The sequence below is a fragment of the Myodes glareolus genome, chromosome 7 (genome assembly GCF_982192425.1).
Source record: "Myodes glareolus chromosome 7, mMyoGla1.1, whole genome shotgun sequence".
Taxonomy (NCBI): domain Eukaryota; kingdom Metazoa; phylum Chordata; class Mammalia; order Rodentia; family Cricetidae; genus Myodes; species Myodes glareolus.
Window position 1 is genome coordinate 64,905,049 of NC_142032.1, and position 115,294 is coordinate 65,020,342.

Sequence of the window (115,294 nt, forward strand, 5' to 3'; positions counted from 1 at the left end):
CTCTTATAACTTATATTAACCCATTATTCTCATCTATGTTAGCCATAATGGCTCAGTACCTTTTCCAGCGGGGGCAGCTTACATGTTGCTTCTTCAGTGATCTGCGCAGGAGTGGCGGAGGGAGTTTCCTCCTCCCTAGCTTTATCCTATTCTCATTGCCCCGCCTCTACTTCCTGTCTGGTTGACCTGCCTATACTTCCTGCCGGGCCAATCAGCGTTTTATTAAAATACATGATTGACAGAATACAGACAATTCTCTCACACCATTTCCCTCTTTATTTTTTTTTAACAAAGAAAAATACCCATAGTCCATTTGTTGGGAATGTGGGCGTAGTATTTCAGGCTACTTCCTGCTGGTTGGGGGCACTGATGATCTTATGGGGACCTAAAGAAAATTTAGAGTTATAATCAAGTCCTGACTGAAGTATCCTGGGAGTCTTGATCATCTCAGGCTGCAGTCTTGAATCAGTTCTGGATGTAGAACTCTGTCATCTGGGCCACCTGTTTCTGTCGGAGATTTCTCAGGTGGCCTCCCTTGGTCAAAGATGATTTTTCTTAACTCTGAATAAATCCATAGCCTCTCATTTTCTGTGAAAACAAAAACAGAATCTCTTCTCCAAAGTAACATCCTTTTTGACTTCAGTTTTGAAGCCAAGGTATTTTCAAAATACCTGTCTTGGATTAGTTCAGCAGCATTTATAAACAAAAGTCTTTTAGCAGCTGTTGTTCCTTCCTCAGCATTCAAACAATTCAAAGAGAGCATAATAACACACAGTATTAAGATTCTCTGTGTATTTTCCATCTTTATGTGGCTTTATTTCAATCTCTATTTCTTTTATTTTTACTCTTACTTTTTGAGACAGGTTCTCTGTATATCTTTGTCCTGGAATAACACTATAGACCAGGCTGTCCTTGAACTCACAGAGATCCACATGTCTCTGCTTCCCCAGTGCTAGGATTAAAGGTGTGTGCTACCACACCTTGAACTCAGAGATCTGTCTCTGCCTCCCAGGTATTGGGATTAAAGGTGTATGCTACCACACCTTGAAGTCACAGAGGTTAACTACCTCTGTCCCTTAAAGTCACAGAGGTCAACATGCCTCTGCCTCCCAGGCATTGGGATTAAAGGTGTGTACCACCACACCCTATATCTCCCTTTCTTCCTTTTTTATTTTTAATGACTTTAACCTTTTAGCCTGCATATATTTTTAACACACTGTAAACCATTTAGAGGTTTTCTTCATCTTTGAATCTCTCTTTACTGTTTATCTCTCTTTTTCTGACCACATGAGCCTTTAATTTACAAAGCAATATGGAAAGCCATGGCTTTGACAGCTAGATCCAGCTCATTCCTTAGCTTTCCAGACTCATAGCTGAGATACCAGCCACAGCTGTGTTCACTGCCACAACTCTGTTGTGTTTCAAGGTCCTTGCTAGCAAGCAAGCCATAGCATTCTGCTCACAGACCACATTCAGTCGGACTGCCTGCCTGAAAGAGTCAGAGATTGCCTTGGCAGGACAGCCCAGAAAGCCGACATTTTAAAACAGCACAGCTTTTTTCCTGCTACAGCTTAAAACCGAAAAGCATGCGTTCAGCTTTTCATCAACACCGTTTAAGTGTTTCGTGGCAGGACCTCTTAATGAGCTGCAAGGTTTTGCAGCTAAAGCTGAGTCAGGAAGCCTCTCTTAGATGAGAACATTTGCTTGCCTCTAGCAAGCAGAGCAGACCCGAGAAATTGCTGCTACCAAGAAACCATGCATAATGCTGTTATTTTGTCCTAGAATTACTTCCCAAGCTGTCTCAGGCTTTATGTGGATACAGTTGTCCACACGTTGGCGCCATATGTAACATGAGGGGCTGGCTTGTTGGGGTTTCTGTCCCGCCCAGTACCCCAACAAGCCAGCAAGTCCCAAGGAAAATCACACGGAGTCTACATCAGGTTATAAACTGATTGGCCCATTAGGTCAGGCTTCTTGTCAACTCTTATAACTTATATTAACCCATTATTCTCATCTATGTTAGCCATAATGGCTCAGTACCTTTTCCAGCGGGGGCAGCTTACATGTTGCTTCTTCAGTGATCTGCGCAGGAGTGGCGGAGGGAGTTTCCTCCTCCCTAGCTTTATCCTATTCTCATTGCCCCGCCTCTACTTCCTGTCTGGTTGACCTGCCTATACTTCCTGCCGGGCCAATCAGCGTTTTATTAAAATACATGATTGACAGAATACAGACAATTCTCTCACACCAAGTGAGAGTCTCTTGTTCTCACAGGAAGGTGGGGTAAGGGCCCATTGCACGAGAGCAGTCAAGACAGAGCCTGGTGGTGGCAGATAACAACATCTATAGCTTGGCTGTCTGCTCAAGACACAGCCTTCTGAGAGGGAGTAAGGACCGTGTAAGGTCCGTCTCTGCCACAGCACTCCCCAGCTTCCCTTTCTTATTTTGTTATCTGTGATGCTCTTGGCAGAGATAGAGATTTGTGGCACCCAAGGAGCTTCCTCCCTGACAGACAGGGTGGTTGGAGATGTCACAGTGCCCTGGGATCTCTTACCAGCTCCCAACCTCCCTGATAGTGAAGCCTGCAAAAGGCATTTGGCAAGCAAGCCTGGGGCTCTAGAACCCACAGAAAAAATTGTCCTCTGACCCCAACAAGCCTGCCATGGCACACGCGTGCACACACTCACACATGTGCACAGGAATATGCACAATGATAGAATAAAATGATTAAATATTTGGGGTACAGTGACTCACACATTTAATCCCAGCACTTAGGTGGCAGAAGCAGACCGATCTCTGTGAGTTCAAGGCCAAAAAAGCCAGGGATGCGCTGGAGCCTAGGGCTTCCAGGCTAGCCATTCAGCTGGAGCAAGCGTTGGAAGTTCTAGTGGTTTCTCTTTCTAGAAGAGGATCCTTGCTAGGCCAAACTGGTGCTCAGTCAGTACAGGAGGGTGAGCTGTGGGTAAGTGGGTGGCTGAGTGGTAGTGGAGGTGATGGTGCAGTAACATTTGGGACAGCAGTTTGTCTGGAAGGGGTCTGCCTATCCGCAACCTTTGATGCCTGCATAGCACTCGGGTACTTCGGGAGGTATTGCTTTTTCACCTTGTCTAACTATTTCTAGAAGCAGTGGTCTATCATGTCCACTGTGTCTTGTTTTGCGTGGAACCTCCGCGTGCTTCTTTGCCTGGTCTGGTCACACATTAATCCTCTGGCTCCCTCCTTGAGTTCAAACTTGTTTCTCCTTGGCCCTATCTGTCTGTCTGTTCTGCTTGGTGCTTCTGAATCTATGTTTCGTGTTGCTTGCTTAGCTCAGCGAGGTAAAGAATTCAGGCTTAATTTATTTTTTACTTCAGAATTAGAAAGATTTTACAACTCCTAAGTTTTAAATCAATTTAAATTATAGTTTAGCAGGGTGTTGGATGAAGTCCCAGTTCCAGCGTGCGGTGGGCAACAGGTCCTTGTATGGGCTGCATGCAGAGTTGGTTTGGTAATAAATGGAGGGAACTGGGAAAGGAGGGAGAGCAGACCTCTGACACTAGTGTGTCTCGGCCAGGCCACTTTGACTGTGCTGACCTTCCCAGACAGACTGCAGCCCACATAGGAGTCCCCCGAAACAGTCCACACTGAGAAGTTCCTAGAGGCCCAGAGCTCTCCTGGCTCCCTCAGGCTCAGACCCAGAGCCACTCCTTGCCCCCCCCCCAGCCTGGGGATCAACTCTGTCCTCCTGTTTCCTATAGACCCAGCCTTTATTATCCATAATGCAAAATGCCTTCCTGTAACATGAAGGCCGGCTTGTTGGGGTTTCTGTCCCACCCAGTACCCCACAGCTGGCAAGCCCCAAAGAAAATCACACAGAGGACTCCATAAGATTATAAACTGATTGGCCCATTAGCTCAGGCTACTTATTAGCTCTTACAACTTATGTTAGCCCATTATTTTTATCTATGTTAGTCACACAGCTCAGTACCTTTCTCAGCAGGGCAGCTTACACCTTGCCTCTTCGGTGGTCTGGGCAGAACTGCAGAGGGAGCTTTCTGCTTCCCAGAATACTCCCCGTTCTCTTTGCTCCACCTCTACTTCCTGTCTGGTTTTCCCGCCTATACTTCCTGCCTGGTCAATCAGCATTTATTTAAAATATGATTGACAGAATACAGACAATTCTTCCACACCACCTTCCATCATAACCCTGCTACCCAAGGAATGTGCAGAGGCTTACTCTGGGATAATTGTTTAGATAGTTATGGGATAGTTCATTCCTTAGAGAAAATGAAGTTATGTCTTCTCCAAGTATTCATATAAATCGATCCCAGCTGGATTAGTGAAAAATCAAAGGAAAAGGTGATGCCAAGACGGGGAAATGTTCACATACACAAACTCTGACAGCACTCTGCCTCTGAGCTACGTCCCAACCCTTGCTTTCTGAGGCACAATCTCATTCTGCAGCTCAGGTTGCCCTTGAATTCACAGTCTTCCCGATTCAGACTCCCAAGGGCTGGGATTATCTCACTATACTCAACCTGATACAAACCTCTTAGCATAAGCCTAGAGGAGACTCATCAAAGGAAAGGATGGATAAATTTAAGTAGTTGTGATTTTCACACAGAGAGACAGTCAAAAATTCCTTCAGCAAGTAAACAGCCAAGTGACAAGGACGAGGGAGTATTTGTGACAGGCACAAAACTCTGAAACCAATAAAAAGACAAATGTCCCAGGGGGATGAAGAAAGAGCAGGAAGAAGCAACAGAAATAAATGAAATGTCACTCTCTGGTCACAGAGCCACTAAGGTGAAACCAGTTATTGCTGGTCACAGTTCCTCCCCTCCCCAGTGTTAAGCCCTCCTGAGTGGTTCACTGGTCCTGCTCGATGCCCCCTTTCCTTTTACCGAGGCCTCTTGGATCCTCCTGTTTAGACTGTGACCAGATTTTCCTAAAGGCTCATTAGCATAGACCATTTCCCTTGGTGACAAACTCGCTCCAGAGCACAAGGACCTGCTGGAAGTCAGAACGCAGATAGATGTCTGTACTCTGGCTGCCTGGTGAGCCTCGGACACCGCACCCTACAGCCCTCTGCTGCTCATCCTGGACTGGGCCTCTCAGCCTTGGAAGCACCACCTCTCTGCTATCGTGGTCTCACTCACAACTCTCCCCAGCAGTTAGTTACTAGCTCTTTCAGCCCCAGGGCTCTAGCTCTAGCTTTGCCTTCTGCTTCAGCAGTCACCTCAGGTTGCCGGCTACCAAATCTGCGCCATCTCACTTCATTCAAGTATTCTCCTCAATGCCCAGGAGGAAACAATTTGGCTGGACACCTGCCTGGCTTTCTCTGAAAGCCTGCACCATCACAACGGGAGGCTGTGCTGGTGGTTGATACTGCCTGGCACAGTTTTGTCAGCTTCCTTCCTGGGGCAGGAGTATTGGGGTGGTTTGGGGGAGTCTATCTATTCCTATCACCACCATGGCATGAGCTATCCAGAAGGAGGCCTGAACAGCAAATACACCCAAGGAAGGCAGGTCAAGGGCAGATCAGAAGGTCATGGCTATTATATTGCCATAGTTCTTGACAGCTCTGAGGTTTTTTTTGGAGTGGTTTTATGTTTTCTATTTTATACATTTTTTATAGTAGCGATAAGTCAGTTTATCATTAACTAAGTCAGGAAACAAGATTTTATGGGAAACCTTTAAAGTGTGTTTTCATCTGAGCAAATATCTTGCAAACAAAGAGTTCAGAGATTATCCTGATGTGGGCAGCCTAAAGGAATCCTCTAGATCTCTGGGCCTGCTGATCCTGGGCTGGCATGAAAGCTGACCTGGCGTCAGATGGGTAATAGGGCCTAGACTGGCAACTCCTGACTGAAGGGCCAATAAACAGGAATGCCGGTGACCTAGAACAAGGTGCCAAATCTGCAGAACTTTCTGAGACACTTGTGATTCGGAGATAGCCCCAGCTGCCCAGCCATGCTACCAACCCTGTTTGTGAGGCAGGAAGAATTCCAGAGGATAAGGGGCTGGTATGAGGTCGGCAGGCTCAGAGGGGCCTCCTCTACCCAAAGCTGCCAAAGCGGTTGCCTCTTCCAGCCAAGGAAACAGCTGCAGCATGAGGTGCCGTCCAGAGCTCCTTCCCCGCATCTATTTCCCTCTCCCTCCTCCTTTCCTCCTTTTGTTTTAGGCACACAAGGGGATAGGCTGCACAAAGGAACATAGCCACACTTGTATGTGAGGTAAAATGTGAGCACCAGTCCCTTCAAGACAGACTTAAAGGACCCATCTCTCCCCGGGTGTTCCGGATCAAGAGGTCAACTATGGCAGTATTGAACACTGTTAAATCACTGTTACTGTTAAGATGTGGTTTGTGTTGTAAGCACCTTGTTAATATTTATTTTTCCTTTAAATAAGCTTTAGAAGTTAAGGATGGGCTCTAACTAGTCCTTCCTTGGTGTCCCTGCTGACTTGAGCAAAGAACTACCAGCCAAGCCGCCAGCTAGACTGCCTGCATGCCAGCCCCAGATGTTCCGAGTACTCCACAGACGCATGGAGGAAGCTACTCGGTAATCGCAGCTGCTTGCTGCCAAAGCACAATGCCAGCGCCTGAAGGCTCAGCTCCAGCTACAACTGTTTCCAGCACTTTGCACTGGACTTTTTGCCACCACAAGTCTCAGCAAACTCAAGATGACTCTTTAGCCTTCTCCACCCAGACCAATCAGGGAGCTCTGTGCTGGTTAATTTCATGTCAACTTGACACAACCTAGACTCATTTGGGAAAAGGAACTCTCAATTGGGAAATACCTCAATAAAATCTGTCTGTATGGAAGCAGAGACTACTCATTCATTTTCCAGGCACCCTGACCCGAAAAGCAGGCAGTCTCCATTCTCCATTTGCAAAATGGCATCCAACATGGGGCATGGATCCAATATATATATAAACTTAAGAAAAAAATAGGGGGGGCTTCTAGACCCACAAAAACAGGAGCCAAATACAACTTCTTGGTAGCTGTATTTTTTTTTCAGATAAGCTCTGTTTGCCAGCAGTGAGCAGAGGCTTCCTGACTCTGCATTAGCAGCAAAAGCTGTGTGGCTTCCTGGTTTGTGCTGGTGGTATGAATGCCTCGGGCTCTTTCAGAGCATGCTACAAGTTACTTAGTGGTGTCATGGGCCAATTGCTTTCCAGAATTGAGGTGATGAGCGCAGCTTCCACCTGGCAGTCCCAGAATTGGTGGTGAACTACTCTGCCTTGTTATAAGGCACTGAGAGAGGAAAATCTAGCATCCAGGGTCTCCACAATCACACTGCTTACCATTTTAAAATGCTCTTTGTCATAAAAGGATTCCAGATACACAATAGGACAGATTCAGACATAAAAGACCTCTAAATGAGACACAGTATGATTTAAAAATGTATATAGGCCAGGGAAAGAGAGAAAAAAGAGTATAGACAGTTATGAAAAGAAGTAAAAAGAAAACAAAGTCTTTAAAGAGACAGTAAAAGTAATATAAAAGAGTACATAAAGTCATAGGTTAAAGGAATAAAGAAAAATAAGCCTTGTAAAGGTGGAATATATACAGAGAGTCTGGATTATGTATATTATTGTGTTTTCTTTAAATTTTTTGACTGTAGAGAAAAATTTGATTCTGGGGGCTAGTAAGTTAAACCAACATAAAGGTATCTTGACTTCAAAATTTGGGTCTAAGGATTTGTTGCTTTGGAAAAGAGGTTCTGCTTTTGTTTCCACAGAGGATTAGAACCTGTGAATTCCTTCCAAGCGAATGCAATTTGATGAAACAAGACCCCCTGAAAGGTTTTCATGAGCCCTAAAAACATTTTGCCGAACAAAAGCAGGAAGCAGTTTGTAAAAAACAATGCCCAAACTCCCAAAATGATTGCTTATAAATGTTTGTTTTCATTTAAAGGGTGATATGATATAGAGATGAATACCTTGTATTTGTATGAACCTTGGTCTATTGATACAGATTTAAGGTTGATTTTGTTACACTGTATATATGTATTTCTGCTTATTTAAGGTATTATGCTTGTACAGCTCCTTTAAAAATGTAATATATAATTGAAAATTACAGATTAATAGATAGTCATTTATAATAGTCAAACTTACAGTCATGTTAGTTAGGTTTTCTAGATATACAGAGGTATATTTCAGATAGTCTTCAAACCTTTCAAAGGTGTACAGAATATGGAATTTAAAATGTTTTAAGAACTTAGACTTTTCTCAACAGTGAGACATGGCCACTTCTGGTAGCACTAATTACTTCAGAGAGGTTTATGGGCATTGAAGAAACTCACTATGCAATTTGCCTTCAATTAAGAAAGCTAGTCATTTCTGCAAGAAACTGCTTTTGTTTGGATTGCTTGATGGTATGCTGTATGAACCGGACATGCAGGACCTACAGAAAAATGACTTCTAAACTTTCCAAAAGATGAGATGGTCCTTCAGGGGTCCTGCTTCACAGAGAGACTACCAGACATTTTGCAGGACACAGAAGAAAGTAAATGACAAATTACCAATATAGGCGAAACAATCTTTTAAATCTCCTACATCATGGAAAAGTCTATCAGACCCTAAGGGCCTGTGGACTGAAGATGGATGCCCCAGTGTTATGGAAGAACTTTGGGTGATTGTCCAGGCAAGCAAAATGTCTCTGTCAATTCTAGAGTTTTGAAAGTTGCTTACAATGCACTTCCTATTTACTTAGGTCATATTATATCCTTCTGGGGTCTTTGATGGAGTTGAAGACAGGTATAGTTTTTCTTAGTTATGATAGAAGATAATAGATATGAGACTTTAGGCTGAAAAAGAAATATAATAACTGTAATTCTTCCTTGATACCTGTTTTGTTATATGTAATTTTACTACATTAAAGTTAAAACCTTCCTTTTTATGTAGACAGAAAAAGGGAGATGATGTGAAACTAACCTCTGTATGCTATGAATATGTTTTATTACCATTGGTTAATAAAGAGGCTGCTTTGGCCTATGGCAGGGCAGAGTAGAACTAGGAGGGAAAACTAAACTGAATGCAGAGAGAAAGAAGGCAGAGTCAGGCAGATGCCATGTAGCCGCCCAAGAAGCAAGAGGTAACAAACCACTAGCCTCATTGTAAAATAATAGAAATGGGTTAATTTAAGATATAAGAGTTAGTTAATAAGAAGCCTGAGCTAATAGGCCAAACAGTGTTGTGATTAATATAGTTTCTGTGTGATTATTCAAGTCTGGGAAACTGGAAAATGAACAAGCAGTCTTTGTTTACTAAAGGAAAGTCTTCTGCGTATTTTCTTCATTAATCATTGGTGTGTGTGTGGGACCAGCTCACTGGGGACAGTGCCATACCTTAGAATATAGTCCTGCATGATATAAAAAAGCAGGCTGAGTAAGCCAATAAGTATCATTCCTCCATGGCCTCTACATCAGTTCCTGCCTTGAGTTCCTGCCCTGGCTTCCTTTGATGATAGTCTGTGATCTGGAAATATAAGAAAAACAAACCCTTCCTTCTTGTGATAGTTTGAATGAAAATGGCCCCCATAGGGTCATTGGGAGTGGCATTATTTGAAAGAATTAGAACCTGTATCCTTGTTGGAGTACAAGTGGCCTTAATAGAAGAAGTATGTCACTGGGAGTGGACTTTGAGGTTTCAGAAGCTCAAGTCAGGGGCAGTGACTTACTTTCTCTTCTTATTGCCTGCTTATATGGATATAGAACTCTCAGATACCTCTTCAGCACCATGTCTGCCTGCATGCCACCATGTTCCCCCACCATGATGGACTGAACCTATAAATTAAAAGCAAGCCCCAATTAAAAGCTTTCCTTTATAAGAGTTGCCATGGTCATGGTATCACTTCATAGCAATAGAAACCCTAAGGCAATTAATTGGTACCAAGAGTGGAGTATTGATATATCATACCTGACCATGTGTTTGGGGGAGGATTGTGGTGACATTTGAACGTTAGATTGAAAAAAAAAAGAGTTCTCAGAGGCCAGTGAACTGTTCTGTGGGAGTCTGAAAGATAAGCATGTTGAGAGCAATGTAGACAGTGGAGATCTGGTGTGTGAAGTTTCAGAGTGAAATATAAACTTTACTAGGGCCGTTTGAGTGAAATTTTGAGTCAATAACTTGTGGGTCTGCTCAGCTGGAACTGTGATTAATGAGAGACTAGAATCACTAAGGTGAAATCTTTCCTTTTCTGGGATAATTGACACTAGTTAGCTGGAGCTAAGAGGCTGGTGGTGATTAAGAACACAGTGCCCGCCAGGAGTGGTGGCACATGCCTTTAATCCCAACACTCAGGTGGCAGAGACGGGCAATCTCTGGGAGTTTGGGGTCAGCCGGTCAACAAAGAGAGTTCCAGGAAAACCAGGGCTGTTGCACAGAGAAATCCTGTAGAAGAAGAGGAGAAGGAGGAAGAAAAGGAAGAGGAGGAGGAGGAGGAGGAGGAGGAGGAGGAGGAGGAGGAGGAGGCGGAGGAGAAGGAGGAGAGGAAGAGGAAGAGGAAGAAGGAGGAGGAGGAGGAAGAAGAAGAAGAAGAAGAAGAAGAAGAAGAAGAAGAAGAAGAAGAAGAAGAAGAAGAAGAAGAAGAAGAAGAAGAAGAAGAAAGAATACGACGATGATGACTGGAAGTCGCACTTCTGTTGCCTTTAGATCAAGAGCTAAGACTCTCAGTGTCTTCTCCAGCACCATGTCTGTGTGCATGCTGCCATGTCCATCATGATGGTAATGGACTTAAACTCTGATAATGTAAGCCACCCAATTAAATGATTTTCCTCTAAAAAAAAAGAGAGAGAGAGATAACTAGAAATCAATTGTGTTTGTCAGTTTTATGTCAACTGGATAGAAGCTAATTCATCTGGAAAGAGGGACTCTCAGCTGAGAAAATGCTGTCATAAACTTGGCCTGTAGACAAGTCTTTAGTGCATTTTCTTGATTAATCATTGATGTGTGTGGGCCCAGCTTACTAGGGCAGTGTTACCTACGGGCAGACGGTCCTAGGAAGAATAAGAAAGCAGCTGAGCAAGCCTTGAAGTGCAAGCCAGTAAGGACAGTTCCTCTGTGGCCTCTGCTTCAGTTCCTCCCTCGAGGTTCCTGTCTTGAGTTCCTGCTCTGACTTCCATTGATAACTGTGATGTAGACGTGTAAGCAAAATAAACCCTTCCCTTCCTGAGTTGCTTTTGGTCATTGTGTTTTATCACAGAAATGGAAACCCTAAGGCAAGTACTTACCTGGGGACCCAGCAGGGGCTTATGGCTAATGTAAGCGCAGTTCTTCATTGCCATGATAGACCAATTCTTCATTGCCATGATGGACCGCTATGACTGGTGCCAGAGCAGTTTTCTCACTTTGCTTGAGGCGTGATGCCCTCCATGTGCATAAGAGACCAGTGTGATTGGTGTAGGAGTGGTTTCTTATTTGAATGAGGGACTATGGCAGGACTGGTGGAAATGCAGTCCTTCATTTACATGGGGGACGACTGTAATTGGTGTTTGCTCGTAGGACTGTGCCAGAATTGGTGTAATCGTTATCCTTCGCTTGTGTCTGCTGTGATTGAAGTAGACATCCCTGCCGCACCCCTTTTCTGGTTATATAAGCAAGCCGTTTGACTCCCTTTGTGAGCCAGCTTCGGGACACCGTCTTGCACTGCACCCTGATGTTGCAATATGAAGTCCTCCCGTTCCCCCCAACCACCCAAAGAAACAAAACTGCTCTCAAATCGTCTTCCCTTGCCTGCTTTTGATCTCTATCATTAACAGAATGGGCTGAGCTGGTAACACGAAGAAAGGACGGCGTCAACAGAGGTGAAGGTAGCAGTCGCCTCTGCTCCGGGGGTGGCAATGGTGACTGTAGCAACAAAAGGCCATCTGAAGAATTTCAGAGAGCAGCCGGCTGGGCAGAAGTGATGGACACAACAAAGGCTGTGAGAAGATGAGAAACTGTGGGCCCTGGTCACAGTGAGCTCCAGGATCTCTGTTACATGACGTTTTCTGGGTCACCAATGTACCAAAGAAAAGATTGTGTCTGAGTCGTGCTTGGTGAATTAATAACTTTATTCGGGTGATTTAAAGGCGCATGGGCAACTCAAAAGCAGCTATATCACTGAGAAATTTCATGGCAATTAGCAGAGAGCTAGTCAGCTGCACCCCTAGAAGAATCCCAATCCATTATTTACCCCTTATTTAGCCAGGATAGAAGGGACTTCAAAGTGGAGGTCATGTGCTCCACACAAGCTTTGTGAGTAAGGCTCCTAAGTCTCTTCACCCTCCCATCCCTTCCATGAGGGAGAGCCAACCTTCTCCTGAGGGTTTCATGTGGGTCATCACAGTTGCTCTTCTTCAGGGAGAAAGAAAATGGCTTCACTCCAGTCTGGACACTCTAGGCCCTAAGAACTGTAACCCAAAGAAGAGCCTTCCCTAAGACTCTCTACGCCTGAAAAGTACAGCACTGGCTTCTGTCGAGGATCCCAACACGTTCAGCCCGAAAGCGGTAACACTTACCACTGAAGGACACACGATCCCAGAACCTGGCATTTGTCTGAGAGCTGTAACACTAGAAGGGACTGCCAGCTGCTGTCACCTACGCCTGCCCCATTCCTGCTGAAAACCAAGGACTGCCACTCCTACCAAGTGATGGGGCCACTGGTAGTTCAAGTCCAAAGCAGTAAGCCTCCGGCCTGAGTGCCTTGAGCCATGAGTCTGTGGCTTGCTGAAGCCTGGAGCAATAGGCCTGTAGCCCTCAGAGCTTAGAGTTTTAATGTTCTGGATCTGCCAGTTCACCCCCAACCTCTGGACACACAAGAGGCCAGACTTCCTAAAAGAGACTCTCCTCACCTATTCACAATTCCTAACCAGGCAGAGCAAAAGGGCGCCAGCCGTCTGGTTAGTAACATCTCTGCTGGCTAATTCACCCATACCAAGCCCTACACCCCAGGTTTGTACTCATCTTGTGCCTCAAACCTCCTGTTAGGCACTCCACCCCACTGGAACCTAGGTACCCCCTGCAGGAGCCACACTCCTTGCTTCAGAAGTTCCTCAGCATGTTACCTCTCCTGCCTGAATCTGCCTCTGGTAGGCACCTCTTTACCAAATAGACTTTTCTTGCCATGAGCCCAGGGAATGGGAGAGAGCTTTGTTCCCAAGGTCCCCACACCCTATACATTAATTTGTGGCCAGTCCAGGAGGGTATTCCACATTTAAAGACTTGAGGGTATGCAGGCTGCTTCAGGTCACCTTCCTGGGGAGAGGTCAATGGGGCCCCGTTCTTCCGTTGCTTCCAGTCAGCAAACTCTTTGGCATGGAAGCCACAGGCGAGCTGGACCGCTGCTGTCCAGTCTTGGCGGGCAAGTATCTTTTTGGGCCGCTGGGAGTGCAGTAATGAGATGTTGTGTAATTGCATTCGCTCCTCTGCGGGCAGCACTCTGGCCTTTCCATTTAATTGTGAGTGTATTTCCAGAAGTGTATCTAGGGCATGATGGCCTGCGGGGAGGGCTGGGCTGTGGGAGGGGCTGGCCCCCAGGGTCTTTCCCCACTTTCAGCGGTTTGTCTAAGACCTAAAGCAGCAGACATGGGCCAGGCAGAGATCAACTTTAGGGGGACACTCAGCATGAGATGAGCAGTCAGCTCAGCGTTGAGCCTCTGCCAGGGCTACCCCTTTCTTGGCCCCAAGACCCAAGCTAGAGGAGCAGCAGGCCGGCAGCCTCACCTTTCTGCTCAACCCTGGTTCTGAGGCGGATAGTCGAGGGCTGGGTTGTCACCTGAGATCATTCAGATTACAGCCCTGCTTCATTTCTACTTGAAAGAATATACAAGCTCCAGGGTTGATACAGGCCTCTGACAGGCTGGGAGCGGACTTGGGAGCCTTGAAGGTGGTTGAATGGAAAAGGAGTCTTTCCGCCCAGTATGCCAAAGTCCGACAGCAGCTGGACCTCACAGAAACTTGCTCTCTGGCTTCAGTGGCCCTAAGAACACTGGAGGAGCTGATCTTGGAGACCAAGAGTTGCACAAAGTCCTGGCCTTGCCTTTCTGGGTGTGCTCAGAGACCCAGGGAGATTGTCCAGCTGCATGGGACACACAGTGGAGCCTGTGTAGGACTGGCCAGTGTCGGGGTGGGGTGCATGGCCTTTGGCCAAAGGCAATGACTCTACTATGAAGTCAAGTGTGTTCTCTCCCTGGGTACTCATTCCCTTCCTGTTGGGAAAAGAGTCCTCTGTCTAGTGAGTGCTCCCCGACAAAGACCACCAGCTGGCCCAAGGTAGCGACTAGCCTAAGCTGTGCATTTGGGATAGGACCGTCCCACCACTGGTCCTGGGTCCTGCGGAGTGGGTCTCTCTAGGGCTGCCTCTGTCATCTACGGATTGTACCTGACCTGGAAGGAGTTAGAATTGAAAGAAGTAACTAGATAGGACTAATTCTGGTGCCAGGGCTAAGTCCCTGGGTGGAATTTCTAAGAGAGCTAGCGAAGGGGCCCAGGTTCCCACCCTGGTGATGGGCACAGTGGCCTCAGGCAGCTAGGGGTTAGCTGGAGGGTCCTGTATAAGTTGCCCGACCAGGAGGTACTGTTTTAGTATAGATTCCATATTTGCTATTGCAGAAAAGTCACCCAAGTTGACACTGTGGGAAAGATCAGAACTTTGGCCTTCACTCGTGTATTTTATGTCTTAGCACTGCTTTTATTTCAAATTACATGTGGGAAGAAGAGACCCTCCAGGTCTCCGGTGAGAGGTCTCAGGTGTCTTAGATCCTTGTGTGGAGTAAAGAGAGACTTTGAGGCCAGGCAAGGCATGGTAAGCAGGAAACTGGATCGATTCTGAGTTGGGGTGCAGCATGAGCACTGTGTCTGTATCCCCCCTAGGTGGCCTGGCTGAGGCTTCTGCATCGTAATGAACGAGCAGAATGATGTTGGCTAAAGGAGAGGAAGGTTTGAATCTCGCTTCTATCACTGCGATTCACCTGGACCCACCCACAATGGGTCCTCCTTAGAAGCTGCTACCTGACCTACCCTTTCTTGGGTTGGGTCTCCTAGGGTAGGGGATTGGTAGGCATGATCCTGTGACCCCCAGGTCTTAGGTCACCTCTCCCCACCTCTTAAAAGATGTCTGCATAGTCAGGCCTCACTCCTGCCTGGGTACAGCCTCACCTGCTTCCCGCATGGTCCTTGTGCCTAGGCTTCTCCAGTGAGGAGGAAATGAGGACCATGCTCCTGATTTCATACAGACTTCTGTTGGGATGACAGAAAAGAGTTCTCAGAAGGTGCTGACCCTCACAGCCACACACCGGGAGGCTTCTGCAGGGCACCCCTAGTTTATTTGTAACTCTGGTGCTCCTTTCTGGGGCCATGGATGGCAGAGACGCCCTGAGTTGGCCAGGCCCATCTGACATCCCTGACACAGCCCATGGCATCTCCCACCTCCTCTTCCTCCTCAGGATAGCAGCACCCAGTTAACTAGGGCTTATGAGCTGCGGGGTCTCCCACTAGGCCTTTCTCCTACTCTGAGCACCCAAACAAGGATGCTAAGAACTGGGGACCAGGAGGGATCTGCAGGGCTGCTTGTTCTTGACTACAACCGTGCAGCTGGTAGAGCATGTGGCGGTCTTGCTGTCACTGAGCAGAGCTTAGAGGCCATGCAGGGGCTGTGCATCTAGGGGTGGACAGTGCTGGCATGCGTCCAGAGACTTCAAAGGCACAGGGCTTTCGCTGGTAATGAACTTCCCAAGAGAGTGTCCTGGACAGGAGGCTACTAATGAGCCTTGCAGATGAAGAGTGAAGGGGTGACGTGAGAATGGGAGGGATGCTTACTGCATGGTGGTCTGGGGACATTGCTTGGAACAAAGGGCAGGGCAGGCCAGAATACTGCCATTAGGCTGTTTTATTTGATGACTGCTGTGGCACCTGGGTACCTGCAGGGCCTTTCCAGCTCCATTTGTTTGTTTGTTTGTTTGTTTGTTTGTTTGTCTGTTTGTTTTGAAATCGTCTCTTATTATAGACTAGACTGGTACCAAACTCACAGAGATCCACCTGCCTCTGCTTTCTGAGAGCTGGGATTTAAGGCTTAAGCCACCACTCCCAGCCTCAAGATCCCTTCTGACAGCTGCCAGCACCCTTGGGTTCTTCTCAACTTAGCCTCATTACCCCCACAAGGTTTTGAGACTGATAGGAATGCAGGCTGGGTAGCCTCAGGAGCAGAGAGAGAGGCTCTGGGACTGAAAATGTGCAGGCTTATAGCTATAATCCTAGCACTTGAGTGGCAGGGCCAGAAAGATCACAAGGTCCAGGCCAGCCTGGGCTACATAGCAAGTTCTGGGCCAGCCTGAACTACATAAAGGGACCTGACTTGAAAACACAGGCAGAGAATTAGGCATGGTAGTATATGCCTTTAATTCTGACACTAGGGAGACACAGATAGGCAGATCTTTGTGAATTTGAGGGTAGCCTGGTCTATAGAGGGCATTTCAGGACAGCTAGTGAGACACTGTCTCAAAAAGAGCATGCATGTGCACACACACACACACGCGCACACACACCCATAGACAGAGGCAGGGGATGGGAGATGGAAGGGAGAGAGGGAGGGAAGGATGGGAGAGAGGGAGGGAAGGACGGAAGAAGGGAGGGAGGAGGCGGCTCTGCTCTGGTCTGGGCCATGTCTGGCAAGGGTTTGGCACTGAGGCTCCCAGGTTTCTACACATAGCCTTTCTAGGCCAGGCCTGTACAGAGGGCCCTGGGGCTGGTGCCAGGAAGGAGGCAACTTAGAGCCCTGGGCCAGTGGCCCCCTGTGCTGCATGGGTGGGGATGTTCTGTGCTTAAGATCCTCATGGTCCCTGTCATAACTCACAGGAAAAGCCAGGAGGTCCTGAGAGGTCAGTGTGGCTCAGAGCCTCGGTCAGCAAGTGGCTGACTGATGGTGTGACTTCAGGCCCTGCCTGGGGAGTGGAAGGGGCCTGCCTTGACCTGCAGAACATCTTGGAAGCTTCTAAGCTGGGGCAGGCCCAGGCTCCTTTAGACTCCAGGCCAGAGAAGAAAACCAGATGGGCTCATTCAGGCCAGGCCTGGATACTTCCTTTCCCACCACCAGGGCCAGCAGTGCTGTCCTAAGGCAGTGACCTCAGCAGTTGCGTTGTCTCCAAGAGGCCTGTGCCCAGGGGCTGAAGCAGAGACAGACATCCCATCCATTCTGCTGTGGAGGTGGGGGTAACCTGCTGAGTCCCAAGCCCCCAATGTGGCAGTGGGTTTTCTGAGACACTGACGATGAAAGGGAGGAGCCAGGACCAGTTTGACCATTCCTGGAGCTAATTGACTCAGTTTCCCTTTTCATCCCCTTCAGCATCGACATTCACATAATATCCAGGGTTCACTCACAAATGCAAAGTTCTAATAATAGGTCTCCCAGATCCACTTGTGTGTTCCCTGGTTCTGCTTGCCAATGACGGAGTGTGCCCACACCCTTCAGTCAGCATAGACAGCGTGGAGTTTCTCTGGACACTTGCTGGAAGACAAGGGCCATTCCTGGGCCAACCTCAAGATGGCTCTGTTCCGTACAGTGAGGCCAGCTCTCCTCTTTCTGGGAGTTTCCAGGCCTGGAAGAACACGCTGGCTTCCAGCTCAGAGAACATGAGGCGTTGGCTGAGGCCGCAACAGCTCTTACAAATACATGAGCAGGGCCAGGCAGCCCTGGCATGACTCCCTGATGGCGTCCAGGAGGGTGCAGGAGTATCAGGAATGTCACCTTTCCAAACATGGTCCACCTTAGCCCTGTGAAGCCTGCTCCTGAGCCTCTCACATTCAAGGGGCTACCTCTCTGATTATGTGTTGTCTCACAGAGCTCTGGGGCTGTGAAGACAACATGAACTTCCCTGAAGAGACACCATGGTCCTGTTCCACTAAAGGGTCACTTTGGTGCACTTGGAAATAGGCTATGCATCTGGGGTGTCCCCAGGACTGTAGAGGGCTCTAGAACAGTGGTTCTCAACCTGTGAGTCATGACCCCTTTGGCTAACCTCTTACTCCAAAAATATTTACATTACAATTCAGAACAGTAGCAAAATTATGAAGCAGCAATAGAAATAGTTTTATGGTTAGGAGTCACCACAACATGAGGGACTGTATTAAAGAGTCACAGTACTAGGATGATTGAGAACCACTGAGCTAAAAGCACCAGCCTGCACAGGCTTGCCAGAGTATGCCTGCCCACTAGTGGAAAGGCCAGTAGTCCTGGGGCCTTAAAGATGAGCACCCTGTTTGGAGGCTTGGACGTGCACTCCTCAGTGACCCCTCGTGCGCGTGTGCGTGCATGCGCGCGCACACACACACACTTACAGAAGTGCACACACATACACACAGAAGTGCATGCACACACACACACACACACACACACACACACACACACACACACAGTGGTGCACAGCTAATAGGACCAGGAACTTGTTACTTAAGCAGGGAAAGGATGCTGGGGAAAGAGACAGTCAATAGATTCTCTCTATGGCTAAGACTGGGAGAGATGCACAAAAGGAAGGGGACATAGGGACAAGACAGACTGGGGCACAAGTCTACTGAACTGGGGACCAGGGAACCCCACCTGGTGTCACGTGGTGTCTGGTGCTGGCTGATTTGCTGAGATGATACTGGGAGATGAGTCTCAGGCAGCACTTAGCTTAAGGGAAGGAGGACCAGGGCTGGTAACCTCTGCAGTTCTTTCTGGCTGCTGCCAGGAGAAGGGGACAGCCCATTCTTAGCTAACACTTGTCCCACTTCTTAACACTTGAATGTAACCTGAACATCCTTGATAACATCTGTCAGGGGAAAGCTTCAGAAAGCCCTAGGCAAAAGCACTGTCAGTATTTAAAACCCTCCCAGGGCCAGGACACCCTCTCAGGGATGAGATGGCTCTCAGAGCTAGGATATCCTTCCCGAAACAACACCCTCCCAGTTCCTAACACCCTCTTACAGTTAGGACACCCCCTGTGGGGTGGTAAGGTGGGAAGACATGAGGCATTGTTCACTGTCTAATCTGTCCTGAGATGTTCTTACTGCCTAGTTTTCTGGTGCATCCAGCGCTACCTGGGTCACCTGGTCAGAGACTGACCATAGTCCCCGTACCCTCAGCCTCAACTGGCCACTGTCAGCTGAGGGCGGGGCTCCAACCCTGCTCTGGGTCAGAAAGCAGGAGCTGGACATGTGAGTCTCACCTTCTGCTCACGGTACACCCTGAAAAAAAAAACGGCAGCTGCCTGCCACCAGGGAATGAATGTACCCCCATCTCCAGCCAGGCCTCTTGATACATCCAGTGCCACTGTTTTTCCCCAGCCCTCTCGGCCAGTGGGGACAAAGTAGGAAGGGCTGGAATACAGGAGACCAAAGGAAGGCAGCAGCTACACTCTCTGTGGACACCGTGTGGTTAACATGCTTCCCCAGGATTGGGTCTACCACCATCCAGGGGGAGAAGAATACAAGGTGTTCACACCTAGCCTTCTATCAGGGTGCTTCCTGAGCCATGGTCCCCAAGAGGAGCCCTGAACAGTGCCTTCACATGGTGCCTCCTGCTCAGCTCACACTGGCAGTGGGCAAGCAAAGATCCAAACTATGGCCATGAGTTCTAGTGTTCACCCAAGGGTGCTCAATGCCTGATCACAAGAGGGCAGCAGGCTATTTCCCAGGCCCTTAAGTCCCTGCCAGTCGCTCTGAATGTTCACCTTTGGTGGGAGGAGCAGTTATTTATGTCATTTAATGCTGTTGTAGCCTGGAGAACCAGCCCTCTCCCAGCAACAGGGAGCTATTTGGTGGGAGTTGCCCCTGTTTTGACAGTTTCTTCCCTGAGGAGATGTAGACATCAGCTTTCTCCTCATAAGATTCTGACAAAGATCCTGACAACCATGAACCAAAGTTTACCCTGGGGAACCAATGAGTTTATTGGGTTTACTTCCAAAGCAGGGAAGAGGGATTGCAGGCCAGAGTGTGGGTGACCCTAAAGAACTGCGATAGAAAATCTGTCCCTAGCATAAACGATGGCTTCCCATAGGCACATAGACAAAGTCCCTTTCCAGATAACTCTCTCCAGCTCATGTGCTCTAACATCTCCTAAGGAAACTTTTCTCTGTCAAGGCCATGTGCAATCAGGCTGGGAGAAGAATCTGGAGTCTCAGGTCAGGGTCCAGTTACCCTCTCAACACCCTCCATGAGGGAATATCAACTCCACTGGTGGGGTTATGACGGTCTCTTACAAGATGAGATAAAGGTGCTGGCTATTTTGCTTGGAGGATAAAATTCTACAGCACCCTCTTGTCTAGACAAGTGCCCGGGTTCCCTGCCGGTATACGTCTATACAGGTGCCATCTCCCCGCCTGTGCGGGAGCCTAGTCCCTGGTTTATACAGGTGGCCACTTTCCTGTATGCACAGGCACCTGGCTTTCCCACCTACACAGGGACCCCCCTTTCTCCCTGTCCTCATCTCTCCAGTCTTATTTCTTCCTGTGTTGCCCCTTTTCTGGCTGAAGCCTAACCCTGCTGTATTGGCTCTGTTTTGTTCCACAGCCTTCCCAGTATCATTTCCTTTGGGGGGGGGCAAAACCCACAACACAGCCTTCTGGGAAGCATCAGGCCTCCTACCTGTGCTGGGACACTGGAACGTGACTCCTGAGGCCCATGGAGCTCAGTCATCCTCTGACTAATTTAGAAACAACCTAATGGACCTAATTCTCAGCTCTCCCCGGAGAAGCACTGCCATCTGTCCTGGTTTTGGAGGCTGCCTCCCCTTCCCTCTAGAAAGCTATGTAACCCGATTTCACCCACCCTAGAGAAGATAAAGGATATAGACACTCACGGATCAGTCAGTGCCATGCAGGGCAGCAGGCTAGTCTGTCAGATAGCTGTACCTGGGCAGGGGTTAAGAAGTAGGATCACACACAGACTTTCTTTTTTTTAATATATATTTATTTGTTTATTTATTTATTATGTATACAATATTATGTTTGCAGGCCAGAAGAGGGCACCAGACATCATTACAGATGGCTGTGAGTCACCATGTTGTTGCCGGGAATTGAACTCAAGACCTTTGGAAGAGCAGGCAAAGCTCTTAACCACTGAGCCATCACTACAGCCCCACACACAGACTTTCTACAGCAAAAGAAGGCAGAAAATTTAGAGTTTTTGAGGCCCTCGGGTCAAAAGCGCTACTCCGCATACGTGTATTGTCACAGGAGTCCAGAGGCCAGATTGCTGTGAGACGTTCCATCCATCTACCCATCCATCTAGTCATCTCACACATCCACACATCCATCCATCTACCCAACCATCCGTTCATATCCACCCACTGATCCAGACATTCCATACATATACACCTACACTCATCAGGCAGTCTGTCCGTCCATCCACCTACCCATCCATCCATCCACCTATCCATCCATCCATCTACTCACCCATCCATCCATCTGGCATATTTCAGCACTCTCACAAGCAACAAAACAATTTCTGGGGACCGAGGGAAAGGGAGCACCTGAAGAATGAGGGTGAAGAGGGAGGAGGCAAGGCCGCCACCAGGGAGAAAGGCGGGATACAAGAGAGCTAATCAGAAGATGGGGTCAGGAACCGGAGAAGCCTTAGCCAGTGGGACGGGGAGAAGAGGGAAGATAAAGAGAAGAAGTCGAGTGCTGGGCTGGCCCGGGGTATAGATCTGGACCCTGGTGTTGCTGGACCTGACATGAAACAACTGTACTACCTGTCTATGGATCAAGAGGAGACACATAGAACCCCTATATATTTAGGGCCAGGCAGAACCTCTCAGCTATAGGAGGCCAGGGCTGTAGCGCTCATTATTTCTCTTAGAACTCTTAGATAGACCTCCCAGGTTCAAAGTGGGAGACCTAAAAGAACTGCAGGCATACTCAGGTGCAGCTCATGGGGCCCCTCACTGGCCCCAGGGAAGGCAGAGTCCATTCAGATCCACTGTCCAGCCAGCCAGGGGGGAAGGGCATCTGCATCAAAAACTAGTCTTGCATCGCTCAGGAGGCCTGTGCCAGGGTATTGCGAGCAGACTTGAGCCACTATACCAAATTTTGTAGCTCTCACTTCTCTAAGAGAGCTCTGATACCACCTGGAAGGACCCTGAAGACATTCACTCTCACTCCTAAAGATTCACGGTGCAGGAGGAGGTGGGGAGGGTCATGGGCTGGTGAGATGCCACAGAAGGAAAGGCACCCGCTGCCAAACCTGGCAACCTGAATTAGATCTCTGGGACCTGTACAATGGAAGGAGAAAGCTAACTCCTGTAAGCTGTCCTCTGACTTCAATGCACGTGCATGTGTGTGCTCGTGTGCACGTGCGCACACATGTAATAACAATATTTAGGGCCCGATTAGGTTTCAGGCCCGTCAAAACTACATAGTAAGATCTTGTCTTTAAAGAGCAAGGGCCAGATGTAGTGGCACACACCTTTAATCCTAGAACTTGGAAGCAGAGGCAGGTGGATCTCTATGAGTTCAAGGACAGTCATCGTGAGTTCTAGGACAGATAGAGAAATGTAAAGAGATCCTGTCTCAAAAAAAACAAAAACCAAAACGAATAGTTATATAGAAGATAGATAGACAGACAGACAGACAAGCAGACAGACGGACAAACGGACAGACAGGTATGGCGGTAGATAGATAGTCAATAGGAAGGAGCAGAGAAGCACTGAGCAGGCCGCACATTGCCAGCCTGTGGTCATTAGTCACTACCTGTTTCAGAGATCACGCAGTTCTGTTTGTGGTCACATGGGCAGCAACAACGGGGGGAGGGGGGAGTCAAGGATAATGGAACTTTCCAGCTACACCACCCTTGAGTCAAGCCAGCCTGGTGTATGGAGCCCACACAGCCTGCCACTTCCAGGACTGCCTGAAAAGGGTATGGGTACCCAACACTTAGCTCATTCCCAGTTATGTGGATACAGAAGCGCATGCCCTTGGGTGAGAAACATCTGGGAATACGTTTCTTGGGTTACTCCAGGTCATGGCTACATTTGACTGTAAACTTTGGAGTACCTGTCATGAGGTCCTGCAGGCTTGCAGCCAGAAGGGCTTTTTGGAGCTGCACTGTGTACTGCTGGTTCCAGAGCAGTCTTCATAGACTGGTATTCTGGAACTGCTCACACAAGTGTGGAGTGCCCTCTGCTGGCGGAGCTAAGCATGACTGCTGCCCTAAATGTCAGGGGTTTTTTTTGTTTTGTTTTGTTTTGTTTTGTTTTTTTCTGGACTCCTTGCTGGATCAGTGGGGATGGGCTAAGCTATGCCTGAGGGTGGGTTGAACCTGTCGGTTGTGGGCACTCTCTATGACTTACTGGAGGACTGATCTTGGTCTAGAGATGCCATTTAGACTTGCCATCTCAAGCTCCTCCCGTAGGTAGCTCCTCTCCCATCTGCTGTCTCAGGGACACACTCTCTTTGGGCTCTTGTATCTAAGGAGGGTTACCTGGAAGGGACAAGCTTCTCAGGAGCCTCTTGACCTTTCTCCTGAGAAGGGTTTTGTCAATCATATGACTCTAATTCCACCCCACGCATTATGTGTTGTGCCCACGGCACATTGGTAGGCAGGGACAAGGATTCAATAGGAACTACATTCCCTATTTATTCACCAGTAACGAATCTCTCTGAGCTGGCAATCAGTGGGTCCTCTGGCCTAGCTAAACCACAGACCGACCCATGCACTGGCTGCCATGTGCGGGGTGGATGCTCACGCTGCGTAGTGTCAAGGAGTCTTCTCTTCCCTGGTGCTTTGCCTGGAACAGTCCTCGTGCGAGTCCTCACCATTCCCCCGAAGCTGCAGACTTTGCACTTGCAGCTAACACATGGTATCTGTATAGTTCATCCTTGCAGAACTCTGTCTCCCATGACAGACCTCATTGGGCTCCTTCTGGGTTTGGATGGCTCCCCAACCCCGGGGCGTGGGGTGCAGCAGCATCTTTATCCAGTGTACATGATCAGACCCTATGACCTATTCATCCCTGGGATTGCCCTCTGGAGAGGTCCAGAACAGGTAAGGTGGGGGGGCGGGCGTGACAAGTGCTGGCAGTGCTAAAAGGCCATCGTGGAGAAATTTGTTTGCAAGGAGTGCAGAGCACTGGTTCCTTCTCCCCATCCCTGTCAATCAGCAAGCGTTAGAGCTAGGACACCACCTGGAGGAGATGCCAGAGCTGGGGCCTACCAGGGGATGCCTGCAGGAAGAGCAGATCACAGGTGGGGCCTTCAGGGTGAGGTGGGTAGCATCCTGTCTGTCACCAGGTACCACAAGCAGCTTTCCCCTGTGTGGCAGTCGGTGTTTATTGTCAACTTAATACACTCAAGAGTCAACAAGGAAGAAAGTCTCAATAAGGAATATTCTAGATGAATATTGACCTGCGGGCATGCCTGTGACGGTTTTTTTTTTTATTCTGTTTTATGTGCATTGGTGTTTTGCCCATATGTATGACTATGTGAGGGTGTCAAATCCCCTGGAGCTGGAGTTACAAACCGTCGTGAGCTGCCATGTGAGTGCTGGGAATTGAACCTGGATCCTCTGGTAGAGCAGACAGTGCTCTTAACCATTAAACTGTCTTTCCAGCCCTGAGGGAATTTTTAATTGGGTTAATTGAGGTGGGAAGACTGTTGTGGTTTGAAGGAAAATGCGCTGCATAGGCCCATAGGGAGTGGCGCTTTTAGGAGGTGTGGCCGTGTTGGAAGAAATGTGTCATTATGGGGGCAGACTTTGAGGTCTTCTATGTTCAAACTACACCCAGCGTAGTATACACAGTCTCTTGCTGCTACCTGTGGACCAGGTTGTAGAGCTCTCAACTGCCTCTCCAGCACCATGCCTACCTGTGTTACCGCCATGCTTCCCACCAGGATGATGATGGACTAAACCTCTGAACAATAAGCCAGACCCAGTTAAAGATTTTCCTTTATAAGAGTTGCCACGGTCATGATGTCTCTTTACAGTAATAGAAACCCTAACTAAGACAAAGACCTACTCTGAATGTGGGCAGCACCTTTTCATGGGCTGAGCCCTGGAATGGCTGGAAAGGGGCTAAGGAGCTGAGTCCCTGCATGCATGCACCTCTTACTGTCTTCTGACGACCGACGTAAAGCCACCAGCTCTAGCAAGTTTTTGCTTCTGTGAATTCCCAGAAGTGAAGGGCTGTAATCTAGAATTGTGAACCAAATGAACCCTTGCTCCCCTAAGTTATCAGGGTTTTTATCACAACAACAGAATTGGAACTGATAGACTCTAAATGCAAAGGCTCCTCTCATGACCAGATAGCATTATCTGTAAACCAACCCTCACCCTCCACTCCCTAGCACAGTGCCATTGTCAGGCAAGCTCCGTACAGCCAGGGAACGTGAACAAGGTAGCCTTAGAGGGCCCAGTGTCTGGTAACGATTGGTGCTTCTTAGCCAAGGGGCTTCCATCGGCCCACCCCAGGCTGCTATGTCTGATGGTTAGTGTAGATCAAGACCATGGTTAGAAGACAGTGTTGCTCGGGTTTCAGCAAAGAAGCAGGCACGAAAGGAAGGTTTGTGCTGGGTGTGGTGACACTTGCCTTTAACCCTAGCACGTGGGAAGCAGAGGCAGATAGATCTCTGTAAATTTGAGGCTATCCTGATCTATACAACGTGTTCCAGGACAACCAGGGCTACAAAAAAAAAAAAAAAAAAAGGTGGGTAGGGTGGGATTTGCTGGAGCTCATCATTTGCCTTGGATAAGCTGTGCCTCAGTTTCCCTTCTGTCACAGGGAGAGCCCCACGTTCCTATTCTGGGTTGCTATGCATTGAGCGCAGCCAGATGGTCCAGCCTCTCTATCTGAGCTGAAAACAAGAGAGACGAAGTAGGGAGATGAGAAGTCCCCACATAGGTCCACAGATGCATCATTCGAGGGCCAGGGTCCTGTGAAAGTATTGACCAGTTCGCCTACCGGCCAAGGAAAACTGAGTAGCTCAGCAGGTCAGGACCAGAGTGCTGGAATAGGGTTATGGGCAGGCATGATGACAGTGGTTCTAGCTCTGGCATGGGCCCTCAGGGCCACAGCACTCTGAAGCAAAGATCAAGAAGCACTTAGGAGCCATTTAAAGGTGGACTGGATGGAGGATGTGGGTCCTGGACAGCTTCCTTAGTGCATGGCCCAGAAAGCAGCCATCAGTGCCTTGTCTGCGCAGGCTGGGTGCTTCACATGGCTCATCCATGTGCACCTGCCACCTCTTAGCCTGGCTGTCACCCTGCCAAGCATCACCGTTGCTATGGAAATGAAGATGTCACCCCGTTCCTCTCCCAGGACCTGCACACCCTGTGCCAAGGACACAGTGTGAGCTTTGCTACATCTCAGCTTCTTTGATGCCGTCATCTCCCGAGCTGACTGCATTGACCCAGGATGCCCTGGCATCAGAGCCAAGTCCTGCAGCCTCAGAGATAACCCAATCTGCCCTAGCTCCCTGGAAGAGTGCTCCCTCGTGGCTGTGCCCTTAAGACGATGTCACTCTAGTTCTATGTACTGCAGGATGCCCCTAGGACTGTCCTCCAGGGCTCTACTTCCTATGGGGGGGGGTGTTACCCCATATGACTGTATGTTCCAGGGCTACAACTTTCCTAGCAAGTCTGTGCAGCTAAGGACAGTCACAGGGGCCTCAGTAACCATGTCCTTACCACTACCCAACCCCCACCCTGCTGTGCTATCTGAACTATTCTGGTGCTCACCCTGGGAGCCAGGGCTAGAGAACTTACCTACCATCATCACCCAAGATCCAAGCATCTAATACCCCTACACCCATCTGACCTCTGGCACTGTCTCTACCCCATGCCCATATCCCTGTGACACTATGTCTTCTCTTAAGCTTTGATGTTGACAGTCTCTGCTCTAGATGGGCTCCTAAGTTCAGCCCCCAAAGCTCCAAAATCTTTAAATTTATCATGAAAGCAAATTCATGTGCACCTCCTAGACCTTTGCCTGGCTCTGGCCACACAACACTGATTCCTTCTCCTGTTTGACCATGATCCCTGTTCCTGGTGTCTCTCCAGTTTCACCCATGGCTGCCCGGATTCTTACATGGGGTGGGGGTGGGGGTTATCCGGGAAACCAAGCTTCATCGGTGTCCATTCTCTTGAACCTTTCTCTTGAACCTGGCAGCCCATCTCAGGAGCTGTGCAATGCTGTGAAGTGTCGGCAGGTGGCACCACTGCACCATCTGGGTCCTTCTTGCTGGAGGCCCGGAGAGGACCACCCAGACCAGCTCAACCCTTTCCCGCCCAGTCCCACACCCCCACCGACCCCCTCCCGAGCCTGCGGCCCCATCCTGGGAAATTCTGAAAGCTGAAGTGTTCCTGGGGTGGGGGTGGAGGGGGGGACAGCTAAGACTTGTTCAGGACTCGGTCGTTTTTAAAACATACCTAGAAATCGCGTTAATATGATCCTGGGGAAAGGAGGTAGGGCAGATTTGCTGTTGCCTACTCTAAATCTGGTTTTTTAAAGTGACCCAGCAGGACCCAAGAGTCCAGCTCTCCCTATCCTCCCTGCCACACCCCAAACCTCAGTCCCAGGTAGACTGGCCACAGGCAGTACTGTATGCACGGGGCATCCTCACTAGGGACTCTGGCCTCAGAACCCAGAGTTTCTGCTCAGCTGGGGTTGGGGAAAATTCCTAGACAGGCTCTGACCCTCAGACCAGAGACACCAGCAAGGCCAAAGCCAATGCCAGTGAGGGGACTCAGCCTTGGGTGTTGGAGGCCAGGCCTGATGGGAGTCAGAGTACAAATTAGGCATTACCACCAGACTGGTCAATTGGAACCATCAAATCTCCATCCCCTTCTGCCTGCTCCAGGGCTTCCCAGCCCAAGAAGCCAGACTGTCAGAGCTTCATGAAAGTCAAGACCAGGGAGTCTGCCTGTCCTTAGCAGAGTCCTAGGAATATAGAGGCTGTGTGTGCCTGGCTACCACGGGCAGCTGGGTGGAACGGGTGCAGTGTGCTATGAGGAAGCCCGGTGCAGTGTGAACAAGAGGTGTATGATAAGGTTTCTAGAAGTGTGGCAACTTTATCTTCCTGCTAACCCCTCAGGCTCGCTGAACACACAGGGCCAGGTCACTGGCCAGCAGAGACTCTTGTGTTAGGTAAACCAGCCTGTGTGCTTCTGGGGACCGACCCTGTGGGCTTCTCTGAACTCAGTCTTTCTCCCTTGCCCTGCCACTCTAGATGGCCCTGGGGAGTCAGTGTTCTGCAGGGCCATTCCCTTCCCCGTTACTGCCCCATGAGGAGCCTGGATTTCTGCAAAATGCTGCAGCTCATGTGTCACTGCCAAGCTGTGACAGGCAGCACAATATGCAGGTTCCTGCACATGTGCCCCCCCCCACACACACCCGGGTGTCACCTGCCAGCAGCTGGGTACCCAGGTGAATGTGGATCAGACTCTGTTATGTGGAGATACTGCACTTCTACTTTCTCAGGAACTCCCCCTTGAGGGGTGGGGGTCCAAGCTCCAGATGGGCCCCCCCTTCCCAGGGATCTGCACCCCGATACCTTGAGCGTGACTGCTCTAGCCCTGCAGCTTCCCATGACCACCTTGGACAGCCTGTCACCCCCAGGTACTGACTGGAAGTCAAAGTCCGATGTGAATATTTCATGGGTGGCGACATAAATAATGTACTTACGCAGAAAGACAGTGTGAATCTTTTATACATTGACGTGCAGTTGAATTTTTAAAAATGGTCCATGTTATAGGTGTAGCCTACAGGTCATGTGGGAGGCAGTGATGGCCTGGGGCACTTCAGGCTTTGTCCAGGCAGAGCTGTATACACTGCTCTCCCAAGGTTACAGTTTGATCCCTACCTGCCTCTCACCCACCCTCCTGACTGGGCTGTCCTCCAAGGCCTGTGGGATCTGCATTCTGGTGTCCCAATGTATTTGGGGCCTCAGCAGCTGAATGGAGATAGTTCCTCCCAGCCATTCTAGGTGGGGTCCCAGATAAAGTAATAGAACTCCCTATATCAACATTCTGGGGTTCCCTGCTCTAAGGGGAGCAAATAGAGACTTGATTCCCAGACAAAGCAAACACTCCAGGGCTCCCCAGACCGTCATCTTCTGACCTTGGCTTCATTTTTTTCCTCCTAAATAGATATTTCTTTTTGCATTTTCAGAATTTTTAATGATGCATATTTTACTTTATTAACATCTATAATTAAAAAAAATCCAAGACAAAACCCTACATAACAGAAGAACTTGTGCAAGGCCTAGGGGAGGCAGCCCTTTCCAGACGGAGTGGAGCCTGGAGGGAGCACAAGGGGGCCACATCTGGGAAAGGGGCCCCATTCGGCTTCTCTCGGGGGATTCTTCGTTTGTTTAGAATCCCCACTTACAAAGGTATCGTTTAATTGGTGCTGGTCCGGCTTTCCTTGCTGTATTCGAGGGCTCTTTTGACTGCTGTCTGGGGACTGGCTTCCCTAATCCCCACCTCCCTCAACCACCCTGTCCTTAGAGAGGGAGCCAGTGTTGCTTATATTGTATTTTAATTAGGATTTTTGACAGGCAATTTGTTTCCTGCCTCTGCCTGAGCAGGCCCTTAGCTTCTCAGACGGCTCCTCCTCCGTAATCTGAAGGGCCTTGGGAACACTTCCAAAACAATCTGGGGTCCTGGGAAGGGATGGAAGGGTGCCAGGTAGGCCTCCCCAACTTCCCAAGGTAGGGGGCAAGAGTGGTCTTAGATATGGCCGCCTCCCCAGACTGCATTCCTGAAAGCCAGACTAAGGCCACATGTTCACACAGGCCCAAACCGGCTTTTCCAGCTGCCAACGAGGCAGCCTCACCAGGTTCTGGCCTCTGGCCTCTGGTGTGTAGGAGGCCGAGGAGACAGTTGCTGTGGGGCCTGGGGCTGGCCTTGGAGAGAAACTGGAAATGTGCTTCTTGTCCGAGGTTTGTGTAAGAACAGGAACCTACAAACCCTCCAATGCCTGGGCCTTCCAGGGGAAGAGATGGAAATGTTGATTCAGAAGGGAGGAGGGGAGAAGAAGGAGTGGGGAAGGGTAGGGAGGAGGTGGGAGGCTCGCAGGGCTGGCTCTCACCAAGGCTGCTTATGCTAAGCCTCTGCCTCTCCTATCTCCTGCAGGGAAAGCTGCCAGAGGGGTAGAACCCAGTGGCCCATACTAATGCTACATCCAGTCCCTGCCCAAGGCACCCAGAAGCTCAGGCCTAAGCCTGTCTCTGCACTGTGACATAAATAATGGGTAGGACACAGTCCCTCTGTGGTGGTCTCACTTGCTATCCCTGACCCTTAGGGGTCTGGGTCACATGTTGGACCACTCTCAGGTCCACTCTGGCCACCACCACTCAGGATAGGGTGGGGTTTGGATTCCAGGCCTGGAAGCAGGCCCTTACCACTCGGAGGACCCCTGCAGCTAGGCTCCGAGCCTTGCCTGTCGCTCTGGCACAAAACACTAGAGAAATTCTAGAGTAGGTCTCACTGGCCCCTGGTTCCAAGCTCAGCTAGGTCTTTTAAGAGGTGTAGCCCTGAGGATTTCCACAGTGAGCTCCCAAGGCCAGGCTGTGCTCCTGAGTGGCTGCTATTCAGGGCAGAGCTCAAATGTCTCTCTCCCCAGAGAGCCTCCTCATCTCTGGTCTGTTTTCTACCCTAAATGCCCAGAATCCCTGCGGAGCAACCTGGACGGCCTCGCTCAGAAGGGGCAGTGGAGGGCCCAGTCGCCCTCCCCTCCCTACCTCTTCCCCTCCACTCTGCCTGCTCCTCATCTTCCTCCTCCCCTTCCTCCTCCTCCTCCTCCCTCCTTGGCACACTCCTCCCCCTGCACATACTTCCTCTGTCCTCTTTGAATGAGTCAGCAGGGAGCCGAAGGCCTATTGCAATCCTGTAGTCTAGCCACTCTCGTCTTCCAGAACAATCCATGCTTGAGGCCTCCTGGGCAGGCAGTCAGACGTGGAGGTCCCACCACCTTTACCCTGACCCTTCTGTACTACAGAGGTGAACCAAGTTCCCTTCTCACCCTTGGGCCTCACCTAAAAGTACTTTTGAGTGCCCCCCCCCCCGCTCCCATGGGCCTGCCATAGCAGGGGGCAATGTGGGGAGGGACTTGATGCTCATGGGTCAGGTTGGGGTGGGGTGCTGTGCCACACTCAAGGTTCATTCCTACCATGGGACCACAGCTGCTCATCTATTAGTGGCTTCCATCTTGGGCCCTTCCAGAGAAACTGCTAGAACCTCTCTCATGCTCTCCTGCAAAGCATGCGTGCCCATGGCCCCACCGCTGAGGCCACAGTCCCTCATATTAGGTCTGAGCCAACCACATTGCTTTGCTACCCAAAGGTCCAGCCCTAGACAGGCTTCACCCTGTGTCGTAAAATCAACTCCTGGTCCAGTTGTATGAGGGTGTCCCCAGACAGCTCTACGGTCACTGTGACCATCCTCTTGCCCTCTCAAGCTTTCATGAGGCCACCCAGACTTCTGGGCTACGGACAGAGCCTGAAGTGACTGTACCTACCCAGCTAGAGCACTGTGTCCAGGAAGCACGAACAGCCAGCTGGGGAGGGACATTTCAGGTCCCTTTGACCACTCACTCCCTCTCTCCCCAAATCTCAGCCCCGGGTATTTGAGGCAGAGAGGACATGAGCAATGGCCTTCTTTGTGGTAGTCAAGTAAGGACCAGGGCCCCTGCTGGCTCCTGCTGGGATCCTGACAAGGGCTGGAATATAGAGCAAGTCTGGATACAGCAGTATGGCAGGGGATGGCTAAGAGGATGGAGGACAAGCCAGGAGAGGGACAGCAGTCAGAGTGAATGGGACACGAGGAGTAAGGGGAGCTTGGGAACTGGGGCCTAGAAGCTGTGACCAGACCCGGGCCTCTCCTGCTTCCCTCCTGCAGCTTCTGCTGGGATAACCAGGCCTAAGCACTCAGCTCGGCTCAGGGACTTCCAGGCTCGGGGCCTCCACCACTGACTCAGCTTGGCTCCTAACAGCTCATAAATATTCATTTAAAAATTAAAGCTCCATTAAAGAGCTAACTGGTTGCTGATATTTGCAAATTATTTTTGTGCTAAAAAGATTTAGTAGTAGGGGGGATGAAGTCCAAGAAGCAGTTCAAAGGCAGTGAAGAGACGGGGGGGGGGGGGGGGGGGGGGGGGGGGGGGGAGGGGGGGGCTCACACCATGTCTGCAGCCAGGGCACAAAAGCAGGTCTTTGTGGTGCCATTTAGCTGGCTGGGGTCCTTTCTTGTACCTGGAAGTAAACAGAGAGATGTTGAAGAGACACCTGCTGGTGTTGGCAAGCCTAGGCCCTTGGGTGCCCAAGACTCACAGATAAGCCTAGCAGACCCAGAGGGGTGCAGATCAAACCCTAAGACCCGAGAGCCCCTTGCTCCAGGCTTTAGAAGCCTGAGCCTTGTAGCTCCAGGGTCCAAGCTGGAGGCTTATCACTCTGGGCATTAGCCACCCTATACTTGGTGGCTGTTGTCATCCGAGGCTTCCGTAACAAGTGAGCGGCATCAGCAGGTAGGGTTAAACCTCTCAGTTCTTACAATGACTAATGGCCTGGGGTATTTGGACCCATGGCTTGACACTTTCAGGCACCGAGGCTTATAGTTTCTTGTCTTTTAACTTGCTGCAAGCTTTGCCACTGCCACCACTTCTACTCTCCGCCCTGGGCCACTCAGTGGAACTCTTCAAACCTCCTTGCCACCTCTAACACGGTGAAACTGCCACCTTCACCGGCTGCCATTCTTGTTCTCTCTTCTTTGTTAATGACTCTCCCTATTCTACTAACGACAACAATCAAAACACAGGCAAGAAGAAAGAAATGCTTTGAGGGAACCTATCAAGGGATCTCATGTTGCAATACCGGGCGCAGCATAAGAGGATCCCTTCCGGCTGGAGGGAGCAGTAAGCTGAACGGCTTGCTCAGCCAGTCAGGAAAGGGTGCAGTTATGTTATGCAAATAAAATACTATGTTTGTACCAGTTGCAGTCCCTCTGTTAGGTCACAAGAAAAAATGGTTTCTAGAGTTCACTGAGGCCAGTGGTAAGCAAAAATCTAGAATAAGCTGTTTTGAGGTTTTGGTAGGAATGCTTCCTTCTTGAACTGGTGAGCTGCTTGGGCACTGAGCAGCTGGGGCTGCGGTGCAGCTTCCTTGGGCGTTCATGAGGTATTCAGAGCATCTGGGCATTCGTGAGAGCTGTCTCCCTGGCTTCTAAAGCGGGCCTGCTTGTCTGACTGATTTCAGGTCCAACCAGTCAGGCCCCAGAGGAAAGTCTAACAGCCTTTGGTTATGGATTTAACACCCCCTGGAGTCTCTATATCTTAGTTTTAAAGAAAAAAAAAAAAGAACATTAAAAGAGCTAGGGCTGTAACTCGGTGGAGTGCTGACCTAATATGAATAAAGGTTGGGGTTTAGTCGCCAGCACTACACAAATTTGGCTCATACCTGTGAAACCAGGAACCAGAGGTAAAGGAGCTGTATTCAGAGTTCAAGACCAGCCTGGAGAGACTTATCTCACAAAAACAAAAATAAATGGGTGTGTGCTTAGTGAGTAGGGAGTGGCGCTATTTGAGAAGGATTAGAGGTGTGGGCTTATTGAAATTGGTGTGGCCTTGTTGGAGGAAGTATGTTATTGGGGGTGGGTTTTGAGGTTTCAAAAACCCATGCCAGGCCAACTTCCTTTCCCCATCTCTGCCTGGTGGATCAGGAGGTAGCTTGCTGTCACGCTTTCTACCGTGATGATAATGAACCATCTGAAACTGTAAGCAAGCCCCCAATTAAATATTTTCTTTTATAAAGTTGCTCTTTCCTAAGAACTCATTGAAAAAGTTGAGCCATTGTATCCATCTCACTAGGATAAGATCCTCTCTCCTTGGCGGATCCCCCTTGATTGCTCATGTGAACTTGAGATCAGCTACTGTGACTTCATGGAGAAATGGCATAGAAACAAACTAACCGTGAAGAAATGGGTTGGAGGTGAACATCCCAGCCCTGGTGGATGAGCATTATGGGAGCAGCTGTACAACCTTGTACCATCCCCAAATCGCTCCAGGGATTCCAGACTCGCTCTGGTCCTTCTTTGTCTCTTTAAACATCTTATATCCAACCCCAGCTCCAAAAGAGACAAGGTCCTTCCTCTCCCAGGCTGCCTTGTCCCAGCATACATCCCATTCCCTTTCTGGTGTCCTTCACCTCTGAAGGATCTCATGTTTCCTGCTGTCTGTGTTCTCCCTGCTGCCTCCCGCAGCTTCACTGTTCTAACCAACAGGAAAGGCCATGTCTGGAAAGAGCCTCAGCATCTCACCACTAGAGGCTGGTGAGACATTTGGTTATAACATAATTTTTCTGAGTTAAAGTGTATATGTGCGCATGTGCTCATACACACACACACACACACACACACACACACACACACGAGCATGCATGTGCTGTACCCTCAAACTTTCCTGAGAAGTATTGACCAGAGTAAACAAGAATTACTTCTGTGTGCGCCAGGCTTTGATGGTGGCTTAGGACACACGTTTTTCACTGTTGGTGCTTTGTGATTTCTTTATAAGAGGTTTGAGTTACTTTTTAAATAAGAAAATAGGTTTTATAAAGAAACAAGGAAGAGTGGGGGTTTGTTTCATTTTAAATTTGCCTTCCGCCCTAAACTTTTGACAGCGTTCGATGATCTTGTTTTGGTTTTATTTGTTTTTTGATATGTATTCAGGTTGGCCTCATATTCAGGATCCTCTTTCCCCAGCCTCTTAGGGCTGGGACTATAGGCGTGTGTTCCTGGGCTCAACTTTATGGCCTTTCAAGTTGTTCCAGTGAATGCTTTCAATCTCCAGGTCCCAGTTTCTAGAAGTCATTCTCTTGCGCGTTCTATTTGTGACCCCCTGAGACTTAGTTGTCTGATCTACTGTTTGACATTCTCCTGCCTCAGTGTTGCACTGGGAGGGGACTACAGAAGGGAGCAGGAGCTCCAGGGTCCCAGAACATCTGCCATGGGGCCAGGCTCTGCAGCCCTGCAGTCGAGCAAACAGTGGGCAGAAGCAGAAGCTGCATCCTCAGAGGACCAGGGGGTACTTGGCAACTCTCCCCTTAACATTTTGTGCTCTTTGAGTTCTCACACTTCTATAGTTTGAACCTTAACTGCTTTCTCAGTGACGTGTGATGAAGGCTTGGTCCTCGGCTTGGTGCTCTATGAGATGCTGGAATCTTTAGGAGAAGGGCCTACTGGGAGTAGGGTGGTGGGGTGTGCCTTTGGAGGTGCTATTAGGACCCTAGTCCCTTCCTCTCTTTCTTAGCTTATTGGTAACAGAATAGTAAGCATGTGTTTTATATATAGTATATGTGCCACATCCAGCAGCCGTGATGTCCTCAGCTGGCACAGCTTACCCCCCAGGGACTGAAACGGTGAACTGGAGCAAACTTTTCCTCCTCTCACTATCTCACTATCTCAGCGACCAAAACATTTTTAATAAATATTAATATTAATATTGGATCATAAAACCTCCCTTCCCTTCATCACTCATGCCACAGACTAGCAGGGCAACACCCCGGGCCACTCCTAACAGCCTATCACTTGCTGCTTAACTGTTCTCTGGGCTGAAGTAGCTTTCAGGGATAGAATGTGTCTCCAAGGCTCACAAAGGTGCCCAGCACAGATGCTCACTTGGGGATGTAACTGGAACTGAGCATCGCTTGGCAGCCGGTAGGAGGAACTCACAGATGACGGAGATGACAGAGGATGCAAAGGAGTCCCGAAAGCAAAGATCTACACCTTGGCAGGGTCCAAAGAACATGGAGTGGACCACTTAGGAATGCTCCCAGAGAAAGTCATGAACCTGGATCCTACGGAGGGGTGGGCACAGCTTCCAGGCCTGTATTAGTTTTCCTGTGTCACCGTGAACCAAAATAGCTAAAGGAATAAGTTGAAGGAGAAAGACCTTGCTATGGGACATGGTTTCTCGGGGTCCATCAGTCCTTGATCATTTGGCCTTGTACACTCGGCCAGACCACTGTGCTGGTGGGAGAGTGTGTATAGGAGCGGGCTGTTTGCCTCAAGGCAGACAGGAAACAAAGAATGAGAAAAGGACAGGGGACCAGCTATATTTCAAAGGCATAGCCCCCAGTAACCTGTCTCTCCAACTGAGTCTACCGACTAAAGTTTGCAGAACCTCCCAAAATAGTGCTATCAACTGGGGACCAAGTGTTCATCACACAAGTCAGGAGGTTCTCTTCTAGACCCTCTTGCTTAGAATAGAGTGGAGGTCAGGCAGAGCTGGTCCCCATTCGTGCACCCACCTCCGAACCATCTGATTGGCTGCTGAGCAATCAATCAGAGATGATGGTGGGTGTCTGACTATGTCACCTGTTGGGGACAGCAGGATTTCTGGATTCAGCAGAGCCCTCCCTGTGTTGTCAGGTGACAACCTCACTCCCTCAAGGCCACAGCAACTGGACAGATGAGGAGGAGCCTACGTGGGAGGAGACAGGCTTGGCTGTTGTGCTGGTTCTAGACCTTGAGCTCACTCATTAACAGCAGCTCCGGCGTTGCAGAAGTCTCTGTAGCTTACTCTGTATGGGAGGGCCTGGCAGGGGCAACCCTAAGTTTTCTCTGGGTGCATCCCATGTCTGCTCACTGTGTGGGGCCAGGGGTTATGTCTTCATCAGGTTTATTTTAGAGGAACAGAACTTAACAGGCTGTGATCCAGCTACTCCAACAATGGCTGTCTACCAACAGAAGACAGGATCCAGTAGTTGTTCAGTCTACAAGGCTGGACGTCTCACTGGTTTTAAGTACACTCCAGAATCTTGAGTAGACTAATGTCAGTAAAGGAATGGGCATGCTATGGAGAGCAAGCTGGCAAAGAGAGAGCTAGTTTCCTTCTTCCATGAATATAGGCTGCCAGTAGAAGGTGTAGCCTAGATTAAAGGTAGACCTTCCCACTTCAAAAATCCAGATTAAAAGTGGGTCTCCCCGCCAGGCGGTGGTGGTGCACACCTATAATTCCAGTACTTGGGAGGCAGACACAGACAAATCTCAGTGAGTTAGAGGCCAGCCTGGTATACAGGACAACCAGGACTGCTACACAGAGAAACCCTGTCTAAAAACAAACAAACAGGCAAAAAAGTGGATCTCCCCATTACAAATGATTTAATTTTAAAAAAACAAAAGCAAAAACCCTCCTCTCAGGTGTGCTGGGCCATTTGGGTTTCAGCTAATTCCAGATTGAGTCAAGTTGACAGCAAAGAACAGCCACCACAGGTGGAAAGTTAGGGACATTGGGAGTGGGTAGTAGCAGGGACCATTTCTCCAAGAGCACTAGCTTTCAGATCCAGTCCCCAGTCGCTCCCCAACAGAAACTCAGAGGGACAAAGCCCGGCCCTTCATAGGACAGAAAACAGGAGTCTTGGAGACAGTCTGCGGTCTGGCACGTGGTAAGCGAAGAAGGACCAGATGCCTGCTAATTCCACGGAGTCAGCATGTCCAAGATATCCAGAACTCTGTCCCTTGCTGCCTCTGGGTCCTTTTGTTACAGCCCACCAAAACCCTGCTCTCTATCCTCCCCCCACCCCACCCCCAGTTCTCCTCTCATCAACTCTTTGCATCTCTGACAGGCTCTCTGTTTCACCTGGCTCTGTGTCTGGCCTCTGGTCTCTTGGCAGAACAAGCCGGTCTTCAAGGGGAGAGTCAAAGCTACACAGGAAGAGCCACCAGTTCAGTACTGACACATCTAGTGTCACCTAGAGCCTGAAGCGTGTGTTGGGCTGATCAAACAACATGGTGCCCAGGACAGACGACTGGAAGCCTCCTTGCCCCTCCTTGCTATTACTGACCACTGCCCCACCTCCGTGGGTAAAGCAGGAGTATGTGCTTCCCATTGCATTGTCCCTTCATGTGTCCTATTGGTTACCACAGGAACGGGAATAAACGGTTAAAAATCTAAAGTGCTCCTAACAGAGCCCTCCACATGATCCTGGCAGAAAGAGTTTGGTCTCAGGACCCATGCAGGACAAGGAGCCCACAGAATGGTGTTCTGACCTCACCCACTGCCCAGGCCATGTGACTCATATTTCTGCTTGGTCTTTCCAATTTCCTGGGCCCCAAAGTGCTCTGGGGAGCACTAGGAAGCTGCAGTGGGAGCACCCTCCCATGACACAAAGGTCTACTCAAGTCCTTTGCCTATTTTTGAGACATCAGTGCGTTTTAGGAGTTCCCATGGCTTCTGAGTTGTTTGCTTGGAATTCTAAGATACATGCAAAGCAGCAAAGAGGTTGCTCCTCACTGGTCTGTAGATCATGTCTGCAGCCCTGACTGCTACTTCCGGTCTGAGGATACTGGCTTCCTTCTTGACTCCGGATGCCTGGTCAAGCTAGCACTCAAATAAGCAGTGAAAAAAATCCAAGGTTCCAGGGGTCAAAGTGGCTTCAAAGTTACTAAATTGTCCTAACGGTTGAGCCCAAGGCCTGGATTAATCTAATCACCACATACTGCCTCCACTTCTAAGCTTCCTAAAATAAATAGTTTTGTCCCAAAGTAGAAGAAATATACAAAGCCATCCTATAAATAAATAAGAAAATGTAAGCATCAGGGATTTTCTTTGGGGGGGGGATGGGCTCTCAGAACGAAGTCAGATGGTGCAGTAAACAGCATGACTTATCTCACGGGTAGCCATGGACTTGCACACTAATGGGCCTGGGTTAACCAAGTATTGTATAGATGTACAGCTTCCCTTCAAATAGACAGACCTTGTCTTCCAGCTGCTACTAGATTGCCAGCTACCAGCCTGCAGAACATCAGAATCCAATGCCGTTGCGCTGAGGCTATCGTACTCTCCGCAGCAGGCCCTGGCCTGGACTGCAGACCACACTGGGCATGCCCCATTTGACCGTGCAGTTGCACACAGGCCCCTCCCCAACCTCTCCTCATGCTGGCTGCCCTGCTATCTGACCCCCACAGTGGTCTGGGCTCCTCCCACCCAGTCATGCTCCCCCCCCACCCACCTTGACCTTTTGTTAGTGCCTCTCCCAGCTGTTTGTCAGGGCTGACTTCCTGTAAAACGTCAATACATAGGTACACAGCACATGGACACGAACATTTGTGGTGCACTGGCACACTTATGCACATCCCGCCCTGGACAGAAGCAGGGCTGGTAGAGGCAATATGCTATAAATGGTCTGCATACTATTTCAAAGTCTAGGTCCTGCGTCTATGTAGCCTGCAGCTCCCTAGATGGGAGGCTGTCCACGGCAAGAGCCACAGACTAGAATAAATAGTTCACCGGGAGACCACTTATCACGGGATTGCTTATAATAGTCAAATCTAAAAGCCATCTAAATTTCCAGCCATGGAAGTCGGGTTATGTAACTCTCTGCACCCACGCACTGGAATGCCAGGGGGTCATTCAGAAGGCCCCGGGGTAAGCAGCAGCTTCCGTGGGAAGATGCCTCATGCGTGGCATTTGGGGACAGAACGGGCTGAGAGGTGGAGACCAACGCACTGCAGCTGGCTCCGTAAACCTCTTCACACTTCTTCTGCAACGGGGCAAGGCTCGGGGAACTCAAGTCACATGCCAAGACCTGGTGGCCACTAAGTAAGGAAGTCTGAAACCTCCACAGTGCTCCCTGGCTCCTGAAAGAGAAAGGAGGAGGAGGAGTGACGGGGCTTGAAAGGACAGCCACTCTCAGCGTGGGAGGATCGGGGGAAATAGTTTCTACTTAACTGACATTTTCCTGTGATTTTTCCACAGAGCGTATGTCACTCTTAATGTTCCAGGAGAGAAAGGGAAATGTCGTGGTTCTCATTTCAACACCACGTCTGCCATTTGCTTTGCATTTTGGATAGATAAAACATTCCCTGCTAGCCTGTCTTCCCGGAGCGTCTATGATTCCCAGCAGGCCATGTGGTCCTTTCGACCAGCACCTTAGAAACAACTCTACCTGGAGCCAGGAAGTACCTAGGACACCCTCCCTGAGGATGTGCCATCGGAGGGTGACTCAGTACAAAATCAAATGGCCAACTGGGGCTGGCTGAGTGTAAGAGCCATTCTAAGGAGCCTGTTTGTGTAAACGAACCTCGATGCTTGAAGTAAGGGTAAAACATGTTATATTCAGATTTGTTTCAGGTGCCTTCACATGCACATACACACACGTGTGTACACAAATACACACACACACACACACACACACACACACACATGCATGCATGCGCACACACATGTCCCCAAAAGAAATACACCAAAGTGGCTAACTGATTTAATCTCTAGTGAGTTGAATGTCGGCAATTTTAATTTTCTTTTTAGAATGTTTCCTTATTATTTTTGTTTTTTTTTTTAAGGATTTTTTTTTATTTACAGTAAGATGATGTTCTCAGTGTGTACAGGTGCCGAGGAGTCCAGAGGTTGGCATTATATCCCTGGAGCTTGAGTTCATGGGGCCGGATCATGAGACATGGGAACTGAGCCCATGTCCTCTGGAAGAACCGGAAATGCTGCTAAGTGCTGAGCCATCTCCTTAGCGCCATCCTTACGTTTCTAGATAGCTTACAAAGAACAACCACAAGTCTTGTGGTGAGACCAGAGCAACGCAAGGAACATTCAGGAATGGCCGGCATTGCTGAGGGCCAGCTTGGGCCTGCACTTCTGGGGACAGGGTGTTTCATGACTGCAATCACTGATGGTTAATGTTGCCAACTTGACACATCCTAGAATCCTGTAGGAGACAATCCTCTAGGACACCTGTGAGAGATTATCTAGATTAGGTCAGCCTCTGGGCATAACTGTAAGGAATTATCTTGGTTATGTTAATTGAGGTGAGAAATTCGGTGTTTAAGGTGGGCAATGCCATCCCGCGGGCTGGGGTCCTAGACTGCACACAAAGGAGCCAAGGAGTTGGACACTAGCATGTGCAGCACTGCTTCTCAATTGTGGGTGCAGTGTGACCAGGGGGCTCGGGCTCCTGTTGCCGTGACATCCATGCCATGATGGGCCTCAAACTGTAACTGAAATGAACCCTTCCTTCATTAAGTGCTGGAGGAATTAAAGACCGGAATTTTGTCAAGGCAATGAGCAATGAGTAAACCATACACTGAAAGATGCCCCCAGGCTCCAGGAAGAGGCCTGGAATTTCCTAAGTAGCCTCACAGTGTGGTTCCAGGAAGGACTGATATTTAAATGAGGAAGCTAGCTGAGTACACAGAGCCCCAGCCCTGTGCACAGAGGCCAGCACCCATTAGGGCTCAATGTCTCCCAACAGGAGTCAGGTGAGTTGAGGTCATGGGTACATATTGAACTTCCCTGCCCAGGCCTGCTGGCAGGTACACTGGAATGTCCCTTGTGGGGCTTAGAGAGAAGCTCCAGGTCTATCCCTATACTTGGGGCTGTCTGGATACCGCCCACCTGCTCTGTCCCCAGGCTGTGGCTCAGATATGGCACACTCTGGGTTGTAGAGCGAACAGTTGTCTCAGGGACAAGCAGGGTATCTGTTAGCCTCGTCCCCCACCTCAAAAGGCTGCCCTGCCCCTGGCTGCCCCTTTGTGGTTGAATTAGGGCGACGCTCCTCATCCTCTCTGTTCTTAGCAGCCCTGGAGGGGTGTTCCCAGGGCTCCAAATCACCAACCATCCCTCCCCCCCACTGTGTTGTCTGTCATAATCCACACTAAATGAGAGGCTTCCTGGATCCTTGCCTTTGAGTGTCATGGAGTCTCTGGCCCAGGCCGTGTTCAGAAAATGCAGGATGTCTGCTGGCTGAGTAGATGTTCCAATGCCTGGAGTCCTGAAAGGGACAAGCTTGTGCCACGGGAGGCAGCCTTGTAACAGCCTCTCCCAGTGAATCCCTGAGGTCTGTCTGGCTCTGTGGTTGGATCCTACCATATCTTCCCTCTTAAAGGGCCTCTGCTGTGCCCTCTAGACCAGTGTTTGGTTAAGCACCACACATGGAGGACCAGGAAATCAACCCTCCTGGTTTCTACTGCAGACCAATCACTCATGTATGCTGAATTCACGTTAGAACTTAACTCCCAAGAGGGCCACGTTGTGAGGTTTGTTTTAGAAGTAATCAGGTCTTTGGGGTTTGCCCCTTTAGAAGGCCTGGAGGGATGTGGGCTGCCTTCTTGACTGTTCTCTTGAGTGAGGCCCCTCATGCCCTCTGGAAGCAACAGCAGCCTCATCAGACACCAGGTCAGCTGAGGCTCAGTTGTGAACTTCCCAGGTTAGAGGGGGAAAAGAAAAACAGGGGCTGGAGAGATGGCTCAGTGGTTAAGAGCACGTACTGCTTTTCTGGGGGCCTGAGTTCAATTCCCAGCACCCGCATCAGGCACCTTATAGCTGCCTGTAACCCCAGCTTCAGGGGGATCTGGCACCTCTGATCTCTGTGGCCACTTGTATTCATGTGTATAATACCACACACAGACACACATGTACATAATTAAAATAATAAAACTAAATATTAAAAATCCTGTTATTTATCCGTTTCCAGGTCTAATATTTATCGTATTCTGAAATAATGACAAGAAGGACAGTTACAAAGGCCTGCTTAGACTACAGCAGGTCCTGGGAATGGCAGCAGGCAGCCATTGTACCCACCCGCTAGCCTTTGCTTAGACTACAGCAGGTCCTGGGAATGGCAGCAGGCAGCCATTGTACCCACCCGCTAGCCTTTGCTTAGACTACAGTAGGTCCTGGGAATGGCAGCAGGCAGCCATTGTACCCACCCGCTAAACAGGACCTGGCCTGCCTGTTGTTTGCTCAAGTTGCCCACACTGGGACACAGTCCAGACATTGTTGGAGTCTCCCACCCCACAGGGCACCCACTCCACAGGGCACCACCGAGCATCCATCTCAGGAGAAAAAGCCCCCTTTTCCCTTCGGAAACAATTTTATTTAGCATATCCTGTGCCAGCCAGGTACGCAGGATGCCCAGACAGGATGACCAAAGATCAGGCTTTGGAACATACAGAAGCACTCTAGAGCTGACGGTGGTCCTGTTCAATAAGGTCACTGGGAAATATTCCCTGAGCCTCTGGGAGGAAGCTAGAAGCTGCAGGGTCCTGGCTGAGGTCAGCAGGAAGAGTTTCCCTGGCCCTGTCCTTTATGTTCTGCCTGGAACAAGTAAGGGAGCAGACAGGTGCAGGGTTTATGAGGCCACCAGACACCCACGTGGGCAGCACAGGCCTCTAACCCTAGCCAGATGGCAGCACACATGGTAAGAGCAGTTTGTACCTGTCAGCATCGGCTCGACTTCCGTTCTGTCTCTAGCCCAGTATTCACTGAAGGGGGTAAATGGTTGTCGACTTTAATTTTAAGTGTGCAAATTCCCCCTTCCTCTCTCTCTCTCTCTCTCTCTCTCTCTCTCTCTCTCTCTCTCTCTCTCTCTCTCTCCTTCCCTCTCCCCCCTCCCCCCTTGAGACAGGTTCTCCCTCTGGAGCCCAGGCTCTTGTGGAACTCACTCTGTAACCCAGGCTGGTCTCACATCTGCCTCTGCCTTTGCCTTTCTACTGCTGGAATTGCTAGTGTCACCACACCTAGCTTAACTATGCAAATTCCGCAAGCTTTATCTCTTCCATTTGGTCCTAAAGAAGACATATTCCAATCAGCGAAGAGGAAGTCCCTTATATGGAGTCAAACATTCCGATTTGACTCTCTCAGGATGACGCAGAAACTGGGTGGCGGGGGAGGGGATGGTGGGGTGGCAGTGGGTAGAATGAGGGCCTGACTGATCCTGTCCATTCCATTCCTGTTGTCCATTCCATTCCTGTTGCCTTCCCTGCTTGTCACTCGGGCTAGGGCCCAGCTCTCCACTGGCTAGGGTGGGGAAGGCATTTCCTTCTCTACTGGGCGCATGCTCGCTGACTATAAACAAAGGTCTGTGGTCCTGTCTGTGGAGGTACCCTAAACACCTCTCAGCAGCCCAAGCTCAGTATGATCTGTGGGAGCAGACCATTGGTAGCCTGAAGGTCGCAGTCCCTGAGCCCTTCCTATTCGTTCCTTTCTGTGTCTGTGCCTGGAGTGTCCTGTGCTTTCTCAGATTTTTCTACTGGAGTATAGGCTGCAAGAGGAGGAGCAGAGGTCCTGGCATCTGGAAGAGACCTGTGTCCCTGAGGCCTGTGTCAACTGCAACCCTAGCCCTGGAAGCCCCTCCCTCCCTCCTTCCCAGGTACTAGGCTCTGTACTGATTCCTGCTCAGGCACCCTGGGAAGGGCCTCCTCCAGGAAGTCCTCCCTGACAGTGGCTCCTCCTTCATACTCACACTGCTCCTACATCCTGTCCTCCTCGAGGAAGGTGGCACATAGGGAAAGGGGTTGAGCTGAGACATTATTAGCCAGCCTGGGAGAATGGTGCCACCCTTAAGGTTCTCAGCCAGGTCTGTGCTTGCCTTAGTGACCCTGCTTGATGCCCCTAACCTCCCTTGTTTGCTAAAGGCAGTTAGTTTACCTGAAGGCTCCAGGGCAGAAGTGGTACATTGCTGGCTGGATAGCAAGCTTGGCTCTGGGCCCATGAGGCTGCAGTCAGGAAGTCTCAGGCCTGCAGAGAGAGCACAAGAGTATTCCAGAAATCCAATACACTGCACACACATGTACTTAGTTGCTCAAATATGCCTGTATACACACCGATGAACAAACAGACACATAAAGATACAGATACCCACATGGAGGTAGAGGCACACCAACATCCAGTACACACAAGCTCACACATCCATACGGAGGATTGCAAGACATAGACCCAAGACATTCAGAAATGCACCCCATAAAGATCCCCAATACAGGATTCTCATGGGAATGTTTCACACAAAGTAATACACATTCATATGAGTATTCTCGTGGACACATAGACATGCACACCCCCCATCCCCTCACTCCTCGCCCCCTCCCCATCCCTTCACTCCTCATCTCCCTACACACAGACACATATCTTCCTCTGGAGCATCTCAGTCTACACCCACTGCAGCCCCAAGGGGCACAGGCATATTGGTCTGGCAGCAAGCTGCAGTTTCCTAGGAAACACTGTCACTACCACGTCCTTGCAGAGCCTGGAGAGGCTTGGGGCACGTGCTAGATGAACCTAGAACCTATCTGGAGCTCAGACTACAGATAATGTACCCGACGAAGGGAGATGCTCACTCAAGGGCCCAGGCAGGCAAAGTTTTGCTCCCTTTGGTATCCTGTGCTAGAGCCTGCAGGAGAAGAACACTGGTGTGAGTCCCCTTTTCCCACCTTGTTGTCCCCACTCTGGTCCACAGTGCCCACAGAGAGTTTTGCTCATGAAACACCTGTTTTGCTGGAGATTAAAAAACAGCAACAAAACAAAAACAAAATAAAAACCGTCAAGGAAAGGAGGAGCTGAGGAAAGTAGACCCTAGAGCCCTGCTTGCCCAGAAGGAAGAGGGTGAGGGTGGACAGTTATGAGGCCCAGTCCGTGCAGAAAGGAATAACAGACTTGTAAAGGGTCCTGACTGGAGCCTCATTCCCAGTTTTGCCCCCAAACAGTCCTAAGTGTGGGTTCACAAGCTGATGGAGACTAGGAAGGGCCAGGAGGATGAGAGCGAGCCCTAGTAATGTTGACAAGGTGCCCACTACATGGTTGCCAAGCTCCAGGGAACAAAGCATGTCAGGGCCTGCCACTGGGGTTTTCTGTGGGGCATACTGATAGCTTCCGGGAGGCCTGGACACCAGGGAACAGTGGATGGCTCAGAATGCTAATCACGGAGGGCAGGAATGAGAATGCAGTAGACCCCACCATTATTACTAGAGGGGTCTTTGGCATATCGTATCTCCCAGAGCACCCTCAAGTCAAGAGCTGTGTGTGAATGGAGTATGGGTCACCAGAAAAGAGATGGGGACATTTATAGGCAGAATTCCAACTCTACGTCCTTCTTCCACTGGATGCCAATCCCTGGCTCTGACTGGCTCTGAGCTCCAAGATCTGCAAAGGGCAGGGAGCGTATGTGCTCCTTGGAAGTTAAAACAAAACGGGTAGAAAATGCAGAATGAATAGACAGGGTAGAAGAGAGCAGAAGAGGCCCTGGGAGGGCAGAAAGTGGAGGCCCTGGGTGACTGCACACTCCGAAACAACACCAAAATCAAGGGTGTCTAGTGCTGGCAGGACTCTCAGGGCCACCCCGCCAAGGCTCCTTTTCCTCGTCTCGCTTCTTTTCTACAGCAGCATTCTCCCTCTCTGGACCTATGTGTCCATTCACACAGTACACACTTCTCTCCAAGGGGGGCTTGAGCAACAGGAGCCCAGTCAAGGCCCCACCCACCTCTTCCACCTGACTTGCCTGAGGTAATGACAGTGACTATGACAATGAATGATAAAGGTCGCAGTCATGATGGTGGTGATGGTGACGAAGACAGGAAGATGGTTGTGATGGTTAAGTTGAGGATGACGGTGGCGAAAGTGATGGGTATGATGATGGTGGTAGAGTTGCAAGTACGAATGAAGAGGTGATTTTGATGTGATAGTGTTTGCGAAGATTATGGAGGTGCTGATGATGGAGTAGGTGAAGATGAAGGCACTGATGAAGATAATGAAGGTGATTGGTGATGGTGTTGAAGATGATGGTGGTGTTGGTGGTGATAATGGTGAGAAGATAATGGTTCTGATGATGCTGGTGAGGATGGTGATGATGTTGATGACACTGGAGCACCTGCAACCAACGTCTTAGGCCTCCAGCATGCAGCCACCAGTGACCCTTACTGCTTGTCAGATGCCCAGAGTCCCTCCCTGGAATGGATGTCTCCCTTTCCCTCTTGGGGCGTTAGCCACTGCCTCTGAGTCACAGAAAGACGGTGAAATGTAATCATACTGTTTGCTGTGTGAGTAGGCATTAATCACACCCCCTTCCGCAGAGCTTAATCAGCTTCTCATAATCAATCTGCTTTTTCTCAGGGTAGATCAGTGAATTCACTGAGCCATGGCGCAGACAGCAGTCAAAGCCCACCTGGTGTTAATGAAGGTGGAGTTTCAAAAGCAGTATGTTTGATTTCAAAAACACATTTTTTTTTATTCCTGTTAGCATTTTGTTTCAACTGATTCACAATATTTCCATATGTCTACAGAGCAGAGACTTAATCCACGGGGATTAGGAACTTGGACAAGGAAAACTAACGTTTTATGTTCACTGATTTCTGACTCAAGTGGTCATGTCCTTCTCGTAAGAATATTGGCAGTTTTGGAACTTTGTTTACAGTACTTTATATTTCAAGTGTTGTCCACTCTCATTCCGGCCGCAGAGCCACAGGGAGGGTCTGTCGAATCCAGTGCACACATTGCTATACCCCACACCTGTGTTTTTAATGTTTGAGCAAATGTGCATTGTAATTCTCAGGGTCCATTCAAATAGAGGGAGGATATATAATATGAGCAAAGGGGTGAAGACCGTGATGGGAATACCCATAGAAACAGCTGACCTGAGCTAGTGGGAGCTCACTGACTCTGGACTGAAAGCAGGGAAACCTGCATAGGACCAAACTAGGCCCTCTGAATGTGGGTGACAGTTGGGTGGCTGGGGCCGACTGTGGGGCCACTGGCAGTGGGACTGGGATTTATCCCTAGTGCTTGAGTTGGCTTTTTGGAGACCACTCTCTTTAGAGGGATACTTTGTACAGCCTAGATGTAGTGGGGAGGGCCTTTGTTCTGCCTTAAAGTGATGTGCCAGACTCCCCATGGAAAGCCTTACCATCTCTGAGGAGTGGATGGGAGTGGGGTGGGGGAAAGGTGAGGGGAGTGGGAGGAGGGGGGGAGTGGGAAACTGGTATTGGTATGTAAAATGAGAAAAGATTGTTTTAAAATAAATAAGCAAACAACAAGAACAAATGTGTCACTGTAATGGGAGCTCTCTGTGACCTTGTGTGTTTGCTCTCTTGAAACAGTAGATTGCAGGATTTGTGGACAGAGGCTTCTATATGGCGCTGCGATGGGAGACATAGTAGGGTGCACACTACGTAGTAGGGTCCATAGAACGTGCAGCTCCAAGAGTCCACTCTCATGTGGCGAGGGGATGTCTGTTGGTAACAGTGTCCATACCAGCTCTGCCAGACAAGTCACCCCACCGCCAGAGGGAAGAACTGGGGAACCGTGAAATATACGTGGGACTCTCCAACCATCAGCTAACTTTCTGTAAGTCAAAGATGACTCAACAAAATCAAGTCTGTTACCTTTTCTGCATCTACTAATTGTGAAACGAAAAGATCCCTTGGCTGCCAAAGCACCCCCCCACACACACACACACCACCTTGGAGTCTTGAAAAGAGGCCCTGGGCCAGGCCAGCAAGTCCACCACAACTGACCTGCAGCCTGCAGCTGCCAGAAGAGATTGCTGTCTGCCTCTGCATTTAAGGAATAGGCTGAAAAGGCTGGAGCCACTGCAGATGGGAAAACATTGCCAGCTATAAACACAGCCTAGTGAGCAACCGTGGGCATGCATAGTGGGCACCATCACACCGCTCCATCCTCCCCCATCCCCTCCCACACACATGCGCGCGCGCATGCCAGAATCAGCCAGCAGCCCTGCTCTTTGACACACCTGCCATGCTCTCTCCCCAGCTATGAAGACCTGAAATTGTTTTCTAACATCAGTGTTTCCCGTTCTGAATGCACACGTGCTTCAGTCTCAGCCACTGCAATTACAGTAATTAAACCAAAAAACTCAACTCTGGGAAGGGGCAAGGTATTTCCAATTTTGGCATCGATAGCGTAATTAACATCTGTCCAACACTCTAGGCACCGTGCTGGAGGGTAAAACAATGTTCACTCCCAGTAAACACTAACCCAACCACAAAACCCCGGAGAGGGCAATACATTTCCCTGCGAAAGATCAGCCATACAGCAGGCCATGGATATGTGGCTTGACAGGGTTGTTTCCTTCCATATTTTAAAACCCCAGAACCAAATGCAGCTCAACAATCAGGCTAAGTGATTAGTCTGCTTTCGGGCTGATGTGATTGAAGCTAGACTTTAGCACATTAAACATTTCAGAGGAAAACGTACAATATGCGAGGAGGATGCTGCCAAGCCGAGAAGAGGCCTGTTGTTTGTGGGAATGCTGCCAGCTAGCAGGAGCTCTAGGGAACGAGGCGTAAGACAGAACACTTCCAACCAGTCGGTCGCCGGGCTGAAAGCAGAACCATGCCTCACCTTCTACGGAACCCAAACAGGCAGGAGAAGACACATTAGGGCCAGTGTGGACTGTGCTCAGTGCAGCGGGCGCCATGTGCTCTGACTCTGCCTGCTTCATATTCACTGCAAAGGCTGGGAGGGTGTGGACCGGCCCCAAACTGCAGGTGCAGGAGGAGGCTCAGTGCAAGGAAGGCGATGACTCAGAATCAAAAGTGCCTTCCTGGGCGCCATCCACAAAGCATGCTACCATGAGCCCAGGGTAGAGGGCAGGACTGGGCCCCCTGCTTCATCCCTTGGTCTAAAGCACTTTGAGCTGCAGGTCTGCAGCAGGAATTATCTGGAGGACCTGACTGGGCCTCCTGCTAGGGTTACCCTCCCTAGTGACTACCCTTAGCAGCTAATCTGGTGGTAGCTGCTCGATGCCTTCAAGTCTGGACAGGAGAGAGGAAGCCCAAGTGAGGCCTTGGAGCTAAGGTACAGCTCAGCCCTGCCCTTGCCTTAGTAGAGCTGATGACTGGCCACAGTGACTCACCTGTCACATGTAAGTCACCATGATGACTTCTGCCTGGAAATGACCCATATCTGTGACCCACAGGACCCAGCAACCATATGCAAACCCGTGTTCACACAGAGACTCATGCACCAGCCTTCTCGGCAGCTTTATTCACAATGGTGCAAGGTCTACCAACAGATAGACTACTGGGTTAACAGAGTGGGGTGCTGTGAAGGTGGGTCAGAGATAAAGGGCTTTCCAAACTTGTGCTGTGTGGCCCTGGGTTCAATTTCTATCACTTCAGAGAAACACCAACCCAAAACAACAAAAATCTTATTGCAAAATGTGGCACGCCCATGAGACAGAACACTATTCAACCTTAGAAGGGATGGAGCGTGGATGCACACAGCTAACACTGGTGAACCTTGGTAACAACACAGTGAAAGAAGCCCCCTAATCATGGACGATGTGACTCCATGGACACAGGACATGAACACCCAGGACAGAACGACTCTTGTGGCAGAAGTCAGAGTAGTGGTCATTAGGGTCTAGGGGTAGCACAGGTAAAAGGTATGGATTTTCCTTCAGAGGACATAGTGATACTCTCAAATAGGCTATAATGTGTGTGTGTGTATATGTGTGTGTGTGTGTGTATGTGTGTGTGTGTGTATATGTGTGTGTGTGTGTATGTATGTATGTGTATGTGTGTGTGTGTGTGTGAACACACTAAATAAAACCCACTCATTGTGTCAGTCATTCAGCAAGCCCCTCAGATGGTCATGATGGACCTCTGTGGGGAGTGGTTACCAGGTAAGACTCATACTTGACAAGGTCCACCCAGGATCCCCCTGGGCTGGTGTGTTCACTGCTTGTGCCACCTGCTGGGTTCTGCCCTTCCTGTTCCATGCAAGACTGAAGGCAGACAAGCTTTCTGTGGCTTCCCAGTGATCTTTCAGGAACCTTCTTATGAGCTGTAGGACTTACACAGATCTGTCCCAAAGTAGGCCCTGCTGCATGCACAGCCTGCTGTATGTGCATTCTGCTGAGTGCGCATCTTGTTGTATGCACATCCTGCTGTATGCGCAGCCTGCTGAGTGTGCAGCCTGCTGTATGTGCATCCTGCTGTATGTGCAGCCTACTGCATATGCAGCCTGCTATATGTGCATCCTGCTGAGTGTGCATCCTGCTGAGTATGCACCCTGCTGTATGTACATCCTGCTGTATGTGCATCCTGCTGTATGTATGTGCACTCATGTCCCAAACCCTCTCCTGTGCAAGGATGTAACCCTTCTGCAAGGTTGGGAGCAGTAGGAGCCAGTCCTATGCTCCAGAAACCCTGGCCATCTCAGGTCCCTCTGCCTCAGCTACTCTTCTCCCCTACTCTCCATGTCTACCCAGTCACCACTGCATGGTCCTTGCTATCCTGTTTCCTGTATAGTCCAGTCATCACACAACCCCGTTCTCCGGGCAGCTACCTCTCTGTCTTAATGTCTACCCTTAGACTTCTATGCTCCCAACTTCTAATTCCCACCTATGCCCTACAGACTAGGCCTCTTGCTGCCACTGCGACTGCTCCTCCCTACTCTGTTCAGACTGACATTCCAGCTTCTCAGCCTCCACTGTCCCCTCTAGCTGTGGATGTCCACAGCTAGAATCTGTTCTGCTATGGGCTTCATCAGGCTCCACTCCCAGGCTCCATGTCTCCGCTGGTCAGGAAGGTCAGGGATCCCACTCTTCCTGCCATTTCCTGGAATCACAAGGAAGGAAACCCTCCCTGTGCCCTAGGGTGGTCACGGCCTGCCCGTCCTAGGACGGGCTTCAGTAGATCCCAGTGCAAAACCCAAGGCGGTGTCAGGCAGGCAGCAGCTAAAAATAAACCAGCTGGGGCAGAGGCTGGTTGGCTCCTCCGGAGGCGGGCAGGAAGGGAGCCTGGGCTGGTGACAGCAGTAGCCATGGTCTTAGGAGGAGCCTCTGTGTGTGGTGGACATGGGGGGGCACTGGCTCTTCCCTGAATCCACAAAGGCTGTGGAAGGAGGAAGTCAGTTCCGGATCAGACCTGTGGGCAGCTCCCCCTTCAGCCACAGCCCCTCCTTCTGGCTGGGCATTGGTCAACTCTGGAAGCTGCTTTGGGTTTCTGGGGCACAAAACAGCTTAATCCTCCTGAGCAGATGACGGCGGTGGCCACTTTCAGCCAGGGACAGGCCCAACTAGTTATTCAGACAGCCCACCACCGTGTGTGTGTGTGTGTGTACGTGCGTGTGTATGTGAGTGTGCATGCATGCTAGGTCATGTGTACCTTCTCTCTTCCTGGCTCACCCCTTTCCTTGGCAGATAGGGACAGGGGAGGGGAGGCTCCCTTGGGGTCAATCCCAGTTAGGCCATTGCTCTTACTGCAGTGTCCTGAGGGACAAGATGCCATCAAATACCAAGCAATTGTGTTGTGAGCAGCCCAGGAGTCGGGCAGGCAGGGAGAATCCCAGGACATGGGGAGCATGGAATGGAGAGACAGGCGGAGCTTCTTGGTGGCAGGAGGCCAACTCTGAAGAGCAAACATCTGTGAATTCCAGAAGACTCTCTGGGAAGAGAGAGCAAGGCACATACGGGTAGAACCCATACACTTTTATCTTCTTTTACTTTATTTTTACTACGTTTCTACCACCAACAGTGGTTACTTCCGAGTACACGCGAAAGAGAAACCACACAGGGGTGTGGCACCGCTTGGCAGCGTCTGGAAGTGTCCAGGCTTGGGGCCTTCCTTCTCAGTGGACAGAGACCAGGAGATAGCTGGGGTTGGGGGGGGGGGGAGGCTAAGCCTTCCTTTCTTACAGTTATAGTGGAGGACTTCAGGCTTGATATGGGGCCCAAGGTGTAATCATGTGTCCAGCCTATGGGATGACTCTGCCCTTGTCCTTTCCCACCTCCTCCTGAGCCACAAGAGACCCGAGAGAGCTGGGCTGTGGGGTCAAAGGGGTACGTGTGTACACAGGAGTAGCTGAGGTAGCCCCAGGAGTGCAGAGCCAGGTCAGGTCTGTCCAGCCCTGGATGCAACACGGAGGTGCTGGGAGAATATAAGCTTGGTAGGGGTGGGTAGGCGCAGCTCAGGCAGGGGTGGGGGGTGGGGAGGCAAGTGACAGAGCAGAGAGAGCCCTGTGCATGCTTGGGACTCTATTACTTGGGGCCCTGCCCACAGAGACCCAGGCTCCACAGCGTCAGAACAGTGAGGGTCATGCCACAGCTGCTCACATGAAAGATGCTGGGGACTGACTGGTGGCACAGAGCCTGCTCTTAGGCTGTCACCATTCTGGGAAGGAGTTACACCAGCACTCCCTCCCCCCTGGCTACAGCCTCACTCATAACCACCTGCCTCTAAAGGTGAAGGTGTCAGAGCTTCGCTGGTGGCGCTCTGGGGCAGATGATAGAAGAGACCCAGGTAATTTCTGCTCCAAGGGACCAGCTTTATCCTTCTGGAGTTCATGGGGGAGAAGGGGAAAGCTCAGTACCAGCTCTCTCTGGCCATGTCTCCAAATTCACACAAGACACACTCCCCACACTCCTGGCTAGTACCTGAAATACAAATGTTTGTGCCTGTCATCTCCTGGGGAGCTCCCCCTTCCAGGCAGAGAGTGGGAAAGGAGCTGGCAACCTTGGACAGCCCTTCTGTGTATCAAATGGAAGTGTTGGCGACAGGCCATCGTGGATCCGTCATCTGAAGCCAGAGCAGAGCATGGCACCCAGGGCAGCTGGGTAGCACGAGTCACAAGGAGTGACCTGTCCACCACTGACTACACAGAGGCCTGCTGTGTCAAATGTTTGTGGGAAACAAGCCTTTGTGTTTGGGTTTCTTCAAGGGGTAATTCACCAGGACTAGGAGGAGGGTCATCCTGAGAGTTGTTGAGAAGAGTCAGATATCACCTTCTGGGGGACCCTTCCATTGGGGTCAGCCTAGGGGTAAGGGAGGGCCTTTTCCCCCTCATCCCGGCCTCCTGTGTACTATCGTGAAATCAGACTAAGAAAGCAACATGAAGGCACTGGGTTTTTTTTGGGGGGGGAGGGCGGGGAGGGATGGTTTCTCTGTGCAGCCTTGGCTGTCCTGGAACTCTCTCTGTAGAGCAGGCTGGCCTTGAACTCACCTGCCTCTGCTTCCCAAGTGCTGGGATTAAAGGCGTGTGCCAACACTGCCCAGCTCTAAGATACTTGTTTTGTTTTGTTTTCTAACGTACTTCTTAAAATGACATTCTTAAAGACTTACAGCTACTCACACTAGTCATTAGATCTGAAGCATCATCTATGCCCCAGGACAGCTGCTCTCTCCAGGTGCAGGGGGCAGGGGCAGGGTGGCAGGCAGCACAGGCTAGCTCAGGACTCTAGGGCTCTCTTGAGTACCTTTCCTGAAAGCTTTGGTGTCCTGAGCCTCTGAGGTTGTACACACCCGGAGAGAGGACTGACCTTCCGTGGGCAAGCAAGACTTCCTTAGGGCAAGGAACTGAGCAGGATCAGGTTGCATCTGTGTTCTAGGGACTAGACAAAGGGACTGACCCAGCCATCTGTGTGAGTAACCTTGGCCTCTCTAGGAAACACTACCAAGAGACTTGAGAGGGACTTCCACGATTCTGGGAAATGCCAGGCATGCAAGGATTCCTTCTGTTTTGGTGACAGGACTCCCCAGTGGGGTGCTGAGCATGCAGGTAGGATCCACAAAGGTAGTGCTTCCCACCTGAGGTGGCTAGTTTTATGTCAGCTTGACACACGCTAGAGCCATTGGAGACAGGCTCAGGCGAGAAAATGCTTCATCAGTTGGGCTGTAGGCAAGCCTGTAGGACGTCATCTTAGTGACTGATGTGTGAGTCCCACTGTGAGGGGTGCCTTTCTTGGGCTGATGGTTCCAGGTGCTATAAGAAAGCAGGCTAAATGAATTCACTCTCCTTAGAACTCGGGAACTCTGTGGAAGAGGAGGCAGGAGTGTGAGTCAGAGGTGATAGGGGACTCCAAGGAACCAAAGCCCTCTAAATCAACATGAGCAAAGCTCATAGGAACTCACAGAGACTCGGCGGCATGCACAGGGCCTGCACCAGGTCCTCTGGGCTCATGTCATGGCTCCCAGTTTAGTTTTCATAGGATTCCTGAGTGTGCTGAAGGAGCAGGTCTCTGATTCTTGTGTCTTCTCTGGGTTCTTTTCCTTCTGTTGATTTGTCTTGACCAACTTTGATGTGGTTTTTTTAGTCTTATACTTTATTGTTACTTTTTTAAAAAAAAGTGAATAAATGAATGAAATCCTAGCCATTAGGGTAAAGGTTAACAACTAAACTATTATTCATAGCTGCTAGCAGAGGGAAAACCAGTTTTCTCCATTGGAGAAAATATACCCTGTAGTGGTATATCAACCACTACAGGGCAGGCCTCATGTTCAGAATAGTTCGCTAACATACAATAAATGCCACGGTTTGTTTTGTGTGTGTGCTTTGATTTGGTTACAGTTTGATGGTCTTTTTTTGTTTTGGGGGGCCATTTTGGGAGATCATTTTCTTGATTTAGGGAGCTGTTGTTTTGGGGGAAGGGAAGAATATGATCAAATATATTTAAAGTTAAAAATTGTTTTAAATGAAAAAAATATAATAAAAACATTTTAATCAAAGAAAAAAAAAAGCTGAGCAAGCCAGAGGAAGCGAGCCAGTATGCAGTACCCTTCCATGGTCTCTACATCAGCTCCTGCCTCCAGAATCCTGATCTGACTTCCTTCAATGATGGACTATGGTGTGGACGTAGAAGCCAAATAAACCCTTTCCTCCCCACCGTGCTTTTGGGCATGGTGTCCATCATAGCAAGTGACCCTGACTAGGACAGGTCCAGGTTCCTTGACAATCACACAGGGCAAGTGTTCCAGAGACACCCCATACCCAGAGAACTGTTTTTCCCTGTGGTCTCTCGATTCCTTAGGATAAGGTGCCCACGTGTCTGCTCTGAGGCCTACCAGGCAGGGCAGCTTGCAAGAGCCCTCTGCACATGCGAGAAGACAACAGCTGACCCCATCCTCTGATGTAGAACTTGCTTTCACAGACACCAGTCCACGTCACTGTCACTGGCCTAAGTTCTGTCAGGAGCTCTGGCCTAGTAAAGGTCGTGTGAGGCTGAGGGTTGCCCAGCGGCAGGTGCTCCTGGGCCTAAACTCCCTCAGCAGAGCCATTGGGCCCCTAGAATAGTACCTTCCTAACAGACTGTGCCAAAAGAGGGTGCCTGAAGACAGACTGCGTAGGAAATTCCTCGTCTTCCTCTCTTCAGGCCCTACCGGGCTCAGCCAGGGCCTGTGGTTCAAGAGTGTGGGTGCTGTAGACAGCTATGGGCAGAAGGCAAGGCCAGGCCCCTCTGAGCTGCTGCAGGAGTAGTCAGGGTACAGTGCTTACACATCATGCTGGCTTCCTTCTTCAGTCCTCTGTAGAGCTGGGGGCAGGTGCCCGTGACCCTTCCTGATTTTTTTTTTTTTTCTGAGAAAGGGTTTCACTGTGTAGTCCTGGTTGGTCTGAACCTGTTAGATCTTTCTGCCTACCATACCCGGCTCTGAACTAATGCTCTTGAAGGTGTATAATGCATTCCAGAGACAATGCACAAACATTGTCTGCTTGGTTCTGTTTGCTTCAGATTCCCCACCCCCTGCCCAGTAGAACAGGCTTCTGGAAGAGACAAACCTCTGTCCCCGGGCCCCAGATGTCAGGGATCACTTGGCTCAAGATAATTGGAAGCATCAATTCCCCCGGTTCCGCCTCTGCTGGGGAACCCCTGAGAGGAAGCACAACTAAGGACACGGTACAGCATGTGACTGCAGGGCTCCTGATTGGCCAGAGTGACTGCAGGGCTCCTGATTGGCCAGAGCGACTGGGGGGCAGGCTGGTTGGCCAAAGGTGGGGAGGCCATGCCCAGGAAACAGCTGTGGGTGACTCTTCCACCTCCTCTCAGAACAAGGGTGGTGGAGGTACACAGGCAAGGCTGACTGCTCTCATTCCTCCAAAGTCCCCTCTTGTGCAAGGTCCCCACTTCTAAGTGTGAATTTTCAAAGGTTCTTAGGGTCAGGCACTGGGGTGCTGGGGGGAAGATCTATTGCTCTAGCCATGGGCCGGCTGCACAAGGAACCCCAGAATCCCCCATTCACTAAGACACATCCCTCCGGACACAAGGGACTCCAGGATGGTGGGGAGAGCCCCTGAAAACAGAGATGGTGTGTGTTGTAGGTTCTTGGGGACAAGTGTCTGGTGTCGCTTCTTCCTGGAGGGCTTGACTGTGGCGAAGGCTCTGCTGCTACAAGGAGTGGGAAAAACATTCTCCTGACTCCAAAGAGCAGATCCTGAACCGCGGGGCACCATTAGCGCAGCCCTTGGGCGGGTCAGTGATGGATCTGCACCAGCCTCCTTCTGCTGTGCCTGGAGAAGACCTCGATGGCAGCCAGTGCTCCCACCTTGCCCACAGGTTCCTCCTGAGGGCTGTGGCACCCTCAACACCCAGATTATTTTCCACTGAAATCAGGAACAAGAAAAGCCACTCGCGCTGTCCCTTCGCTCTCTCACGCAATCTCACGCTGTCCCTTGGCTCTAATTGAGCAAAGAGAGAAAGGGGAGATGGAAGGCTCCACGGGAGAAAAGAGGCAAACCATTCCAGGCTCCAGCCTCTGCCTGAGGGACTTAGGGTGGAGCAGAAAACCAGGAGGGAGGCCCGAGGCAGGAGACAAACCACCACCTAGAGCAAAGAGTGGCGCCTGCTTCAGATTTGCATCCCGTCGGGTCAGGTGACCGGCCACGTTGCCAGGGATGGCCCTGGCCCTCCTTCATTCCATTAGAGGTCCACAGCCTCTCTCACAGGTCAGGCAGGTGCAGTTTTGAGGCTATTCAGGCCAGAGCCTCAACACAGACTCCTGTCTATTCCTCTTCAGACTTGAACAAAGGGGCAGAGACAGTTTTCTTTTCTTTCTGTTTTCTTTTTGGTCTTGGAAGTGACAGAGGGGAAAGGAATGCGGCCTCACAGGGCAGAGCTGGTATGTCCTAACCTGAGGCCTGTTTTCAGTTCTGCCCTCCCCCCCCCTCCCCCTCACAGTAGATGACATAGCAGCATCTCAGATCTAGGCAGCCTTGCAGGCCAGGGCTGCGAGCCCAGGGACCCATGCTTTGAGTGGAATGTGAAGGAGATGCAACTAGGCTCCTGGCTCAAGTGCACAGAGCCCCGACACCCAAGGGCCGGAGGAGAAGAACCCCATACGTGCAATGCAGTTTGGTTTCCTCAAGCCTGCAGAATGGCTCGAGCTGAATAGCCGAGGCCAGGCCCAGGAGGGTGCCCTGTAGCTACGCCCAGCACCCACTCAGAAGTCTCACAGGCTGGGCAGAAGGCCCTGCTTCTGTTTGAGGATGCCTAAGCCTTGCAGCTGCTAACACACAAAGCAGCAAACATGTCACCAAGCTCCAGGACACTTCCCAGCTAGGAATGCTGAAGCCTGAGTCATAAGAACAGATACATTCAGCCGAGAGGAGCCAGGTGCCCTGAGCTGGGCTCCTCCCCATGCACACCTGCTCCTCTGGGGACCCGGAGTCAGGCCAACCACTGTGCCCAGCATGTTTCTGCACACAGCCAGCCAGAGGCACATGAGCCCCTTGGACGGAAGTTCCAGGACAGCAGCTCCAACCTCACTGTCGGTGACCTTGGAAGAAGCAGAAAAGGTAGACGTTACCAAGGGGTCAAGCGTAGGGAACAGGACCCTAGAGGGTTAAAGCACGTCCGTGCTTCCATCAGGTTTCCTTGGCTTTCTCCCCTGGGCCCTGTGGCTTTGCAGAGATCCCAAAGACTGCGGCTTCCCCGCCAGCCCTTGTGAACCCAGGCTGCTGAACCATATCTCCTTTGTTCTCCCATAGCTTTTGGTGCCCATGGCTTAGCCATGCCTGAGGAAGGTAGAGGGTCTGAGATGGTGGGAGGCTTTGACCACAGGATCTGCCAAGTCCAGTAGGAGGGCCAAACACACTAGGACACAATGGGGGAAAGTCTGCTGTTCTAACAAAGAGCTCACAGGACAAGGAATCCTGATCTCCCATTCACCAGGAAACGTTCTCTGCCCCCAGAGTGAGGGAAAACAGACCTGGAAACAGATGAGGATGAGCATGTGAGTGTATGTGTGTGTGTGTGTGTGTGTGTGTGTGTGTGTGTGTAGACGGAGAGGGAGAATGCCACCAGCCGGGGGTGTCTAGCTTACAGACACAGCCATTCTGCAACTCCACATCTGACCGCTGCTACTATACAGTGAGCACAGATCTCTGTAAGCATTGTGCTTAGCTGAGGTGTTTTGGAGAAACGTGTCAACTCAGCAGTCTTAAACTAAAATGGATACTGAACAGGTTTGAAGCACTGAAGGACTTCTCTTCAGAGCTGCAGACAGGCCGGCAGCAGAACTGTCCATAAAGCAAATCGGACAGGAAGCAGGGCCACAGCCAACTCCGGAGAGCAGAACCCTGCAGCGTCTGTATGAGGGGTTCCATTTACTCAACCCGATTCTCATTCCGCAAGCTAAGCCTCTGCACCTGTCAATGGGGAAGAATGCTCAGAGAACACAAAATCCCCGTCTTCCTTGGGAAAAGGGCTACAGGAAATGCCTAACCCGAAAGAATCTGGAAACCAGGGGCTGGAGAGACTTTACTGTGCAAATTCAAGGAGTGGAGTTTGGAGCCACAGCACCCAGATGGGTGTGGCAACGACCTGCGATCCCACTGCAGAAGGCATAAAGGGGATCCTCTGCTTGTGTGCATGTTTCTGTGCATGCCCCCATGTACACACTGAGCAACTGCAGCAGGTCAGCAATCTGCAGAACCAAAGGAGAAACTCAATTACCAAGATGCCTATGTTAGTTAGAAAGTCGTGTGCAAACAGGTCCTGGGGCAAGGAGCCTCTTCCATCACCCCAGCAGCAAAGTAAAGGTGGCCCATAAATATATCATACAACGCTCTTGGGGCCCAGTATGCTGACCTACCCTGGCCCCATAGGGGGACACTACCCCGACATTCAGGCTGGAACACACGTGAGGAGAGATTGCCACTGTGGGTAGGAGTCCCAGATCTCTGCACGGCCTTGGCATGCCTATAAGGTCTGGCTAGGATCTGCGTAGATGTAACAGGGACAGTTGGGTGAAGGTGGGCAGTGTGACTAAAATCCCCTTCTAATGAGTGCTTTAAGGTTTGAAAGGGGCTCATATTGATGGCACGTTTTACTGCAAACAAATGAACACAAACAACAACAAACAAACCCTCAGCCCTGAGAGACAATTAAAGTCTCTCTAGTCACCACGGCCTGACCTTTGGAAATGCTCTTGAACATCCAGCAGTAAAAGCCTTCATTGGGGGAAAGGACAGGCTCAGGGAGGAGCAGACTCCTGGCCTCCAGCCTTTCTGTCCTACAACTGTGGACTTCAAAGAAGCCTTTCCCTCCCACTCTCAGGGAGCTGGCCCCTTCCCAGCACTGTGACCAGCACGCATGGCAGAGCAGGCTTAGCTGCTCTGGGCTGCTGACTCCCTAGAACACCAGACCTCCCCAGAAACCTGCGGATCATCAGACTTATCCTACCCTGCAGCTCGGAGCACCTCTTTACCCAGACCCAGCCTTCCCCAAGGCTAAGAAACCTAGAGGGCCCACCCTTCAGATCCCCAAAGAAAGAACAGGAACAACTGGGAAGTAGATGCTGTTTGACCCTGCTCAGCCCTCAGGGGCTGGTGCTCAGGAGCCTGCTTATGCAAGCATCAGAAGGACGGACAAGTCTCACAGACTAGGATGCTGACTGTGAGCAGGTCAGGAGGGACCGTGAGGAATGGATGACAAGCAGAAATGTTCACAACATTGCAAGACACAGATTTCAAAAATCCAGTAATGAACACAAACGAAATAAGCCTGTACTGTCCTGTTTGTGCCACTTGATTCAGAGAGGAACTGTCCTCAAGGCCTTTGAAGCACAGGAATGTGGAGGCCCTAGACTGTTGTGTTACCTACCACTGGAGCAACCTTGGTGCCCCCGCCCCTGTGGATGGCATTAGTGAGCTTATGTGCTGAAACTATCGTATTGTAATGCAGTAAAAGATCGAATGTATAATATGTATTATTAAGAGCAATTTAGTTTTGCATATATAAAATTAGTGATTGTATTATTATAATACCATTAGAAGTTAAAGCTTTGCTATAAGAAGAAAAAAGCAATTCCCAGTATTAACACCAGAAGCCAATACACAGCTCAGGAGCAAGAGCGAGCTGGGAACATTGAGCAGCCTGGACCCAGGCTTGGGTTTTCAGGAAGTGTGAGGGCCTCAGGCTTGGTCAGAAAACGTTACAGAGTACCAAAGTGTGATGTTGGGTGCGGCAGGAAGCAGGGCTGCTACCAGATGCCGTGGTCACTGAGGGCCTAGGGCTAATGGGGCAAGTGACTTAGAATGGGCAATCCCAGCGGCAGAGGAGCTCTTGCTGGCTGCAAGCAGTGGCGTACGGTGACAAGCACGACGCTGCTAGGAAACACTGGCTTGGGATGCAGCTTGTGGTTCACTGGACACCTGCCCTGACAGTCTGTCCAGAATCTACCCATTGTTCATCCAGGACACACATAGCTGAGGAATGGTGTGACTAGGTGAGCCTCAAAACCACCACAGCTGTCTACAGACAGCAGGTTATGTGGCAGCCTCAAGTCAGAACCTTGACTGACCAAAGACAGTGACTTCATGATGGGACGGAGGGGTCAACGGGATGAAGCCCACAGTAGGTGGAGTCAGGGACCAACATCCAGAGATAGGTGTTGAGACCATGGCCTCTCAAAAGAAAACAGCCAGTACTTGGCCCAAAAGGTTCAGGCAGGCAGGAACATTTGGAGGCTCTGGACAGGGCCCGTGATGCCCCAGACACTTTAATACCTGTTATTCCCACTTACCTCCCCCAAACTGTCCTGCCTGCCTGCAGGCTCCCACATGATACCCAGGGGCAGTGGCAGGGACAGGCCACTGGGAGCCAGTGGGTAGGGAGGCCTGAGCCCCTGTAGAAGGCCTGGAATTATAGGCCTTAGTTTCCTTCTGGAACAAAATAATTACAACCTTCCCAGAGGACCTGAATTCCCTGAAAGCAACGCAGAAGTCAGCTGACAACCCATCGGGGGAGCAGAAGTGCTGGAAGAAAGCGGGCTGGTTTGGTGCGGTTCACTAAGGGATGCTGTTCAAAGACTGGATGGGGGAGACACTGCGCACTGGGGGCAGTGCACAGTGCACTTGGGGTCCGGGGGCACACTCTCCTTTCCACCCACCACGCACAATGCACTAGCACCTGTGACAGACTGGATCCTGAAAATATCTCCTTTCCCAGGAGAAATAAATATCAAGAAGTAGGAAAGAGGGGCCATGACATGCCCTGAAATGGCTGTCCCAAACGCCTTCATAGGCGGATCTTTCTGGAACAACAGTGCCTTCCCCTCAAGCACAGACCCTCCCCCCCACCCCCCCACCCCCCCACCCCCGCATCTCCACAATACAATGGCTCTTTGCAGGTGCTATTGTACAACCAGGCTAGTGGTGTGGGGCACGGAGGCAGTGGCCCTGGCTGCCACGTGGGCCCTGGGTTGGTCTATCCTTGAAGCCGAGTCTTCCCTCTGCTACATGAGAGGCTGGGCACTGGCAATCAGTGTGCACAGGTACTCTGACGAGAAACATGCTGGGACTGTTGCCTGAAGGGGATGAGGGAGAAGTGGATGGTACCCCACAGACTCAGACCCTAGCCTCTGCAGCCTGGGTGTGTCCACGTCTACGACACACTTCTGCAGGTATACCCCAATTAGATGTTTCTGAGAAGATTATACTACACTATGCAGGTGGGCCCCCAAAGTCACGACGGGTCCTTGTCAGAAGGGCGGCTTGTGACACGGCACTGAGGAAGAGGAGGAAGCCCCAAGATTATGGAGGCAAACTAGAGGGACACTGTCACAGGCAGGAGCACCCGAAGCTACCAGGAGCCAGAGTTGGCTCCCCTCCCCAGCTTTCAGAGGGAGCCCAGCTGGGCTCAAGCCTTGCTCTCAGACCTCTGACTCTAAAGAACATGGGGGTGTTTGTAGGCCCTACTCTGTGGAGGTCTGTTACCATGGCCACAGGACAAACTGACTCTAGGGAGGATGACAGTCCGGCAGAGCAGAACATCCAAGGCATGGGGGGTACTGTACATCCTGGGAAAGTTTTCAAGCCAGCAGCCTGGACACTCAAAATTGGGGCCTGGATGCTCCCATGTCTGGGGCGTCTGGTGTCTCCACAGTCCTAGGGCTAGGTCCTGAGATGGTACCCCATCGTCCTTGTAGGGAGGTGGCATGGCTGCTAGCCCATGCAGCAGGCAAGCACTGTGCTGGCTACCCGCCAACTCTGTGACTCTGTTCACAGATTGCCTGAGCACTCCAGAAAACAGAAAAGAGGTGTCATCAACCCTTGTAGCTCCCAGGATACCAAGGCAGGCATGCTGTACCTCTTAAGAGTGCTGCGGTCCAGGGTAAGCAAGGCCTCGCCCCATTGCTGTTAGCCCCAGCCCTCCTCTCTGATCCCATACGCCTTCCTGTCCTCGGCAGTGGTCAGCTCACTCTCTCCTGGACCCTCCTGCTTCCATGGTGCCACATTTTACCACCCCCACCACATCCCTCCTCACTGAGGCCCTGAATAGAGCCTTGCCAGCCATAGCAAGGTTCTCATTCCTACTCTGTCTCCCACAGTACTGTCCCCACCAATGCCATATTGAACGCCTCTCACCTTTAGCCTGTGGTACCAGGGCTCTGAGCTTTCCATTAGAGACACTTTAAGCCAGACCTTGGGCACTTCGTCACCTCCCTTAGCCCACCAGGGTCACCGTGAGGTCAGGATTATGGGGCAGGGAGAGGCAGCACCCTCTCGTCTGAGGATTTAACACCATACACCCTCCCCAGCTTGTTTCAGTACAAATGACCGAACCTGCTTACTGCTCTGAGTCCTCTATTGCAGAGGTCTGGCGGGGGGGCACACATCACCTGAAACAGGGTCTGCCCTGGAACTGCCTCCCACAATTCCCTACACCCCATTTAGACCTCAAGTCACCTTCTCCAGGAAGCCTTCCCAGGTAACAGTGTAGGTCTGGGTTTCCACCGTAAGATCTGCTCCAAATCCCTTGTCCCTTCCTTCCCGGAGCATGCCTGTGTGATTATGACACGCTAATTTGGGAACTGTGACTCACAAATGCCTCCAGGATTCTACTCACCCTGCTAGCCCATATCCAACTGAGTGGAGGGTGGGCGACAGACACACTAGCTAGAGGAGGAAGACAGGACCAGGGGCTGGAGAGAAAGTAGCATGGCCTCAAGAATGTAGACTCAAACCAACCCTTCTCCATCTTCGCTGGTCTGGGAGGTAGGGAAAGTCAAGCCCTCCATTTGGGGAGCACCCACTGATATGTAGGACAAAGTGAGGTGATCAGCTTCTACAGGGCTCCAGGCAGCAGCATGGGTGGGAGCAGAAGCCTGCCCTGTCTACCCAGGGGTGTAGGCCTTACTTCCACACAAGGATACCCCAAGAGTTTCTTGACCCAGCCACGAAACCCACACAAGAGTCCCTGGGTAAACAACCCCTGGTGCCTAGCTAGAGAAGATATGGTCACCTCCAAGTTCATTCCTAAGCCCGTAATGTTGCTATACCCCTCACTCATCCATGAGACGACTGCCATTGTCACCTCGTGACATTCCTCGTGGCACACAAGGAAACTGGGATCTCTGTGCACGGACGGAATGGGGGGAGCCTAGCCCACACATTTGGATCAGGACTTACTTGAAGGGCTCATTGAGTCTGACACACAAATGACACCATGTCACAGGTAAGTCCTTGATAAGGGCCAGGGCACCTCCCTCCCTAGTCTAGTGTGCAGGGTGTTCACACGAAGCCACCCTCAGCTGGTCCTTCAGCCATCCGTCAAGGTGTAGGGTCCCTCAGGAGTGGGATACTGAGCTCAGTGCCTTTGGAAATGACTCCCAGCATACCTGAGAGTGGCACAGACACCCCAAATCCTGAAGAACTGTGGTCCCATCACAGCTGTCTTCAGGTAGTTGAAGGGCCAGATACGGCCTGCCAGTGGGCTGGACCAGGAAGCCGACCTCCTCCATCCAGTCGCTCCTACCCGAGATCCATCCCTGGGCAGCTTCCTGTTCTCAAATGTCCAGGCCAGCAATTACACCCTCCACTGGATCCCATCACCATTTCAACAACTTCTACTTAGGGAGGGCCGGGTTCCCATGTTCTCTTCTCCCCCACCCTCTCCCGCCACCAGTGCAGGGTGGAAGTATTTAACTCCAATAGCATGAAGGCCTGCTCGCCTTTGTCCACCAGGGGACCCCAGTTCATACAGCAGGAGGTTCTGGCTGCAAACGCCAGCTGGGTTCACTGATGAGCACTTGACCTGCCTGGCAGGAGCCTCCCCTCCATGTTTATAAAGTCCTTACAAAACCAAAACACCAGCCAGACAAGCACCGCTGAGCACTTTGCTGCTATAGAGACCCACACTCCCAGAAAGCAAAGGGCTGCTGGGTGCATGCTGGTCCAGGCACAGCCCAGGACCTGGGGCTAGGCAAACCAGTCGGGTGAGATTTTTCTCCTCTGCTTCCGGATAAGCAGGGCCAGCCCAGAACCTACAAGGCAGCATTCTCCAAAGTGCAGCTAAGGCCTGGCTGGGCTTCCAGAGCCCAGGGGTCGCCTCTGGGTCTACACAGCTGCTATGATGGGAATTGAAAGTCAGGCTACCTCTCACCAGGAGCTGGGTTTATGCCGCATAATTGGGGCACATGAGGGGGGCTCTCAGCCTTCATCCATACTGTCTCCAGCCAAGCCAGTACCATGACCAGCTGCTGAACAGAGAGAGGGACCAATGCAGGGAAGAGTGAGCAGGGGCCCAGCAAGGCACAGCCAGGGGGAGAGCACGCCAGGACTGGGTGTGGCTGCAGGTGAGGTTCTACGCGTCCAGGATACAGCACCAGGACTCAGGGCAAGTCAGCTGACTTTTCTCTGATTAGCCTGCTGGATGTGCTGCCTTAAGATAAGCAGAAGATCCAGGTGTGGTCGTGCACGCCTTTAATCCCAGCAGAGGCGCCCGGATCTCTGCGAGCTCAAGGCCAACCTGGTCTACAAAGTGAGTTCCAGAACAGCCAGAGCTGTTACACCAAGAAACCCTGTCTTGAAAGCGCCTCCCCCACCCCCCAAAAAAGCGATGTGGAGGCTGCAGTCACAGCTGCCATGCCTGTTTGTACCTGCCTCATTCTACACAAAGGTCCCAAAATTTGAGTAGAAATTCACTTGGTTGCGTAGAGAAAAAGCGTTAATGCTAACCAGGGACCAGTGGTGAGGGTAGGTGCCAGAACAGCCTGAGAGCTGCCCCCCCAAACCCTGCTCTCAAGTCTTGCTTCCTCTCCTGGTGCCTCCAATGCAACTGGCAGAGCAGTGAATAGGCTAGTCTAAGGTAACCTGGACCCCTCTTCCTGAGCCAGACATCCTGAACCTGCTAAGGCCTGAAAGACCAAGGAAAGAAACCATGTCGCCAAAATGGTGGAATGAGCGAGTGGCCTGGGCACATAAGTCACTGAAGGAACTAATACCTCAAGTCAGGGGTCTGGTTAGAAGCAGATGCATTACTCTTGTCTTCTGACCCGACCTCCATGTCTCTGCACTATGAGATCACATGAAGCTAAGGATTAAGAAGAAACAAAGAGGCTGCCTGGAGCCAAGAAGGGAGTACTAGGCCAGACCTAAGAGTCATCGACAGGGCAGTCACAGCTGGAAGCGGCTATCACAAGTGAGTATGCCCAGTGAGAAGCACAGGCAGGTTGTAGCCCTCATGTTTCGAGACACCCCACATGGTGACTACAGATCCACCGGAGTCTCTTACTCCAAGTGATCACACCACGTGATACCCTACAAGGCTGAATGATGACACTCTCTTGCCACACGTGGCACATTGCCCCAGACCCATCTGAGGATTGACTGCTACAGAGTTCTCCTGTGAGAGATCAAGACACCATCCCTCAGAACTGGGTACACCTGGCCACATTACATCCAGGAACCATCACACTTGCAGCGAAGGAGGGAGCGGGTATGCTGAGGGAACAGCCCACTTGAGGAGCTGAGGCCAGCTCCACAGGAGGGTAAGATGCTCTCCTTGCCATGACCCCCTCTTCCCTGCCAGTCAGATGCCTGGCTGGCACAGCATGCACCCCCGTAAGTAGGAGCCACTAGGGAAGAGAGTAAAAGTTCCCCCAGACTGACAGAAGATGACAGACTGCCCTTTGTCCTTCTGCTCTCCCTTTACCCCACCCCCCCTCAGGGTCAGGCAAACTGCATCCCTTTCTCAGTATCTTAGCAGAAAACTCACAGGGAGGGTTTCCTTTGATTAACTGGCTGCAAGACTCAATCACAAACACACCGGATAATCTGCTGGGATGTGTGGGCTTCAGGGATAACATCAGTGAGGGCACTAGTGTTTAGGACAGCCCCTGCGGAGCAACAGGACCAAAGTCTGGCTCCCTGGTGGCCAGAGGCTGACACAAGCTCAGGATCACTGCTTGGGGAACAGTAGGCACTCAGCGGACACAACACTCACCTGCTCCCGGAACCAAAGTTACATTTCAAACTGGGTCAAGAGCTCCCTTATTTCTGGGGCCACATGTTGTGTGGCATTGGCAGCCTCAGTTATAGCTTTCCGATACATCCCCTTCTTTTTACGGTTAAATCTCAGTTTGAAAAATTCAGAGAAAGGGGACAGTTTTGAAATAGACAAGAATGATGTAGTTGGAGACCCAAACCATGAGACTTTCGCTTCTTGCCAAGAGGGCTCTCCATCCTCCTTCTGGCCAAGGCTGATGTCAAGGACACGCGCTGGCCACCAAGGAAAACCATGAATCTTACCCCACACAATGTCCCCTACAGCCACCGTCCTGCCATCTTCGGTCACACACTGTGAGACGCTCTGCGTGTGCAGCCTGACCGTGAGGGGAGGGACTGTCTGGCGAGTGTCAGCAGAAGAGGAAGGAACAGAGGCACTGTCACCAGATGACAGGTCTCCTGTGTCTGGAGATGTCACTTCTGAACCAGATGATTTCAATTCATCCAGGCTGTCGGTGCTGCACACAGATTCACTGGTACAATCTGCTCTCCTCCCAGGGCAGTCGACGAGAAAAGTCAAGCTATCGCGTCCGTGTTTACCTTGAGGAAACCTCTTGAGGTCATCGTCCTCACCAGAGCTTCCAGAAGACAAGTCCTCCAGCCCATGGTTAGAGCCATCGGCAAAGAGAGCGGAAGAGCTGCTCAGACGGCCTCGTGGGCATCCGTTCAGCTCCTCTACCAGCTCGGCCCTGTACAGAGGCTCATGCTCCCCATCCCTCAGCCGGTGGGGCTTCAAGCGGATTTTGGGAGGCGGCAGGTCTGAGATGGGAGGCACCGGACGAGTCAGCTTCAGCTTGGGAATGGAATGCCCGCTGGGTGGTCGATCACCACCACCCCTGGGCTCCACATCCCTCACGACCTCCAAGTCCTGGCTGCCGTTCTGTAGGGATTGTTGAGGGCAGAAGGGCTCCACAGAGCCATGCACTCTGGATGGGATCTTGACCACCTCACCCTTGCCCTGTGGGGTGCTGTAGGAGATCTTGATGACCGGGCTCCGTGGAACACGCTCTCCAGGAACCCTATCCTCTTCCCGCTTCTCTCTCTTGCTCCTCCTCGGGGCGGCAGCTATGGAGTCACCGTCCTCTGGTTCCTCTGGCTTCCGGGGCTCACTGTCAGGGCCACTGCCTAGCCTCCGGCGGGGTCTGGAGGTGGTCAAGGGACCGGGACTGGCCTCCTGAGGACTCACAGTACTCTTGCATTTCTCACACAGCACTTGGCGTGGCCGCAGGCGGATCGTGCTAAGAATGAGTCTGCCAGGATCCCGGTTGCGGGACAGTCGCCGCCGGGTCCGCTTGATGGTCCTGGGTGGGGGCTGCGGCACCCACTGCTGGTAGGTGTTTCTCAGCCATAGTGGGTGGGGGAAGGGGGCACCCTCAAAGTAGGGTGGAAAGGGAGGCAGGTTCCCAGCAGGCAGAGGTGGTATGAGAGGTGGGGGTAGCTCGGGCCCAGCTGTCTTGGGAGGCTGATCCTTCTCAGGGGACTGGTCTTTGTGCTGAGGAGGCAGAGGTCCTGTGCCCGGCTGCGTCACTTCTCCAGGCCCCTTCTCGGGCCCCTGGCCATGACAGCTGATGACAGAGGGGTTGTCAGCCAGAGGCAGCAGAGTAGATGGAGACAGGCCAAAGAGGCCGGACCTGGTAGAAAGGGACAAAATTGGGGTGAGAATGGCAGGGATTCCAGTTACACCCAACCCCTGTCACCTAACACACACTAGGCCTGGGAGGCTCTCTGTATCTAAATCCAGAATGGTAGGTTAACATTAAACAGGTACTCAGGCCCTGCGTGTCCTATGACATATGGCTTGAAGGCTTCCATGCTTCTAGAAGCCTAAGAAGAACATCTGCATCTTGGGCGTGGTCTGAGAGGGCGTCCACCTGCCCTATGACCAGGAGTCACAGAGCCCAGGCCCCTGTTCATGTGTCTTTTTTTAAATATATATACAATATTCTTTCTGTCTCTGTATATGCCTGCCGGCCAGAAGAGAACACCAGACCTCATTACGGATGGTTGTGAGCCACCATGTGGTTGCTGGGAATTGAACTCAGGACCTTTGGAAGAGCAGGCAGTGCTCTTGACCACCGAGCCATCATCTCTCCAGCCCCTGTTCATGTGTCTTTCCCTTTCCTTTAGAGACCTAGGGACCCAGCTTGTCGGGGACCCCATGCAAGCCTAACCCAAAGAATGTCTTATGGGGCACCCTGGTCCCAGATGCCTAGTACACACGTGCAGGGTGGGAGCCACATGTGGCCAGATCCAGAGTCACAGCCACAGCCTCTGCAGCCTAGAGGCCAGAGGCACCGAAGCAGGGCCTTTGGGCTCGACAACCTCCCAAAGTCTCACAATTGGCCTGAACTTCCATGGCCCCTAGAAAGGCTCATCAGCCAACCTGTCACCCCTGGACTTCACCCTCAGAAAACAACACAGGGGCCATAATGAGGATGTTGGGAGAAAGGGGAAGCTGGAATATCCGCCCCAGGGAGCACCAGCATTCCTGTGAGAGTAACACACATCAGGTCCTGGGAAGGGAGCAGAGGGCAAGATCATCATCCCAGGAACTGGGGAACATGGTACCCTACCCAGACATGATTAGGGGCTAGAGGAAGCCATAGGACAAGAGGAAGGAATGGCAAGTGGCTGGTCTGGGAAGCAGGACAGAGAAGAGGCCCGGGATGGAGGGTTACTATCCAAAGCCACCTCCCTGCCTGCTTCCACAGTCATCTAGGACATGAAGCAGGGATTCCTTCCAGCCCTTCCTCTTCTCTGTCCATCCCTCCAGTCCCTGTGCTATAGCAGAGGGCCCTCCATCCAGGGGGTCTGCCTGCTACAGCTCCAAAATCCTAGGTGCACTGCATACTGAAGTAAGACACCCAGTGCTTGGCTGCAAACACAGGTCCTGACCTGGGCCAGGGCCCTCAAGCACCACCACAGGCTGGAGCTGGTCTTCTCCTCAGAAACGAGAGGGCCCTGGCAGCAGGCAGCCACTCTTCCTTCCCAGAGCTGCTGCCCTGCCCCTGCTCTGGCCACACCCAAGGCCTGCCCGGTGGGTAAACAGCAGAACAGCTCACCCTAGGTCAAGGCAGGCTGGAGGATGACCTTCCCCTAGGAGCCGTGAAAGTAATTGAGGCCAACACTTAACTTAGGGAGGCCAGAGAGCTCCAGGGCTCCGTTTTAGTTCTTCCAGCCTCCAGGCAGCAGAGGCTGTGGCTGTGGCTCCCTTAACCCTTCAGTAGTTCCATGGGATGACAGCAGTGACAGTATCTCCTCACAGAGGAGACCTGCAAACAAGTCCCAGCAGCCCAGGGCTACGATGTTGAGATCCATGACCTCCAAACATGGAGATGGCCATGGCACAGGGAAAAACCAGCAGACAAACTGTGACCTGGCCTGGGGCCCATGGGGGGCGGCGTGCTACAGCCTGTGGCTCCCGAGGCTTGGCAACCCCGGCAAGACCAGGCTGTGGCCCAAGCTGGTCAGTCTCAAGGACAGAGGCCTACAAGAAGTGCTACGGGCTTTGGCAGTGAGAGTAACCTGATAGGGCTCACAGTGGATGAAGCAGGCCTGCTGAATGGGTGCAGCTTTGGGGATGGCTAACGCTGGGGAGAGGGTAGGTACACAGGAGAGGTGCCCGGAGATTAGGGAATGATTCCCTGGTGTAGGAGCCAGTATCTCCTAGAAGCAGAGCATCTTCGGGGAACTCTGAGGCAGAGCAAAGAACCTCTGATTTCAGGAAACAGCAGGGTTGAGCAGCTCAAGAGGTTATAAGAGAGGCCATATTCAAAAGCAAGAGCAGTACTAACAATGGGGACGGGCACTAGAGCTCCCAGGAATACTGAGGCTCTCCTGTCTTGCATAGTGTTCTGATGAGGACACACAGTCCTGGGGGCATATGACCAGACCCAAAGTCTTCAACAAGACACCAGTGACCAAATCATGTCCCTGGGGACTCACCTGAGTGTATATGTCTCAGCCAATCACCCAGAGTAGTCTGGCTAAGACCAGCCCATGGACAGTAAGAATACAGTTCTGGCTGCTTGCCAGAACCCTGGGCTGCCCCTGCTAGCAGCTGCCTCCATCCGGCTTCCCAGATCCTCAGGCAGACCCGGGACTCATGGGGCTGCTGGCGCCCAAGTGGCAACCCCCCCCCGCCCCCACCCACTACGTCTATCTGGGGCCTTCCTCCCTGAGCCTGTGGTGGCAGAGGCCATCCTGCCACTGCCTGAGGGTTGAGTCAACAGGCTCCTGGATCAGAGGCATGCGGATGTGCAAAGCTGGGCGGGAGCCTGCGGAAACTTCTCTACAGAGCTATGTTGCCAGGAGCCTGCAAGCCCCAGGAAGGCCCAAGTCCAAACACCCAAGGCCCCACCTTGGGCTGTTCACCAGGGCTTGCTTAGTTTAGAAAGTCCTTGCAGTCTCTCCATAGCCCAGCAAACAGCCAGGGAGCAATAGATCTAGAGCTGGATAGGGCCCTGAGCAGGAAGGTCTTGCAGGGTGGGCTGCTCAGGACTGCTAAGTGCACCTCTGCTCTGGGAGTTAAGGTGAGTAGATCTTCAGGATAAGTCACAGCCTGAACACCAGAGGCGCCCCTTCTCCAGAGCATACAATTGGACCTGCCTGTCCCTACATACATACAATAGCACCAATACTGTCCCAAAGCCCTAAGCTCCCCTAAGAGCTCAGACCAAGCCCATCCCACCCCCATGTCTTCCTTGTCCACTCAGTCAGCCTACATCTCTATGGTAAAGCCCCCAACACCAGCATGTCAGCCAGAACCGCAGCACACCAGCTATGATGCACAAAGCACCTGGGACCCTCCATTTCCTTGAGAGCAAGGAGGATGCATGAGCGCTACTGTCACCTCTGTGCCTACCACATAATCTCACGAATACTCATCAGCAGCTGAGCCTCCATCCTGGCTGGCATATTCCAGGACAGAACCTGATGCCCTTTAGCTTGGTGACAGGCAGTGACTGTGGTCTTGGTCCCAGCAGATGGGCTCAGGGGTTGCGTGGTGACGTTTAAGAATCAACAGCTCAGATCAGAAGTCCTGAGTCAGTGAGCCTTTGCTGCTTGCAGGCTACCCTTCAGCCGAGGTTACCTCACCTGGTACTCAGTGGGAAGAGACCTACCTCTACACTATCTGCGGAATAGTGTCAATCCCAACCCTTCATCAATGACTTGGGTCAGCAGACCTTGGAAGGGATCCTCAAGTTTGTAAGTAGGGATCACGGGCAGCTTGGCAGAGGCTCAGCCCACTCCCCGGCTGCTCAATGAACGGACAGGTACCCAGAGCAGCCGAGAACTTGCTTCAGGCTGCTCTGCTGCCAGGCAGCAGATTCAGGATCTAAGTGGGAGGTGGCACTTGGCACTGTACCAGGTGGCTTGCAGGCAAGACCCCCTCAGAGCTCCCCAGCCATCTGCAGACAGGGAAGGGAATTAAAAGAGAAAACATCTTTCAGTCTGACTCCATAATGAACACTGGCGGTGGCTGGATCCAGTCTGAACCCTTTCCACCCAGGAGCCCGTGTGAATGGGGCTATCTAGGAGACACTTCTGATCTAGCAAGGGAGACTCATGGTGATCAGGAACCATAAAGGACAACCAGGCCACCAGGTCTGTACCCAAATTATGGGAGCCCTGATGCCTATAAACCCCACCAGTACCCCAGGAATGCTGACTTCTTGCTGTTTGGAGCCCTAGAGGCTTCCCTGAGGTGGGAGGAAATAGGACTAGCGAGCTCTTCCCTGGCTCATATCCAAGGGCAGGGCATCCATAGGAGCAAGGACAGGTATTGGACTCTGAGGAGAAACTGGTACCTGGGAGGAGGGCAGGTTAGTGTGTGGACCCTGTAGGCTGAAAGCAGACCCTGCTGCCAATAATACAGACAGTTCCTAAGCTGTATTCGGTCCTGCCTGACAAGTAGGACTGTACACATTGAAACTCACAATACTGTGGCTAGAACACAGTTAACAGAAACCAGCCGTGGCCTGCAGGAAAGATTAGGGGTTGGGGAGATAGAGGAATAGTTTCAAGGCCAAGCCTTGGAAGGCTGGAGGGGCATGGAATGGCAGTTTTAATCTTCAGATTCTCTGCAAGGGCACAGCTGCAAGCAAAGCCACTGCAGAGAACAGTGACCACCGAGGCTGAGCTCTGGGCTCCAAGGAGCTCTGGTTATGGTAGTCGGTGGGGCACAGACATCCACACATCCTATGCTGCCATCATCCATGCTCAAGATTCCAGCAGCTTCTTTTCATGAAGGATGCGTGGATCTGTAAGCCAGGTTAGCCATGGGCCTCAGGGCAGGGATACCACTAGTCTCAGCCACATGCTAGGACTACCTAGGCCTGTCTTATTCTGAGCACTAGAGCCTGAAGAGCTGCGGGTCCTCTGCTGCAGACAGTCTCTAGGGAGAGAGGCCAGAGCAGCCTGCACAGGTAGAGCAGGGGCGCAGCCCTGCAGGCTCAGGACTGAGCCAGACCTGCCCAGGGAGGCCAGAGCAGCCAACAGCAGGGTGGGGGAGGGCCTTCTCTGGAAGCTTTCAGGTGGGCTCTTCGGCAGCCCCTGAATGTCACCCCAACACATAGGCACACCCTGTGCTAACCAACAAGAGAGGGGCACCAGTCACACGGGAGGCCATATGTTAAGTCACATGACTTGTGCATAAATGGCTTCTGGCACATCTAATGAAGACATAATGTCAGCAGGGTAACTGTCAAAGGAGGAAGGGCTCTGCTCTGTGCTGGGGACCCAGGAAAATCTGGGCTTTAGGAAGGGAAAAAGTTGGATCTTTGAAAGCAGAGCCTTTCTCCATTCCCAATTCCAGAATAAAGCCTGACTGGAGCAGAAGAGTCACTGTCTGATTAATGCCTAATCATTTATCCGGCAGTGACAGTGCACTGCCATGTGACTCCGGGTTCAGGTAGCTGCTCTACGCTGCAGAAACCCCTGCAAAGGGTGCACAGGTGGTCTCAGGAGCTGAGCCCAACGCGCCCCTCCAGTAGAGGCTTTGGCCCTGTAACTTGTGTCTTCTACTCCCCCGCGAGGCACCTCGCCCACGGCAGTGTTTCTACACCCCGCAGTCGTCGCAGTTGGTCCCCACCAGCCACTCCTACAAGCCTCGGGACCCATGACAGAGATAGGGTTCTTTCTCCCTTCTGTGACAGGTGAGGCCACCGCGTAACTGACCCCCTTAAACGAATCACAATTCTGCAAACAGTCGAATCAACAGTGCTTCTGAACAAAGAAAAGTGCGTTAATTATGGCAGATGTGCGGAGTTTCAGGCAATGCTTCCCGTGAGTCCCGGCCGGCTCCCGCAGCCCTTCTGCGGGGCCGCATGCTCTCCTGCCCCGAAAGTCACCGCGACTTTGGGAGAGAGCCACTTTCGCACCCAGACCGGCGGCCAGCTGGCGCGCCTCGAAACCCCGGCCCGAGAAAAACTGAAAACGGGCGCCGGGCTTTGCTGCTCTGCCCAGAGCCCGCATTAGAACCTTGAATCGGCGGGGGAGTGTCCCGGGGGATTCCGAGGAGTCCCGGGCCCGCGACCCTGCCCCGCTCACTTTTTCGTGCAATCCAGCAGGATCCCGGCGAAGCTGCGCTCGCCACAGCTCACGGTGACCACCAGCGCGCCGTTGACGACCTGTTCCACCCGCACCGGCAACCGGCAGCCGGCCCGCGGCTCCATGCTCTCGCCGCCTCCGGAGGCCGCCCCCGCCCGCCACCGCCGCCGCCGCCGCCGCCGGGTCAGCCCCGCGTGACGCCGCCTGACGTCACAAAGCTCTCTCTGCCGGCCGCCACCGCGGAGCTGGGCTGGGGCGCGCGGCCGCGGGCTGCGCTCCCGGGAGCCGGAGGGCGTGGGGCGGTCCGCCCGCAGCGTGCGCCCCACAGTCGGCTCTCAGAGTTGGGCTGGCAACGCATTGCGGAGCCCCACCGGGCGGAGAGAAGGGTTTGTTAGTCTTGCCGCCACGCTGGCTAGGAATGCCCCCTACGAGGCCCTGCCAGGAACCGAGGGGTGGCGGGGACACTCCCCGGGCCCAGGCCCTTCCCCCCACTCTGCTGCTCTGGGTCCCACCCCGGGCCCCACCTCCTTCCTGATCCTGTCCCGGGGCCACTCCCTGAGCCCGGCGCAGCCTGGGGCCCTTCCCCCCATGCACCCTGGGGTCCCCTGCCTTCCAGTCTGTGCTAGTGTACCCTGGCAGCGTCTCCTACGCACGACTCCTGTGCCCATTCGGTACTTGGGAAAGTCTGTGGGCGCGTGTGTTTGAAGCGAGTCCAGCCTGGCCGAGGAGACTCGGGGTGCCGAGGGACACCAGTGGAACTCTTGCAAGAGGCCTAGTGTCGCCCCGACGACACGGGCGACCTGGCACTGGGCTAGCCAGGTGTGCTCGACGCCTCCTGGGAGACAATAGGGCTCGCGCCAGTTTGAGGACCTCACAGTGTGCGGGGGTGACCAGCACTAGCGTTGGGGAGGCTAATTCCATCCAGAGCCTTAGGACCAGTCTCTTGGGTCTCCTCAGACTAGGCGCCGCGGAGCGCCTCGCCTCGTGTACATTAGGAAGAGCCGCCCCCCGAGAGCAAGAGCCAGGCTCCCAGGCGCGCGCAGCCGAACCTCCGGGGTTAGGCTGGCCGCGAGTGGGAGGTGGCGGCGCCCGGCGGACGCCTGACCGCCACCCCAGACCTCCTCCGGCTTCCGCAAGCACTTGCACTTTGGATCCGGATTCGGAACCCGTAACTGACTATCCCCAAGGGTCAGCCGTGTTGCAATGACCAACGGCGGCGTCTGAGACCCGGGCCCCTAAGCCTGGTTTGCATCACCTTCACTGGTGGTACCAGGAGGGCAACGAGGCCCTGACTACCGGTCTTCTGAGCCCTTGCTCCTCTCTGCTTGAGAATGGAGTTCTTGCCCCGCTGGACCTGCTTCGGGGCTACTACCGCTGACGCCGCGAAGGACAATCGAGGCCCTCTGCCGCCTCTTTACCTCGCCTTAAGCCTACTGTAGCCCTAGTTCCAGAGCAGATGAGAAAGCCTGGGGGGAGTTCGGCTGAGGGGCAACTCCCCCGCCGCCCCCCGCCCCACGCCAAGCGTCTGTTATCCTCAGGTCTTCAGAGTTGGATGCAGCAGAATTTGGAGCAAAAATGGTGGCTGCAGGAACCATTGCCAGCCCAGTCCCAGGTGGATGGCTGGTGGGAGGCTGCCCACTCCCTCAGCCCAGATACCAGTTGAGCATCTGTGCTTGAGTGCCGGGGGGTGCCTGCGGAGGACAGACCACAGCAGGACCCCCTCCCCCAGTTCAGTAGCTCCCAAGCTGGGGACACCCACAGGCTGTGAGCAGCTGGGGCTGTGAGGGAAGAGGCAGTCGGGGAAAAGACACTTGAGCAAGCAGGCGCGCTTGTGGAGGACCCTCAGGTGATAGAGGCAAGGGCTGGAAAGTAAGTTTGTTAGATGTCAAGCTCGGTTGTGGGGCAAGGACAGAGGGACACCTTGAAAACTGCCAGCTTATTGTGTGGGTGAGGGGCTTCTGTTAGTTCCTGATGTCAGCAGTAGTTCGATCGTCGTAAGGGACACAAGGGACATGGAGAATCTAGGGTTCAGCCTGTGGCAGGAGGCTCCTAGGCTGCTAGTGGCCCGAGCTGGGGAGTGGAGAGAAGGGGCCACAGCCCACTTGTGCCGCTCTCTGTATCTGCCTGCCAGCTTTGTGCTGTGTGTTTTAATGTGTATTTGGAAGCCATTTTTAAAAACCTGTTCGGTAGAATATTTAAGCAGCCAACAAGGAGATGGATTTGCAATTTAAACACAGGCCTTTCAGGGCCTCGGCCCAGCCCCCATCCACCTGGGCAGGGAAGGAGGCCCTCAGCAAGCTGCTTCCCCTTTGGAGCCCGGGCTTGGCTTCAAGATTCACCTTGCACAGCTGTCTGGCTCCTACTTGTCACTAGCCCTGTGCCTGCCTCCATCTTACAGATGACTTCTGCAGGTCCTGGCAGAGCACAGACCTCCTGAGTCTCACTGACTCACTCCCGAGCTCCACTGGGGAGACTCAGTACTCCCAACCCATGACCATGAAGGGTGCTGCCACAGACAGCCACAGGCCTGTCCCAGGATTGACTGGCCAGACCACTGGTGATGCACAACACACACACTCACACCAGCATACCTGGGCCTGCCTCTGCTGCTTTGTTCTGAACTCACTAGGCCCTGCCGGCTTGCAGTCCCTTCAACAAGGCCTGACTCTGCCAGAGCTGAGGCTTCTGAAATAGAGTCAAAGGGCCTGGTCTGGGCGGAGGCCGGTGATATGCAGGCCCTAGAGCCTGGTTCCCTAGGTACTGTGTAGAGTGGGCACTGGAGTATACCAGGACTCCCGGGGCTCGGGGGGGGGGGGTGTGTGGGCAGGTCACACTTCCCTAGATGTCCTCCAGGGCAAGGCCTCGTGGAGTCTTTGTAGCTGGAAATCCTGGACCTCCCACAGGTCACAGAGCTTTAGAAGCTAGACTGGCTCCCTTCTGGCCACCCTGCAAGGGCTGCTCTGAAGAGATCCTGCCCTCTAAAAATTGGGATAATTGTGGCATTCTCCCATTAGGAAATGTCTCATGATTAGGAAAAGAACTCACCAGAAAACCACTGACTAAGGGTATAGACTTTGGGTTAAGATTGCAGTATTCACTGTGACCTTGGAGGGGGTGGGGGCACCAGTAGAGCAGTGGCTGGAAAAACAACCCCACGCTGCCACTCTGAGCAGCCTGAGATCAGAGATCATTCAGGTGAAGCTGGGATTCACTTTGCTACGAAGCTCTGAGTTGGGGAGATTTTAACTTTTAAATAGTGGCTGAGGTGTGGGAAGGGAAAGACACTTAGGGAAAGGGTAAGGCAAAACCAAGCATGGGTGTGGCCCTCTTAAGAAAGTCACACTTGTGTCTTTATAAGAATCATATGAATTTGGCGGCTTCTGAAGTGTCTCAGGGCTTGCTAAGGAGCCCTTTTTTCAGTAAATAAGAGCGAGATGGTTCCTGGTGTACCACTGGCTAGGACAACAGCAGATAAGGAAAAACCCTAGGTCACACAGAGTCATGTGGACGTTGAGTACTTACTGCAAAAATTTTATGGTCTTTGTGATATTCCCAGAAAGTTTTTGGTTTCTATCTGGGAAAAGAGCAAGGCCACATGTGAAAGTCATGTATACACATGAACCTAAATCACAGTTCATTAACATTGTAACACTCTATTTGATTTATAGTGCCTTATGAGACCAAAGTGGAGGTAGCATGGCTATTTTATGACTTAAAAAGCTAGGCAGTGGTGGTGTATGCCTTTAATATCAGCACTCGGGAGACAGAGGCTGGTGGATCTCTGCGAGTTCAAGACCAGCTTGGTCTACAGAGCGAGTTCCAGAACAGTCAGGGCACAGAGAAACCCTGTCTCAAAAAAACCAGTACATATATGTTAATTGTGTGCATGTGTCTATGTGAATCCAGGCACACATATGGAAACCTGGGGGGTTGTCAATTTTGGGGGGTCAGTTCTTGCTTTCTGCCTTGTCGAAGCAGGGTCTCTTGTTTCTGCTGCTATACAGCATACTTCATATTAGCTGCCTTGTGAGTTTCTGTGCAATTCTCCTGTCTCACCTACTCCATCTGTAGGAGTGCTGGGATTACAGATGTACATCACCGCATATGGCTTGAAAGATGATTTTAAAACATTGGGATGCAGGGATTGAACTTGGGTTGGAAGGCTTGGTGGCTAGGACCTTTCACAAGCCCTCCTTTTTATTTTTTTTAAGATTTATTTTATGTATGAGTGCTCTGTCTTCATATACACCTTTATGCCTGAAGAGGACATCAGATGCCACTATAGATGGCTGTGAGCCACCATGTGGTTGCTGGGAATTGAACTCAGGCCCTCTGGAAGGGCAATCAATGTGCTTAACCTCTGAGCTATCTTTCTAGCCCTCTTTTATTTTTAATGCTTCCTGTTAGATCATTTTTGGTTAAAAGAATAAGATCTCAGCCGGGCAGTAGTGGTGCATGCCTTTAATCCCAGCACTTGGGAGGTAGAGGCAGGTGGATCTCTGTGAGTTCAAGACCAGCCTGGTCTGCAAGAGCTAGTTCCAGGACAGGCTCCAAAGCTAGAGAATCCCTGTCTCGGAGAAAAAAAAATAATATCTGAGTTATGCCTCTGGCCCCAGGTAGAGACATGGCATTCTATACTGCCCAAAGAATCAGGAGATTACAAAGAGTTAACTACTTGGCCTGCCAATCACTTGGGCAAATAACAAATCTAAAGACTTGTTAAGGAGATAGGAGGAATAGAACCCTGTGATAGTCAGAAGACTAATGTACATTGGTTCTTTTCTACCATGTAGACTCTGGGCACTGAAGTCAGGCCATCAGGTGTGTCAGCAAGCTGTGGTCACAGCTGAGCCATCTCTCTGGCCTCCTCCTCCCTCTTTCTATGTCTGTTTTGAAAGTCAGCCAAACTCCTAAGCCCACTTGCCCTAACCCACAGGGCATTCTCACTCTTCTCTGAAGGCCCACCTCCACCCCCAAGCCGCTGCTCACTGCTGATTACCTCTAATTTAAGGACAATGTCTCTTGGACTAGCAAGATGGCTTTGCCAGTAAAGGCTGACAAGCCTGATGACCTGAACTCCATTCCCTAGGAACCCACAAGATGAAGAGACCTGACTCCCTCAAATTGTCCTTTGTCCTCCATGTATTTGTTGCGCATGCATGTGCATGTACACACATGTGCATGCACAACACAAATGTAATGACATTTTAGAGGAACGGCTTTCTTCTTATCCCTCTCTCGTCGCAGAAGCTGCTGTGATTTCCAGTTTTCCTGTCTTGTTTTTCTCTCAAATGCTAAAAAAAAAGGTCTTGGAACTTCCTTCCAAGTCTTTTTATTACTTTTGTTTGTGTGTGTGTGTTGCCTACATCTATGTATGTGCACCATGAATGTGCCTTGTGTCCATGGAGGGCAGAAGGGGGTGTTGGATCCTATGGAACTGGAGTTACAGATGATTGTGAGCCATCTCTATGACCCTTCAAACATGTTTTCTAATTATTTTGTTTACAAGACAAGGAAATTAAAAACAGAACCCAGTTAACAAAAACTGACACAAGAGGAAACAGAAAGTCTGAATAACTCTATGTCTGCTCCCAGCAGCCTGAAGAAAAAGCCCTGAGTTTATAGTCACATCCAAGAGCTGGAACCTGCCATGTAATCCCTGAGTGAGTGGCAGAAGGATTACAGGGGTGGGGTGGGGTGGGAGTGGCATCAGAGGAGGTTTTAATTTTGGTGGTGGTGATGGGTGCCCAGGGATCCTACAGGGCAATGGCATGCCTGGGGCTAGGTGTCAATGTCCGTGTGTAGACAAAGGGTCTAGGCCAAAGAACACTTCGGTTTGCATAGGATAGCATGCTCCACTGAGCCCTATCTGAACGAAGATGGAGTCAGGCCAGTAGCCTCCCCTTCCCACTGGGTCAACGGAAACTAGGACACCTTTGTGGTTTTGGCTGAAGGCCCCTGTCAACTGGACTGGTGGAAACAGTGACAGAAGAGAACAGTTAGGCTTGCTCACAACATTCTTCCTTTAATGCACTTAAACCTATGCCTCAGAAAGGAGTCGGGTCAATCAAAAGCCGCAGCCTGTGGAGCAGCCAAAGACCCACTAGTCGCCCTCCTGCCAATCCCCACACCACATGGGGGACTGCAGCTCCGCACTGTGGGAGGTACTTGTCATCCCTGCTGACAACACCACTTTCCTAGTATTTTGTGTTAAAAAATATATTTTGAGGCTGTGATGCTGGTGGGTGAAGCGAAAGGTTTCCAGACAAAGCTGCAAATGGATGTTCCTTGTTCAAGGTCATCTCCAGCTTCAGTTTCCTTAATTCCTCCTGAAGTTTCTTGGCCTTTGGGGAGAAGACAAGGTGTAAGTTAGGCAAGACAAATGAACCCCCACTTTGGTGCATATGAGGTATATGTGGGAGCACTCAGGCTGCCTTTCCCCCAAGTACCTCCTTGGTGATGTCATCACCAAGACATCAGTGATGTCTCCTCACTGATGTGGAGGGGCCACTCAACTTAGGCCCCTGATAGCTCTTGTACCTGTGGATGCTTCCCCAGAGTTAACCACCTTGTGGGCATTTGCCATGGTGTCCCCACAGCATCCCCTCACTATGCAGGCAGCAGTATGAATGAAGAATTCATTCTCAGGAAGAGAGAATCCTGAGGCTGGTGCCATAACACTCTTGGGGCCTGTGATGGCTATCCCTCTAAGCACAATCTAGCCAGGAACATAGTCAGACAGACAGAGGGCCAAGGAAGGACACTGCCCAGCCTGGAATTAGGTGTGTGCTTTGTGTTCTATAGTGCCCAGCCCATCTGCCACTCAGGAAAAGGGAAACCTGAGGCCACAGGGTGGTCATGTCTCTGTCTGAGGTCACCCGATCCTTGGATGGAGACTTTAGCTCATCCATCCATTTCTTCTACTTGTCTCCTCAAGCCCAGCCACACCATCTCAGGTCTACACCACGCCAGTCAGTACTATTTGCTGTTGGTCCTGCTAGTGCGCATCTATAGCTTTGCCTCTTTTTAGACTGTGCTGTTTCCTTTGTGCCTGTCATTCAGAATGCCCAAACTGGACACCCCTCCCTAGTCTCTTCTCCTGGACAAACCTGTCATGTGGAACTTCCGGTCAAAGGCTCAGCCCCTGGCAAGCAGCCTGAGTCATTTTATTTTTTCTTGCTCTGTTTAGCCCTTTGACAACTCCCTTCAGACAGAATTCATTCCACTGCCCCTGAAGAGGCTGGGCAGGAAGCAGCATTTTTAAAGGACTGAGTGGAATTTATACTGCTCTAGCCTTGACCTCCATGAGCTAGCTAGCGATGGGATTGTCTAATCCTTGGTCAGGACATCGAGCTACTAACATGTGGACTACTGATGCCCCTTCTCTAACTGTACTTTTTTTCTCTTTTGAGACAGGGTCTTGTGTACCCCACTCTGGCCTGAGCCTCACTGTGCAGCCAAATATGACCCTGGGACTCATAATCCTCCTCTCTCTACTCTGAAGTGCTGGGACTGCAAGCACGTGCCACCATGTCCCATGTACTTCAGCTCAAACTCAGGGTTTCACGGATGCTAGGAAAGCTAATTTGTTTCTTTCTAAATGTTCCTTTCACTTGCTCTGGAATCTCTTGAAATATGCCAGCACGTGTTGAACCTCTCAGACCCGTCTTCTAGTTGTTGCTGTCTTAAAATCTTGTTTCAATTCTGTCATTCACCTCCATTTTCTTTTCATTCTGCTTCCTGGGGGATTTGTTTAACTTCACCTCCGGGCACTTGCCCTGGTTCATGGTAGCAGTTGCTTCCACCAATGCCCAGGGACTAACACTGTCAAGTGTTGCTGCTGCTGCCGCTGTTCTTGCTGCTGCTGCTTCAAAAGTTTTAGATGTTTTTGTTTTACGTGTATGAGTGTTTTGCCTGCATAAATGTATGTGCACCACATAAGTGCCTGGTGCCATGGAGGTCAGAGATTGTACTAGGTCCCCTGCAATTAAGAGTTGAAGGTGGTTATAAGCCACTGTGTAGGTGCTGGGAACTGAACTTAGATCCTCCAGGAGAGCAGCAACTACTCCAGCCCTAATTCGAGCACTTCTTAATTCGGTCTCTGTTTATCCCTTTCTGCTTTCCTGCAGGCTTGCCAAGGCCTCTCCTGAAAGACCAAGCACAGGCGGGTTCCCCATGCATCGGGATGAGACCTCAGACAATGACCAGACCTCACAGGTGTTGCTGGGAACCCACTGGCCACTCTGTGCTGGGACAGTTCCAGGGAGCACCCATGCCGTCTGTTTGTCAGTTGAGAGGGCTAGAGAGCAGTGCACTGAGAAGGCTCTTCCTGACCTTCCAGGTGGTGAAAAGCAGAGGCCTTGTGACAGTGACACAGGGTAGCTATGGCCCCTCTCTAGGTCCCCAGGACCCCACGGTGGCTCCTCTACATTGACCTGCTCACCTGGGGGCAGACTCTCAAGGTGCCCTCACACATCAGGGTGGCAGGTCCTTATCAGAGCCCAGGAAGGCATTCCGTGGCTACTGTCACCACACCTCTATCCTGCTTCCCTCGAAGATAGGCTCTGCTGGGTGGGCTAACGAGACAGGTGACTCCGGGGAACAGACTTTCAGCTTTTACCCACTGTCCCCAGATTTTCACTCTTTTTTTTTAAAAAAAAAAACAACAAACATTTTTAAGCTGGGCAGTGGTGGTACAGACCTTTAATTTAATCCCAGCACTCAGGAGGCAGAGGCAGGTGGATCTCTGTGAGTCTGTGAGTTTGGCCAGCCTGGTCTACAAGAGCTAGTTTCAGTACAGGTTCGGAAGCTACATAGAAACCCTGTCTCGAAAAACAAAAACAAATAAAACCAAAACAAAACAAAAGTTTATCATGCTTTCATTGTATTTACAACCCTCTTCCAATTCTTCGCAGATTCACACTCCCTCCCTACCCACCCAACTTTGTGTCTCCCCAAATATTCTTGGCTGTGTGGCTTACTGAAGTGTGGTTAACTGACTATCACTGGAGACATCCACACATACCTAACATTTGTCAATAGCCTCTCTGCTCGGACTGGGACTTGGTAACAAATCCATGCTGGACATGTGGCTGCCACAATTTTGTCTGAGTTTGCATTCTTGTGTTTTAGGGTTCTGTAGAATGAACCTCATAACTGGCTGGTGTTTTCTCTGTCTCTCAGCAGGCTCTTAATACTATACCTCCAGGGACTTTCTTCTTACAAAACTTTGCTGGCCTCAGTATGTGTTAGGTTTCAGGCTCAGCTATTATGGCAAAGGTCAGATAAGAGTGACTGAAAACCAGTGGGTGTGGCATCTCTGGGAGGCCAGAGCCAGTGCTGTAAACTCCCTGCAGCTGTTACTGGGCATTCATGGCTTTCACCGCAGAGCTGTCTTGTCTGCCTTTTTCTCTCTTCCTGCTGTGGTGCAGTGATGATTAATCTGGGTGCAAATGTGGCATGCCGATGTGCCGACGCGGAGGGTGCGTGGTGGGTTTGTGGCCAGGGTTGACTTTTGTCCATCTGGACAGAACAGAAATGGAGCCACAGAGAGGCTGTGAAGAAAGCCTGCTCTTAAGCCAATGCAGATTAACCTGGAACTAAGCCAAGGTGGGGTCATGGGCACCCAAGTACCACTATCACAAAACTGCTTTTCCCTTCTACCAGCTTCCTGTCAGGGCAGGAAGGGCCTCTGCTCTGCGATTCTCCCACAAGCAGGGTACTAAGGCACAAGGTGGGTGCAGATGGTTTCAGCCGTTAGGTGGCAACGTGGTTAGACGACAAGGGTTTAGGTGCATAATTTGCTCTGTTTAGGAGCTCAGGGGTGTGGTCATTCGGATCCCTGTGAATTGGCACACTGTTCTCTCCCCAGGCAACAGCAATGAACCCTCTCTAAGAAGCTCCATTTCAAACAACAGCCTGCTCTGGGTGTGAAGCCTTAAGCAAAGACTGCACAGACTTAAGGAATGGCCTAGTTCTGTCCTCAGAGGCCCTAAGCTGTCATGCGTATCCCATTGTGTCTAGTGCAGCTGAGAGCTAACAATGTGGCCAGGATATTTTTCTGGAGGCCCCTAATACATACATATGTGGCAGGCGTTGGAGGGCACTTGCTCCGCAGTGATACAAAGAGTTTCATTTCATTAATGAGACATTCGTAAACAGGGCAACGGTACTCACAGTTTCCAGGTCCTGGTTGGCCACCTTCATGTCTTGCAGTGGGTTGGTACCCAGGAAGTTGCGAGCACAGATCTGCTGTGTATGCCGCCTTATCTTCTCTTCCAGGTCTGCTAACGGTGCGGCGCTGCGACACAGACACTTGCTGCTTGGATGCTGGCCTTAGGCTAGCAGTTCTCATTTCAACCACAGAGAAACCTTTCCCCACAGCCCATGGGCCATCTGAGGTACCAAGTGGCTCCCGGCCTCCCCTAGAGATGCTGGCCTTGAGGCAACATCCTTTCCCAGAAGGTCATTATGCTTAAACACCCTCAAGTTGGGGCTGGAGAGATGGCTTAGAGGGAAGAAGCACCTTGGAGCTTATACAGGACCTAGGTTTGGTTCCCAGCAACCCCCTGGTGGCTAACGCCCATCTATAACTTCAAATCCAGGGCTATGTGGCTGCGCCTATTTTTTAGCAGCCTGTTTTGTACATGAGGAGAACAGCATTCCTTTTCATGGGTAAAACAGTTTTACTGAACCTTTAGACAGAGCAGAATATCTCATTGACCTGAGATTTTTAAATACATCTCTATCTCTGCTAACATCAGGCTGAGACTCCAAGGTTGCTATTTGTGAACTGTAAACAGAATGATTTAGAATGGCAGAAAGAGGCCAGAAATCTCTGGCTAAATGCCAGGAGGTTCCCACCCCCTTCCCACACAGTTAGTTCTCTGCTACCTGCCCTGGACCCTGCAGGGCTTCTACACTGTCCTACTGGCTTGGATCAGGGATCCCCCGCCCCCAATATTGGTCCTTTTTGGCACCAACTTTCCTCTAATGCTCTCCTGAGTTCCAGATGGGTCTGCTAACTGGCCTAAGCTCTTAGGACAATTGTCATGCTTCTCTCCCAATCAGCAACCTGGCGACTCCTTGGCCAGAGACTCCAATACTAGGGTGTCAAATGCTAAGGTACCATAAACCAGCCTTCTTATGTGTTTTCCCTTTCTTTCATGGAATCTTTTGGCAGGAGCCATGGCCGGCACACCATGATGGGAAGGCTAGGTGTAGTCCTAAGGGCTGAAAAGACAGAACTTAGGGTGAGACAAGGGCTCAGGCACTAGAACAACTGGGGAAGGGTGAGGCTGGTGGTGCCTGGAGTGGGCATCTTCTGAGTCCTGCCAGTCATCTGGCAGGGTAATGGAATACCAAGCATGGGGATCAGGTCTTCCTAGATCACCAACTATGCTGAGTGCGCACACAATGCTAGACATTCCATGGCACTTGGTATGTGCCTTGGGCAGCCTGTGGCACTGAGCTGGGGAGCCGGGAACGCAGAACTGTCACCAACCTGACACTCCTCTTCACTGTCCTCTCTCTGTTGGCCTTCATTTTCCCGAGTGGATTCGATGGCGTTTTCCCATGGTCTATCAGATCTGTGGCAAAGGGGATCTTTGATGCCATCTAGAAAAATGCAACAAGCTATTTCCAGCAATGCATGCAAAGGCTGCTCTTCTTTCCAACAACGCATGCAAAGGCTGTTCTTATTTCCAGCAATGTATGAAGAGCAATGCATGCGCTTCCCCACAGGCCCACCTGCCCTGCTAGGCCACCCAAGAGGACATTCTTTGTAGGCCTCCCTGTCCTACGGCTTGACTAACAGCCGCTCCCACCTTGGTCCTTGGTGCAGGTATCTCTCAAATGTCCCAGCAGCCCAGGTTGGAGTGGAGGCAGTATAGAGCAAGGAACCCTGGGTGAGCTCAAAGTTGGTATAGTTGACCTAGGATACCCCGAGACTCTGTCACGTGACAGAAAACACATTACTGTAACAGGACCCCAGTCCTGGTGTCAGTTAGTTTTAAATCACAACAAGCTAATATGTAAGTGCTAATACAAACCAAGTATATAAAATACAAGCCTTGAACTTGGCGAGCCTGCAGGCCATGAACCTAGACATCGTGAGTAGAACAGGTAACAACCTACAAGAGACTCAGTCCCCCCCCCCCCATAAAGAAACTGCATCCTGAGGGACACTAGGTCATATCTGGTTGTGCCCATTGGCATCCCACAGCCCTCAAGGCCAAGTAGTGCTAGATCTTTCCACAGGTCAGAGTATTCTCAGTGTCTTTCTAGGACATTCCACAGCCGGTCAGCCATGTTGCCTGAGTGGTTCCCATCTCAGATTTCCCTAAACTGTGGGAAGTGAGAACAGAGCATGGGGAGAGCAGCCCGGGCCGAGAGAGGAAACTCATGTGACCTTTTAATGTTAATGGGCCACCTGGAGTCATGGAAACACAGCCCACTCCTCACAGCATCCCAGGAACACTCCTCATTCCCGGACAGCCTGATGTCTCTCAGATTAATGGCCACCCATTCCCCATTTGGCCTTCCTTATCCACTGTGATTTATGTAGACATAGCCTCTCTTCCTAGCAGTCCTGCCTTCTGCCCTATAGCCTGAGTCACCCTGTCTCCTGACTGCTATGGCCTTCCTGCAGGGCCTTTCTATTCCAAGTCAGACACAGCTCCAGGCTAGTCTTCAAATTCTCCTCTGGCTATGACTGAAGCTGTCTGACCCCAGCTCCCCAGGCCCACCCAGTCTTCATGTGTCTTCCCTGCTCTGCTCAGTCTTCAGAGCCAACCAAAGGCTCAGTCCTAATGTTTGGAATCTCAGCTGTCCTCGCCCCTCTTAATACTAGATGTAAGGGGATTTCGTCCTAGTAATTACAGAAGCAGACACATTTCTGTCTTACTCCCAGGCCTTTTGCTGTAGTAGCTGGCTCCCTGCAGAGCCATCAGATGGCATCTGAAGCTGTTTCTGCAGCTCCAGCAAGCAGATATGCCTGGACAGGATGTGTTGGTAAGGGCAACAAAGACCACGTGACCAGCACTGCTCACTGCTGCCTCCAGGGGATGAGGCAGGGAACTAGCCCAGCCCCAGATTCAGGAGCTTGAGTGTGTGTGTGTGTGTGTGTGTGTGTGTGTGTGTGTGTGTGTGTGTGTATCTCTGCAATGTGCAAGGTATATGCACGGTTGCCTGTTCGTGGGAGGCAGGCTGTTAGTCCAAGGCTGACTAAACAGAGTGAGACTGAGTGGAGGATGTGAGGCCTGGGGAGGGGTGAACCTCCTGCTGGGGTTCCTGCTCTGTGCTATGCCTGAAAGGGTGGACTTTGAGCTCAGCCAGACTGTGCTCCCCTATCAGACCTGTATCTCCCCTTCTCAGTTGAAGATTTCCAGGGCTGGAAATCTTATCTGCCAGGATGTGCAGTTCAAACCCAGCATTCCTGGCTCTCTGAAAGGCCTGGAACCCAGGAAGATACAGTTAGGGGACAGGAGCCACCACACCCTTCTTTTACAGCCACTCCCGTCCCGGAAATGCATAGGGCTGGGACACAGCAGAATTCCACATGCTTGCTGGTTGTGACAGCTGCCTTACCATAGGAGGTCAAGAATCTTCCACAGAAATTCCAACAGAAAGAAATGCATGATGCTAAATCCAGGTGGTTTCCTTCTTGCCTCATTAAAGCCAGATATTACTTGTTTTAATAATTAAAGGCATGCATGGGGGGGGTTGCTCATCTATATATAGTTTACTATTTCAGAAAAACAGAGGCAAGAAAAAAATCATCTAAATACCCAGTCTCCTAATAACAAAAAGAATGTAAATGCTTGAAAACTGGACAAACCTTCAGGCACAGGGAAGGTTGGTGCTCGGGGAGGTTCCCAGCTTTATAAGAGAGTGTCAAACATGCAATTGCTATGGAGGCCCAGAAAAACAGGTTCAAAGGTCGTAGACAAGGCTGTTGGCTTCAGAACAACATTGAGAAGAAAAACGTATGCCTTTTCTGAATAGGGTGGCAGACCTGGAGTCTCACCCGGTGTCCAGTCTCAGAAGCCTTTTAGCAGTCAGCGCCTGCGTGTATGAGCTGCACACTTACATGTCACAGGAAGCGCAGGTAAGGCAAGTGGGCTCTGCAAAGGCATTTCCTCACTCCACGTGGTAACTACCCCTGCTTGGCACACAGTGCTCCGGGCTGGAGTGCCAGCTCCGCCCAGCAGCCTCCAGCCATGCACAGCACCCTGGCACCCTCTAGCGATCACCAACTCAACTGCAGGAGCCTGTACAGGCAGAGAGCTTCTCTCAGGCTGGCACAGGGTCATGCCATTTACTGTGAGTCCCTACTGTGTTTGTCTGTGCAGATGACAAAATACACAACTAAATATCTTTGTCACATGCTTCAATTAGATTGTCGTCATCTCCGAAAAATGAGCTCTCAAAAGTGTCCAAAGAACACTAGGGTTTTTGTTGTTGTTGTTGTTTTGTTTTGTTTTTTGTTGTTTGTTTGTTTCTGAGACAAGGCCTCACGTAGCACAGGCTGGCTTAAAACTCAATCCACAGCTGATTCTCCTATATCTGCCTCCCAATTTCATGCCCAGTTTCTGTGGTGCTGGGGCTCTTACCCAGGGCTTTGTGCACACCAGGAAAGCACTCTCAGCTGAACACCATCCTCAGTCTGCTGCCTCATTATTAAGATGTTTTCTCAGGGGCTGCTGGGGGCTGTGCTCACAGACTGTTCATTGTTGAGGGTCCTCACTGGACAGGTGGGACAGCGCGTACTGAATGGATTTCTGGCCTTTGGATTCTCTCTTGGGAACTGTTGGTTTCATCCTCGGTCCACTTCTCTTTTAATCTTTGATTTCTTTTTAAAAATATTTTTTTTAAGATTTATTTTTATTTTATGTGTACTGAGTTCCTTCCCTGCATGTATGTCTGTGTACCATATGTATGCCTGGTGCCCAAGGAGACTAGAAAAGGTCACTGGATCCCTCAGAGCTGGAGTAACAGTTGTGAACTGCCATGTGGGTACTGGGCACTGAATCCAGGTCCCCTGTAAGAGCGGCAAGTGTTCTTAACCACTGATTGCTCTTTCCAGTCCTCTTCGGTTTCTTTTTTTTTTCTTTTTCTATTTCCTTTCTTTCACTCCTTCTTTTTTTGGGTGGTGTTTGAGACAGGGGACTTCTGTGTAGCTCTGGCTGTCCTAGAACTGCTCTGTAGACCAAGCTGGTCTCCCCAGTGCTGGGATTAAAGGCATGCACCGCCACCACCTGGCTGATGAAATATTTTTAACATTTTATACATATGAAAAAGCTGGGAAACAGAAAACAAGACGGACACAAACGTGAACACTTCTCATAGTACAGCGTAGTGTTAAGTGAACAAGGAACACACAGCCCTCTCTGACATCACATACAATGCAGAAGGCAGTACGCCATTGGAGCAGAACAGAGCAGCCTTCAGGATGAACAGAGGGACCAAGGCTGGTTCCGGCATGTTTTCCCTCAAAGCCTCTATGGTCCTGACTACATCATTTAGGAAGATCCTGTTTCGGGGTCCAGGGTGACTTTAGGGCCTACTCCTGGGAAAGGTTTCCTGGATATGAAGTGCATGTAACATGAGGTAACGGGTCCTATTTGGGCTGGAGGAGCTCACATCTCTTGAACATCCATCCAAGAGATAGCCACCCTCTGACCAGAGACAGTAGTGGCACACATGGTACTGCCTGAATATGAGCAGGGGCCCACACCACTCACGGACCCTAACTGCACAGAACTTGAAAGCCACACCCTCTAATTTCTATCACTCTCCTGGGGCATTCTGCTATAGCAAACATTTCCATGGTTTGTTTTTTCTTCTTTTTTCTTAAAGTAACAAAGCATTGTTTGAGTTGTATGAACAATGACAGCCTGGGGAATGTTAGTTGACAAAGGAACCCAGTGACAGAACCCTAGCTGGCCAGCGGCTGCAGCCCCGCTGCAGATGAGCCCCACCAGACATCAGTGACAACGGGTCCTGCTAAGACATCAGCAATGGCCGCTGACTGGGACAAATTGCACTAGAACTCAGTGACAAAGAATGCATGACACACTGCCAGCAAGGCCCTACTGCAGATCTGGTGATGAAGGGTCCTGGTGGGAATCAGGAAGAATGAGTCACAAGGCCTGGATCAGCCATGGAGGAGAGGCCCAGCCTGACTGCAGAGGACAAGCATGCTACCCTGAAAAGGATCAAGACTGGTGTCTTACTTTTCTATTACTGTGAAAAGACACCCTGATCAAGGCAACTTACAAAAAGAAGAGTTTATTTGGTGCTTGTTTACAGTTTCAGTGGGTTAGTCCATGGCCATCAAGGTGGGGACATGGTGGCAGGCAGACAGGCAGGCAAGGCACTGGAACAGTGGTTGGAAGCTAGTATGTTGAGACAACCATGGAGCAGAAAGAGAGCTAACTGAGAGTGGTGTGGGCTTTTGAAACCTCAAAGCCCAGCCCTAGAGATACCTCCTCCAGCAAGGCTACATATTCTAACCTTTCTCAAATAGTTCCACCAACTGTGGACCAAGCATTAAAACATATGAACCCATGGAGGTCATTCTCGTTCAAACTACCACGGCTGGGTACACTAAGAACCCACAACAAGCTGCTCAGAGAAAGATACAAAATCGCTTTGTGGTATCCTTGCCCCTAATACAAATCTTCACCTAAACTCTATGAAATGAGATGGAGATACAATTGATCAGCACTATCCCAAGGCATCAGGTCAAGGAAGACGTAGTGAGACAGAGCCACCCAGCCAGAGCACACCAGGGAACATGAATGCTAGGTGACAAGAGAACCCTACCAGAGAAGTTTGTGAGCTGCAGTCTTCCTTTGGATCCTCATATTGCAGCACCAGGCATGCCTATTGTGACTACTGCTATGTGATCTGGGAAGATATCAACAGCAAAAGAAGGGAGGAAGGGACATATGGATTCTGTATTGATGTCCTAACTTTACTATAAATTCTAAAATTAGGGTTTTGTTTGTTTTAAAGATTTGAACTGTGCACAGTGACTTCACATGCAGGCCAGCATAGTTTGGTCAGAACAGCCTGTGCAAAAATCTTGGGATCTTCTTTAGCTATTGACCTAACCAATGGCTTGATTTTTTTAAAGGATTTATTTATTTATTATGTATACAGTGTTCTGCCTGCATGTACACCTGCAGGCCAGAAGAGGATACTAGATCTCATTACAGATGGTTGTGAGCCACCATGTGGTTGCTGGGAATTGAACTCAGGACCTTTGGAAGAGCAGCCAGTGCTCTTGACCTCTGAGCCATCTTTCCAGCCCCCAATGGCTTGATTAACAAGGAACATTTTTCTTTTTGTTTTTTTGGCACAGGGTTTCTCTGTGTAGCTCTGGCTGTCCTGGAACTCGCTCTGCAGACCAGGTTGGCCTCGAACTCTACAAAGATCCATCCACCTCCCTAAGTGCAGGGATTAAAGAAGCACTCGGCCTGTACAAGGATGCCAGGCACATTCTGGAGGAGCAGTCGGTTCCCTGGTGCTGACCGCTCCCTGTGCCCTTCTGGACCATGACCTGCAAGTGGACTGGGAGGAATTCAAAAGGGGTGCTGCACATTCTGTGAAACACAGCCTTGCCGGGGAACGACCCTAGGGTCAGGGATAGCTTGAAAGGCTGCTGTTCTTTAGGTCCCAAGGTGACTGGCATGAGAGAGTGCAGAGTTTACAGGATGACGCCCACAACATATCTTAACCTAGTGGTGTTTGATCATCCCCCTCAAGTCCTTCCTATTTCCTCTTGGAACATCGAGTCCTTCAGATGGAACCAGTAGTCAGTGGCAGGGGGCAGCCTCAAGGGCGAGGTCCTGCACACAGAGGCTTCGGCCACAGTGCCACAGGGTGGGGGCTATGTGCAGCACCACTGACTGGGAGGGATGGCCCAGACACTGTGTGTGAGTCCCATTGTGCTCACACACGAGGCCAGAGACACCTGGTCTGCCACATACCATGCTCCTATGTGGAGTCTGGAATTTATTGACCTCCCTCCTGCTCCTCATCAGCTGGGTCTGCTCTCTCCACTCCTGCAAAGTTCTCTTGTCTCTGGAGAAAAAGCACGGTCACATTAAAGTCATAAGCCAGATGTTATTTCAAGCAGAGCTCGCAAGATCTGCTGTCATTTCAACTTCATAAAGCCTTCTCCCATCGACCTGTCCTTTGAGCTAGTGGGAGGCTGGGAGTATCCTCCCTTCCCTTCCCCTCCCTTCTGCTGGGCTTCTTCCAACAGAGACAGGGATAGACAGATTCCAACTGAAACCCATTGGACTCTGGTTGTACTTCCTGCTGCAGGTTGATACTTGGCTGTGGCAGCCAAGTTCCCCAAGTTCCCTACTGGCCAGGAAGGAACCAGCTAGGCTGCAGACCATGCTCAGAATCATGGCAGCTTCTCACAAGGATACTGGCCTAAATAGTAAATATCTTCCATCTTGTTCAATCCCAGGGACAAAGAGAGCCTCTAGGGATAGAGTGTTCACAAGGGACCTCTGCTGCCCCAAGTCCACCTGCCTGTTGGCACCAACTTTAGCCATCAGCTCCAGTGGCTGGAGTCCCAAATCCTGTTCCAGATCAGCTTCTTGCCCTCCTCAGAGATACCTGTGCACTGGCTCATGCTTACCCTGCCTGGGCCTCCCCATCTCTCTTCTGAACTATCTCCTGTCTAGATGCCAAGATTTCCTGGGTTCCAATATGGGATACAAGCTAGGTTCTCCCCTATACCTCCTGCCTAGATGGTCCACATCCCCAGCTCCCAGTGTTCAGACATGCTCCAAATCGTCCACTTCCTCCTGGACAAAGGATTCTATTTACTTAGCCATTTCTCCATCACACGGAGCAGAAGGGATCTGCTCACCCTGCAGGAAGCTCCTAATTGGGAAAGTGAGAGCCCCATAGCTGCTCAGCAAGGGACCACAACACAAGTAGGACAATGGAGATAGTTCACTGGTTCTTTGTACACAAGGCACGTTCTCAACAACGGTGAGTGACCCGCTATGGAAGAAGACAACCGGGTTGACTACAGGGTGTCTGGTATGGTACTGGCATGGGCTACCACAGATGCAGCTTGTGAGCAGTCTGTCCTCATCAGGGCCCAGACAAACAGAGGCAGAATTCCTGATTGTGGCCTCAGGAGGTTTATTTATAGTCAGGCTTCAGAAGGGAGGAGTGAGAGGCTTCAAATAACTAAGCCTGATGTGATCCCAGATCCTGACAGGACACGGGAGGAACAGTAAGGAACACAAAATGGGAGAGAAGTCAAAGGCATCATGTGGGATGTCACTAGGGAGCTTGCAGAGACTATGGACATGGGGAGTTGACCCTGGCTTTCAGCACCCTACACAGGTCCACTGGGATTCCCCACTGTCCAAACCCAACCATGAAGCTTGGGCCACTGTGGTTCTGTGGATGTGGTCCATACTGACTGGCTGCAGGGGGCCCATGACAGGACACAGCTGGCTTGTCAGTGGAGCTGTAGGGCAAAGGAGAATAGTTGCTGAGAATGGGATAGGTGACAAGCAGGTTACATGAAACCAAGGGTAGCAAGCGTGACACTGTGGCACCAACAGGAAAGAAGCTAACAGGTGACCAGTCACGTCTGACAACATTCCTTAGATATGATGGCAGGCCCTAGGGCAGGGGAGGAGAAAGGCACTTGGGTGGGTGGGTAGGTGGGTGGGGCCTACACAAAAAAGCTCAAGGCACTTGAAAATGCAGGCGGGGGAACAGTACACTGCCCAAAGGATGCCCATTAACTACCATACTGTGCAAGTCCAAGGAGAAGTCTCTGAAATGCTAAGCAAGAGTTCGGGCATTTCAGAAACTACAGGCCATGCAAAGGGTACGAGGGCTTCCAAACGAGGGACGGTGACCCAGCCTGGCAAGGAGAATAGAAGCTATCAGGCCTCTTCTGAGACTGGGGACAATATCATACCCATATAGTTGGCCATTGGGCCCCCAGTCCTATGTCATCCCATCCCAGGCATACCTCCTCCGCTGCTCCTGCAGTGTCTCCTTTTCTTGGAGTTCCCGGAGAGTCGTCATATGACTGTCATCCAGCCTTTTCGTACGTATTGTGTTTTGGTACACTGAAGGGAGGTTGGGCAAGATTCCTTTGAAGGAGGTGGACTTCTTTCTAAAATCACACAATGATTATAGTGGAAAATGTAACTTTATGATGGTCCCTCCCACCTGTGGGAGATACAGTGCTGGGCATGTGCAGATTTAAAGGGTTATAGTTTAAGACCTTGACTCCAAAATACCAAAACCAAGACCCCAGCTGCTCCCCAGTAAATAACAGAAAAGCTCCAAAGCAGGCCTGGTGGCTCCACTGGATACTAAATAGCCACTGGTCCCAGCTATAGCAATCCACAGAAAGCGTCAGTACTGACCCATGTCAGCAGAAGATGCTGTCCTCCAGATGCCCACCAGCTACTGAGCTGAAGTCCATAGGAACGGACATCTTTAAACCATTCCCAGAAGGTGACACAGTATCAGCAGGGGAACCAGAGGAAGTGTGGCCACACACTGAATGCCCCAAGCTCTCAAGTCACATCAGTCTCCAGGGGCTGAGACCTGATATCTACGTCACACAGAGAGACAGACTTATGAAGTACTCCTAGAGAGTGGCCATGACTGCTGGAATAAATTATCATTATTATTCATCACAGTCAGTGTAAGAGAGGAAAGAGACTTCCAAACAGCAGAGTAGATGCTACTGTTCTCTGCCTGGGACTTTGCGATGAGAACATTCCAGCAGTCCCAGCCACCAGGACTACAGGCTACGGTGTAGAGAGCCAAAAAAAACCTCCAAAACTTCCTGGCTGCAACATGCATAAATGCTTTAAGGTGTAGATCACTGTTCAAGCCCAGGAGCTGCAGAGAGAGTGCAGTGGGGACAATGTGAGGACCCGAGCTTGACTCCCAGGCACTCATGTCGAAACCGAGAGTAGAGGCACACACCTGCTGCCCCAGCACTGTGGGGCCAGAGGCAGCAACGGAGGGATCCTACGGGCTTGTTGACCAGATAAACTAACAGAAACATCAAGCTCCAGGTTCAGTTCAGTGAGAGACCCTGAGAGTCTCAAGGTGGAGACTGAGACATTTGAAGTCATCCTCTAGCCTCCATACGTGTACACATGGGCAAGCAAGTACATCCATACCTATGCACACCCCCCCACACACAAATAACACCTACAAACCACAGTATAGTTAAAGAGTCAGCTGCTCTCCAAATGGACCCCTGCTTGTCATCTTGAGACTCCCCAGCGCCTGTGGATATCGTCCCAAATGCTCAGACAAGAGTTTAAACTACTGGCTATTGTCAGCTCTAAGACTCTGTCATGTTCAGGAGCCCATTACTGTTTCCTGAGATATGACGACACATCTCATTTCCATTCTCTATACATGAGCACCACATATACATACTCAGCACACACACCAGCTGCATGTACACACGTTACATACTACACTGGAGCTGAATTTCCTCTACGTGGTCTACTCTGCCAAGTGCGTTCTGTGATACTTGTCTGTTCTGGTCCTATATACTCAGGTCTTATTCCACATATCCTAAACAATGGTTTTAGAAAGTGGACCTTGTGTTTCAGACGGCTGTGAAATAGCTTTACAGCTCTGGGAGACCAGGCAAGTCCGCTTTAGCGCTGCCTTACCTGCCTGTGGGTACTGGCTTCCGGTGCCTTTTCTCCTTGGCATTTAGTGCTGCCTTGAGATTTGGAGGCAGCTCAACAGCTAAGAGCTTCTTCTCCAGAACGTCCACCTTCTCGTTCTCCACGATCTCCTGCCTCAGCTTCCAGAAGCGCTTGATCTCCTCCTCACTGGGCCAGTTCTCGGTGGAGGTGCTGGATTTGTGGAGCTCACTCAGGTCTAGCCTGTCCATAGGCGGGAAGAAGTCAGCCTTCTCCTCCACCACGGCTGCCTTATGGCTTGGGACATTAAGGCCTTTCTCCCTGGACGTGCTTTTATGGGACTGAGGCAGCACAGGACACGAAAGGTCACCGGAGAACATCTTAACGGAGGAGACTTCTGGTGGAGTAAAATGGCATGTTAGACCTTGTGGGGGCCAATCTTCGCGGTCAGCTTGTCTGGATCTGGAATCACCTTGGAGACACACCTCTGTCAGAATGAGAGCATTTCTAGAGATGTTTAACTAGGAGGTGAGATTCACCCTGGATGTGGGGGGCACAATCCTATGAGTTGGGGACCCTGACTGAATTTAAAAAGTGAGCTCAGCACCAGCCTTCGTCTCGCTCTGCTCCTTGACCACAGACACACTATGACCAGTGTGCCTTTTCTCATGTGCCTGTCGCTGGAACTCCTCCAGATGGACTGTATCTTCTCAAACCTGGAGCCAGAATAGCCTGTATCCTTAAGTTATCCTTTAGCCTTAGTCCTCAGGCATTCTGTCACACCAAAGGGAAAAGTTGGCTGCAACAGTAGCCTGGAAGTCAACACTACTCTCCAGTATCACCTAGCAGCCAGGGCCACGGCCTCTGTGCCTTTGCTGAGATGTCTGGAAGGGAGGGAGGGAGTCCACTCAGGTCAGGACTAGCTGGACCCCACAGGCTGCCACAGAGCAGCAGCTGCCGGGCAGGGCATGGACACACTGTTTGAAGATCCCTGACCCCCTGAACCTTCTCCACCTCCGGTATCTTTTAGCGCATGTGCATGAGGCAATTTTGCCATCCTTGTGAACATTTCTGCTCCCCTCACCCAAGGTATCTCGAGTCTTTATTTCCAATCAAAAGCTACACCATGTGCCTGCTGTTCTTTGGCAACGTTTTGCTGACTGCTAGACATTTTAGTTCTGTGTGAACTATTGAGAAAAGGTAAGTGCTGAGTCAGTGTGGTTCCCTCCCACTGGGGACAGAGGCTCCACACCACAAGCCAGGAAGTGCAGGACTGGACAGGACCGGGCCCCAGCATCTAACATCTTCTGATCTTAAATGCCAAACATCTTGGCCACTCTGACTATGGTTGATAACCCCCTCCTAACATTTGTGTAAAACACAGAGCAGGGGTGAATTCCAGTCACAAACTTTACTGCAGAGCCAGGGTGCCACGCAGACTCCCGCCATCTGCCATGTCATGGTGGACCTGCATCCCCACTGCTGGGCCAGTGACACTTCTTGCACCATCTCCTGGCTCCAGACCCAAGCTGTCCAGGACGTATAGTATATTCAACCTCCTATGCCCTTGCGCCTCTCCAGTCTGGAGCAGAGCTTGACCTCCTCCTGATGGCATCCTCACTTCTCGACAGCACAGACGCTGCCAGGGTGCTTCTTTTCCACTGGGGTCTGACACGTACGTCTTTTAGTGCCCATGTGTCCAAGTGTTGCCCTGAGTCCCTGCCCCCAATCCCTAGCACAGTGGTGGCTGCATCCAGACTCTCACTCCGGCCTCTCAGTAACCCATAATCCCTTGCTCACTCCTGCTCCTGCCAGACATGAAGTGCTTTCCACATTGCCTCTCTTCTCTTAGCCTGTCGATCAGTCCTTCAGGGGCTTAGGGCGCCATTACAACCTCTCAGAGCCTTGCTACATGCTGCCTTTCCCTAAATTATGTGCCTTTACAATGCCAGTCTAAGATACCGGAGTTAAATGGCACACGAAGATGAACCCTCAGCTAGGTCCCCATGCAGGCACAGGAACTCTTGTGACTCAGCACCAGCACTCTGTAAGAAGTCCTGTACAAAAGTCTCCTAGGAGCTTGCTAAAGTGCAGCCCCTCACCCTCCCTTGCTGCTCAATGCCACTCTCAAATTTCCTGGGACACCTCCAAAACCATCCACAGGCCCTTGAGGCCCTGTCTCAGAGTTGATTCTGGGGACACAAACTAAGACCTTTTATGAACATGACTGTTTTAAAACATCACAACCCAGGACATCTATGATGGGTCAAGGCAAAGACTGGGTCACCATTCCCCTTCCCTCCCTTCTTCTCTGGCTGGTCAATATGTTGACAAAATGGGACAGTTTAGTAAGTATCCTACAGGGGACACCATGCTTACTAAGCTAGTTCCTGGCATCTAGGAAGGAACAGGATATGCCTCATGGAGCTTTTCACAAAGCTGTCTGGAGTAGCTGCTTGCTGGTGGGCTGGGGGTGAAGACTGCCACAGCTGGCTTCTCCCATAAACTTTTACCCCATCTACCCAGACAGGTGTGGACTGCTCAGAGTGAACTTGAGCCAGGGAAAGGCATGGCGTCTGGGCCAGTGCAGGGGCTAGCATTTGCTACGTGAGCCCCACGGAGGCTGGAGAAGCAGCTCTCCTGGTTCTGATCCGCACTCGCAGTTTCATCAAGTCATAGAAATCTCTACAAACCCTGAGAGGACTCGTCTCCAGGGAAGGCATTCTCCACCAAGCAGATCCGTAGGAAGGTCAGGATGGCTACCAAGCCTTTCTGCACGATCAGGTGGGGTGGGAATTCCAGAGGGCAGTGTCTCAGGTTTAGCGCCTTCAGTGTAGTGACCTGCCCTGCAGCAGAGGGGGAGCGTCAGTACCCTGCCTGCTTCTTAGAGGGCAGCCCAGGAGGGAGAGCAGAGCAGAGCAGGGGAGGTGACAGATGTCTGAGGTTTTCTTTTGAGAACTCTGCAGGTGGGGCTGGCGAGATGGCTTGGTGGGTTAAGGCACTTGCCACCAAGCCTGATGACTTGAGTTCCAGCCCTGGGGCCCACCTAGTTGAAAGAGAGAACTCACTCCTGCGAGTTGTCCTCTGACTGCCACACTCATGCCATGATAAAACTGCACACTCACAAAATAAATAAATGTAATAAAAACTGTGAGCAAAACTCTTCAGGGGAGACAGATAACTCATGATAATAAAAGCAAGCCAAACAACAGCAACCTTCATGTCAAATTCATAGCAGAAAGCGGCTACATTACCAAAAATGTCCCTTTGCAACATATAAGCTATATGAACTATTAAAAAAGAAAAATAAGACCTGTACTGAGGAGACAGGTGTCACAGACAGCCCAGATGCCAGGATTAGCAGACAAAGGCTGAACAGCCATTATAAACACAGCCAAGGAAATGAAAGTAAAAATGCCTAACAAATTTGAGGAGAATATAACAAAATACCTCAACAAATAGGAATGCTAATGAAACAAAGAATCAAAAATTGCCAACAGGTTTAGAATTGAACACGGCAATAACTGCAGCAAAAAGTCTAGCAGAGGAACTCGGCCGTGGATATTAGATGGAGCAGGGATGCAGCTAAGTTGGTAGAGCTCTTGCCTAGGCTCTGGATCCCATGCCCAGCATAAACCAGGTATGGTGGCACATGCCTGAGATTCTAGGTAGAATCAAGGATATCCTGAGCTCAACTGGGGAGTTCAAGGCCAGCTTGGGTTACAAAAGACTGGGTCAAAAGAGGGAAGAGAAGGAAGAGACGGGGAAATAGGGGAGGGTGATTGACATTTATCATTCATTCGTTCATTCGTTTGTTTCCGTGGAGACGGTTCCACTCCACTGTTGCCCAGGCTGGCCTAGATTTCACCATTTAACACGGGTTGTTCTCACATGCAGCAATCCTCCTGTCTCATAGCCCAAGTGCTGAGGTTACAGGCGAATCCCCAAACCTAGTTGAATCGACAATGTCTAAGAATGTCCTAGGGATCCGCTTCCCACCCCAGTCTCAAGCCTAGGTGAAATCCAGCCATCGTCTTCTGGATTTGCTCCCATATGTGTACCCTTTGGGGCACCTTCCCCCACACTCCCACTTCGAGACCGGCTTCATGGCCAACTGATGTCGAGAAGAACCAAGGGAAGTCAAAGATGACTGCCCACCTTTTTTTTTTTATTTTTAAATTTATTTATTTATTATGTATACAATATTCTTTCTGTGTGTATGTCTGCAGGCCAGAAGAGGGCACCAGACCTCATTACAGATGGTTGTGAGCCACCATGTGGTTGCTGGGAATTGAATTCAGGACCGTAGGAAGAGCAGGCAATGCTCTTAACCGCTGAGCCATCTCTCCAGCCCGACTGCCCACCTTTTTGAAAACACACAGAGCTTTAGTGATAGAATGACACTGAGCACTGTCACCTGCTTACCGAGAGCATGTGACATGGTAAGCAGCTATCATGAAGTCACTCCTGTCTGCCTGCTGCTTCCCTTCCCTTCCGGCTGCTGCGGGTGCTCAAACTTCCTGCATTTTAGTAACTGCGAGTGGGCTGCATACAGCTGACTTCTGCATTTTTATCTGGCCCGACAGTCTCTGCCTTTTAAATGGCAAAGCATCACGTGCCACAGAAAGCCGGCTGGAGACTCTCTAGCTGTGTATACTCTAAGCAGCAAGCTATGGCAGCTATTCTTCATAATTAACTCGGGTGATTTGGGATCACCTAGGAGACACACCTCTGGCGCATCTGTGAAGTGTCTCCAGAGAGGTTTCACTAAGGGGAAAGGGAACCTGAATGTGAGTAGCATCATCCCATAGATCAAGGTAAAAAGCAGAAAGCCATGTGCTTTCTGCTTCCTGACCTGTCCCAGTTGCACATCCTGTCTCAGTGAACTCTGCAATACCTTCTGTGACGTGAGCCAAAACAAATCCACCTTCAAGCTGATCTGGTCAGAGCAGTGAAGAAAATAACTTTAACATAGCCCATGGGTGAATCGCACCAGAAGACATGCGGCCTTGAATGACAAGTCACAACACACGGACACGGTGAGGGCAGTGTTTAGGACAGAGTGCAGCTCAAATGTGTGCTAGAAAAGAAATCCGAAATCAAACTCCCAAGTTTTCAACTCAACAAAGATGGCGGGGGAGCAAATCAAATTCAAACAGACAAAGATAAGAGAAAGCAGAAACCAAGACAAATCAGTATGTAAGGAGGAAATGAGTGTATTCCTCATTTATAGCAGAGAAAATGCACACAATGGCCCCTCACATCCTCTCGGGCCTCAGAAGCACATGTGAGCCAAAGAATCAAGGAACTGAGTCCAAAGGAGGGCACTGAACAAAAGCAGCTGAGACTCAAGCCTGGCTCCCACGGAGAGCAAAGCCACACGGCAGCAGGCAGCGTTGTGTGGCCAGGTTTTCTTAGGCTGTGTGCAAAGTGCAAAGCTGTCTGGCCTTGGCATCAACAACACACTAAGTGCTAACAACTCCTCTGCCCCAGAATAGGCACGAGCTCTGGAAGGAACGTGGAGACAGCCCTCTGGACATGCCTGTGGGCGATGCTGTGGTAAGGTTACATGAAAGGGCAGCACCATCACCAGGCTGGGATCCTGCGCTGTAGAAAAGGGAAAAAAGGAGCTGAGCACCAGCATTTGCTCCTTTCTGCCTCCTGACTGGAGATGCAATGTGCCACCCCTGCCACCTTCAATTGGCCGCTGATTCCTGCCATCTTCAGTTGGCCACCATGAACCTTTGAGCTGTGAGCCCAAACAAACCTTTCTTCCCTTAAACTCTCTTGTCAGGGTGCCTTACCACAGCAGCTGGAGAAGGGACTAATAGCCTGGCAGAGGGCCTTGGAACACCTCGCTGCCTCCCTTCCTCCAACATGCCTCTCCCCTCCATCACAAGCCCCGGACTTCAAAGCATTGAAAGTCACCTTTCACTTTGCTGTGGTACTTACCTAGCTCAACGGGTAACGCTTTGATAGGATTTCTTTCTAAAAGCAAAGTTTTCAAATGTCTTTAAAAGAAAACAAGAACAAAATACTTTAGAAAACAGAAGATTAAATGACCACCTGTAAAATATAGTGTCAAAAGGCCTCATTTTTCTTTTCTTGGTCACGGACATCCTAACACACACACACACACACACACACACACACACACACACACACACACACACAGTATGTACCATTAGCAAACATCTCAGAACTGGAGCGCAGCAGGGGAGCTACATTGCACTCTGTCCTGCACCTATTCTGGTTGTTTTTTCATTTGTTTTTACTTATTTGCTTTTCAAGACAGGGTTTCTATGCATAGCCCTGGCTGTCCTTGACCTCTCTCTGTAGACCAGGCTGGCCTCAAACTCATAGAGGTATGCCTGCCTCTGCCTCCCGAGTGTTGAGATTATCATAATACTTAAGACTGTATCCATTATTAATTTATTGCTTTCTCCTTCTCCTTTACTTCTCTGGGACCCTCGGCTGAAATCTGGCACAAGGTCTCAGATGGCCTAGTCCATCTAGTGCTGTCTTCTTGAAGATAGGGTCTATCTCATGGCTATCTCAGGACTAGCAGAAGGCAGGGCTCTGGGCCTGAGCTACACCCAGAAACTCTGAATGATGCTGAAACCATTGCCCTCTGGACTGATGGGCTCAGAGTGACCATATCTGGTGGACCTGAAGCAAAGAGAAGGCGTGCTGGGGGGCAGAGTGCACTGCAGCCTCCGCACCCAGTCAAGCTCATGTCTGCTAACTTCATGGTTCTCCACTGTGTACTTTGTACTTTCTCAGGAATTCTTATGCTTTTAAGTTTGTTTTTGAACAGTTCTACTCTATGGCATGGTTGGCCTAGACCTTGCTATGCAGATCAGGGCAGTACCAAATTTTCAACAATCCTCTTGCCTCTACCGCTCCAGTGCTAAGATTACAGATACATACCACATTTTGCCTTACTTGATATTTTTATGAAAAAACCTGTCTTTTTTGAAATATTATTTAAAAATGTTTTTGTGTATACATGTTTTTATGGCTATTTGTGTGGACATGCGCCATGTGCCCATGGAGGCCAGAGGAGGGTGTCAGATCTGCTGAACCTGGGAGTTACAGATGGTCATGAACTGCCCGCGTGGGTGTTTACAGAGAACCTAACCAACTCTTCTGCAAGTGCAGCAAGCCCGTTTGACCACCAAACTGTCTCTTCTGCCCTAAGAAACTTAATGTGATATGTACAGAGGCCGGTTATGTGAGCCTTCCTGACTCAGCTCATCGGCTTGGCTGTAGTGCCCTTTAAAACGTCTCATAAGGAAACAGGCAGCAAGGATGTGCCAGCTCTCTGTGAGCTGGTTGCAACTCAAGACAGGACACTCAGCAATGTGCCCTGGGCTTCTCCAGCACCAAAGCCAAAGGCATTCCAGTCCATTTGGCTTGAGTTCTTTTAGAAGAATATTTATAATATTTAATATTTACCAAACATTAAGCTGAAAGTATGCAGGGGGTTCTACCTGATATAACAATATCCATGTGGTGATAAGCCTGTGTTGGTCTTGTATGTTCTATCGCTAACCAGACTGTCCTGGCTGCTTATCTCAGCACCAACTTACAACTGAGCAGACACCTGCCAGCTTCCAGCCTCCAGAGAACGAGTCAGCATGCCTTGTTTTAATCTCTGCGCTCACACTCACACATCCACACACAGTGGAGGGGGGGCTCTGGCGATACTATTGTTTTAAATACATATACTTTTAACTTTAAAGCCTTTAATGAGCCCACAATTACTTAAAATTTCTAATTAATATGTTTCAGCTCTTCAGCAAGTGGATCCAGTTTTAATGACATAATGGGTGTAAAATCAGAGACTCAATTATAAATTAAACAACACAAAGCAGCTGGCGTTGGCTGTCAAAATCCAAGGATTCCAGATCTGAGAACTAAGTACCATTTGGGGGAAGAAATAGGAAGTGGATCCCTCAGCAGCAGACTTCATGTGACCTTAACCGTCAGGGACAACTACTCAACAGAATGAATGTTAACCATAAAATAATTTGTGGCCAAAACCACTCAGCTATCCCAGCACAGAAGGTGGTGTTCTTGTGAGGAAGAAAGCCACTCTGTACAGGACACAGGCCCAGAAGACTGGGTGGCCTGGCCAGGCATGTATAACTGGGTGGAAACAACCCAAAGATCCCAAGATCCAGCTCTGCGGTGTCACCACCTGCCAGCTAGGCATGCACTGTCGCCTCACCAGTCCACCAGTCCATGCACGGCTTACCCTGCAGGTTCATGGCTTACCCTGCAGGTTCCAGGCTCTCCAGGGCCCCACAGGAGGCTCCCAGCTCAGACAAGTCACAACAAGCTGCCTCCTGCCTCCTGCTGAGCAGGAGCAGTGTGGAGGGGCAAGGCCAAGGCATTTGCTCTCTCCATTATTTGTGCCAGGTGCTCACTCCCCACCCCCACCCATTTTTCTTTCTTTTTCTTTCTTTTGTTTTTGTTTTTCGAGATAGGATTTCTTTGTAGCTTTAGAACCTGACCTGGAACTAGTGCTTGTAGACCAGGCTGGCCTCCGATTCACAGAGATCCGCCTGTCTCTGCCTCCCAAGTGCTGGGATTAAAGGCGTGCACTACCACTATCCGGCTACAATATAGTTTGATTAATACTTAAGACATGGTGTTTCCAGCTCAAGCAAGGCACCTCCTCAAACCTTATGCTGATGCACAGCGGACTGACGATCTCCCTGGGAGGCTACATGGGAACTGGGTCAACCTTAGACACATCTGTTTTCTAGCCTGCTGTCAATGCCAATCCTAAAAGCTCTGAGGTCCCTTGAGGCCTGGCTGCAGTCACTTGGCCAAGCCTCCTACATGGACCACTGCTCTGGCTGCCTGCCAACTCCTTCTACCCTTTGCCCCATAGCTTCCTTTCTTAGGCAGTGATCTGGGGCCAAGTCGAATTCTATCCCTATCTGCGTCCAGTTCTTTCAAAGTTGAGAGCGCAGATCCCAAACCTTCCTCAGCCTCGGCTCCTACCTTGTCCCTGACCCCTGGTAAGCTCTTGTGTACTTCGGGGACTTGTCTGCCCTTCTCTTTGCTCAGCTCTGTGAGGGGAGAGGCGGGTCTGAAGTGAGTAGCTGGGGCAGATCTAATACTGGTAGAGGGGGCCGTGGCACAGAGAGTGAACCCAGGCAAGGAGGCAGTGAGTCCGCAGCTGGGGTAGGGAGGAGAAGCCTAGTTGTCGAAGGTGGACTGGACTGGGCTCCACAACTGGGAGTTCTGGGAAACCCTGGGAAGCCGAGGGGCAGGAATGTGGAAAAACAGTCTATACTGCTTGCCTGGGGGTTTCTAGCTTCCCAAAAGGGGGCAAAACTCTTCCCCAAGAGCCAGGGGGGATTCTCCAGGGCCCAAGGCAATGCCTGGCTGGGTTTTTATATAGCCAGGGCACTTTTGATCTTAGCCAGTTTCCCACAGCAGAGTCAGGGTGGAATCAGCTGTTCTGGAAGCCATGTGGACTTTCTAGCAGGGGCACCGAGGCTGCCATTTTCTACCATGTCAAAGAGCTCATCACAACACGATTAGCCACCCCTGGGACAGCTGGCCATGGACCTGTGAGCTGTGTCTGAACCATCTGGACTTTCTTATTTTGAGATGGCAATTCACCATGTAGCCTGAGTTGGCTCAGATTCACAATGATTTGCCTGCCTCTGCTTCCTAAGTGCCCCGCCCTGTTGAAGACGATCGACTTGCACATCCAAGGAGTAGACACTTACTTGTGAGAGCCAATCTCTGATGGAAGGGCCTTGATCTTGTTGTAACGGAGGTCCAGCCATGTCAGGTTGGGCAGCAACTGGAAGAAATCCTTTGGAATCTCACTGAGCGAATTCCTCTGCAGGTGTAATTGCTTCCACAGAAGGGGACCAGAGGATGCTTTATCAGCCAGTGAAATTTAAAACAGGATGTATCCAAAAACCATCTCCAAAGGGACTAAAACAACCACAACTACATGTCAAACAAAAAAAGCTACCCTTAAAGAACATAAACAGTTGGCACAAGAATCAGAGATTTAAAACCTAACGCTGTTTTCCTTCTCCCTGGCCACACTCAGTACCATGCTCGCAGCAAACCCAGTGAGCAAACGGTAAGAGTCATACCTGACTCACTCCAAGTTGGCACTAAGGAGGAAGCTATGGGACACAGGCACATTCTGCTGCGGCATGATCTGTGAGGACCAGCCACACAGAAAGGAGCCATCACCCAGGTAAGAAGACAGGATCCGTGAGGCCTGATCCGAACCCTGAGAAACTGTGTCCCGACTTTGAAACCGCAGTGGATGCTTGGAACCATAGACAGCACTGGGCCATTCAGCTCTCTGCCTGTGCACTCCCACAATGAAGGTGCACCACCACCACCACCACCACCACCACCACCACCACCACCACCACTCCCACAATGAAGGTGCACCACCACCACCACCACCACAACCCCACAATGAAGGTGCACCACCACCACCACCACTTGGCCGATTTTTTTTTTTATGGCCATAGAAATACATTCATAGCAACACCTGTCTTCTCAGGTATGAGTCTAGATTAGACTTAAAATACGTTGGAATTTTCTCCTTCCTTTTTGGATAAAGGCAATGGTTATCTGATTGCTTAGCTGGACTCCTGAGAATGGAGAGCTTCACTTCTTAGTGAGTGTCATGTAAACAACAGTTGCCTGAGGCGGTGGGTCCCTGTAACCAAGAGAGAACTCTTGGAGGCTGATAACAGCCAGGAGGACCGTGACTCTGAGGCCAGTTTGGGCGACATAGTAAGAGCCTGTCTACAAAACTCGAAGGGCAAGAGTGCTAGCTAGCTCGCATGCCGTGAGAGCAGACATGGGCAGAGGGAACGAGTAGCTCATCTCAGTGCGCTGATGGACCTGACAAGGGCTCTACATGTGTGACTGCCAGCTTACAACAAACCACAGTACCATTTCTAGGTTCCAGATGAAGCCGAATGCAATTTAAGGGCATTCTATGACACAAGGGCAGTGCCAGACATGCCAGCACTGCTGGGGGATCCTCTATCCCGTCTGCCATCAACACTGCTTGCTCCAGAAAACTTGGGGACAATGCAATATTACTAGGAAGTGCCCTGAAGGAGGGCCTGGCACAAAAAAAAAGCAGTGTACATCAGCAAAGTCCAAGACAACGAGAGAAAGCGTCCAACTGTTTTCATAGTCCCCAGGGCCTGCAAAAGGACACGTAGTTTAAATCAGAGACCCACCTATTTGGACAGTGGTCTCTACCCAGGTTGATCTCAGCCTGAGGGTTTCCCGTGAAGAAACACAACCTGCAGGGTAGAGAAGGCTGCCCCATCTTGATACCTGGCTCCCTCTGTTGCCTGGCACCGCATCTCAGTTGTTCTTTGTTGTGGTCAGCCCGTGAAACCCCAGCTAACCCTCCCGCTCCTTCTAGAATTCACCTCTCCTAACAAGAGGGACAAAAAGCCCAGTGCTGATTCTGCTTCTGGCTGCAGGCACCTGTGTGCCCCACGCTCCCAGAAATGGGACACTTACTTGAAGGGTGGGAACTTTAAATAACTCTCCCAAACGGCACAGGCCTCTTTGACTCAGGTCTAAAATTGGTGAGGAAGAGAAGATGACTCCCTCAAAACTAGACTCATCATTTTTGGAAAAGGAAGCTGGTATGCCCTTGGCAACAGCAGCATTCTCGGGATCACTGGCAGCCTCCTCCGTGTCCTCCATCGGATGCCCTCCAGTGGCCACAGCTCATCCTTCTCGGTATGGAGTCACCTGAAAACAGGAAGGGGGAGGGTCCTAGCAACCAGAAGTCACGGGGGAGAGGGGTGCATGACGGGATGGGAGCAAGAAACATTTGCAGGGACTTGACTTGCTGAAAAAGCAACAGCAACATGAATTTGGCTTTCAAAGTTGTAAGTATTGGATCACAAGGAGGCACTGGTTAAATTCTTTGCTCTTCACACTGTACCACAAAATTTAAAAAAGAAAATGATTATTGTGATCTGAGATATAGGTTCTGGCAGCCCAGGCCAGCCTCCAACTCACTATGGTGAGCTCTGAATTCCTAATCTCCTGGCATCTGCCTTGAAAATGTTGCAATTAAAATCAAGTACGTGCCTGGCTACAATATAACTTTAACTGGGAAGTACCCGCGAAAACAAGCATGAGAGAATGAAAACAAAGGGGCGGGGGCTCCACGTTTGCAAGCCACCTGCAAAATGGGGAGGGGTTTCTGGTAAGCCTGTTTCCTGTTTCCGCCTTGGTTCTCTGCCTAGGCAATAACAATCTTGGATCTTAGAGTTCAATAATTATTTTGCTTAGCCAGCGCATCCTTTCAAAACAATCCCAGCAGAGACGATGACTGGAGTGCTTATAGGTTTGAAATCATCTAAAGACTGCCTGTCACCCCTTTTTAAGAAGGTAACTTTCAATGAAGGATCTGGTATCAAGAGTGTACAATTCATGAGGCGCCTAGGTCTGCTTCTGACCCAGGGATGGGGCTCCCTAAGGTCTCCAGGTATTTGCATAGTCTGTGGTTTGTTGTTGTTGTTGTTTTTCTACACCTTAGAATTAGGAGGAAAGGATTCTGCCTTCAACAGATTATATTGTAAGGAAGATGTTGACAGGAGAGAAGCAAAGAACTGGTGGTTCGGTTTCCACACTGGAAAACCGAAAAGTTGGTTAGGCAGAACTCGACATTTGGGCCTCAATTTCTACCCTCGGGGCGTGACCACTGTAGAGGGTCAGGGGACCAAGTCATAGTCTTCTCCCACCACCGCGCTATCAGAGGTCAATGTTCAAAGAATCTCCAGCAGACAGACCCACAGCCCGATGGTCCATCAACCCCGGAGTCCACGCCCGCCATCATGGGGGCCGATCCCACAGAGCATAGTCAAGTGCCCGCTCCCTTCCAGTCCAGCCCTGTCAGCGGTGATTGACGCCACAACACCCCTCCTCCTCCCCACGAGCCTCCACGCCCACCTGCGACTCCGCCCCGGCACGCCGGCTGCCCCGCCTCCGAGAGGCTCAGGCACTGTCTAACAATGGAGCCTCGCGACCCAGACCGTCGCTACGGAGACGCCGCTGCCCTACGGAGGCCCGAGGGCGTCAAGCCGCGGGGCGGGGGGCGGGGGGCGGGGGGCGGGGGGCGGGAGGGTGGGGTGGCTTTGGTACGCGTGCGCTTATGGCCTGTGATGCTGGAGGTGGGTGACAAGGCTAGAAAGAGGGCAGCCGGATGGACTCGGGGAGGGCTTGGGGACCCGAAGGAGACTGAGCGGTGCTTCTGCTGAGCAGACCCATCTTCCAGGGCAAGGGACCTTCGGGCCGCAGGCTGCCCGGAACCAACCGCTGACCTCCGCGCCTGCGTAGAAACAGCCGCCGCCGCAGTGCCATGATCGTGGCTCCGGGTACAGGGTTTAAAGCAGAGAGGTGTTGTAGCGGGGCCTGGTTCGGCACAGACCCTCGAATGTGGAAACTTGGAGGCTGCCTACCCATTTAGAAACCTTCACGACTGGGCATTCTGGGAGGTCGGTTAACTAAGCATACACCCTAAACCACACCATACTCCACAGAGAAAAGGGATCCGATAGAAAAGAGATTACCAGAATATGGTGAACTACCTTAAAACCAGATCTGGTGGGAGATAGAAGCTCTGTCTCGGGTCCCAGAATATCCTGAACAATGAGGTGATGTGAGTCATTCCTTTCTGGAGGCCAGAACTTAGGATCTTAGAAAGTTCCATTTTAGTGAGTAATATGTCACACACAGGGCAACACGACCCGTGATCAAATCTACGGAAACCACCGGAAGTGAACTGGTCAGAACAGTGAGTTGTGTCCTCAGCTATCGTGCACATGAATGTAATTTTGCTAAACATTTTTGAAGCAGCAAAAACAGGAGCTGTACTGAAGGTATAAGATGGAACCAAAGTGGAAGTCTAGAGCTAAAAAACCAAAAACAATAGCAACAAAAATGGTTTATTCGGGCCAGCAAGGTGACTCAGTGGGTAAGTTCACTGAGCTAATTCTTAGAACCTAAGAGGTAGGAGAGAACCAATTTCACAGTTGTCCTGTGGCCTCTACACATGAACCGTGGTATGCCCCATATTTATGCAATAATAAATTTAAATAGTTTTTCAGTCGTTTATTAGCAGATTGCTTAGAACTGAAGGTGAGATAGGGAGTAAATTGTAAAACAAACCAATAAAAACAATATAAAAAAACTCAAAATGATAAAGCTTAGAAAATTCAAGAGCTATAGGAGTCCAGTGGCCCAGGTATGTGTGGCTGGGTGTCCTCTGAGCAACCGTCTTCTGACGTCTCTTGAACACGACAGAGAAGGATGCTGGCAGCTGAATTTGTTTGGTTACATGTTGGTAACCAAGGTTGGGGCCAAGAGGTGTTTAGAGGAGCTTCAGAAGGCAGAGAAGGCAGGCCTTTCCTGCCTGGCCACAATGCCATCAAAGAGCCCATTCTGATGGCTCAGGCAGTGATGTGCTTACCACACCTGCATGGGAACCTGAATTAGATCCCCCAGAATCCACTTGAAAGGTTAGGTACAGAAGTGTATGCCTGTAATCCCCCACTCTTGGGAGGCAGACAGGTGGATTCTTAGGGCTCACCAGCCAACCTTAATAACCCACTTTCCTCCAGGCAGTGAGACCCTGTCTCCAACAAGAAACAAAGTAGACAGCTTGTTGAATGGCACGGGGCATGGCATTCAACCTCCACACACGTACCCATACCCATTCATAAGAGTATATGTTCCACCTATATATGTTCCTAGTAGGATAGAATTTTACCCCAGATTGGACATTGGATTATACACATTTGATTGACAAAATGAGAAGCTTGGTGTAATGTCCATGTGCTGACAATCACAGGGTCCCCCTGCTGGGAACTGGTGTCCATTGGCACCTTGGGGAGCCGTTGGGTACCCCAGCACAGCCCCATCTGAGCCTGTTGCCTCTTCCTGCTGTCGTCTGAAGTTTTGATTTCACTTAAATATCCACGAAATTAGTTTTTGTATTCAATAGTTAATTATATGTAGGAACTTAACTTGCCTTTTTTTGTGCTCATTCTCCAGCTAAACCGCCTCTGTTTAGTTCTCTTGGCAAGTGTTTCTGGGCTATTCTCCTTAAGCTTATGAATGTACCCTCTCTATTTTCATCTAATTCTTGAATGACTGTTTAGCTGCTGCAGAGTTCCCTGTTGACAGCAATTTTCTATCAGAATTTTAAAGCTATTACTTACTGGCTGCTGCTGAGAAGGCTGCTGCCAGCCCCGCTGCCATTTCAGGGAAGGAATCTGCCTTCCGTCCCCATCCGTGCTCTGCAACCCCACTTCCGTGTCTCTGAGCGCACACCAGGTTCTCTCTGCCTGGCCAAGTCTGTGTCCTCCATTCAGGTTCTTCATGCCTTTTTGGGCATGGCTTGTTTACACCCCGATATTGACTCATGTTGGTGGGACTTCCTCACTGTGCTCGCTCCCCCTGGCTCAGAACTGCCCTTTCTGAGAGTTACCCATCTCTGGTCTTATGGACCATCTGCCAGCCCACTAAATCTTTCCACTAGGGTGCAATTGGCTTCAACTGTTGAGTTTCTCAAGTGTTATGCAATGTTTTACTCTTTTGGCTTTTTTTTGGGGGGGGTCCACCATCCAGCTCCCAAATAAATCACACGTGGAGGCTTATTCTTAGTTGTAAATGCCCGGCCTTAGCTTGGCTTCTTGCTAGACAGCTTTGCTCAAATTATCCCGACTACCTTTTGCCTTGGCTTTTTTCTTTGTCTATTTCTGTATATCTTACTTTCATTCTTATTTCATGGCTGGCTAGGTGACAGCCACTGCTGCCCTCCTCCCCTTGTTCTCTCATTGCTGTTCACTGTGACTCAGTTTCCCTTCTATTTATCCTCTCTGCCTGCCAGCCCCGCCCATCCTTGCTCCTGCCTTGCTATTGGCCATTCAGCTCTTTATTAGGCCCATCAGGCAGCTTAGACAGGGAAAGAATCACAGCTTCAGAGAGTTAAACAAATACAGCATAAACAAAATAACACACCTTAAAATAATATTCCTCAACACTCAACCTCATTTTGCTTGTTTAATATTTTCTCTCTCCCTCGTTCATGCAACATGTGTGCATTCAGGTATACATCTGAGGTTAGCAGACAACCTCAGTGTCATTCCTTAGGTGTCTTCTACTTTTTCTTTGAAACAGGGCTTTTCATTGGCCCGAAATGTCGCCACATAGGCCAGGCTGGCTGCCAGAGAGCTCTAGAGACCCGCCAGTCTCCTCCCACTTTGCTGTCATACCCTTGCACTTAGCTTTTTATGCAAAATCTGAAGAGCTGAGCTCAGGTCCTCACGCTTGGGAAGCAAGTGCTTTACTGACTGAGCCATCTCCTCAGCCTAGGATTCAGAATATGTAATAAAATAAGCAAAAGCTTCTATAATTCAGTAAGAAAAATATGATAATGCATGTAGGTTAATGGGTAAAAGAATAGGAACCAAAACTTACAATAGAAAAAGGGAAATACAAACACAATTTTATATATATTTGTTTTATTTATAAATATTGTTATATATAATAAATATATACACATACACAATTTTACGCATATATATACATACATATATACACATACATACATGTATATGCGCCTTCTTTCCAACTACTAGGGAAATACAATTTTATCCAAAATTGGACATTGTTTTATACACATTTGATTGGCAAAATGAGAAGCCTGGCGTAATGTTCATGTACCGGGTCTCCCCACCAAGAACTGGTGTCCCTAGGCACCTTGGGGAGCCACTGGCTACTCTAGCGCAGGAACTGTATAGATCTGAGTTCTGCGTGCAGTGGTCACACGTGTACCGACATGGCCACAGCAGTGTCACGTGACTAATCAAAGCCCTGCAAGGGACAAGAGAACACATGGGTTAGTGAATTTCATGAGTCAGTGGAGCATCGCACACCTTGTTCTGAGTGAGCAATGCCTGCCTGCAGCAGTGAAACGGGAACCTTAGAGACCGTGAGAAGGGACTCGGTGGGACACACCCTGACGATGGCAAAAGCTAAGCAAAGGTAAATGGTGGCAAGGGTGAATGAGAAAACGCTAGAGAAAAGAACCTAGAGAAGCATCCCATCGGCCAAGGCTGGGGAGAAAAGAGGCAGGGCATGGCAGGGGTGTACAGAGTGGAGATATGTACCGGACGTGAGCTCTTACTGTCACAGATGACGAGGGCTCAGAACTAGCTAAGTCTGCAGTATCTACTGCAGTGGGGTAGGAGCCTGGGAAGCTGAGCTCATCCTGGATTCTAGGGCTGTGGGACCCATAAAGGGAGAAAGAGAGCTCAGGGAGGGTGGAGCTGGGCTCAGTGAGATCAGAGAAGAGGAAATGTACAAGAAAGTGGGAATGGGGCTGGTCCAGGCAAGGTACCTCAGGGTTTGTTCTCTGGCCCTGTAGAAGTGGCCAGCCTGCAGGAGTGCCTCAACAAACAAGAAACACCCTTGGCAGTCTTGAAGGTTCCAGGAAGGTACTGGGGATGATCTTACTAATGAGGCTAGAGCTCATTAGTTAGAAAAGTCTTTGTTGACTGACAGAGTCCCTTCCTGGAGGGTCTTTGTTTACACATTGGAGTCCTGACTCTAGTTCTTCAGTGTCGCCATTTGAAAGCAAGGCCATTAAAGAGGCCATCAAAGTCAAACGGAGATCTGTAAGTGGGCCCTGACCCAGAGTGACTCGTGTCCCCTTAAAAAGAGCTCAGGATACCGCCACAGAGGTATGACCATGTGAGGACATAGGGAGACATCATCTACAAGCCAGGGACAGAGATCTCCAAAGGAACCAGTTCCACCACACCTGCATCTTTTCTCCCCGTCACCACCAACGTCAGAAATAAATCTGGTTTGTGAACCAAACTGCAGGACTCACAGCTGGCAGCGAGAGCTGACTGAGAAGGGGGGAGTCACTCAGTTCAGGGCAGGAAGCGGCAGAAAATGGGCGTGCCACTATTTTAGTTGAAATAGTTAACCTGCAACCATTTTCACCTAGGCAAGGGAGCACACTGCCTCCTGGTGGCCCAGCGGAGAATCACCATGACTGGTGATACAAAGACTACAATGAGGATGAGGGGAGGGCTGCAACTGCCTTCGTAGCAGCTGGTACAGGGTACTGGCCGGAGGCCACCAACAAAGGTGCTCTCTGAATGCCACCCAAAGCTGAAGTCTGCTGGTGGGGACTCAATGAAGAGTCTGCACATAATATCAGATACAGCTTCCCATGAAATGACCAGAATTCTTGTTTCTGAATATTGTTTAAGATGATTCGAAAGTGGTCTTCCCCCGGTTTTGGAGTGATATGAGTCAGTAGTAACCTTGGTAAAGTCACGTTTGGTAAAAGCGTCCTGAACCAATGGGAGACTTTTCAGTTACTGGGGGACTATTTAGTGTTTTATTTCTGGACTCCATAGCTATCTAAGAATTTGAACTTTGAGTTTTTCTATTTTTTTTTTAAATTCTACTCACTCTGCCCCCTCAACTCGCTACACTGGTTTTCAAAGAAGCTGTAAAACAGATGGTAGCTGTCTTTGAAAAAAAGAACATCCAAGCTGTATGGTCCAGAAACAAACACACCTGGGGAACTGTTGCTTTATGGAGGGCGTCATTTGTCAAGGGAACAGAGAGCTGTCACATTCCACATCAGCTTGCTTGCTTTTAGGAAGTGCTTTCGTGGTTCGTATTCAGGACTCAGTATTGCTAAACCAGCTTTCACGAGAAAGCTGCTGGGCTGAAAATGAACAGGTAGGGTAGGAGCCACAGTGTGGTTCAGTGGGT

General features: G+C 50.6%; 2 protein-coding genes, 1 long non-coding RNA gene and 1 pseudogene across 5 annotated transcripts; 1 reads left to right on the forward strand and 3 right to left on the reverse strand.

The window, feature by feature from the left end:
* Nucleotides 1–40,181: 40,181 nt before the first annotated feature.
* On the reverse strand, nt 40,182–49,348 carry LOC146893507 (uncharacterized). The gene is made up of 3 exons (XR_015002949.2): nt 49,059–49,348; nt 44,358–44,447; nt 40,182–41,700 (listed from the first exon to the last, which is right to left on the reverse strand). It is a non-coding gene; the product is annotated as an uncharacterized LOC146893507 (long non-coding RNA).
* Nucleotides 49,349–51,198: 1,850 nt separating this feature from the next.
* Nucleotides 51,199–55,913, forward strand: LOC146893506 (uncharacterized; annotated as a pseudogene).
* Nucleotides 55,914–57,472: 1,559 nt separating this feature from the next.
* On the reverse strand, nt 57,473–75,256 carry Pwwp2b (PWWP domain containing 2B). Of its 2 annotated transcripts, none has more exons than XM_048455286.3 (3): nt 74,772–75,256; nt 67,159–68,851; nt 57,473–58,207 (listed from the first exon to the last, which is right to left on the reverse strand). In XM_048455286.3, the coding sequence occupies exons 1-2, from the start codon at nt 74,894–74,896 to the stop codon at nt 67,177–67,179; spliced, it is 1,800 nt and encodes a 599-aa protein (XP_048311243.3). In that variant the 5' UTR covers nt 74,897–75,256; the 3' UTR covers nt 57,473–58,207; nt 67,159–67,176. The 2 variants fall into 2 exon arrangements, with proteins under 2 accessions (XP_048311243.3, XP_048311244.3); XM_048455287.3 differs by having other exon boundaries at nt 67,464–68,851; nt 74,772–75,255.
* A 5,514-nt stretch (nt 75,257–80,770) lies between these two features.
* Lrrc27 (leucine rich repeat containing 27) lies at nt 80,771–109,543 on the reverse strand. 2 transcript variants are annotated; one of them, XM_048455285.3, is made up of 11 exons: nt 109,445–109,543; nt 107,999–108,235; nt 106,207–106,337; nt 102,407–102,465; nt 99,148–99,300; nt 96,479–96,851; nt 94,798–94,944; nt 92,768–92,861; nt 86,275–86,387; nt 84,948–85,071; nt 80,771–81,115 (listed from the first exon to the last, which is right to left on the reverse strand). In XM_048455285.3, the coding sequence occupies exons 2-11, from the start codon at nt 108,185–108,187 to the stop codon at nt 80,969–80,971; spliced, it is 1,530 nt and encodes a 509-aa protein (XP_048311242.3). In that variant the 5' UTR covers nt 108,188–108,235; nt 109,445–109,543; the 3' UTR covers nt 80,771–80,968. The 2 variants fall into 2 exon arrangements, with proteins under 2 accessions (XP_048311242.3, XP_085549433.2); XM_085693307.2 differs by lacking the exons at nt 80,771–81,115; nt 84,948–85,071; nt 86,275–86,387; nt 92,768–92,861 and adding an exon at nt 93,931–94,281.
* Nucleotides 109,544–115,294: the final 5,751 nt, after the last annotated feature.

Excerpts from the sequence above, each read along its gene's own strand:
- Lrrc27 (XM_048455285.3), bottom strand. The coding sequence starts at position 108,187 with ATGGAGGACACGGAGGAGGCTGCCAGTGATCCCGAGAATGCTGCTGTT. Across the intron at positions 106,338-107,998 it reads TTAAAGTTCCCACCCTTCAA|CAATTACACCTGCAGAGGAA; the intron begins GTAAGTGTCCCA and ends CTTCTGTGGAAG. Across the intron at positions 99,301-102,406 it reads AGCGTTACCCGTTGAGCTAG|GGCAGGTCACTACACTGAAG; the intron begins GTAAGTACCACA and ends CCTCTGCTGCAG.
- Pwwp2b (XM_048455286.3), bottom strand. The coding sequence starts at position 74,896 with ATGGAGCCGCGGGCCGGCTGCCGGTTGCCGGTGCGGGTGGAACAGGTC. Across the intron at positions 68,852-74,771 it reads CTGCTGGATTGCACGAAAAA|GTCCGGCCTCTTTGGCCTGT; the intron begins GTGAGCGGGGCA and ends CCTTTCTACCAG.